Genomic DNA, 144,179 nt, shown 5'->3' with positions numbered 1-144,179 from the left:
ATCCGAAAAGATGAGCAAGAGGTAGACAGGCTATTCCTGGAGACCATACAGCTCCAGGAGTCCCAACCCCCCACAGCAGTGGCGCTGAAGGGCAGGGGCGGTCTTGGCTGCAGTGACCATGAGATGGTGGAGTTCAGGATCCTGTGAGGAGGCAGCAGGGCAATAAGTAGGACTGCAACCCTGGACTTCAGGAGAGCAACCTTTGGCCTCTTCAGGGACCTGCTTGGAGGAATCCCATGGCTTAGGGCCCTAGAGGGAAGTGGGCTCCAAAAGAGCTGGTTAATATTCAAGCATCACTTCCTCCTAGCTCAAGAGCGGTGCATCCCTATGAGTAGGAAGTCAAGCAAAGTGGGCAGGAGACCTGCGTGGACGAGCAAGGAGCTCCTGGCAAAACTCAAGCAGAAGAAGGAAGTCTACAGCATGTGGAAAGGGGAACAGGCCACTTGGGAGGAATATAGGAATGCTGTCAGAGGATGCAGGGATGCGAGGAGGAAGGCTAAGGCCCGTTTAGAATTCAGTCTGGCAAAGGATGTCAAGGACAACAAGAAGGGCTTCTTCAAATACCTCAGTAGCAAGAGGAAGACTAGGGAAAATGTGGGCCTGCTGCTGAATGGGGTGGGTGCCCTGGTGACGAATGATACAGAGAAGGCCGAGTTCCTGAATGCCGCCTTTGCTTCAGTCTTTACTGTCAGGCGAGCCCCTAGGAATCCCAGACCCTGGAGACAAGAGAGAAAGTCTGGAGAAGGGAAGATTTTCCCTTGGTCGAGGAGGATTGGGTTAGAGATCTTTCAGGCAGACCTGAGACCCGCAAATCCACTGGCCCTGAAGGGATGCACCCACGAGTGCTGAGGGAGCTGCCGGGCGTCATTGCTAGGCCACTCTCCATCATCTCGGCAAGGACGTGGAGAAGAGGGGAGGTGCCTGAGGACTGGAGGAAGGCCAGTGTCACTCCAGTCTTCCAAAAGGGCAAGAAGGAGGAGCCAGGCAACTCCAGGCCACTCAGCCTCACCTCCATGCCTGGAAAGGTGATGGAGCAGCTCATCCTGGATGCCATCTCGAAGCATGTGAAGGAGAAGAAGGTGCTCAGGAGCAGTTAGCATGGCTTCACCAAGGGGAAAGCATGCTTAACGAAGCTGAGAGTCTTCTAGGACGGCATGACTAGCTGGCTAGGTGAGGGCAGAGCACTGCATGTTGTCTCCCTTGACTTGCGCAAGGCTGTTCACACTCTCTCCCATAGTGTCCTCACAGGCAAGCTGAGGAAGTGCGGCACAGACGAGCAGCCGGTGAGGTGGATTGAGAAGTGGCTGAAAGGCAGAGCTCAGCGGGTTGTGCTCGCTCAGTGGTGCAAAGTGTACTTGGAGGCCTGGAGCTAGCAGCGTCCCCCAGGGGTCAGTAGTGGCTCCAGTATTGTTGCACTTCTTCGGCAATGATCTGGATGAAGGGGCAGAGGGCACCTTCAGCAAGTTTGCTGAGGCTATGAAACTGGGAGGAAACTGGCGGCTACACCAGAGGGCTGTGCTGCCCTTCAGAGGAACCTCGACACGCTGGAGAGCTGGGCAGAGAGGAACCTCATGGAGTTCAGCCCAGGGAAGTGCCAAGTCCTTCACCTGGGGAGGAATAAGCCCATGCACGAGTGCAGGCTGGGGGCTGAGCTGCTGGCAAGCAGCTCTGCAGAGAAGGACCTGGGGGTCCTGGAGCACAACTTGTTGGCCGTGAGCCACCAATGTGCCCTTGTGGCCAAGGCGGCCACTGGTATCCCCGCTTGCCTTGGGAAGAGCATTGCTGGCAGGTGGAGGGAAGGAATCCTCGCCCTCTACTCAGCCCTGGCGAGGCCACACCTGCAGTTCTGTGTCCAGTTCCGGGCTCCCCAATGCAAGAGAGACATGGAGCTACTGGAGCGAGTCCAGCGGAGGGGCTGCTAAGGGCATGAAGGGATTGCAGCATCTCTCCTATGAGGAAAGGCTGAGAGAGCTGGGACCGTTCAGCCTGGAGAAGAGAAGGCTGAGGGGGGAATCTGATCAGTGCGGGGATGTATGTGAAGGGAAGGTGTGGAGAGGCTGGAGCCAGACTCTTGTCCGTGGTGCCCAGCGATACAACAAGAGGCAAGGGGCACCAACGGATACACGAGAAGTTCCATGTGAACATGAGGAAAAAAACCGTCTTTCCTCTGAGGGTAACAGAGAAGTGGAACAGGTTACGCACAGAGGTTGTGCAGTCTCCTTGCTTGGAGATATTCCAAAGCCATCTGGACACAAGCCCTGGAAACGGGCTCTAGGTGACCCTGCTGCAGCAGGAGGCTGGACTAGAAGACCTCCAGAGGTGCCTTCCAACCTCAGCCCTTCTGGCATTCCATGATTGCGTGTGCAGCCCCGGGCGCTGGACCCCTCGGGCCTGGGCCACTCTTCCCGGGGCTCTCTTGCTGGCCTGCCCCAGCCCCACGTCCTCCCCAGACGTCGCCTCCGTGTGCTCGCCCGCTGCCAGCGGGGAGCTCGGCGCCAGCGCTCCAGGCGCAGCCCTGCTCCCCAGCCTGGGGGCAGCCCAGCAGGCGGCACGCTCTTGCCCCACTCGCTCAGGCGCATCCCGCCCCTGCACGGCACTCCCCACGCGACCCCTGCCCGCCACCTGCCACCCCCAGCACAGGCGCCCGGCACGCCAAGACCCTCTCTCGCGGCACGCACAAAGCACACTCGAGCGCACCCAGCTGGGCACCCAGCACCTTTTATTCAGCGTTTGCCCTGCAGGCCCCAGCAGCCCCAGTGCTACGGAGACGCGGGGCTGCCGGGCGCCCGTCAGAAGGGCAGCAGCCCCTTGCTGCACAAGGCCAGGCTCTCGGACAGCAAGTCCGCCAGGCGCGCGTAGCTCTGCTCGGGCAACAGCCGCAGCAGCAGCCGGTAGAGCAGCTCCCGGTCGCACTGGGAGGCGTAGAGCACCACGGCGCCCAGCACGCACACCACCAGCAGCTCCAGGCACACGAAGAGCACGCAGAGTCTCCTGCGGGACGGCGGAGGCATGGCAGCCGCAGCAGCCCACGCAGGCCATCGCAGCCCTGTCTTGCCCGCACCCAGCCCTGCGACCCAGGGGCCCCTGCAGGGAACCCTCCGCCTGCCCCCCGGGCGCTGCTCGTCGCTCCCTCGCGCAGGCTTGCAGAAGAGCCGCCACAAGCCGCAAAGAAGGAAGCCCGCCACAAGGGCAACCCTCCCGGGGCACTTTCCCAGCTGCACAGCCCACAGCCCGGCAGCAGGAGCCCCAGCGCGGGAACCGCTCGCTGCACGGCAGCCCGGGCGCGGGCCCTGGCACACGAGGCACCCCCGGGGCAACTCACTTCAGCCAGGTAGCGAGGCCGCGTCTCTTGGCCAGCTCCTCCCTCTCCTGCACGTCAACAGAGAGCGGGCACACGTGTGCGGCTGCACGCGGCTGCACGCTGCCCCTCTCCGCACCGACAGCCCACCAGCCAGCTGGCCGGCCGGCCGGCCGGCCGGGGCAGCCCTCGCTGCCGCCTCTCGCCCTTACCAGCCGGGCTTCCAGCAGCTCGGGCAGCACACACCCCTCCGCCTGCGGCTCCTGCTCCATCCGCTGCTCGCTGCAGGCAACAGGGCTTGCTTGGACCAGCACGCGCCTCCCTGGCCACTGGCGCTCCCCGTCGCCATGCAGCGGGGCAACGGCGGTAGGGATGGGGGCAGGGACGGGCGTCTGCTCTCCCACCACGTGCTGCACAGACCCCCCGTGGCCTCCCGGCACCGCCGCTGGCACCCGCCGGCACTCCCGCTGCAGCACGGAGCCCCTGCAGAGCCCCGTGGGCAGAGCGCTCCCCGGGCCCCACTCACTAGGCGTTTTCCACCTCCAGCTCCTCCACCTGCTCTCGCAGAGCCCGCATTGCCGCACGCTGCGCCTGCCAGACGGAAGGGTCACGCTCCGTGCGCCCACTGCAGCCCGCTGCCGGGCCCCGGCCGCTGGGCGCCCACCACCCGCTGCCCTCGCCCCCTCGGCGCTACCTTTGCCCGCTCCTGCTGCTCCCGCAGCTGCTCCTTCAGCTGCGCCGAGCGCTGCCTCTCCTGCAAAACACGGAGCACACCCTGCGGGCAGCGCAGCTGGCAGCCGCGCAGCCCCCTCCCCGGCCAGCCCCAGGCCTCGGCCCCCTCGCCACTGCCCCGCTCCAGGCCACAGGCAGGGCTGGCCGCGGACACGGACACGGGCACGGGCACGGACAGCCCAAGGGCAGTCACGCAGCCCGGCCCCCGGGGCGAACGCCCTCCCCACACCCCCCGCTGCCTGCAGCCTGCCGGCACCGCACGGCCAGCACGGCTCCCCTCGGCCCCCTACCTCGCGCAGCTCCTGCAGCCTCGCGTCTCTCTCCTGCTTGGCCGCCTGCAAGCGCTCCTGCAGCACAGCAGAGGCGAGGAGAGCGAGAGGAGCAGCCGTCAGGGCACGGCAGAGCTGCTGCCGGCAGCAGGTGCCCTGCCGCTGCCCTGGCAGGCGCTGCCCTCAGGGAGCCAGCTCTGCCGGCACCGCGCGGCACGGAGAGGCCCGCGGCCCAGCTCACCTCCAGCTCTGGCCGCAGCTCCTGCATGGCCTGCAGCTGCTGGCGGCTGCTGCAGCAGCGCTGCCCGAGGGCCTCGTTGTCCCCGCGCAGCTCCCGGGCGGCATCCTGCAGCTCCTGCTTCTCCTCCTGCTGCGTGGGCAAGGCGCAGAGCAGGCCTTCAGCGCAGGGCAGAGACGGCCCCGGCAGGGCCGCAGCGGGGGCAGCCCCAGCCCCTGCGCCAGGGGCACTCCGCACCTACCAGGCACCGCAGCAGCTCCCGGCAGCGGCCCCTCTCCTGCTGGCTCTGCTGCAGCTGCTCCCGCAGCCTGCTGAGCTTGTCCAGCAGCTCCTGCGGCTCCTCGGCCACTCTCCTGCGCCTCCGCTGCCTGCAGCCATGGGGGCCCTCAGTCGCCCTGCGCAGGCCCTCCCCGCTTCCCAGCCCTGCCTGCGTTTGGGGGACCTGTGTGGCACCCGGCGCCACACAGCTGCCGCGCCTGCTGCGTCCCCGCGCCCAGCACCGTGGGCACCGTCCCACCTGGCCGCCTGCTCCGCCAGCCGGGCGTTGGTGCTCTGCAGCGCCTCGTGCTCCGCCTGCAGCAGCTCCAGCTGCTCCAGCAGCTCCCGCTTCTGCGCCCGCACCTGCCGCAGGGCCGCCCGCACCTCCGCCGCCTCCATGGCTTGTGCCCGGGCCGCACGCGCCCCACGCAGCTCCCCTGCGCTCTGCAAGCGCGCCCTGGGGGGGCCCCGGCCGCCTGCGGCAGGCAGGGCGAGAGGAGACGCCGGCAGCGGCGGCTCTGGCGAGGGGCACACGCAGCTGCTGCCCGCCCCAGAGCACGAGGCCAGCAGCAGCCCCAAAGCCTCGCTCCACGCGCCGCGTCACGCAACGCCACGCCGCGCCTGGCGCACGCGCTCAGTGGCAGTGCGGCCGCAAGGCAGCTGGGCGAGACTCTGCCGCCGCCCGGGCAAAGGCCGCCGCGCCGCGTGCTCACAATAGCTCGGGGCCGTCACAAAGGGCCCGTGTGTGCGCTGGCCCGGGGCGGCCTGTGACCCGCGCAGGCCCCCGCGCGCTGCTGCTGCCCCAGCCCCCTGCCCAGGCAGGGAGGGCGACAACCCCCGGCTGCAGGCACCCGGGCAAAGCCCTGCGCGGCCCCTTCCTCCGCTGCCACGGAGGCAAAGAGCTCTTCTTTTCACCTGGCAAGTTACCCAGGGCAGCGATGGCACGTAGGGCTACCAGTGTGAAGATTCTGGGCCACCACTGCGCCGCAAAGTGCATGTTTTCGGCCACGTTCGTATTACGTGGCTCCCCATCTTGGCCAATATGGAAGCGCCGACAAAGAGTACGAAGAAAGTTCAGACCTCACAACAAACGAGGTGTTTCTTCGTTTGGTATTCCTAACTTCTTTTACAATAAAACTTGATGCTATCCACAGGAAGATATTATTTGAAAAACAGAGCAGTGTTTCTTTTGGAATCTCTCGATGAAATATGAAAATACGGTTGTTTCCACTTCTTTGTTTTCCCTTGACCCTCTAGATGATTGACCTTGCTGAAAGAGAGCCCTGTGGGGATACGCCTCTGTCTCCCTTGCCCGGGAAGTATTGGGGTTTCTGGTTTCAGATAAGAGAGGTCCCCTCGAGCCTTTGCCTCAGGCCTCCCCTCTCCAAAATCAAGGAGCTCTTCCCACGACGGCCTTCGCTTGCTGCTGTGTGCGTACATTTGAGTTGCCTAGCCTTCCTCAGCTCGACAAAGCAAGGCTGAGCAGAGCAAGCAGGCACAAGACAGCCAAGCGCAGGCAATGCAGCAGCTTCCTGCAGAGCTTCGATGACCACTTCCTGAGGCAGGTGCTAGAGGAGCCAGCGAGGAGAGGTGCTCTGCTGGCCCTTGTACTGCCAAAGAAGGCGGGGCGGGCTGGAGGTGTGAAGGCAGGGGCAAGCTTGGCTGCAGCGACCACGCGACGGTGGATTTGGGGATGCTGTGAGGAGGGAGCAGGGCAAAAAGCAGGCTCACAAGGCTGGACTTCCGGAGACCAGCCTGGGCCTCTTCAGGGTCCTCCCTGGAAGAATCCCAGGCGCTAGGGCCCGAGCGGGAAGAGGGGCCCAAGAAAGCTGCTTGATATTCAAGGATGGCCTGCTGCAAACTCCACAAGGGTCTGTGCCAAGGAGCAAGAAGCCCAGCAAAGGTGGCAGGAGAGCTGTGTGGATGAGCAAGGAGCTGCTGGCCAAACTGCGACAGAAGAAGGAAGCGTACAGAAGGGGGAAGCGGGGACACCTAACCTGGCAGCAGTGAGGGGATGTCAGCTGAGTAGGCAGGCATGGGGCTAGGAAGGCTGCAGTTGACTCTGGCGAGCGATGTCCGTCCGGGGCAACAGGAAGGGCTTCTTTAACTATTGCTTGGGCGTGCAGGGACCTGCTGCTGTGGGCCCTGCGCTCAGCAGGGGGGGGCACAAGGTGACCTCCCACATCCCTTGCTGCGTGCCTTTTTCTGCCGCTGCACTGAAGACTCGGAGAGCTGCACGCCATGGGGGAAGAAGCAGGAGTGCACTTTGTGTGCCTCGAGGCAGAGGAGAAGAGCATAATAAACGCAGCGAACAAGTCCACTCGGGAGCTCTGGTTTCTTGCTTGCAGAGTGGATGGGCTGCAGTGGCTGTGTGTGCCTCGGTCGGTGTGCTCTTTCTTGTAGCCCCCAGCTCCCAGGTTGCGCCCAGGCAAGCCACTGACAGTCCTGCCTGCCTTCTCCCCCCGACTCATACCTGCAGAGCTTTTGCAGGGGATGAGGAGGAGCCACGTGCACCCTCCGCCAGAGTGCCACACTGAAACTGAGTTGGGCAAATCACCTCCAATGGTGCCTACCCCTTTGGCATCGCAAAGGTCGGCGGTGGCAAGCACACACGCTAAGGTCCAAACGCCCAGTGCGACTCGCACACCCAGCATGATATCGCTAAACTCAGGCTCCTATTTCACAGAAATAAAACACAAGACTACACAAGCCTGCTGACTTTGTTAGGGGCTTCCTTCAAAAGGGTTCCTGGGAATACAGGCTTTCTCCTAGGCAGAAAGAATCCTCTGCCAGGTGAGGCCTTTGCTAAGCTAGTAACTCCCAGTTGAATCCGGGAGGGGCTCTCGCCCCAGGAAATCCTCTGAGAAAGGCGTCTCCCACAACCAGCAAGACGAGCCCCTTCCAGTTCCCATTCCAGTTCCCACAGAGAATATGGGCCACCACTAGGGAATTGGCCTCTTGTGGCCTTTCCTTCCTTCAGCTGCTCCCATAGCAGCCAGCAGCCAGCACGCACAAACGCCTCCAACTGCAGCGTTGGCTTCGAGGAGGCAGTGCAGACTTTCTGCCAGCGTATCGCTTTTTGTCACCCAAGCATGCGGTCGCCACCAGGAAATGAACACCCCCTACTTTGTGCCAAAGCTGTTTTCAAGACATGGCATGCTTGAGAAGTCCAGCAGCTGCAGTGCAGTGCCGTCAAAGCCAGGCCCTCCTGCCACCCTCCACAGTGCCCCAGAGGACTTCCCTAGGGCCAGCTGGGACTGCCAGCCGTGGGCTCTGAGCTCTTGCAGAGAGACAAGCAGGAAGACAGCACAGCATAGCGAGGGGTGCTGCTGCTGCTGCTGCTGCTGCTGCTGCTGCTGCTGCTGCTGCTGCAGAGCTGTGTCGCCGCGGGAGGAGTTACCGGAGGAAGCCAGCAGGCAGGCTGCGCGGCGGCATCAGAGCGGGTGACACAGAGCTAGGCGGCACCTTCCCGGAAGCCCTGCAGCTCCAGAGCCCCAACTTCCAAGTGCAGTGGAGACGCAGGCGCACTCTGTGCCTCGTGGCAGGCGAGGGCCAGCCTGCTGCCGTGCGATGCCTGGGGCGGGGGAGGAGCACAGAGCAGTGCCTGCTGTCCAGCCTGGCTTGGGAGAGCAGCATCTCCCCTAACGCACAGCGAGGCAAGCTGAGGAAGCAGGGGCTCCATCAGTGGTGTGACCGCAAGGTGGGCAAGAGAGGGCCGGATACCGGCGCAGAGAGACACTCACAGTTCATAAGGGGTTAAACAGGAGAGGTTTAACGAAGGACTTAGCACTACAGACTGCACGGGGGGGGGGCCCGGGAACCGCGAGGAGGGGTTGCCAGCAGGAGGCTGCTGGTGGAATGGGTTGGACCCACCGGGCGGACGCCCGGGCAGGACTCGACTCGTTGTTCGTAAGGGCCGCTTACATCTACTAGAACGATCTCCTGATCTCAGCTGTGCTAACCTTGAGGAGCTACCGCCCGGCAAGCAGCTAGACGCTGTTGACCAAACGGAATATGCATGCCTGGCCCTGATGGCAATTTGGTGAGGGTGTAGTTTCACACGCTGGGCCTGCTCCCACGTCCTCTGCCAGTCACGGACTCCTCACCTCATCTTCCAGAGGTGTTCTCACTACAAGCGGGCACTCAGGTGGCCTGAAAAGGGGCAGCACTGCCAGGCCCACAGGGCTGTGATCAGCAGCGCAAAGGCCAGGGGCAGGCCACTTGCTGCTGGTGTGACCCAGCGGTGCATACCGGGGCCAAGACTCTTTCGTGTCTTCAGGAAAGAGCAGGCACACAGGAGCCAGGACAGCCTCAGCAACTTGGCAAACGATACAGAGCTGCGACGGCTGGCTCATCCCCCCCAGCGTTGTGCTGCCGTTCAGAGGGTCCTGGACAGGCTGGCCACATGGGCAGACAGGCACCTCCGCAAGTGCAGCCAAGGGAAGGGCCAAGGCCTGAGCCTAGCGAGCAAGAAGCCCACACCCCAGGACATGCTGGACACCAACGTGCTGGAGAAGAGCTCTGAGGAGAAGGAGCTGGGGGTCCTGCTGGAGCTCAAGTGGGCCACAAGCCAGCAAGGTGCCCTAGTGCCAAAGGCGGCCAGTGGTATGGGGGCTGCATGACCAAAACCATTGCCAGCAGCTCAGGGGAGGTGATCCTTGCCTTCTGCTCAGCCCTGGGGAGGTCCCAGCTGCAGTGCTGTGTCGGGAGCTGGGCTCTGCAGCACAGGAGAGAGGTGGAGCTACAGGGGCGAGTGCAGCAAAGGGCCACGGGGACGAGCAGGGGCCTGGAGCATCCTTCAGCTGAGGCAAGGCCAAGAGTGCTGGGAGTGTTCAGGCTGCAGAAGAGAAGCCTGAGGGCGCATTTGAGGAATGCGGATAACTCTCTGAAGGGAGGCTGCAAAGAAGACAGAATCACAGAATTGCTGAGGTTGGAAGGGACCACTGGAGATCATCTAGTCCAACCCCCCTGCTCAAGCAGGGTCACCTAGAGCATGTTGCACAGGATTGCGTCCAGGCGTGTTTTGGATATCTCCAGAGAAGGAGACTCCACAACCTCTCTGGGCAACCTCTTCCAGTGCTCTGTCACCCTCACAGTGAAAAAGTTTTTCTTCATGTTCAAATGGAAGTGTCTGTGTTTCAGTTTATGCCCATTGCCTCGCGTCCTGTCGCTGGGCACCACTGAAAAGATCTGGCGCACCACTGAAAGATCTCCTCTCGGCCTTCTCTTCTCCAGGCTAAACAGGCCCAGCTCTCTCAGTCTTTCCTCATAAGAGAGATGTTCCAGTCCAGTTTGTTCCAGCTGCACGGCGGAGGAGGGAGTGATATGGAGGTATCACAGTCTGCCCCTGACCACAAAGGGTTGCATCCCAAAAATAATTGCTGCTCACAGACTAACTGTTGACCTATGGTGCCCCTAGCCTCATTATCCCTGCTTACCATATTAAAAATCACACCCTTTGCTGCATAATGATATGTAAATAAGGGGGGCATACCCCCAACAACCGCGCAAATGGCAATCTGGCCAATGAAGTATGTCTGCCGCACTTCCACATCCCACCTTCAGCAACTATATAACAGAGGATAGCTCACTAAAGTTTTTGGAAGGGAAAAAAATTGAACTGCCGACCTGTTCACTGGAGACTGCTGACAAGCGAGCCTCCTTCTCCCTCCCCCAAACAGGGACGCCTCTTTGGTAAGACTCGCACCTCCGACAAACGTCAGACGTTACCCGGGAAAATATATTATTATTGAAAGCGCTTAATTGTTAGTTTAAGCTCAGAGAAAGAAAATTTGTAGCAGCAAGTGCATTTATCAACAGCAATTCAGAACCTGTTGTATCTGTCGCTTTAATAAAATCTTATTCTTTTTACTTTGCGAAACTGTCTCAGGGAAAGTCCTCAAACAGGGGGGCTCTGGCAGGCACATGTAAATTATAAAGATAAGGAAGGGCCTTCCGTCCCTCCCTTTCACGCAGCAGCTCGGCACCACTGAAAAGAGTCTGGTCCCATCCTCTTAACACCCTCCCTTAAGATACTTGTACACGTTGATAAGATCTCCTCTCAGCCTTCTCTTCTCCAAGCTAAACAGGCCCAGCTCTCTCAGCCTTTCCTCATAAGAGAGATGCTCCAGTCCCCTAATCATCTGTGTAGCCCTTGGCTGGACTTGCTCCAGTAGCACCACATCCCTCTTGTACTGGGGAGCCCGGAACTGGACGCAGTACTCCAGATGTGGCCTCACCAGGGCTGAGGAGAGGGGGAGAATCGCCTCCCTCCACCTGCTGGCAACACTCTTCCTGATGCACCCCAGGATACCATTGGCCTTCTTGGCCACAAGGGCACATTGCTGCCTCATGCTTAACTTGGTGTCCACCAGCACTCCCAGGTCCTTCTCCGCAGAGCTGCTTGCCAGCAGCTCAGCCCCCAGCCTGTACTGGTGCCTGGGGTTATTCCTCCCCAGGTGCAGGACCCTGCACTTCCCTTTGTTGAACTCCATGAGGTTCCTCTCCACCCACCTCTCCAGCCTCTCCAGGTCCCTCTGAATGGCAGCACAGCCCTCTGGTGTATCCGCCACTCCTCCCAGTTTTGTATCGTCAGCAAACTTGCTGAGGGTGCACTCTGCCCCTTCATCCAGGTCATTGATGAAGAAGTTGAACAAGATTGGGCCCAGTACTGACCCCTGGGGGACACCGCTAGCTACAGGCCTCCAACTAGACTCTGTGCCACTGATCACAACCCTCTGAGCTCTGCCATTCAGCCAGTTCTCAATCCACCTCGCTGCCCACTCATCTACCCCACACTTCCTGAGCTTGTCTATGAGGATGTTATGGGAGACAGTGTCAAAAGCCTTGCTGAAGTCAAGGTAGACAAAATCTACTGCTCTCCCTTCATCTACCCAGCCAGTCATTCCATCATAGAAGGCTATCAGATTGGTTAGGCATGATTTCCCCTTGGTGAAGCCATGCTGACTACTCCTGATCACTTTCTTGTCCTCCACATGCTTGGAGATGGCCTCCAGGATGAGCTGCTCTATCACCTTTGCAGGGATGCAGGTGAGGCTGAGTGGCCTGGAGTTCCATGGGTCCTCCTTCTTGCCCTTTTGGAAGACTGGAGTGACGCTGGCCTTCCTCCAGTCTTCAGGCACCTCTCCTCTTCTCCATGACCTTTCAAAGATGATGGAGAGTGGCTTAGCAATAACATTGTGTCGTGTCATCAGGTGAGGGAGTTACTGGTGGATGTCAGTAGGCTGCATAGCATCCGAAAAGATGAGCAAGAGGTAGACAGGCTATTCCTGGAGACCATACAGCTCCAGGAGTCCCAACCCCCCACAGCAGTGGCGCTGAAGGGCAGGGGCGGTCTTGGCTGCAGTGACCATGAGATGGTGGAGTTCAGGATCCTGTGAGGAGGCAGCAGGGCAATAAGTAGGACTGCAACCCTGGACTTCAGGAGAGCAACCTTTGGCCTCTTCAGGGACCTGCTTGGAGGAATCCCATGGCTTAGGGCCCTAGAGGGAAGTGGGCTCCAAAAGAGCTGGTTAATATTCAAGCATCACTTCCTCCTAGCTCAAGAGCGGTGCATCCCTATGAGTAGGAAGTCAAGCAAAGTGGGCAGGAGACCTGCGTGGACGAGCAAGGAGCTCCTGGCAAAACTCAAGCAGAAGAAGGAAGTCTACAGCATGTGGAAAGGGGAACAGGCCACTTGGGAGGAATATAGGAATGCTGTCAGAGGATGCAGGGATGCGAGGAGGAAGGCTAAGGCCCGTTTAGAATTCAGTCTGGCAAAGGATGTCAAGGACAACAAGAAGGGCTTCTTCAAATACCTCAGTAGCAAGAGGAAGACTAGGGAAAATGTGGGCCTGCTGCTGAATGGGGTGGGTGCCCTGGTGACGAATGATACAGAGAAGGCCGAGTTCCTGAATGCCGCCTTTGCTTCAGTCTTTACTGCTAAGGGCAGCCCTCAGGAACCCCAGACCCTGGAGGCAAGAGAGAAAGTCTGGAGAAAGGAAGATTTTCCCTTGGTCGAGGAGGATTGGGTTAGAAATCATTCAGGCAAACCTGAGACCCACAAATCCAGGGGCCCCCATGGGATGCACCCACGAGTGCTGAGGGAGCTGCCGGGCGTTATTGCTAAGCCACTCTCCATCATCTCGGCAAGGACATGGAGAAGAGGGGAGGTGCCTGAAGACTGGAAGAAAGCCAGTGTCACTCCAGTCTTCGAAAAGGGCAAGAAGAAGGAGCCAGGCAACTCCAGGCCACTCAGCCTCACCTCCATGCCTGCAAAGGTGATGGAGCAGCTCATCCTGGATGCCATCTCCAAGCATGAGGAGGACAAGAAGGTGCTCAGGAGCAGTTAGCATGGCTTCACCAAGGGGAAATCATGCCTAACCAATCTGACAGCCTTCTATGATGGAATGACTGGCTGGATAGATGAGGGGAGAGCAGTGGATGTTGTCTACCTCAGTCTGTAGTGCTAAGTCCTTCATTAAACCTCTCCTGTTTAACCCCTTATGAACCGTGAGTGTCTCTCTGCGCCGGTATCCGGCCCTCTCTTGCCCACCTTGCGGTCACACCACTGATGGAGCCCCTGCTTCCTCAGCTTGCCTCGCTGTGCGTTAGGGAAGATGCTGCTCTCCCAAGCCAGGCTGGACAGCAGGCACTGCTCTGTGCTCCTCCCCCGCCCCAGGCATCGCACGGCAGCAGGCTGGCCCTCGCCTGCCACGAGGCACAGAGTGCGCCTGCGTCTCCACTGCACTTGGAAGTTGGGGCTCTGGAGCTGCAGGGCTTCCGGGAAGGTGCCGCCTAGCTCTGTGTCACCCGCTCTGATGCCGCCGCGCAGCCTGCCTGCTGGCTTCCTCCGGTAACTCCTCCCGCGGTGACACAGCTCTGCAGCAGCAGCAGCAGCAGCAGCAGCAGCAGCAGCAGCAGCAGCAGCACCCCTCGCTATGCTGTGCTGTCTTCCTGCTTGTCTCTCTGCAAGAGCTCAGAGCCCACGGCTGGCAGTCCCAGCTGGCCCTAGGGAAGTCCTCTGGGGCACTGTGGAGGGTGGCAGGAGGGCCTGGCTTTGACGGCACTGCACTGCAGCTGCTGGACTTCTCAAGCATGCCATGTCTTGAAAACAGCTTTGGCACAAAGTAGGGGGTGTTCATTTCCTGGTGGCGACCGCATGCTTGGGTGACAAAAAGCGATACGCTGGCAGAAAGTCTGCACTGCCTCCTCGAAGCCAACGCTGCAGTTGGAGGCGTTTGTGCGTGCTGGCTGCTGGCTGCTATGGGAGCAGCTGAAGGAAGGAAAGGCCACAAGAGGCCAATTCCCTAGTGGTGGCCCATATTCTCTGTGGGAACTGGAATGGGAACTGGAAGGGGCTCGTCTTGCTGGTTGTGGGAGACGCCTTTCTCAGAGGATTTCCTGGGGCGAGAGCCCCTCCCGGATTCAACTGGGAGTTACTAGCTTAGCAAAGGCCTCACCTGGCAGAGGATTCTTTCTGCCTAGGAGAAAGCCTGTATTCCCAGGAACCCTTTTGAAGGAAGCCCCTAACAAAGTCAGCAGGCTTGTGTAGTCTTGTGTTTTATTTCTGTGAAATAGGAGCCTGAGTTTAGCGATATCATGCTGGGTGTGCGAGTCGCACTGGGCGTTTGGACCTTAGCGTGTGTGCTTGCCACCGCCGACCTTTGCGATGCCAAAGGGGTAGGCACCATTGGAGGTGATTTGCCCAACTCAGTTTCAGTGTGGCACTCTGGCGGAGGGTGCACGTGGCTCCTCCTCGTCCCCTGCAAAAGCTCTGCAGGTATGAGTCGGGGGGAGAAGGCAGGCAGGACTGTCAGTGGCTTGCCTGGGCGCAACCTGGGAGCTGGGGGCTACAAGAAAGAGCACACCGACCGAGGCACACACAGCCACTGCAGCCCATCCACTCTGCAAGCAAGAAACCAGAGCTCCCGAGTGGACTTGTTCGCTGCGTTTATTATGCTCTTCTCCTCTGCCTCGAGGCACACAAAGTGCACTCCTGCTTCTTCCCCCATGGCGTGCAGCTCTCCGAGTCTTCAGTGCAGCAGCAGAAAAAGGCACGCAGCAAGGGACGTGGGAGGTCACCTTGTGCCCCCACCTGCTGAGCGCAGGGCCCACAGCAGCAGGTCCCTGCACGCCCAAGCAATAGTTAAAGAAGCCCTTCCTGTTGCCCCGGACGGACATCGCTCGCCAGAGTCAACTGCAGCCTTCCTAGCCCCATGCCTGCCTACTCAGCTGACATCCCCTCACTGCTGCCAGGTTAGGTGTCCCCGCTTCCCCCTTCTGTACGCTTCCTTCTTCTGTTGCAGTTTGGCCAGCAGCTCCTTGCTCATCCACACAGCTCTCCTGCCACCTTTGCTGGGCTTCTTGCTCCTTGGCACAGACCCTTGTGGAGCTTGCAGCAGGCCATCCTTGAATATCAAGCAGCTTTCTTGGGCCCCTCTTCCTGCTCGGGCCCTAGCGCCTGGGATTCTTCCAGGGAGGACCCTGAAGAGGCCCAGGCTGGTCTCCGGAAGTCCAGCCTTGTGAGCCTGCTTTTTGCCCTGCTCCCTCCTCACAGCATCCCCAAATCCACCGTCGCGTGGTCGCTGCAGCCAAGCTTGCCCCTGCCTTCACACCTCCAGCCCGCCCCGCCTTCTTTGGCAGTACAAGGGCCAGCAGAGCACCTCTCCTCGCTGGCTCCCCTAGCACCTGCCTCAGGAAGTGGTCATCGAAGCTCTGCAGGAAGCTGCTGCATTGCCTGCGCTTGGCTGTCTTGTGCCTGCTTGCTCTGCTCAGCCTTGCTTTGTCGAGCTGAGGAAGGCTAGGCAACTCAAATGTACGCACGCAGCAGCAAGCGAAGGCCGTCGTGGGAAGAGCTCCTTGATTTTGCAGAGGGGAGGCCTGAGGCAAAGGCTCGAGGGGACCTCTCTTATCTGAAACCAGAAACCCCAATACTTCCCGGGCAAGGGAGACGGAGGCGTTTCCCCACAGGGCTCTCTTTCAGCAAGGTCAATCATCTAGAGGGTCAAGGGAAAATAAAGAAGTGGAAACAACCATATTTTCATATTTCATCGAGAGATTCCAAAAGAAACACTGCTCTGTTGTTCAAATAATATCTTCCTGGGGATAGCATCAAGTTTTATTGTAAAAGAAGTTAGGAATACCAAACGAAGAAACACCTCGTTTGTTGTGAGGTCTGAACTTTCTTCGTACTCTTTGTCGGCGCTTCCATATTGGCCAAGATGGGGAGCCACGTAATACGAACGTGGCCGAAAACATGCACTTTGCGGCGCAGTGGTGGCCCAGAATCTTCACACTGGTAGCCCTACGTGCCATCGCTGCCCTGGGTAACTTGCCAGGTGAAAAGAAGAGCTCTTTGCCTCCGTGGCAGCGGAGGAAGGGGCCGCGCAGGGCTTTGCCCGGGTGCCTGCAGCCGGGGGTTGTCGCCCTCCCTGCCTGGGCAGGGGGCTGGGGCAGCAGCAGCGCGCGGGGGCCTGCGCGGGTCACAGGCCGCCCCGGGCCAGCGCACACACGGGCCCTTTGTGACGGCCCCGAGCTATTGTGAGCACGCGGCGCGGCGGCCTTTGCCCGGGCGGCGGCAGAGTCTCGCCCAGCTGCCTTGCGGCCGCACTGCCGCTGAGCGCGTGCGCCAGGCGCGGCGTGGCGTTGCGTGACGCGGCGCGTGGAGCGAGGCTTTGGGGCTGCTGCTGGCCTCGTGCTCTGGGGCGGGCAGCAGCTGCGTGTGCCCCTCGCCAGAGCCGCCGCTGCCGGCGTCTCCTCTCGCCCTGCCTGCCGCAGGCGGCCGGGGCCCCCCCAGGGCGCGCTTGCAGAGCGCAGGGGAGCTGCGTGGGGCGCGTGCGGCCCGGGCACAAGCCATGGAGGCGGCGGAGGTGCGGGCGGCCCTGCGGCAGGTGCGGGCGCAGAAGCGGGAGCTGCTGGAGCAGCTGGAGCTGCTGCAGGCGGAGCACGAGGCGCTGCAGAGCACCAACGCCCGGCTGGCGGAGCAGGCGGCCAGGTGGGACGATGGCCACGGTGCTGGGCGCGGGGACGCAGCAGGCGCGGCAGCTGTGTGGCGCCGGGTGCCACACAGGTCCCCCAAACGCAGGCAGGGCTGGGAAGCGGGGAGGGCCTGCGCAGGGCGACTGAGGGCCCCCATGGCTGCAGGCAGCGGAGGCGCAGGAGAGTGGCCGAGGAGCCGCAGGAGCTGCTGGACAAGCTCAGCAGGCTGCGGGAGCAGCTGCAGCAGAGCCAGCAGGAGAGGGGCCGCTGCCGGGAGCTGCTGCGGTGCCTGGTAGGTGCGGAGTGCCCCTGGCGCAGGGGCTGGGGCTGCCCCCGCTGCGGCCCTGCCGGGGCCGTCTCTGCCCTGCGCTGAAGGCCTGCTCTGCGCCTTGCCCACGCAGCAGGAGGAGAAGCAGGAGCTGCAGGATGCCGCCCGGGAGCTGCGCGGGGACAACGAGGCCCTCGGGCAGCGCTGCTGCAGCAGCCGCCAGCAGCTGCAGGCCATGCAGGAGCTGCGGCCAGAGCTGGAGGTGAGCTGGGCCGCGGGCCTCTCCGTGCCGCGCGGTGCCGGCAGAGCTGGCTCCCTGAGGGCAGCGCCTGCCAGGGCAGCGGCAGGGCACCTGCTGCCGGCAGCAGCTCTGCCGTGCCCTGACGGCTGCTCCTCTCGCTCTCCTCGCCTCTGCTGTGCTGCAGGAGCGCTTGCAGGCGGCCAAGCAGGAGAGAGACGCGAGGCTGCAGGAGCTGCGCGAGGTAGGGGGCCGAGGGGAGCCGTGCTGGCCGTGCGGTGCCGGCAGGCTGCAGGCAGCGGGGGGTGTGGGGAGGGCGTTCGCCCCGGGGGCCGGGCTGCGTGACTGCCCTTGGGCTGTCCGTGCCCGTGCCCGTGTCCGTGTCCGCGGCCAGCCCTGCCTGTGGCCTGGAGCGGGGCAGTGGCGAGGGGGCCGAGGCCTGGGGCTGGCCGGGGAGGGGGCTGCGCGGCTGCCAGCTGCGCTGCCCGCAGGGTGTGCTCCGTGTTTTGCAGGAGAGGCAGCGCTCGGCGCAGCTGAAGGAGCAGCTGCGGGAGCAGCAGGAGCGGGCAAAGGTAGCGCCGAGGGGGCGAGGGCAGCGGGTGGTGGGCGCCCAGCGGCCGGGGCCCGGCAGCGGGCTGCAGTGGGCGCACGGAGCGTGACCCTTCCGTCTGGCAGGCGCAGCGTGCGGCAATGCGGGCTCTGCGAGAGCAGGTGGAGGAGCTGGAGGTGGAAAACGCCTAGTGAGTGGGGCCCGGGGAGCGCTCTGCCCACGGGGCTCTGCAGGGGCTCCGTGCTGCAGCGGGAGTGCCGGCGGGTGCCAGCGGCGGTGCCGGGAGGCCACGGGGGGTCTGTGCAGCACGTGGTGGGAGAGGAGACGCCCGTCCCTGCCCCCATCCCTACCGCCGTTGCCCCGCTGCATGGCGACGGGGAGCGCCAGTGGCCAGGGAGGCGCGTGCTGGTCCAAGCAAGCCCTGTTGCCTGCAGCGAGCAGCGGGTGGAGCAGGAGCCGCAGGCGGAGGGGTGTGTGCTGCCCGAGCTGCTGGAAGCCCGGCTGGTAAGGGCGAGAGGCGGCAGCGAGGGCTGCCCCGGCCGGCCGGCCAGCTGGCTGGTGGGCTGTCGGTGCGGAGAGGGGCAGCGTGCAGCCGCGTGCAGCCGCACACGTGTGCCCGCTCTCTGTTGACGTGCAGGAGAGGGAGGAGCTGGCCAAGAGACGCGGCCTCGCTACCTGGCTGAAGTGAGTTGCCCCGGGGGTGCCTCGTGTGCCAGGGCCCGCGCCCGGGCTGCCGTGCAGCGAGCGGTTCCCGCGCTGGGGCTCCTGCTGCCGGGCTGTGGGCTGTGCAGCTGGGAAAGTGCCCCGGGAGGGTTGCCCTTGTGGCGGGCTTCCTTCTTTGCGGGCTTGTGGCGGCTCTTCTGCAAGCCTGCGCGAGGGAGCGACGAGCAGCGCCCGGGGGGCAGGCGGAGGGTTCCCTGCAGGGGCCCCTGGGTCGCAGGGCTGGGTGCGGGCAAGACAGGGCTGCGATGGCCTGCGTGGGCTGCTGCGGCTGCCATGCCTCCGCCGTCCCGCAGGAGACTCTGCGTGCTCTTCGTGTGCCTGGAGCTGCTGGTGGTGTGCGTGCTGGGCACCGTGGTGCTCTACGCCTCCCAGTGCGACCGGGAGCTGCTCTACCGGCTGCTGCTGCGGCTGTTGCCCGAGCAGAGCTACGCGCGCCTGGCGGACTTGCTGTCGGAGAGCCTGGCCATGCGCAGCAAGGGGCTGCTGCCCTTCTGACGGGCGCCCGGCAGCCCCGCGTCTCCGTAGCACTGGGGCTGCTGGGGCCTGCAGGGCAAACGCTGAATAAAAGGTGCTGGGTGCCCAGCTGGGTGCGCTCGAGTGTGCTTTGTGCGTGCCGCGAGAGAGGGTCTTGGCGTGCCGGGCGCCTGCGCTGGGGGTGGCAGGTGGCGGGCAGGGGTCGCGTGGGGAGTGCCGTGCAGGGGCGGGATGCGCCTGAGCGAGTGGGGCAAGAGCGTGCCGCCTGCTGGGCTGCCCCCAGGCTGGGGAGCAGGGCTGCGCCTGGAGCGCTGGCGCCGAGCTCCCCGCTGGCAGCGGGCGAGCGCACGGAGGCGACGGCTGGGGAGGACGTGGGGCTGGGGCAGGCCAGCAAGAGAGCCCCGGGAAGAGTGCCCCAGGCCCGAGGGGTCCAGCGCCCGGGGCTGCACACGCACTCATGGAATGCCAGAATGCCAGAATGCCGGAAGGGCTGAGGTTGGAAGGCACCTCTGGAGGTCTTCTAGTCCAGCCTCCTGCTGCAGCAGGGTCACCTAGAGCCCGTTTCCAGGGCTTGTGTCCAGATGGCTTTGGAATATCTCCAAGCAAGGAGACTGCACAACCTCTGTGCGTAACCTGTTCCACTTCTCTGTTACCCTCAGAGGAAAGACGGTTTTTTTCCTCATGTTCCCATGGAACTTCTCGTGTATCCGTTGGTGCCCCTTGCCTCTCATCCTATTGCTGGCACCACTGACAAGAGTCTGGCTCCAGCCTCTCCACACCTTCCCTTCTGATACTTCTACGCATTGAAAAGATCCCCCCTCAGCCTTCTCTTCTCCAGGCTGAACGGTCCCAGCTCTCTCAGCCTTTCCTCATAGGAGAGATGCTGCAATCCCTTCATGCCCTTAGCAGCCCTCCGCTGGACTCGCTCCAGTAGCTCCATGTCTCTCTTGCATTGGGGAGCCCGGAACTGGACACAGAACTGCAGGTGTGGCCTCGCCAGGGCTGAGTAGAGGGCGAGGATTCCTTCCCTCCACCTGCCGGCAATGCTCTTCCTAAGGCAAGCGGGGATACCAGTGGCCGCCTTGGCCACAAGGGCACATTGGTGGCTCACGGCCAACAAGCTGTGCACCAGGACCCCCAGGTCCTTCTCTGCAGAGCTGCTTGCCAGCAGCTCAGCCCCCAGCCTGCACTCGTGCATGGGCTTATTCCTCCCCAGGTGAAGGACTTGGCACTTCCCTGGGCTGAACTCCATGAGGTTCCTCTCTGCCCAGCTCTCCAGCGTGTCGAGGTTCCTCTGAAGGGCAGCACAGCCCTCTGGTGTAGCCGCCAGTTTCCTCCCAGTTTCATAGCCTCAGCAAACTTGCTGAAGGTGCCCTCTGCCCCTTCATCCAGATCATTGCCGAAGAAGTGCAACAATACTGGAGCCACTACTGACCCCTGGGGGACGCTGCTAGCTCCAGGCCTCCAAGTACACTTTGCACCACTGAGCGAGCACAACCCGCTGAGCTCTGCCTTTCAGCCACTTCTCAATCCACCTCACCGTCTGCTCGTCTGTGCCGCACTTCCTCAGCTTGCCTGTGAGGACACTATGGGAGAGAGTGTGAACAGCCTTGCGGAAGTCAAGGGAGACAACATGCAGTGCTCTGCCCTCACCTAGCCAGCTAGTCATGCCGTCCTAGAAGACTCTCAGCTTCGTTAAGCATGCTTTCCCCTTGGTGAAGCCATGCTAACTGCTCCTGAGCACCTTCTTCTCCTTCACATGCTTCGAGGTGGCAGCCAGGATGAGCTGTTGCATCATTTTTCCAGGGCTCGAGGTGAGGCTGAGTGGCCTGGAGTTGCCTGGCTCCTCCTTCTTGCCCTTTTGGAAGACTGGAGTGACACTGGCCTTCCTCCAGTCCTCAGGCACCTCCCCTCTTCTCCACGTCCTTGCCAAGATGATGGAGAGTGGCCTAGCAATGACGCCCGGCAGCTCCCTCAGCACTCGTGGGTGCATCCCTTCAGGGCCAGTGGATTTGCAGGTCTCAGGTTTGCCTGAAAGATCTCTAACCCAATCCTCCTCGACCAAGGGAAAATCTTCCTTTCTCCAGACTTTCTCTCTTGCCTCCAGGGTCTGGGATTCCTAGGGGCTCGCCTGACAGTAAAGACTGAAGCAAAGGCGGCATTCAGGAACTCGGCCTTCTCTGTATCATTCGTCACCAGGGCACCCACCCCATTCAGCAGCAGGCCCACATTTTCCCTAGTCTTCCTTTTGCTACTGAGGTATTTGAAGAAGCCCTTCTTGTCCTTGACATCTCTAGCCAGACTGAATTCCAAATGGGCCTTAGCCTTCCTCCTCGCATCCCTGCATCCTCTGACAGCGTTCCTATATTCCTCCCAAGTGGCCTGTTCCCCTTTCCACATGCTGTAGACTTCCTTCTTCTGCTTGAGTTTTGCCAGGAGCTCCTTGCTCGTCCACGCAGGTCTCCTGCCCACTTTGCTTGACTTCCTACTCATAGGGATGCACCGCTCTTGAGCTAGGAGGAAGTGATGCTTGAATATTAACCAGCTCTCTTGGAGCCCACTTCCCTCTAGGGCCCTAAGCCATGGGATTCCTCCAAGCAGGTCCCTGAAGAGGCCAAAGGTTGCTCTCCTGAAGTCCAGGGCTGCAGTCCTACTTAGTGCCCTGCTGCCTCCTCGCAGGATCCTGAACTACGCCATCTCATGGCCACTGCAGCCAAGGCTGCCCCTGACCTTCACATCTCCAACCAGTCCTTCTCTGTTTGTTGTCTGAGAAGGCCTCGTCGACTTCCTCTTCCTGATCAGGCAGCCTGTAGTAAACACCCACAACAGTGTCACCCCCGCTAGCCTGCCCTTGAATCCTTACCCATAAGCTCTCGACTCGCTCTTCAGCCACCCCTAGGCACAGCTCCATACATCCCAGTTGCTCTCTCACAGAAAGAGCAACTCCACCACCTCACCTTCCTGGCCTGTCTTTCCTAAAAAAGCACGTAGCCATCCATGACAGCCATTCAGTCACGTGAGCTAGCCCACCATGTCTCTGCAATTGCAATGAGCTTATGGCCCTGCGGCCAGACACAGACCTCTAATTCTTCCTCTTTATTCCCCATGCTGCATGCATTGGTGTACAGGCATTTCAGAGAGGTGATCGAGCATGCAGGTTTCCCAGGAGGGGTACAAGAGGATCCTCCACAGTCATGTCCCGTGTGCACTTCCCCGGCTGCATGCGCCCGCTGCAGGCATCCCAGCTTGAGCCGCCTTTTGCCGGCTACCCTGTCTCTATAACTCTCCCCTTCCCCCATCTGTCCTAGTTGAAAGCCCTCCTTAGGAGGCTGGCCAACCTGTTGGCAAAGAAAGACACGCGTGCCCCGCTTAGTGAGGTGCATCCCATCTCTCCCCAGCAGTTGTCAGTCTTCAAACAGGGTCCCATGGTCATAGAAACCAAAACCCTGTTGCCCACACCGGTGGTGCAGCCAGCTGTTAACTCACGAAATCCGTCTCCTCCTCCTCCCATCCATCCTCCTCGCTGGCAGGACTCAGGAGAGAATGACCTGGCCTCCCAGACCCTTGACCACCATCCCCAGAGCTCTGAAACTGCATGCTTGGATGGTTTCCAGTTTGCCCTTGGTATTGTCAGTGCCCACACGGAAGAGCAGCAGAGGCTAATAGTCTGAAGCATGGACAAGCCTTGGCAGTCTTTCCATGACATCTCATATTGGAGCGCCTGGCAGGCAGCAAACTTCTCTAGACAAGAGGTCAGGTCCTCTGTCCCTGGCAGCAGGCAGTCACCCACAACAATCACTCGCCGCTTCCTCCAGGTGTTCCCGCATGGCACAGGGTCTGTCGGCCCAGTTGCTTCCCTTGAAGTCATGCCCAGCTCCTCCTCAGCCTGGAGGGCACTAAGCCTGTTGCTCGACTGCAAGTCCTCAGGAGGAGTAGGAGCCTTTCTGCTTCTACAGGAAGCGACCAGTTTCCAGCTGCCTTCTACAGCGTTATGATGTACCATTCCACCTGGCACAGAGTCCTCCGGCAGCTCCACTGCTGTGGAGGGTTGGGACTCCTGGAGCTGTATGGTCTCCAGGAATAGCCTGTCTACCTCTTGCTCATCTTCTCGAATGCTGCGCAGCCTACTGACATCCTCCCGTAACTGCCTCACCTGACGACACAACTCATCAACAACAACACACCTTCTGCAGGAGAGCTCACTGCCAGCCCAGGCCTCCCAGAGAGGCCCCAAGCACTCCCTGCGGCCTGAGACCTGGAGAGCTGCATCAGCTGTCAGAGGGTCTGTCTGGGTGGACGCCTCTGACACAGCTGATGCAGCGACTCCAACAGCCACAGGGGAACGTGCTCTGCTGGGTGTCATGACCATACCGGAGAAAGCGTGCACTGCTGGGACTGGAAACGAAGGTGCCTTCTTGCGCCATTCTGTGCAAACTGCTGCACAAACTGCTGCGCCTGTTCTCTGCCTCTGCTCGCTGTGCTCAGAGGGAGGCTACCTCATCATGCTGGGAAGGACAGTTGCACTACGACACCTCCCCACAGCATGCAGAGCCCAGGTTTGGCAATCCCGGAGCTGGCACAGGAGGATGTCCCATTGCTTCAGAAGCATTTGCGGTGGAGTGCCAGATCAAGGCCATTTCCTGCTCTTCATTGCCACCAGCTCCTACCCAGCTCACCCTCCGGCATGGCTGGGCAACCCTTGCTGTTTACGTCTTGCAGCTTTGCCCCTGACCTTCTGCTTCAGCCAGCATGGCCGCAGGTGAGTGGTTTGCCTGGGCGCAACCTGGGAGCTGGGGGCTACAAGAAAGAGCACACCGACCGAGGCACACACAGCCACTGCAGCCCATCCACTCTGCAAGCAAGAAACCAGAGCTCCCGAGTGGACTTGTTCGCTGCGTTTATTATGCTCTTCTCCTCTGCCTCAAGGCACACAAAGTGCACTCCTGCTTCTTCCCCCATGGCGTGCAGCTCTCCGAGTCTTCAGTGCAGCAGCAGAAAAAGGCACGCAGCAAGGGACGTGGGAGGTCACCTTGTGCCCCCACCTGCTGAGCGCAGAGCCCAAAGCAGCAGGTCTCTGCGGGCCCTGTCCCCTCAGCTTGGGACTCTCCAGCTTTGGACGGAGATGCCAACGGCTCTTCTCAGGGAGCTGCTCCCTGGCTGCGCCACGCTCCTTGGGAACTAAGGTCACCCTCAGTTTAAGCACGGCAGCTGCCCTTTGGCCGCTTCCAGCCATTGCTCTCCTCCCGCAAGCGGGTGCCGCCGAGGAAAGCCTGCCTCCACTGTCTCTCCACTGCTCCTTGCAGGTGTTGACGAGAGGCACGAGCCGCTGCTTCTCGCGGCTGCACGGAGGCCCGTCTCTGAGCCTCTCCTTGGACGTGGTGTGGCCCAGGTGCTTCGCAGTCGTGCAGAGAGCGGTGGGGAGCAGCAAGGGAGCGAGAGCGAGCAGGGCCTGCCCTGCCTCTGGCAGCAGAGACTGCGCCTGCAGAGCAATGAGCCTGGGGCAGCGGGAAGTCAGGAGGGCCTTGGGGGCTGTCGAGCACCCTGGGGGCTCTCTTCTCCTTACGGGCAGCCTTTCTTGCCCGCTCTCCACTGCTCTGCCCAGGGCCGCTCGCTGACGGAGATCCTCTGCTGGCAGAGCGGGGGAAAGCGGACAGCCTCGGAGCACGATTCCTGGAGGCCTGGGGGGAAAGAAGGCAAGGCGAAAGCGCTGAGCGGGGAGAAAGCCAAGCGAGGCAAGCAGCTGGCAGGCTTGTGCCGCCTGCCCAGAGCTGACTTTCGTCTGCCAGCAAGCGTGGGAGGCGCTGGTCAGGCCAAGGAGGGGCTGCCGTCGCCCCAGAGGGCAGCGGTTGGCCTGTGCTGGCGCTGTGTGCCGGAGGGTGCCTGGAGCCGGGCAGTGAGCGCTGCGTGGGGCCAGGGCTGGGCTGGGCGAAGGCCTGCAAGCCTGCAGCGGAGCGCCCGGCGTGGCGGCTGTGTGCAGGGAGGCCCCAGCGGGAGGGGGCAAGAGAGAGAGGCGGGGCAGGCTGGGGCGAGCCTTGGCCAGGCGCGAGGTGGCCGAGGGAGCCGTCAGGCGCGGGAGCACGGAGCTCTGGGGGTGCTGGCCAGGCGCCCAAGGCAGCAGCGCAGGCGGGTGCAGCCCTGGCGCCGGCGCCCGGGAGAAAGGGGCTGGCGCCCCCGTAGCACTGCTTGCCCAGCACGGCGGTCCCTCTGCGCGGCGGGCTGTGGGCAGCGAGCGTGACTTACGGGCCGGCCTCCTGACGTGCTCTCCGGGCTGGCTGCCTCCCTGCCACTGCCACTGCCACCAACGAGCCTGCCAGGGCAAAGGGAAGAGCAGATGAGGGGCGAGCGGCTGCTGTGCTGAGGCTGCTGTGCTGAGGCCCAGGTGCCTGTCGCTTGCCCCACGCCGACTCTTGGTCGTGGCAAGCGCAGGCCCCTGTGCAGGCCAGGGGGCTGTGGGGGTGCCCCAGCCTTCTGCTTGCCCTGCTCTTGCTGCCCTGCAGCCCCGGGGCGCTGCCTGCCGGGGCCAGGCAAGGGGCCCTGGCAGTGCCTACCTGCTGGGACTTGGTGTCCTCGGTCTCCACCAGGAAGATGGGCTGCAGAAAGCCACCACGGACGCTGCCCTCGAGGCACCGGATGTGGCGAGGGTGGGGGGTGTTGAGCACCTCCAGCTTCCTCACGGGTGGCTGTGGCTGGTGGTTTGGTGGCCCGGGGAAGGTGCTGGGAGCAGGCTCCCGGTTGAAGACCCGCACAAAGGTGTCGGGGCTGCAAGAGAAGAGAGCGTGGCCGCATGGCCCATGCCGTGCCGGGGGAGGCCAAGGCGGCGGTGCCTGTGCGGGGCTCTGCCCCACGGTTTTCGCCCGCTGCCGGAGGCCCTCAGAACCTCCCCGCCCGGCCGGCGCCTGCCAGAGCGGCACAAGCCGCAGCAGCACCTACAAGTGCTCGGGAGCCGCCTTCCTCTTCTGCTGGAGGCCCCGCTCGAGCCCTTGGTAGCAGCGCGGACGGGCCGGGGGCGGGGGCCCGGGGGGTGGCCGCGGCACGTGCCTGCCGTGGCCTTGCGGCGCGGCGGGGAAAGTCCTGGCTGCGCTGGCCACCAGCGTGCCTGGCCTCCTGGCGTGCGCCATCCTGCGCGGGCGGCTGGCCAGAAGATGCCGACTGGCCGGGGTGTGCGCGGGAGCGGGATGAGCAGCCGCAGGCCTTGTGAGGTCGCAGGGCGGGGGGTTGCTGGGGGACGCGGGTGAGGCGGGTGCTGAGCGCCCGTGCTGCCTGGGCGTCGCCCAGGAGGGCTGCCGGCAGGACCTGTGGGCGCAGGAGAGGCCGGGGCTGGCCATAGGCGGGAGTCCCCGCTCCCGGCCTGGCGCAGCCCGGGGGGAGAGCTGGAGGTCGCCACAGCACCATGCCAGGCCCGAGCCGGGCAGAGTAGGGCCAAGGGGGCCGTTTGCTGCGGGCCCCAGCCGCTGCCCTTTGGAGATCCCCGGGGCCCAGAAAGGTTGAGTTCCCAAGGGGCCTTTGGAGATCACTGAGCGCAACCGCCCTGCTTAAGCAGGCTGCCCTGGAGCCCGTTGCCAAGGACTGTTCCGAGAAGGAATCGGAATGGCCCCACGGTTGCACACTCCGCCCCCTCTCGCATCAGTCAGCGTGCGAGTGAAAAGCTTTTCTCTTCGCTTCACGTGGAGCTTCGTGGCTTTCCGCGTGTGCCCGTTGCCTCTTGTCCTCTCCCTGGGCAGCAGTGCAAAGAGTGTGGCTGCATCTGGGGAGAGATGGGATCCACCTCACTAAGCGGGGCCCGTGGGTCTTTGCCAACAGCTTGGCCAGCCCCCTAAGGAGGGCTTTCAACTAGGACAAATGGGGGAAGGGGAGAGTTATAGAGACAGGGTAGCCGGCAAAAGGCGGCTCAAGCTGGGATGCCTGCAGCGGGCGCATGCAGCCGGGGAAGTGCACACGGGACATGACTGTGGAGGATCCTCTTGTACCCCTCCTGGGAAACCTGCATGCTCGATCACCTCTCTGAAATGCCTGTACACCAATGCATGCAGCATGGGGAATAAAGAGGAAGAATTAGAGGTCTGTGTCTGGCCGCAGGGCCATAAGCTCATTGCAATTGCAGAGACATGGTGGGCTAGCTCACGTGACTGAATGGCTGTCATGGATGGCTATGTGCTTTTTAGGAAAGACAGGCCAGGAAGGTGAGGTGATGGAGTTGCTCTTTCTGTGAGAGAGCAACTGGGATGTATGGAGCTGTGCCTAGGGGTGGCTGAAGAGCGAGTCGAGAGCTTATGGGTAAGGATTCAAGGGCAGGCTAGCGGGGGTGACACTGTTGTGGGTGTTTACTACAGGCTGCCTGATCAGGAAGAGGAAGTCGACGAGGCCTTCTCAGACAACAAACAGAGAAGGTCTGGTTGGAGATGTGAAGGTCAGGGGCAGCCTTGGCTGCAGTGGCCATGAGATGGCGTAGTTCAGGATCCTGTGAGGAGGCAGCAGGGCACTAAGTAGGACTGCAGCCCTGGACTTCAGGAGAGCAACCTTTGGCCTCTTCAGGGACCTGCTTGGAGGAATCCCATGGCTTAGGGCCCTAGAGGGAAGTGGGCTCCAAGAGAGCTGGTTAATATTCAAGCATCACTTCCTCCTAGCTCAAGAGCGATGCATCCCTATGAGTAGGAAGTCAAGCAAAGTGGGCAGGAGACCTGCGTGGACGAGCAAGGAGCTCCTGGCAAAACTCAAGCAGAAGAAGGAAGTCTACAGCATGTGGGAAGGGGAACAGGCCACTTGGGAGGAATATAGGAATGCTGTCAGAGGATGCAGGGATGCGAGGAGGAAGGCTAAGGCCCATTTGGAATTCAGTCTGGCTAGAGATGTCAAGGACAAGAAGGGCTTCTTCAAATACCTCAGTAGCAAAAGGAAGACTAGGGAGAATGTGGGCCTGCTGCTGAATGGGGTGGGTGCCCTGGTGACGAATGATACAGAGAAGGCCGAGTTCCTGAATGCCGCCTTTGCTTCAATCTTTACTGTCAGGCGAGCCCCTAGGAATCCCAGACCCTGGAGACAAGAGAGAAAGTCTGGAGAAGGGAAGATTTTCCCTTGGTCGAGGAGTATTGGGTTAGAGATCTTTCAGGCAGACCTGAGACCTGCAAATCCACTGGCCCTGAAGGGATGCACCCACGAGTGCTGAGGGAGCTGCCGGGCGTCATTGCTAGGCCACTCTCCATCATCTCGGCAAGGACGTGGAGAAGAGGGGAGGTGCCTGAGGACTGGAGGAAGGCCAGTGTCACTCCAGTCTTCCAAAAGGGCAAGAAGGAGGAGCCAGGCAACTCCAGGCCACTCAGCCTCACCTCGAGCCCTGGAAAAATGATGCAACAGCTCATCCTGGCTGCCACCTCGAAGCATGTGAAGGAGAAGAAGGTGCTCAGGAGCAGTTAGCATGGCTTCACCAAGGGGAAAGCATGCTTAACGAAGCTGAGAGTCTTCTAGGACGGCATGACTAGCTGGCTAGGTGAGGGCAGAGCACTGCATGTTGTCTCCCTTGACTTCCGCAAGGCTGTTCACACTCTCTCCCATAGTGTCCTCACAGGCAAGCTGAGGAAGTGCGGCACAGACGAGCAGCCGGTGAGGTGGACTGAGAAGTGGCTGAAAGGCAGAGCTCAGCGGGTTGTGCCCAGCGGCGTAAAGTCTGCTTGGAGGCCTGGAGCTAGCGGTGTCCCCCGGGGATCAATAGTGGGTCCAGTGTTGTTCCACTTCTTCAGCAATGATCTGGATGGAGGGACAGAGTGCACCTTCAGCAAGTTTGCTGAGGCTATGAAACTGGGAGGAGTGGCGGCTACACCAGAGGGCTGTGCTGCCCTTCAGAGGAACCTCGACACGCTGGAGAGCTGGGCAGAGAGGAACCTCATGGAGTTCAGCCCAGGGAAGTGCCAAGTCCTTCACCTGGGGAGGAATAACCCCATGCACAAGTGCAGGCTGGGGGCTGGGCTGCTGGCAAGCAGCTCTGCAGAGAGGCACCTGGGGGTCCTGGAGCACAACTTGTTGGCCGTGAGCCACCAATGTGCCCTTGTGGCCAAGGCGGCCACTGGTATCCCCGCTTGCCTTAGGAAGAGCTTTGCCGGCAGGTGGAGGGAAGGAATCCTCGCCCTCTACTCAGCCCTGGCGAGGCCACACCTGCAGTTCTGTGTCCAGTTCCGGGCTCCCCAATGCAAGAGAGACATGGAGCTACTGGAGCGAGTCCAGCGGAGGGCTGCTAAGGGCATGAAGGGATTGCAGCATCTCTCCTATGAGGAAAGGCTGAGAGAGCTGGGACCGTTCAGCCTGGAGAAGAGAAGGCTGAGGGGGGAATCTGATCAGTGCAGGGATGTATGTGAAGGGAAGGTGTGGAGAGGCTGGAGCCAGACTCTTGTCCGTGGTGCCCAGCGATACAACAAGAGGCAAGGGGCACCGACGGATACACGAGAAGTTCCATGGGAACATGAGAAGAAACCCTTCTTTCCTCTGAGGGTAACAGAGAAGTGGAACAGGTTACGCACAGAGGTTGTGCAGTCTCCTTGCTTGGAGATATTCCAAAGCCATCTGGACACAAGCCCTGGAAACGGGCTCTAGGTGACCCTGCTGCAGCAGGAGGCTGGACTAGATCTCCAGAGGTGCCTTCCAACCTCAGCCCTTCTGGGATTCTGTGATTCTGCCGTGGGGCTAAACCTCTGCTCTGAGCATGGTTTACATGAGATGACAACATACCCTGAGGCTCAGGGGCCAGCCCATGCTAAATACATGGCAGAAAAAAGCTAAGAGGAAATAACTGAAATAGGAAGGTGGCATGACTTGCCCAGGTTGTAAAACTCCAATTTTCTCAGATCCATCTGGAAGTCTTGTGGGCATTACCTGCCATGGGCTGGGCTGAGCTGCACTTTGAACCTTTATCGCGTGTTCCAGGCATTTGATCTGATATTTTCTCATTTTTTTGTTCCGAGCAACACCCACAACCTATGCTCGTAATTACCATGACTGCATGTGCAAAAATTGTTCTTGTGATGATGAGCTGGTCATTATACACATCATTAGTCATTTTTCTCTCCCAAAGTAATAATTTTGCACACACTTCTGTGTTAACATTTGTCCCACTGTTTTACAGAATCTCCTCCCTGTTAGCAGTCCATGCACCCGAAAAGTCTATATAGAAATTCAAAGAAACATCTTTCACTTTGTAAATGTGATTTTTTTTTTTAATCTCTGGGTTAGATGGATTGCACCATTCATTCCTCATCCACTTATTGCCTCCTGCTCATCTTTGTAATTCTCACAAATGGAACCTTTGTTTAAAAGAAAAGAAAGGAAAAGCACATCTGTCGCTGAGGACCATCTGATCACGCCATGCTGCAGGCTGATGAGACGCAGGGGATCTCCCTCTGTGAGTCCCCTCTCTTAATTTCTCAATTATGATAGCAGCAGGCTGAACGACGCTCTCGGTCAGAGCTCCCCAGCGGCTCCGCTGCAGCGAGCAGACGTCCCGCTGCATGCCGCAAATGCGCTGCCCCGCTAAGAAAATCGCTGGGGTGGAAGCAGCCTGCAGTGTGGGAGCCCAGCCCTCCTTTCCATCTTCATCTGCACTTCCCAAACTGCATTCTGCTTTCTTATGTCTGAAAGCAAAAAAAAAAAAAAAAAAGAGAGAGAGAGAAATTGAGAAATTGTTGCTGGTACCAGGATGTACCTGCTTGCTACCTGCTTGCTACCCACTGCAGAGTGGCAGGCTGTGCCTTGCACACCCCCTAATTTTGCTAGCCCTGAATAAAAGAAAGCAAATAAACCTTGGCTTCTGAAATCCTCTGAAATTATTTTGGGCTATTTGGAGGCACAGGGCAGCCAACCTCCACTGCAGTCAGCAGTCTGCAACTGCTGGGGGACACAGCTGGTGATGGCATCCAGGAGAGTGGTAGGACTGAATCACAAGGAGGACTGCTATATACCCTATAACCCACCTGACCATCTTTGCTTCCATAGACATCTTTCCTGTTTCGTATCGAGCCAGCAGTAAGCTGTTTCAAAGTTGGATCATCATCTAAACGACGACATCCTCTTAGAACAGGACTTTTTTAAAGCTGCACATACCCATCATATCTTCTTAAGGGGAAAAACATGCTAGATCTTTTCTAAGAAGACCCACGGTATATTTGTGGATCTTGAAATAAACTCAGTGCCTACATTTCTAAACACAGATTTCTGAGGGGACTGCAGACATACCATGACCTTATAGTATGTGGTACGGTATGCACTTCATGGACCTCCATGAAATACAGGTAAGAGGTATCAATACCGTTTTCTCCAAAGAGTAGAGAAATGAAATACTAAAACTCACAAGACTTTTCAGTGACTTGGCTTGCAGTTGGCTTGGGAGAGAAGTAGACAGCTGGGTCAGAAGTAGTGCCTGTGGTCAGACACCTAGGAGTGCTGGTGATGCCAGCCACAGCAAGCAGTATGTTTGAGTCTGAAAAACCTCTGAAGGCTACAGCTTGGTGGGGCGGGCGGTTACGTTGATTTCTGAAGCTTTGGATCTACTCCCTAATTTGAGGTCTGGATTATGGGGAAAGATTCAACCACAGATATGCCTTTTCAGTTCAAAACAGAGCTAATGCAGAGGACAGCTCAGCTTTGGGAAATAGTTCCATGATTTTTTGTGTTCCTTTATCAACATAGTGAGCATAAATTAACCGAGTAAACAAGTACCAAGAAAAATTTTGTGACAAATTTGCAGTGTTGTTCATGTTCTTTTTCCATAATGGGAGATTTAAAAAAGATGAAGGACTGATGAGAAGCCTTTTGAGTTATTAGAACTTACTCTAACAGAACCAGTAATGGCATTTTAGACTGTATTGTATAGACTAGGGCAATGGGTACAAAAAAACTCTGCATCTCTATTAGCTTTCTCACCAGCAGGCTTGCTCCAAAAAACTCCACAGAGATCCCTAGAACTTGTCCTGGTAAATTTCAAGTTGAATGAAATGATACAGTAAGTCTTAAAAAGGTGCATATTAAAGAAAATTTGTCAATTAATGTTTGCTTAAAGTGGCATTCTTTCAGAAAATTGCGGGATGACTTACATTACAAGAGAAGACAAAGAAACAGAATGGGTTAAACATTTAAATATCATTCCAGTTTCAAGAAACTAGTATTTTTTCTAATTTGCTAAGTTACTCCTCTGCAAAGGGGAGAATCCTTAAAAGCATGGTCAGGCCAGTATTACTCTATCAGCCCTGTTATAAGGTTGAAAAGAGGCATATGACCTATGCAAAGCCCACAGCAGCAGGAACAAGTGTGGATCTTCAGCAGCCCTTTGGAGCCCCAGCCATGGACAAAAACATATTAAGTTAGTTGTCTTACAAACATGTGGTTCCTTATCTAAAGTATGAGTAGAAACTCTGCTAGAGGGAATATAGACTATCTCGTAAACTAAGGCTCTTAGCCTAATTTAGGCCAAAAAGAGATGTCAAGGGAAGAAGAATCAAAGGAAACAAACAATGGTGAAAAGGTGTTGGAACAAGAAATGTTTCAACTCCATAAAACAGGAACAGAGCAGTTTGGGTAATCAGAGAATAATCCAGACAGAGGTTGGATCTAATCTGCCTCCGCGGGAGGTGGTAAATTAGTAACATCCATTTATCATATTTGTAATTATGCAGCTTTACAAGAGAGATTAGAAAACAAAGGAAGGACTTTGCCCCAGAGCAGCTTTCCTCTGGCATTGAACCTACTGCTCATTTCCTTCAGTTTAATGTCTGAAACGTAGAGCAAGGTTTAGCCTGAATAGCCAGACCACCTGCATGGCACTCTTAACACCCTGAAACTCATGAGAATTACAATATGAAGGTCCTTCTCTTTCAGTTCCAAGTGTAAGATTGCGCTTTTTTGTTGTTGTCATTGTTGTTGTTCCTTTCGAGCGATAGCTGGACTGCAGCATCTCAGTTCATTTGCAGCACCAGGTACATCTATGCATGGTGCGAGGAGGAGGCAGCAGGTTGTTGCGTTTCCAGATGGAAGAAAGGTGAAACTACGACTCTGGCTGAGGGAAGCCGTCCAGGGGTGGTCTTCGTAACAGCACGTAATTGCTTTTTTGCCAGGCCTGAGCAGCACCAGACTCGGTGGTGACTGTTATAGATGCAGAAAAAACTACTAGTACAGCGGGGCTGGACGGGAGGGTTGTCGTGGGCCTCCCCAGGGGTCTCCTTGGTGGTCGCTGCAGAGGGGCCAAGCGGTCGTGTCAGGGTGCTCCTCCAGCACTAAATTTATCACTTACGCTCTGGTGAACCACAAAGCCTTAAGAGCTAGTCCAGTGATTATACTAAACATAATTGCTGCGGTGTTTTTATCATGATCGGCCAGAAAATAAGACTGGTGACATTTCTGTCTCCCCACTGACAACTTCTGAACTTTTATTATTCGAAACAAAAGCAAATGCTAGCTGCAGTTAATGAGCCGAACTGAGTGTTTTTGATTAAAATGCCCTCCAGTACTTCAAAAGTAGTAGAGGTCCACCTCTCTCCTTGCATTTTGATTCATATGTGGACAGAGAAAAAACAGGCTTTCCTGCTGTTCTTTTTCAGCTTTGAATCAGCTAGTCACTGAACTGGATGAAGCACAAAAAGGTTTTATGCACAAAGGGCTGTGGCGGTCAAAACTGCTTTATTGTTTCACCAGGCTCTGTAGGAATAGAATTAAAATGTACACACAAACAGTGCTTTTGGTTAAGAACTGTTTGTTAGATGTGTATCTTAGTACAATAGGGCTGTGGTTTTTGATTAATTTTCTTAATAGTCTTTCTGTTAAAAAGGAAGGGGAGTAAAATGTGTTCTGAGACCAGATCAACTAATTTTCCTCCCCTGGAACGTACATTAAAATCTACTGCACTGCTGTTTTTGTGCACACTAAAGCATTCATTGGTTTGGAAACTAAAACTGAAAACAAAGAAGAACCGAGACTTGGCTTGCTCCCCACTTAGTGATGGCCTCATGCTTGTGTAAAGAATGTGTCAAATGATGTTTCGAATGTTTTTTACACTGTTTTCCTCATTTAAAGCACTGCAAGTCAGTGGTGAGTCTGTCTTTGAGGGCACTGAATTACGAGGGAGAAAAAGAGCTTGATGTGACTGCTGGCAGAAATGCTGGTGTACCCTAATAAAAACCACCACGGCCACTTGGCACCCAGTAAATCAATAACCTTGCAGCAGGATAAGATCTTTTTCATTCCAGCTGTCACTTGACCTGTTCACTCTCATGGAAGAGCTTGGAGCCTGAACCCGTTAAGGACACATCCTGCACTGAGCAGCCCATGTCTGTGCCGGTTCCCTCTGCATTGCCACGTGCAGCCTGGAGTTCAATTCCTGGATGTTTCTGCAGAGGGAAAAGAGAAAAAGAAGAAATGTGGCCCTGAGCATCTCCTTGATCCACCACAGCATCTGGATTTGGAGCTTTTACTTACCACCTGTGTGGAAACATGAGTTCTCTGAGCAAAGCTGGCCACTGCTGTCTTGAGAAGACCATTAATGCACAGTATGGTCTCTGTGCCTCATCAGTATTGACATTGTACAGGCTTAGAAAACTGAATACTAGCAGTATTCAGTTACTTTATACCACTTAAACAGCATGTATTCTTACAAAGGTTATATTGCGCCTAATCTTACAAAGGTTATTATCTGCACATTCCCCAAAACCTGTTTTGAAAGACCTCTGCAGACAGGAAAGAATCATACCACAGCTAATCTGTTAACCAGCTTTTGTTCCTCTCTGAAGTAACCTTTCAGTTTGAAACTTTGCATCTCTTTTCTTTCCCACTTAGGTTTCTCATAATCACATTTCATACATTCCATATTGCTGCCACGCATGACCCTCCCATGGCTGCCACCCTATCACATCCCTGTATTTTAAGCCAACTCCTGACTGTCAGATCATCTGCCCTTGGGGGTCCTACAACCCCCAGTTCCCAGCTCATGCCATGGTGTCGAAAGTGTCACAGAAGTTTTCACAGCTAGGTCCTGGGTCAAGGTCTTGTCCAGGTCATAGCGCTATAATAAAAATGTAAGTGACTTCAGAGGAAACTGCATGGAGACCAGTCATGCAGAAATGGCTGCAGAAAACACCATTTCAGTACCAAAAAACTGTCAGAGTTCATGGTAGCTAGGGCTGAAAGAAAATATCCCTCCTTTACTCCAGGAAGTAAAGGAGGGGGGGCAGTGCGAAGAGCATTACTGGCCATCCACTGCCACCTCAGTGGAAACAAGGGTCTGGAGACTGAAGGTCAGCACCAAGGTCCCACTTCAGCAAAGCTTGGACGTGAATGCGGACGTGCAAATTACACAGATGCACACAGGCAGCAATACTGCCAGAGAGCTCTCACCTCAGCAATGTGATGGCCAGTGATGCAGTTCACTCCCAGCATCCCCTAAAAAGAAAAATACATGAGCTGTGGGAGCAACAAAACAGAGCACCTCAGCCCAGGAAAACCTTGTGTTTTGTTAACAAAGTCCCACAGCAAGCCATCGCCCCATGAGAAGAAGCTGTGATACCTCAGTGCAGCACCAAGCTCGCTCCATCGCTGTCCCCTAAAGTGGCTCTTTCTGGACAAAGAGTGACTTTCTCTGTAACATCAGAAGGGACCATTTTGAGAAGAACGTGTATGGTGGCAGCCACACTGACTGAGCAGCTCCATGCTGCCTAAAAAGACGCTAGAAGGAGCTGGACTGGAGCCTGGATTTCATTTTAAGTAGCTGGGGATTGCCTTTGCTTCTGACGACTCATTGCTTCAAAATGTGCTGGCTCCTGCGGTAGAGGCAGAGACCACTTAATTCCTGTCTCGCTGTGAATTTTCTCCTTCTGTTCAGCCTTTCTATCAAGCATGGTGAGTTTCAAAGTGACCCAGTTCAGTTTGGCCTTCAACTTTTCTTTTTTTTTTAGTATAGAGGAAATCTTTAAGATACAGGGTCTACCTATATAGGTGGAATATACCTATATACACCACTCAAATATAGTAGAGCCAAGTGAGTTCATGAGAGCTGCTGAAAAGAAACGATTAACCTATTACATGAAAACAAAGTTAAGGATATTGCTCAGGAGTCACCTATCAAGAAGATGAAGGCCAAGTTCTTCAAATCAGATCAGTTTGTCAGTCTCTGATGTTGGTTCTCTTACACCAAAGTGCCCATTGCAATCAGCTTTGGCCCATGTCTGAAAGCAGTGAATAAGTGAATTTTCTTAGCTAGCACATACGAAGGCTTGGCCCAGAGTCACGCAGTCCAGAAGTCACTTCACATTTTAAGGCAATGTTTTGAAAAGCGCTGCAGCGAGGAGCAGAAAGAAGAAAGGCAATGTGAGGAGATAAACTGGAGAGGGACGGAGACCTGAAGGACAAAGAGCAGAGAAAGGGAGCAGCTTTCTTACATGGTGGAAAAGCAAGCTTGCCTGGGAAAAAGGGTCTGCGACTGTCTTTTTCAATAGACGGTGAGGGAGCAGGAGGTAAGAAGAGATGATCAAATATGAGCTTTAACCTCCAGGGAAAGATGTGCTGGCATACTCTGGTGGAGAGGTCGGCCTGCAAGTTGCAGTTTGGAAGATAGGGGGCATGATTAATTAAGCTTTTAAGGCTGACTGTGCTTTACTGGGCGATACGGTTGGGTGCACTCCTTTGACCATTACAAGTGAAGGCATACTGCCTTTCAGACTTGCCATCTGGATGTCTCGCTTCTTTAGAAAAGCCTTTGAGAGCAAACCACAGCTTCAGTCTCCAGTGGCAAATTGCTGCTGGTGCCAAAGGGCACTGCTGTTACCTTGGCTGTCCTCAGTTGGCACATAGGTGCTGGTGGATGGCGGTGCACGCAGCGGAGGGTTGAGCTGTCCACTCAGGAGGAGTGCCAGGCTTTCCAAAGCCATTTCATAGCGAGGATTAGCCACTGTCCTCTTAATGGGCTCAGGACTTCCTAATCCTGTTTTTGTGCTGCACACTGGCTTGCTCTCGTCACCTACTGAGACTCAACGCTCGCCCTTTCTATGTGCACCCTAGGTATGGCTGTCTGCTGCCAAGAGCTTTTCAAACATAAATCTTTGCTTCTCTGAACCCATAGCCTCCCGCTGGGAAAGTCCACTGTGCTGGAGTAAGGTGCAGGTCCTTGCAAATGCCCAGCTGATGGCACTGTGTCTTTGTGAGTCTGCCTCCTGGGAGGGCAGCGATGGGTCACCTGTTTGTGATTGCTGTTTAACAGGAATGTTGTAGCTCCAAAACACGGGGTATGACCTGCCTGACATTTTTAACCCAGCCAGAAGAGCTGGTTTCACTGAACTGTGCCGTCTGAAGGCTTTGCGCAGGAGGATGCTCTTGCACAGATGGAGACCACAGCCCGGGCATGGTTTGAGCTATCAGCCGTGTCCTGGAAGGCAACCCTAGCCCTTCAGCTGGAGGCTGTGGAGGGCCTGAAAGCCCAAGGGGATGCTGCTGCAGCCACCCTCTGCCCCATGACTTGTTCTCTCAGGACTTGCAGCCACTCTCTGCCCGAGCAGCTGCTGTGGGGAAAGGAGTGGGACTGACACACCAGGCACCCACTATTTTCTCCTTTAGGGGACGGGGTTAAGGAGGCTGGAAAAGGCATGCTCGAGGGATGCCAGTGCACATACCAGGCTTCTGCAGCCATCGCTGCTGTCAGGACCTGGTCCTTTTGTTGATTTTAAATCAGGCCTCTGTGCAGATCAGTGAAGCTCCACTGCTTTATCCTGACCTGAAAAAGCTCTTATTGGACAAGTGCTCCTCTAGCAGGATACAGCAGTTGCCAGAGACCTGCAGCAGAAAGGAAGCTGTTGTGGTCCTTGAGAAAATGTGTGTGCGTTGCGCGCTCCTTTGTCCAGGGAAACAGCTGCTTGCTGCTAACGCGATTTGGACATGCCCGGCTTGAAGAGCCTGCCTTTCCCTGGCCAGCTGGCTAAAAGCATAGCTCATTGATCACTGACAGAGGCATTTGTAATGGTGGCGTTTACCCAACCTCCTTGACTCCCTGTAAAGCAGCTGCAATTTTGCTCAGGACAACTTAGTTTACCAGAGTTGCTGGGGACGTTTAGAGAACTTCACAAGAGGTTTGAAGAGCGACGATAAGATAGAGAGGGATGGGGGATGCAAACCTGTGAGCACTTTTGATGGCTTTGCAACAACTTGCATTATCACAGGGTTTTTTGCCTCATCCCCATGAGCACCCCCAGACCTGAGTATCAGCTTTTGGCTGCCTTCCTTCTCTGCTCTTGCAGGGGGTTCCTGCTGCCCACCCCTGCTCCAGGCTCCTGCAGGTACCTGCCCCATCCCTGCTCCTGCAGGTACCACTCTGGCCCTGCATCTGTGGGTCCATGCACCTGGGGTCCTGCCACCTTGACTGTGGTCTTCCAGAGGACACGTCGGTAACAATGAACACGCGAGCTCTGGGTACTCTGCAAGTGACACTATGCTCTGCTAATGTCATTAACTAAAAGAAGGTTTAATTACAAAATACCAGCTGCTGAGGACACAAGTCACATGTGGGTGCACTTGCATTTCAATCTAAAGGTGCAGTGAAATCCTGCAGAAATTGATGTAAATCTCTCTGCATAAGCTGAACTGGAACCAGTGTGGAGTACACAACTTTCTACTGCCTTCTCAAAGGGAATACTTTAAATAAATTATTGTATTCAAGTTATAACTGCACCCAAGGCAGAACACACACTAGAAACAAACTTTTGGGGTTGTTTAGATCTCAGTCTGGGCTCTGTTGCTGAATGAAATGTAAACAGATTGCTGCCTGTATCTGTGCTTATACTACCATGTGTATACTGCTGTGCCAGCCATGGACCCTGCATCTAGCACTTTCATTTAAATGCTACTTGAAAACTGAAGTTGAAAAGCACCATGCATGCATGAGACCTTGGGGTTCTTGTTCAAATCGTTTTATGGTGAGATTTTTAGAAGTGCTTAAAAGTGCATTTCTATTCTCCACTCCACTTGCAGCACAATTAAGGGGACAGAGCCAAGTGCTTTTGAAAGTCCACTGGTAATATTTTGTACTGCAGTGAGAGCCACGTGTTCTCAAGACAATGCAGGGAAGTAGCAACATAGCTGTCTTCTCTGTCACCGGCCTTTAGCTACGAAGCAAGGAGATTACAGCTTAATATTGCACCAGAACTGCATGGTCATCAACTGCTCTTGTAAAAGGCAGGGCACCAATTCGAAGCTGTCGTCCATCTGCCTACCTTCACTTAAGTCATTGGGGCAAGGCAGAGTCGCAGAGTGGAGACAGCTTTCATTTTCTTTCCCCAAGGGACTTTTAAACTCCAGGATGGACAAATTTGACATCCATATAGCAAAGGACAGAGATAGGGGAAGAGGGGGAAGAGAAGAGCATTGCTCTGGAGAGCAGGAGCAGAAGGAGATGTGGCGAGCGGCCATAGCGTGGTGTGACCCTGGGGGCTGCGCTGGGTGTTGGAGAGGACACAGTTAGGTGCAGAGAGGTGGGATCCACATGTGTCTTCAAGGCTAGGGCAAAGGACTTGGAGTGGAAAAAGCACAGCAGACAGTGAAGAGCCAGAGCCGTGATTGGGAGACACATCCGGGGCAATGCTCGGGCTAGCGTGCAGAGGAGAAGCGGGGTAAAAGGCAGCCAGAGAGAAGGAAAGTGTGGCTGAGAATATGGACATCAAAAGTACAGGTTGAGTTTTACCTGTGGCATGAAGATCGCGTGCCTGTTTAAAAAGAAAAAAAAAGGATAGGACTGCAGGTGAGAAAAGGTGGTTCTGGGGATGTGAGCTTCAGTGACGAGGAGAATTTAAAAAGGTCTGAAAATTACACTTCTGCACCTCTGTGGAGGTTGTTGCATACATTCTGTGTGCCCCCATAGGAGAGCAGCAACGGATGGCTCTGACACCTTAATTTCCCACATCTTGCGGGAAAGTGCGACAGCACAGCAAAACAAGGCTGCCAGCAGGAGAAACCACAACACGGCTGGACCTGATGACCCATAACTCTCCTTAAGCACAAGGAGCCGGGGAGCGTGAAACGGCTTTTCTGACCCCGTCCTGTATTTACTGTAACTGATACATAAAGGGAACAGATAACCTTTGCCCTGAAGGCTAATTTACTGCTGCCTCTTGGAGCGCAATAACCTCTGGTGCAATACCTGGGGCTGCGCTGTGATAAGCTAGTTAGAGGGCAGGCACGGGGAGAGGTCAGGTACCCGCAATGCCAGCGCAGGGACCCCTGTGCGCCATCTCCTGATTTGGGGCTAAGCCAGTCAATAGGCAGACTTCTTATCTGCTCAGGCTCCTCGCGGTGCTCATAGGCTGGCATGGAAATCACACCAGGTGTCTGGACCACGGGCTGCAGGGGAACAAATATTGACAAAAGTCAGATCCCTTCAGACTAGGACAGAGATGGGGGGGGTCTGTTAACAGCAGTCAGGAGGTCACTGAGTTGGCAGCTCTTCTTTTGCTAAGACAGCAGTAAACTTCACGGCAATCCTGGCATCCAGCTGGTTCTGCAATGAGCCTGCGCTTACCAGGCCAGAGCACGCTACGATGGAGAGGGCACCGAGATAACAGCAACAGGAGGTCTGACGCCCCTCGGCCCAGCTGGGGCACAGCAGCTCCTCTCAGCAACAGGGCTTTCCCGAACACGTGCAGGAGCTGGTCCAGGAGGTGTGCGGGAAGAGTGGGGACTTCACTGCACCAGCATGATTTTGGTGGTGAAGGATTTCACGCCGTGGGCTCACAGGAGACAGCCTGCCCTTTGGTGTTTTTCTTATTGGCCTTGAATGGTTACAAAAGGGAGCACTCTGTTTTTCAAAAAACCTAGAGGAGAAAAAAAATATCTTGCACATTTCCCTGCAGGGAGATGCATTAATTCTGGGACCAGTCCATGGTCGCGGCAGCAGCAGAAGCCCCACTGCTGGCAGCCACCAAGCCAGGCAGCACTGTGCACCCGTATGTGCTGCAGAAGCACCTGTGCATTGCCCGGGCATGAGATCAGATGCCCTTGACACCTCCCCAAGGCTACCTGGGGGTTGTGAGCTCCTTGGAGAGCTGTGCAGGTCCCCACCCAGCAAGGCCGCCTTCATTCCTGCAGCCAGGGTAGGGGGTTGTAACGAGGTGGGTGAGAGCTGCCATGTGGGCGCTAGTGCCTCAGCACCACGTTGAGCACTCAGACCACCCAAGGTTTGCTCCCAGCCACGTCTGGGCCAGGAAGGCATTTCTGGAAGCACCAGTTCACCTCTCATCCTGGCCAGGGAGGAACTCGGTGGTCCTGTCTCTCCTGCCAAGCTGCCGTGCAGCTTTTTGGTGTGAAGGCAATCTGTGGGAAGCCATGACCGTCATCAGGGCCCGTCCCCACCATGCATGAGGCGGGCAGCCAGGAGGATGTCCCCATGCAGTGCCAGCCCCCTGCTGAGAGCCACGGGGTGGTGAGGAGCAGTGGGCAGCCTAAAGCCCTTGCAGCTAGTGCTCGTGAGGGCACCTGGCTGTTGCAGGAGGTCCTGGCTGTGCTGGGAGGAAAGGTACAAAAGTGAAAAAGAGTCCTCATCGGCACGGTCTGAGCACAGCGTTCTGCACAACAGTTCCTCCTGATGACAGTCCCTGAGGAAAATTACTTGCTGGCTTCTTTGAAACATTGCTTTATTGAACATACAGTGAGTTTTTAGGGAATATGGATTTCCTGCGATGCTATTTTGGTGTCAAATTTACTATATCAGCAGCCTTTTTAAAATGTGGTTATGATGAAGCACCAGTCTCACTAGCTAATTGCCCTTTCTTGTCAATGGCTATTTATTTCACAGCCAAATTACAAGGGGTGGCTGATGAGCTCTGCAGTAAGAACACTTTTAATTCCCCTTGGATTTCAGTATTATTGTGACTGCAAAGGAAGGAAAGCAGATGAAGCTATTACTGTTAAACTCATAATGCTGCTTATGCTTTGTATTGAGCTGAGCCTTCAGGCTGTGCAATTCGGAAGGGCTCATCTGGAAGGGTGAAGACAAGAAGTAGTTTTCTGGGTTTATTTTAATAGAGAAAGTTAACTGTGGCTCAGGAGCAGGTAATCTTTTTTTTCTAAAGAACAGCCTGCTTCAGCGTGAAGCACTTGACATTTATAATAGCGTTTCTGTCAGATAATCTGAAAAGACCATATAGAAATCTGCATATACAGTTCAATATACATGTTCAGTAGCGCTCGTCCGCTGTGTTACTGCTACCACAGCAAGGTGGTGTGTGACCTGACTTGCAAAAGTGCAGCATTTCTCACCAGTCCTCCTGACAGCTTTCCTTCCAGGACAGGCAACAAGGACAGCTTTGCCCCTCCCGCAAAAATAAGACCTTAAGGGAGTGTCTCTCCTGAAGGTCCTTCTGCTGCAAATCCGTGATGCCCGGACTTCAGGGGCTCATCTGTCTGCCCCTGCGTTCACGCAATTTTCCCAGTCACCTCTATGAAAATGCTTAATTCAAGACCAAGATGACCTAATTCCTTTTAATTGCCTGCAGCAGTTGTGCTCTTCCAGGATAGCTGTAACTGGTAATGGTAAGTACAAATACTCACCCTGAAAGAAATACATTGCTGCCATCAGTCCAATTAGCAGGGCACAGGTAACCATGGGGGATCCCCTCTGGGCTTTCTTGCAGCCCACTTCTGAGGAGGTTCTCTGAATTCTGGCCACCTTCGCATCTCATTTTACTTCTTATTGCCATTTCCATATCCTGTGCTTACTGCCTTCACAGTAGCATGGCTGAGGCCCTCTGGACCGTGGGGAAAGCTTGTAGTCTTTCACCACACTTTGTGGTTCACTTGCTTTGAACAACAGCTGCCTAGCCCACAGGGCTTGAAAACTTGATGGGTTCTTTTTACTTGTCTTGTTATGCACTGTTCCTAAAATAAACCCACCTAATGATTATGGAAGGGTTGAGGACCTTGGCTCATGAACACAATGCCATGAACATAAACTTCAGGTTCGTGTATAGCTCTTTTCCATCCTCCATGCAGTTTTTGCCTCTTTATTATTTCTGTCTGAAGCTTAGTAGTTTTTCAAGCTGTGCATCTTCTGGGAAACCCAAACCTGTACTCTCCTGTGCTGGGTTTGTTTATCTTTTTTTGAGCAAAAGATATTTTGAAAAATCTTTCAAGTTTTTGCTTCACCACAGAGAGCATGAAACTCAGATTTGTTCTTCTGGCACGGCAGTCCTCCACAGTCCTCCTACCAGGCTTTGTAAAACATATGCAGCAAACTCATGCTGCAAATGCCTTGAAGTCGATTTACTTGCTTTAGCAACATTCCCACTCCAGGTAACAGGAGAAACAAGAAACTCCAAAGTGAAGTCAAGTTTTGCTGCTGTCATTAGGGATTGTGCTATTCTGAGATGTTTAGAAGGGATGCAGCATTAGATTCACACCAGTGAATTTTTCCTCTTGCAGAAAGCAGGCTCTTGCAGTGGAACTCCTGGCCTGGGGGTTGGGGTATTGCAAGGCTGTACTTATGAGAGAGCCCTCAGGAGCAGCAGGGAAGATAGGATTTGTTTGTGAGACAGGCTTGGAAACCTGGAGCAAAGAAATGCTGTGGTGTTTGCTCCAAGAGCTCCGGGGAACGGGAGAGCAGGAGCACAGAGCACACTATGGAAATCATCTGTAACAGGCTTCAGTGAGGAGCAGTGGCTAGGCCCAAAGCGGACACCAGGCTGCAATGACCAGGAGCTGTGATCAGCTGCGGTTTCTGGTTTATAGAGAACTACAGCTGACAGCAGCTATTCACAGCAGGCAATGGCACCACACAGGAAAGCAGCCTGCTCCTGCTGAAGGCAGCAGTGTGGGAGCACGCAGGGCTAACCTGCGCGTCCTGAGAGCCCCAAATCCCTACTCATTTCTCCTCCTGACGGAGGTAGTCCTGGAGAGCTTACCTCACAGAGCAAACAGCAGCAGTGATCCGAATGTCTGGGCTTGAGCCTCACTGTGCAATGGTGCACACTGATTTTGACCACAGATTTTCCCCTCTTGGGATAAATGGGAGATCTTGCTCTGTCCTTCTGGTAGTGTGAACAGCAGACTGAGGACGAGCTCTGTACCTGGCCGTGACAAGGAGGAAGACCTCGTGGGTGAGGAGAAGTGCCCCTTTTCCACACAGTCTTCCATACCACATGGACAGGTATCAACAGAAAGAAAAACAGGACTTCGTATGGCAAAACAGAGCTGTCCTCTATGCCAAAAAATGGCAGGGCTTATGGCACTTTTGTCACATGCAAAGGAGAACCACAAACAGCTTCACGTACAAGGAAGCTTTACAGGCAACATTTCAGCTGCAGATCTCTGCTACGGCACAGTCTCACTCTGTGCCACCAACAGCCAGTGTCAGGACTCTGGCTCTCATTTTTGATCCCCCCAAATTCCCTTTTCAGAAGCATGTCCAAGCTTTGCAGCCCAAGCCTAATTCAATGACCTTTGCCGTTGCCAGGAGGCCTTGTCTTACCACAGCTTAACGCACAGCCTTACCTGCTCCTAGTTTATGTCTGTCGCTACTCCTGCAGGATCTCAGAGCCTACTAATCTTTGGTGTACTCAGCTTTGCAACATCCCCGTCAGCAGGGAAAGGGAGGCACAAAGATGGCAAGCCACAGGTTACAGAGGAGGTCTGTGGTGGAGCTGCAGTGTGCTGGCCCCAGGCAGGTCCCCAAACCTTTGAGCCACCCTTTTTTTACCTGGAGGCCCCTGGGGCAAAGATGGGGGATGTGGAAAGCCCTGCAGTCTGGAGATTGGTGGCCAGACTACCCTGCTCCATCTGACATTGCAAATACCTAGCAGGTGTTTTTTGCCAAGGGTTGGTATTTCTCCAGGACTTGGTATTTAAAAGTGTAATATAGCTGTCTAAGGGCTCTCAGAAAAGTAATTTAGACCAAGCGACGTTTTATTATTATATCTGAGACTGTGGCAGAATCTCAGGGTTGTTTTTTTTGTTTGTTTTTTGTTTCTGGCAGGGGGCAGGGTACATGTTTGTGATTTCTTTTCCAGAGCATTCTAGTGTGAAATACCTGCTCACCCATTTATTTGTCTCCCACCTGATTACTGTCAGCTCAGGTGGCTGGGTAAAGCAATTCGGTAGCTTCTATCATAGGCTTTATTTCTAGCCTAGATGGCTCTAGCAAAGGTCTCAGTAAATCTGCCCTTGAACTGGATTTTCTTCCACTTTAATTTTAGTCTATCTAAGGTAAACAAGGACTGAGAATTAGATGGAGAATATGACATTATGTGTCAGGAAAAAAAAAAAAACAACAGCCTTTTTAGGTGCTCTGTGTTTGGGAGTACAAGCTTCATCCACCTCCCACATTCATAATTTAAATGGTAATTAGAAATTCTAAATAATCTCTCCCTAGGCACTAGCTAATCTTCATTAAACATCTAAATACCAGCAACTAAAAGTGGGTCAGCTCCTCAGTGGGAGGAAGGAGCTGTGTCAGAATTCAGCAGCCGAGGATCTTGCCCTGACGGCCTGGAAAAGGAGCTGGTTTGCTACACCCTGAGGGCTACGTGCTGAGGGCCCCATCCTCCAGGCGGGTGAGCTCCTGTGGCAGCTGAAGAGCTGGGCTGCCCTGCAAGCAGGGCGACTCTAATTACTAATGCCAGGGATTTGGTCCTAAGGCTGTTTTTCAGATGCATATGTTCATTGTATGCAGTGTCCAGGCAGTGGGGATTGCTATGTTGCAGAATTCCTGCATTTTCAGTTCTAGTCCTCTGTCACCTTCTGTCTCTACATCCCTGCTCTCCGTCCTGCTAGTAGCTTCCTGGGTTTTCTTGCCCACTCCACACCTCCGCTCTCAGGTTTTATTCCAGTCTCCCACTAAAAACGTCCATGTCCCATTCTGTTCTTGCATGTGCTTCTCTCACCAGCTCTCATCAGGCCCATCTTCAGCACCTTAATTTTCTTCTCTTTCCCTGGAAGCCACAAAGCTCTTTCATTTTGGAGCTGGAGAAATCAGTGTTTCAGACTGTCATTGCTGGAGAGGGTGAGGAGAGCCAAAGAGCTCCTGGCTCCTGACTCTGTCCTGCACTTTTGACACAAGCAAAACGCAGGGGGAACCACCTGGAGTTTGTATAACCAGTGCGATGTGCCTCCTGCCTCCAGTACATCTACTGATGGGCATCCCCTGAACCTCTCTTGCTTCAGGCAAGTAAACCAATCTAGCCGAGTAGCTTCATCCTTAAAAAATCATGAAAAAGACATTCTGAATTTGCAATAAAGAATAATACAACCAGGAAACACTACTCCACTTGGCTATAAGTCTGTTGAGAAACTGGCAGTAAAGAAGGTGGAAATTTGTTGTGCCTTTTTTAAGGGATAGGAGAGGGGAAGGAATCTTTCTGATCACACATACCTCTGCTAGTAAGCCTGCAGAGATGCTGCTGTTAGTTGCTTCTATTCACTGTCCATCTTTAGTTTTCCAAGTTCTTTAGAAGAACACCTCTGCAGAACTGGGCCCTGCTTCAGGAGCAGGGGGCACGTACAGCACCCTGCAGAACGAGGGGCTGGTCCCACAAGAGGTGCTGCACTGAGAAGCGCAGTTTGCATGTTTCTCATAATTGAGAACGGGAGTGCCTTCATCCTTCCCTCCTCTGCATTCCTCCTAAACCGTCTCTCTAAAAGGCAAAGCATATGTTATTGGCCAGTCTGGTCCAGATAGCTGTAACAGTCCTGATAGTCCTGAATCCTGGGTATGAACAGGGGAAGTGGAGTGTGTGTGATGGCCTGCTCCACTTCTATGGTAAGGGCTTAGCAACCTAGACTGTGTGGGACCGACCTTCCAACACAGCAAAGTGTTACTTAGCAAAGTGTTAGCACCACAGTGCTTTTCTTGGCACCTGGACAGTGAAGGAGCCAGTGATGCCCAGTGCTACTGTAGCTTCTCAGCTACAGGCGGGCTGGTATAGAGCAAAGCAAACCTCAAGCAAAGATCTGGACTCTGCTTTGCTCTCAGGGGTATGAGATACTATTTGTAAGTGGAAGGGTAGGGCTTATTAGTCCATATAGAAGAAACAGATATCTTTCTTATTAATAAAAACTTTATTTTGACACATTAAAAAAATCTATACATTTCTTAGACTAAAATACAGTTTTGCATCAGTATTCTGGCACAATGTCAGTTTACACAGAAAATCTAAGATTAGATCAGCCCTGTTAACTTCCCTTCTCTTCCCGCATTCACAGCTTGCAGTATAAAACATTTCAGGTTCTCAGACAACAATAAACAGTGTCACATTTACTTTTCCCATTCCAGAAGGAGGTGGCATTCCACTGGAAAAAGGAGTTACTTGATCTTGATCCAATGTAAATCACTAACCCAGTCCAGGGGGTTGACTGCTCTGTTAGGAGTACATGTGAAAGATGAAAAACTTGTTTCCACATGATGCTTTGATGGACTATGACAATGCAAGTATTATTTGAGCTATTGCCAAGCCTTTAAAATCTATTCAGAAGATTCTCCTTCCTCCCTAGGATAGTTAGTGTAATCAGCAACACAATCCCACAGTATAAAAATAATTCCTTCCTACAGGTAGAGGATTACACCTTCTTTCTTGCTTTGAAGCTCCAGAGCAAAATGAAAGCAGGACACAGTGGATGTGGCTGTGAGGTGTCAGTGAAACGGAATATGAATTTTCTTAACTGCTACGAAGATTTTGTGTAATATTTTATACCTGTGAAACCATGTTCTGCATGGCTCCAGCCAACTTCTGGCAGTTCATTTCTGGCCTACATAAGAAACAGAACAACCTTTTCGCTTTTTACTCCCTCTCCCCCAAGGTCCAGCCACTTCTCTTGGGGAGAACAGGGGACTAAGGCAAACTTGCTGCACTGCTGAGAGCATGCAGCAACAGATGGCAGTGCAGCACAGCTTATAAAATGCCTGGGAGCAGGAGAGAGACCCAGGGTCCTTTCACACAGTGTGATATAAAAGGCAGCAGACTAGGGCAGTGGTTGGTGCTGCCAGCTACGATTCAGCAGCTCCTCAAGTGTGGAATCAGGCAGTCAAGGGCCTTTTGCAAAGAATGCACAGAGCTGCCTGATAGCTCCCCTCTTCTCTATCTTTCTACCTTTTGCCTTCCTGCCTGCCCTCTCAGGGCTACATCCTGAGCTGCTGCATATGGTTCTGGTTCTGAAACAAGTAAGAGATGCATTGTTTTTCACCAGTGCATCCAAGTTCCTGGCCTCCAAATACAGCTGCATGTCCAACTGCCAAGACTTCAGTAGGATTAAAATTAACATTTCAGCCAGAAGTAGAGTAACAGCAAGTACCTCATAAAAACTTATTTTAAAATGGTAAAAAGGAATTTTTGCAATCACTTTAAACCAGCAGTCTTCAGATTGGCTTTGTGAGATCCTAGCTGTAAAGCAAACAAGGGGGACTAGAAGTCCTCTCCTTTCCCATGGCCTCAGATCTCCAGTGACATCGGTGATTCTGTTCATGTCAAATTTCATACTACAGCTCCCGCTGACCAGCAGGAGGACACTTAACCTCGCTGATCAGGAGGAATGTGTGGGAAGTGAGGAACTGCCTGATCCCTAGAGAACAGTGCTAACCCCAGCTGTTTCTCTTTCAACAGGTGTTCAAGGAAAGAGTCTACTGCTTACACGGGTGCCTGGAGAAAAGCTAAGCTCTGTACCTGTCAGCAATGGGAGCCAGTCTTTTGCACTCACCCACTGTTACTGTTGCAACTGCTAGTCTGAGTGGGACAAGGGAAACTGCTGACTATCTCCTTGTCTGCTGCACTGTTTCTCTAATGGAGGAGCCTTTTCACGCTGAGCAGGGACCCATCCCAGTACCAGCACTGGAGCACATGCAGTTCTTATTTCAGGGTTAAAATTTCAGACTTTCATAGGAACTCAAGTCAGCTCCCAACTTCTGCTAGATTTCAGGAGTATTCAGCATCCTAATCTCATAAAAGCTTTCTGAAATACTTACCTGCCCACTTTTTACTCAAGCCAGAGGGGAGAGGAGCAGCACTTGAGGAATGGCAGCCATTTACATTGCCGGCGTGTTCTATCGCATATGCAGAGAGGCTAAAGTTACCTTTAAACATATTGAAATTAGTCTAGTTCTGCTAAAGTTAACTGATGGTTTTGCTCTGAACCCTGGCAACTTTGGTTCTAAGGTGAGTCCCATGTTTCTGTAAAAAGGTGCCAAATACTTAAAATACCAAATCCTGCTTGGCCTGTTCACACATCACTTGACTGCTACAGTGAGACAGGTGAGTAGGATCTGACAGTGTTTGCTAGTTTTCTGCTAGTTCTAACTAGCAGAACCTCTGTCAAATGAATGTCAGGTAGCTTAGCTTCCAAATAGATGTTTTCAAAAGGATTCATGCGACTTATTGTTCCTAGAAATATTTTCATAATTCCAGTATCACTGAAGAGCTTTGGCTTCATTGCATCAGCTTGCAAACACTGCAATACACATCACAGCTCTGTTCTAGAATAGAAATTCTCCCTTCCATACATGACACCCACATCACAAAAGATAAGTTTCATCTCTTCTCTGATCCCTCTAAATACAAAAAAAAGCCTTGAGATCAGTATTTGCTACAGAGCACATGAAATACAAATTTACTAGTCTCCATGATCTCTCTTGTTACATGATGGAAATAATAGCAGAAGTAAAATAGTTGAAATTGCATTTAAAAATTAAATATTGAGTAGACTTCTGTCACCCCCAAGAAACAAGCTAACTGCAAGCAATGCTTCAAGCAAGTCTTTTGGGTTTTGTTCTGGGGAACTTTTTTTTTTTTTCCACAAAGATGAAATAGGATTTCTGTGGTGATCATGCAACACATGACCAAATTGTTCAGGAAGCAATGGACTTGAGATGTTTAGATTTAGAAAATAGTATCTGTACAAGCAAAGCCATGGTTTTAAAAACACAGATGCTTACTGGTACCTACTTTTAAACCTTAGTAATTTTAAACCTTTTAAACCTTAGTGCCATATTCAATACAACATGTAATATGCATTAAGAAACAAATGATCACTGCTTCATGATTACGAGTATACATCTGCTACATGCATTTTATTCTGACTTCATAATGTACATTCACAGAATACATTGTAACCATTCAGAGCAAAGCACTAAAGTGCATGTCACGAGGGCACATTATATATGTTGTCTCAAATACTGGCTGATTCAAGCAGGGCTTGCCTCTGCTTTGTATCCCCATTTTCTGCTGAAAGAGTAAGAGCCAGCATACCCTGCTTGCTCCCTGAAAGGGAGCACTGGAGCAGGCTAATTGCTTGCTGTAGGAAAAGCCCTTTCAGAAAGGAGTAACCACCCTGAGAAGGTACTGTAAGGAAATGCTGGGAATGACTCTTGGATAAGCTGCTGGGTAACTGGGCCTGTAACTGGGTTTCCCCCTTTAAGTTCTCCCTTTTGGGTCACGCTTTCCTAATGCAAAAACTCCTCAAGTTACCATGCCAAGTTAAGGCCACATGTAAAACTCAGTCCTGTTTCTGGCATGGATGTGCTCAGTCTATCCGTGGAGCAGGGCTGAAGTTGCAGAAATGAGGGTCTGCACTCCTAATCACAGCAAGCACAATGATGGGGTGGTGTCATACAAAAACAACAACAAAAAGCCCTCAGGACTTGAGCTCAGCACCTTCTCCCCCTCCCATTCAGTCCAGGTAATATCCTGAATCATTGCCTTGGGAAGGTGATGAGGCATGTGCTAAGATCAGTGTGAAAAAGGAGAGCTGATACTCTGCCACTTGGCACTCCTTTGCTGAAAAAGCAATATAGAAACGAGAGCTATGAGAGGGACAAAGATTCTCGAGGGCTGGAAGAAACAATAAAGACCTCACGCTGCTCAGGTTACAAATCAAGTAGAGGACAAAGTAGTGTGAAAAATAAAATCTGAGAATTTAGAAAAAGGTGCATTTGTTTTCCTTTGAAGCCTAACTGACTGGAGACTATGATCCAGACTGTCTGCAGGAACTGGTAATCACCTTGGCTCTTTTACTGAACCCAAATTATCCAGCCTGAACCACTAGCCCTCAAGCACTGCTTGGGTCACTGGACCTTCCAAGGAGATGATTCCTCCGCCTTAGCTGTCTCATCTATTCCCTCTGCAGTGTTATTCCCAGTGCAGAATCAGCATTACTCTCCAGTCAGAGCTTCCCACAAAGCAATTCCTATACTTGCCTAGAAAACCAGCTGGCATGTAGAATATTTAGTCCATCACCACTGGCAGCCGCCAGCACCTTTACTGCCAACCAGGGATTTACATTCAAAGTGTCCTCCTACTCTACTATCCCCAATAGTGAAGGAAAGAAAAGCATTGTTTAAATTTGTCCTGAGAAGTTCTCTCTTTGGACTTCAGTTTTCTACTTATCTCCTTGCACACGACAGGGCTGGAAGAGCGCAGCTTGCAGTTTTGTTGCAAATAAGCTTCAAGAAGCATCCAAAAGCTTTAAAGGGCCACTAGAAAGCCTTGCATGTGGACGGAATGCATTTTGGTATGGCCACTTTGTAACTGACAAGCTCTACATGCCAGGTATATGCTCAAGAACAGTGCACAAGATTTTATTAAAAACTTCATAATGATATAGATATATCACTCAAACATTACAGCTACCCATAGAAAAGTGTTGCCTGTATCTTTTAAACACCATGTAAATAAAACAAATTTATTTGTAAAACAGGATAAACTGTTATAAAACTGGTGCACAGTCAAGTCATACAAAAATACAAAATTTGTTTCCAATTGCAGTCCTGTTATGAATTAAGAGAAAAGCCCCCACCCAGGACTTCCAGGGAGCAGAGAGCCTGTGGAACGTGTCATGGCAGAAATATGATGTCAAAAATGAGCAGAATCCAAAGCTTCAATAACTTCCATTAACCTCCAAACTTCCAAACCAGATGGAAACTACGGTTTCTCTGGAGCAACTGGGTGTGTGATAAGTCTCTTAGCCTTGAAATCCTATTCCTAGGATTCCTCTGAGCCAGTTTTTAATTTCTGTTGCCAAACCCCACCGATCTACACAAATGTTCAGTGTTCAGTGGCCACTGCACTCTCAGAAGTACAGCAGAAATGCCTTCTCTCCACAAACTAAAGACTGCTCCAGTGCTTCTTCTAGGTAGCCTGAGAGCTAATTTGCATTGACAGGCCTCACCAGTGCTCCAATTTAAATCCTAGGTTGAAATTCTAGTCCGGTTAACACTTAAACAGATGTGTGACTTGCATAAGCTCCAGACAGCTCTCCTCATGTCAGTGGAACTACAGACACTGTTCAGTTAACAAGTGCCTAGGTACTTCAAGGATTAGATCTTAAGTCTTCTTGTCTCACCCTTACCTACCATTTATAAATGTATTTTTATTTTCAGTATTTTTCATACAGTTTGGTTTCTGTGATATGAAAAGAGTAAATCCTTTTAACTGACTTACTGAAAGAAACCTAAATAAGTTTAAGTATCAAATTACTTACAGAAGCAAAAGTGAAATATTTCACCATCACCAAAAGTTAACAGCACTGATTAGTTACATGATTAAAAAAAAACCTTCATCAGCAATTTAAGAGTCTGGTCCTCTGAAAGGAAGCACATAAAGAACCACTTATTAAACCTTGGTGACATGAGTGGTAAGTTTCTCTACCTAGACATACCTCTCCATTTGCAAAGCTTCTGTAAAAGGGCTTCTCTCTTTCAAAAAATTTTCTTGAATGGAGTGATCAAACCATTGAGGCATTATTTATTTGTACAGAGCTTATATTTAGTGCAATAAGTTTAAAAATTCTGCTCTGAAATATTAACTTTACCTTAACAAAAATAGTTTTCTTAAAAAAATCGTAACAAAAGGAGTATATCGCATAGACAGATCATGAGTTCTTAGCAAATACACTTTTAAGCATTTACCATTACAATACACTGAACAATTGAATATTAGCATTCATATCTGGTGAGTTTCCAGAGTGAAAATAAATGTAAATATCTAAAAATTAAAAAAAAGAGTATATCCCCTGTGGTTATGTGATAACTTTAGGCAAATATTCTGGCAGTGACACTTTCAAAGAAAGGTTTCTCTGCCCTTTCCTGTTTTACCCACCTGCTACAGTACATACAAATATGGATGAAAAAACAGGCAAGGAATGGCCCCTTCCCCCTCCCAAAGCTCTCCAGTGTTAGGTGAAATAAAGCATATACAGTACTTCTTTTGTATAGTAAGAGAGTTCATTTCTCTTCCCATCCCCAGTATCCTTACATCTAGTCAGGATTTAATCATGAGTATGGCTAAGACTGAGCTTTAATAATCTGTTAGTTCAACTGCTCATATGGAAAATCCATACTCTTCAAAGGAGCACTGCTGAAGTGCAAAGGAGGCTACTGAAGTCAGGGTGGGGGGGAGAGGGGAAAGTAAGGTAAAACAGGAAAAAATTGCATATAAAACTCATCCTTCCCCATTTTCTAGTTTCTGTAAGCAAGGGCTCCCACACACCTGAATACCTGAGGAGTTGGTTATTGTGATATCTGATACTGAAACAAAACTACATATCCCCCACTGTGCCCCACCAGGGCTGTAAAGTAAAATGTCTGCTTACAAATCAGTTAGAACTGAATTAACTCTCACTGAAACCACCTTTTAAAAACCTAAATTTGATTTTTTTTTTAATTTGAAGGTTTTACTCATAATTGTCCTGAATTTAATGTAAATTTAAACAAATCAAACAAGTAAAATTCTCAGCACACTTGCAGTTTCATGAGAAATCTGATATTTGATTTTCTAAACCCAATCATCATTTAAGATCATCTTTACAATGATACCTCCTCCAGATTGTAAAATATCAAGCAGATAAGAATCAACATTTCCATGACCACAATGAATAATTAAAAAAATGGAACAATGATAAAGCTGCTTGTAAAAGCCACCCGTATGAAAAGAGTACATGTTTCACAAAAATAATTGTTAAAAAAAGTATTAAATCCCTGTTCCTTTTCTCTGATTTTGGCTGTTTTTATATATATATATATATATATATATGTATATATGTATATATATATACTGTTTTGGAATGTCAATGGGTTCCATAATGGCTGGCTAGTTTCAAGATGAACTTGCTCCAGAGGCCTAGAAAACAAAGTCATACAGTACAGTCTTAGACAAATGCCAAAGGATAAGGAGAAACTGAGTCAAAGGGGTCACTGGAAATTGTAAAAAAAAAAGTGTGAAAGATTTTTTTCTTGTGCCTTGACAGTCTCTTTGGAGACAAAAGGTCCTAAATGTTTCCTCACCTCTGCTATTAATACCTATTTAAAATACAACTGTATTTTGGGGATTTCACTTTTAGAATGAATTTTCATGCCTAAGAAATATCCATGCTTAGAGAAACTGAGGCAAAAGAGTACAGACTCACTTTTTAAAAAAAGTTTCATTTAATCCTGAGACACCTAATTTTGAGATCATGGGCACTACTATTACAGAATATACTTATGCATGATCCTATTTGGACAGTAAGAAAGGCCTTTATCAGTGTTTCAGGAAAAGGTATCAGAAATTACACAGAGGCAATTACTGCTACCTACATTGCACCCAATTCTCGTCAGGAAGCGAGGTCCCAAAGTTTCAGACCCTATGCAGTCGGAGCTGAACACCCCAAAACTGAAGACCACTTGAGAAAATAAGGCTCATCAGTTCCAAAGATGACTATCAAATGAGCAGAACTGTGAGTATGTCAGCATATGACATTCAGGCTGAGAGTCCCAAGGGCTCAGCATCCCCCAGCAGTCCTAGGAGGACTTCCAGTCATTGCCAGGGTTGAGTGCCTAGAGTCAAGTTTCTAAAAGAACAAAAAGACCCCTGACTTGCAATTGCTTGGTTTGTCTTTTTCAAGTGGAGTGGATAAAAGTTCTAATATTCAAGTTTTAGGCAGTCAGGTACAAAAGTTTGGGTAGAAGTCTGTGCTAGCTCTGAGGAAAGCATGAGTGGGAAACCACTTAAGGTAAACCAACAGTCTGAATTAGAGGTTAAGATAAAATTTTGGGGTTAGATTTTTTGAGCCTATCACTAGAGGATGTGCAAACCCAATTTTCAATCATTCTAATGGCAGCTTTACATTTATAGTGCTTAAACCTCTTAGAAAATCCCAACATTAGTGTCTCTCTGTTCAACTGGAATTACTCCCTGAAAGAAACAGTAAATGAACATGGAACTAGTTTTTAAAATTTAAGAACATGGCAGCATTTAGGCATAAGCAAATCTAGACACTGGTATGTTATAATGAATAGCAAAACACGCAAAGCTAAACATCTATTGATTCTAGAGCAGGAATTCATTCCAGCTAGGTCAAAAAGTGCTCATGCAACATGGCTTCACATACATCATTAAAAAAAAAAAAAAACTATTAGCATACATTTGGATTCCACGATTTTAAAAAAATGTTGTCCACTTGGTAAGGAACTGAGTCAAGCCCCAAATACTCTGTGAAACTAATGACAGAATACTATTTTATTTTACAAAGTCATATTGCACAATGACAAATCATACCTTGCCCAGCCTGGCTTCTCATCATATGCTCTCAGTTCTCCACCTTCCAAACTCATTCTCCTATACTGATAACTGTATTATCTGTACCATTTACAGCTGTTCCTTATTCCAGGCTACTCAGACATGCAACGCCTTCCTAACAGGCACACCATAAGTAAAACAGGCTGCAGAAGCATAAATGATGCATTGTTCACTGTCTCTGTATCTGACAGTGTGAGATGGAAAGAGCACACAAGAGACAAGCAACATAAGTAGTTGGCAATAAAAACAAACAACTGGGAGAAATGTCATTTAAGCAGGTTGAAAGGAATCACTGTATCCAGCCCCTTGGCACTGTATAAAATAATTTGGTAAGAGCTTAAATGCCTGATCCTACTTTGCAACCATGGATGCGCTCAGTAGTGCTCTTCAGGCTCTTATACTGAATGCAAGATGAGCAAGAATTGTTTAGTTCAGCACTGTAAAGAGGATTAAAGTCAGAACAGACTAATGAATTCCAGAGTCATCTTATTTTGAGAGTGCTCAGCAGTGGGGGCTGTCTGTGTACATCACCTAACATGCACTACTAATCCTAATGAAATGATACTGCTTTTGTTTCATATGACACAGTTCCTTTCATCTTACTTTTACAGGAGATGGTCTCAGCTGTGACAAAAACTCTGCCATCCAGGTGATAGGCAAGCTCACAAACAGAAAAAGCAGAACATCTTGAGTGATGCAGAGAACAAAAACTTCTCCTGAAGAAGTGCAGTCAGTAAAGACAAAGAGGGAGAGGAAGTAAAAGTGAAACTCTTGGAGGATCGCCACCTCCTCATCTGCACCTACCATTGGTTTTAGCTCTCTGCCCTCAGCTCCACCTCCCCGGCCAGCTTCTTTCATAGATTTTCTACTATTCTCCACAAACTCCTGAAAAACAGTAATAAAGTGATATGCAAACACCTGCTTTAGATACACAACTTCACAAAGATGCAACTTGTGAACGCAAATGTGAACATGCTTCACAAATGTGAACATGCTTCTCCCACTTCTTTTGGTCAGACTTCTCTGCAAAATGTGAAGAGCCAGCCACAAGGGTCTCCCTCACCTGATTCTGAAGAACTGGAAGCCAGACAGATGTTTGTGTTAAGTACTGTTAGAACTTTCACATTTACCACACAATGCTCTCCTTTATGGGAAAGAGAGGTAGGAGTGTGATTGTCACAAAAACAAAGATCCCAGTTACTACATCCATCCTGTCAACAGTGTGGAATGTTAAAACTCCATTAAACAGAAGAACTTGGAGTTAACTACTTGCAAAACATTGCTGATTTCCCTAACCTCTCTGAATGGGGCTTTTAAATTTTTTCAGATATGAACAACCAATTAATTGTATACTCTTCCGCTAAAGAGATTACCAAAGGTGCTAATTCTGCTTTTGCCTTTTATTTTTCCCCTCTCTCTTAAAGGCAAGCATTCTGTAGCATATTTCAATAAATTTTAGGCTGACAGTGTTTTGTGATCTCTCCAGTTGACTAAAGAAACCTGCAATGCTTTTATGATTTATCTATGCTGTCTTTCTAGACAGGATGCTTCATTTTATTCTGTGCTAAAAAACAACTCATCAGCTAGGATTTTATTTATTTTATATTCTAGATTCTGTAGTGTTTTACCAGAATTTTAATTTTAAATTTGAATTCTTGAGACATTTTTCCAACAAGAGGGCAAAAAAATGTTAAGAAGTCATAAGGGTTTTCTTCCAGCCTACAACACCTAGGGGTACATTTTACAGGGACATCTTCTGTGGTTGCCACTTAAAATAGGGGGGAAAAAAAAGAAAAAAAAATCAAGAAAATCAACTCAGCAACAAACTGGCAGCCTAATTATGGCCTTAGGAGCAGAATTTTACATCTTGATCTCTAACAAGAATGAATAGGGGATAAAATGGAACCAACAAATAAGAAATGAATTCTGCAAAGGGCTTTTACATAGCATCCAGGCTCCAAAACTCTAGGATGTAAAATCTCTTGTTTCAAAGTGTGACAGACTGAGAAGCATGCTTGGGTCTCTGACCATTTGAAAGAAGAAAAACTTTAATGTAATTACTATTTACATGTGTTTGTGTTTGGGGAGAATAATCTGCTATTTGCTCTCTTCCTCTTCCCAAGAGGAGGTCCTTCTTAGGAAAGTGAAAAAACAAACACTTTCTTCTTGTTTTGCTTCTTTTTTTTGGCAAAAAATTATTTACAATAAATGATACCTATGGCAATGATTCTGTAAGAGGACACTTCATCTGACAGCCAGCGAATAGAAGCCAACAACAGCGATGCTAAAAGGGGGAGGCATCATTGCTTACCTGATACTCAGACAACTCCCTTTGCTTATATCAAGTCATTAACAGGACAGAAAGGTAACCCAGCTAAAGCAAGTGACAGTTTTCTGCCCAGCTTGAAAGCTCATCCTGCTCTCAAAATATCCAGCTTATGGAATCATATCCTCAGATTTCAGGGAGTGCTGAGAAACTCACCATGAGAACTTTATCCATGTAGAATTCCCTCCCAGGGCTTCCATCGTTGTATTTTGTATCAATAGCAAAACATAAGAAGAGGACATCAACAACCATTTCATAAATGGAAAGGAAGCAGTGAGCAACCAGGAATGCAAAGAGGCAGACAATGATGAGTGGCAGCACCCAGATGGTGTAATCTCGCTGGTAGTTCAGCAACATAATCCCTGCCAAACCTGTACTGCAGACAATCAGGACCTGAAGGAGAAAACAGAAAACAATTCTAATGAACAATTCTAATGTCAGAAGCCCTTTGATTTTTATTTTTATTTTTTTTGACCTACGCACTTCTTGTTCTGCCAGGGCTAGAACTGAGGGTTGCAGATGCTTGTGGTAACCTCCCCAACCTCCTGTATTCTTTTGTGTAAATGATGCTTTATCAGTGGCCCAGCATTTGAATATATCAGATTGATTTCAAACACATCTTCAATGCAAGAGGCATCTTTCAGAGCTCCTGAAAGCTAATTATATTTATATCATGCTGTCATTCTTCTAGTGTTATAGTGTCAATTATAAAGACCCCAGAACCAGAGGCCACTAACCAACTAATGTGTTGTTGCTTGTGGTTTGGGGTTTTTGTGGGGAGGATGAGGGTATCTTTCATTTTGCTGGAGGAAACAACTTAGCAAAGCTGAGCTTGTGTTATCACTTTCTCATCTCTATACAGAGAAAGTAGATCAAAATTAATGTAAGGCACATTACACACTGATGTGTAATGTCCTAGAACTACCATATGTATGTCTGTGGCCCTAGCAGATGTTTTACTGGGTACCATTTTGGTCTTTGAGAATGACAAAGAAACTAAAACAATTGCCATGACCGCTCCACATTTTGAGCATTTTCTGAACCTTTTATTATGAACAGAAACTAAACCCACCAAAATGTAAAATGCACCAGTTTTACTGTATTATGAAAATGCTGGACTGGACTGGTAGAAGAACTAGGCTGGCAACCTAAGCACTGTTTAGCTGATACTATTTTTAGTATGCTGCACTCTTCATTTAAACACTTCTGTCATCCTTGCATTTCTCTAATAAATTGAAAGCCATTTTTTTCAGGGATACATTTCTGCACTATGCATTTCATGATCTCCCAGCCACCTTTATCTTTGTTATGTTTTTCTTTCTCCTCACATTTCATTGATTTAATTACTGGATTAGAAGTGCAGCCCACAGTAGTCTGATTTAATAGAAATAAAAGAACGTAGGAAGGAAGACCGTTCAGTCCAAGTAGTGTCCAAATGCTTGAGGACAGGTGATTCAGTGGATTAGTATTAAGTATTTCAGTAAATCCTCCTTCAGGACAAAATCCTTCACTGGATAAGAATAGTTCATTGTTTTCTTAAAGTATATCTCCATCAGTTTTTGGAGACAGAAAAAGCTGACTGACCACAACAATTACTCTAGTCATCTTCTAATTTTCAGAGTAAAGGTAACTTAGTTCCCTGAGCTGACAGTTCCTCAGAGCAGGATCCTGTACTATCTTCCAGTCCAATTTTGTCAATAATGTGCCAATTTTCTTCGAAACCCTGGAGATTCCTTACTAAATAGAATTTTGAGGAAATGTCTCCTTTCCTTAAAATTTTAGGTTTTTAACCACAGATCCAATCAAAAAGTCAAACTTCTGGTCACTTGTCTCTTGACTCTCTAAAAATAAATACATGAAAAAATTTTTTTATTTTTCTCTAAAAAATGTCAACATCTAAAGTTCTTTTCTGATCAGTTTTACTTAACATAGGCAGATGTTTATCCTCCCCTTTCCTGGATGGCCCCTTCCTGATAGGGTGCAACTAGATGTGACAAAACTGCATGCTAGGAGAGAGGAATTTGAAGGCATTTTGTATCTGAGATGCAAGCCATTACTGAGGAAAGCTTGCTGCTCACAATAACTAAACAAATAAATAAAATAAAAAAACTTTGACATACCAAGGTCCCTAGCAGTATACAGTAGACATACCTTTCCTAGGAACAGCATGAAATCTCCAACTGTATTTATGGCAGCCACTCGCAAAGCATTCTCCACTAGAATAACAAAGGCATCCTTTGCTGAGGTGCAGAAGTTGGTACTGTTGATAGCTGTGGCTGTATATGCATTCTGGGACAAAAATGAAGCCTTAATTACAGATTGATCAGATGTTTCAGACCTCCCACTCTAGAATTTTTGTTCAATATCAGTTAGGAGGGGACTTCAGAGAGCTACCTACCCCTTCCATAACAGGAAGTGCTTTGTTTCACAGCAGTAGATTTAATAATAGACTTCGCTACTTGAGAAATATCAACATGACCAGATGATACCATTAATTTCTACAAAATATACTCTTCCTTAGAGATAAAAAAGGTTAAGAGCGGTATTCTGAAAAAAGTTTCACAGGCTTTTATGGGGGAAGAGGAGGGGGAAAGAGGAGGGGGAAAGAGGAGGGGGAAAGAGGAGGGGGAAAGAGGAGGGGGAAAGAGGAGGGGGAAAGAGGAGGGGGAAAGAGGAGGGGGAAAGAGGAGGGGGAAAGAGGAGGGGGAAAGAGGAGGGGGAAAGAGGAGGGGGAAAGAGGAGGGGGAAAGAGGAGGGGGAAAGAGGAGGGGGAAAGAGGAGGGGGAAAGAGGAGGGGGAAAGAGGAGGGGGAAAGAGGAGGGGGAAAGAGGAGGGGGAAAGAGGAGGGGGAAAGAGGAGGGGGAAAGAGGAGGGGGAAAGAGGAGGGGGAAAGAGGAGGGGGAAAGAGGAGGGGGAAAGAGGAGGGGGAAAGAGGAGGGGGAAAGAGGAGGGGGAAAGAGGAGGGGGAAAGAGGAGGGGGAAAGAGGAGGGGGAAAGAGGAGGGGGAAAGAGGAGGGGGAAAGAGGAGGGGGAAAGAGGAGGGGGAAAGAGGAGGGGGAAAGAGGAGGGGGAAAGAGGAGGGGGAAAGAGGAGGGGGAAAGAGGAGGGGGAAAGAGGAGGGGGAAAGAGGAGGGGGAAAGAGGAGGGGGAAAGAGGAGGGGGAAAGAGGAGGGGGAAAGAGGAGGGGGAAAGAGGAGGGGGAAAGAGGAGGGGGAAAGAGGAGGGGGAAAGAGGAGGGGGAAAGAGGAGGGGGAAAGAGGAGGGGGAAAGAGGAGGGGGAAAGAGGAGGGGGAAAGAGGAGGGGGAAAGAGGAGGGGGAAAGAGGAGGGGGAAAGAGGAGGGGGAAAGAGGAGGGGGAAAGAGGAGGGGGAAAGAGGAGGGGGAAAGAGGAGGGGGAAAGAGGAGGGGGAAAGAGGAGGGGGAAAGAGGAGGGGGAAAGAGGAGGGGGAAAGAGGAGGGGGAAAGAGGAGGGGGAAAGAGGAATAAATATGTTCTTTTGAATAGATCACAGTACGTCATATGACTTACTAACAAACATACAACTTACTAACATATGACACATGACACATTAAGTCATGTTAATGGATGCAGATTCCCTTGAGATCTGCTAAATCAAGCAGTATGGGCCATCTGACAGAGGACCGTATGAGGTACAGTCACCATTCTTCTCACTTGCTCTTCATTTACACATTAACAAGTTCACTTCAAAAAACTAATTAAAATAGAATTTGCAATTTCTCTGCAGGAGTAGGAGGTGAGCAGTCACTTTACTACAACAATAAGTAGTAAGAAAAAATAATCCATATATATAAAGCAGTTTGATAGTCATACAAGTCAGGTAAGACAATCTTCAGATGCTTCAATAGACTAAATTTCTAATTTTGTCTGGAATCATTGAATAATAATGCCAAGGCAAGACAGGACAATGATCAAGGGTGACACTTTTTTTTTTTTTTAATGTTTCCTCCTGATTTTATTGCAAATCCTATTTCTAGCTGATACACCAAAACTCAGCCTTGGCTCCAACAGAATACCAACATTTCTGCCTTTGCTTCCTCTCAGTAATTTGGAGTGTTGGTAAGATTCTGTGAGGCTTACAAGGGAGTCTAAATACAGAAACCCATCATATACAAGCAATAGCAAGATTTACAACCTTTCACCTTCTTTGGGCAAAGTCACTTCCAAAAAACCTATCTTAAGGTTTTATAAATAACAGCTGTCCCCAACCAGAAGAAAAGTGTTCCTGTTAACAAAGATGGCTAGGTAAACAAACACTTATGTTTATAAAGTCATATATTAAGGAACAAAATATTTATTTCTACTTCCAAAAGCAAAAAAAAAGAGCAGTAGAAAAAGGAATTACAGGATATATATTTAACACAGGTGGAAACGCAGGCTAATAAAAAAATCTACTACAAGGGGGCCTGATTAGTCACTGTGTCAACTAATATTGTAACTATTACACCTAGAAAAGGTTCCCTGTCATGTCCCAGCAAATGTGTTTTCAAAATCAGATGTACTCTGGCAGACTGGGCGTAAAGGAGAACATCTCTGACCATTTAACAAATCTGTTATAATATTGAGACACATCATGCACAAAAATGAATACCAGCAATTTTTCACCATCGTATTGTAAATAAGCACTAGTGTAGTGATTTGCAGTGTAATTTCAGTAATGGAGACAAGACTGAAGTATCTTGACTCAGATCAGTCAAGTTTCAAAGTATAATACATTATGTGTCAGCCTCAGACTGCATTCTGGGAATTACACATAGTATCAGCCTTTTACATAAAGCTTAAACATTGAAAATCTTACCTGATTTAAGTAGGTCAGGCACTTTTCTAGACACCAAAGGCAGCAGATGCAGGCTTTCAGCATACAGCGAGCACAAGCATTTTCCTAGGGCAGCCACAAAAATGCAGGATAACAAAGATACACAGTCAGAACAAAAGATCTTAAGGAAACCATACTCCTTTCTGTTTTGGTAACTGATACTCAACATGATAACTCATGTGGTCCCTGTCAGTTCTACAGTCCTTTAAGGACCAAATATTCCAAAATGAAACTTCAAGTCACCCACACAGATGAAATAAGGTTAAACTGTAAATATGTCAAATCTTGAGTTTTAGTAACAAGATGGGATCTATTTCTCTTACTTTTCCTTTGAGTTGTGTATGAATATACATAAGAATCATTCGTGGTATCTTCACTAGTGTGATAATGAAAGATCCCTTTGCCACTGTTCCTAGGTGGTAACAAATAAGGCGATTAACAGATGCCAGAATAGGAGTAAATGGCAGATTCCTTTTCTCCCTGTGGAAAAGAAAAAAAGACTAAAGTAGAATGATCGATATGGATTTAATGACATCAGATGAAATTGATGCAAATCCTCACTGAACTAACAGGCAAAAGAAATTTCCTATTCTCATTTTAGCTTTCAGTGAATATTATTCATACTACACCAAACATTGACCATCTGTGCAAGTCACAGTTTTAGTTCTAATGCAATCATAGGAAAAGGATAAGGAATCAGCAGATCTTAAGGGTACTCTTACTAGCAGGTGACTGCATTACAGGTATAGCCAACCACCAGTTCCTTTTAAACTGCACATTTCATGTGGTGTGTAATTCAAACTCTTAAAGAAAAAAAAAAAGTGAGAAACAATGCAAACACTTTTCAACCAGCCTACTGATAAGCTTGCCCTTCTCCTCCCTCACATTCTGCTTGAGGTCTTCATGAAGACTGTCTTGGAAAAGATGCAAGGAGGAAAACTTCCACCCTTTTATTATGTAAATTCTTTTTTCCAATGTTTTCTATTTCTGATCTAGCTATTCTATTCTCAAGGAACCAAGTATTAAGTCTTAAAACAAGCTATTATGTTGTAACACAGCTAGAACATTTTTTAAATTTGTCAGATGAATACTCAGTTTCACACAGTCTTGAAGCAATTCCCTCTTACAGCTTGTATTTGTATTTTCTATCAAGCAAGCTATCTCCTTCTCTCTTGCAAAGAACAGTTCAACTCAACATTTAAAGAATGGCTGTTCTTTATTATAAATATGAACATCATAATAAATATATGAAAGAAAAAAGTGTTAGCATTCTGAGCATAAAATATCTCCCCATCTTGGGAGAAAATTATTTTCATGTGTGTTTCATTCAAAAAAGATCAAAAGTAGAATCTTAATTCCATGAAACTAACCTCCGCATAACCTAATCATGAGACATTAGTGATTAAAATATATTTTTACTATGCTTTCTTCCTATTAGCAGTTAGAGCCAAGTGGAAGAAGCTAAATTCTGTTCTTTCTTTGGTACAATCACATAAAAGTCTAACCAAGTTTTGAGTTCTCCACCTGGCAACCCAACCGCTTCCTCCTTTTCAAGTAACTGTAACTGAAGGCAGACTTTATACTGCAGAATCTTGAGATCTGTTATCACCTGAGTTGCAGGGAATCCACCTTGCTGAGGTGAACGGATAGTGAGCATAGGTAAAACATCTCTTTATAGCTAAGCTGATCACATCTGATGTGAAAAGCTGCTGATGGGCAAAACAATGGGAAGGTCCAAATTAATGCCTTTTTACTCTTTTACTGAGTTAATTTTCAAAGTAGAATTGTGCTTTAAAATACAAGAAAGAATAGTAATAGAGAGAAATGGATATTTACTAACTTAAAATACAATTCCCATTAAGGAATGATAGACAGGGTACAGTTAAAAACAAAATCATTTACCTTCAGGTAATGGAAAATACATAAATTTACAGATGAAGCATGAGATAAAAAACTCGCTAAGCCACCTATTTCAATGCAAGATTATCCTTTCTACTCCATATTTTTCTAGTTCTTCACTCAATCTAGTTTTATTATTTACAAGATTACATCCCTGTAATGTCTTTTAATAGCTTCACTGATGCATTTAGTTATTATACTGGAGGACTTCATCATTCATGAAACAGAATTTCTGTCTGTGCATTAAATTAATTCCATGCTGTTGAGATATATAAATATTCTTTTTATTTTTCATATATATGTTACATATATATACACATATATATTTTTAAAGAGATTAACGCAGATAAGCAATCAGGTGTAATCCACATAACAGTCTCAGCTACAAAGAAAAACCTATTAAACACTTGTGATGTGAATAAAGCACTTGAAAAAATATCTGCACACAATACTTAAAAACCCAGTATTTTTAAACAGACTAAAAAGCATATGACAAGAATAGAGTATGGTTGCTGGATATCTTCATTTAAAAAGAGGAGTTGTATCTTGTCAACATCCTCTAACTCATAAGGCTCTTTATCCAGAGGAGTTGCATCTACATTACCTTGAGAACATTGGAAATAAAATTATAATTAATCTTCTAGTTGCTGAATAAGGACAGCCTTTTTTTTTCTTTAAAGGAATGTATCATGAACTGCTAACGTCTAGGATTACATCTGGAGAAGCTTCATTAAAAATCCGCCTTTACAAAAGGTAAGAAGACAAACACTGTGCTTGATTCGTTTTCTCTCCAAACATATTGCGAATAATTCTAGGTCACATACCAAAATGTTATAATACAGATCACTGAGGTATCATTTATTCTCATGGAATACTAACAAAGCACCAGATACCATATTTTTCCCCAAACGCCAGGGCCTAAGCGCTAAAGCAAAAATTCAGGTTTTACTTGAAGATAAATTTTGAACTATATTAATGAAAAATTTGAAAATACAGTATTTGTGCATTCTAGAGTTTAAAATCCCAAAGCTGGTATTCATTCATTTCGAAAAGCTCATGATTCTGAAATCAGTCTCATGCCTCTGTGAAGCCAAAATCCTTGTGCCTGAACATTGGTAAAGCCATTGTTTGATCATTATCATCACCAGCATAGCCTTCTCAAACAGCTAACGGATACATGCGGAGCAGCCAGGATACAGTATACCATGATAACAGAATTTGGGACAGAAAAATAGCAAAAAAATATGGAGTTTTAAAGCACACATATTTTGTATCACTTGTATATTTGTGAATGATCTTGTTAGAATCTATGGGAAAATGATGAATCTAATTAGACCTTGAGCAATTTTGTATAAGAAAGATTAATGAAGCACTGTGAATAATTTAAATGTTTTGCAACTAAAATTATCATAATCAATTGCTGCCTGTCATTTTTTAATCTCTACAGAGCTTATCAGCATTAATATTAGAAAAGATGATCTTCCAGGTGCTTTCTACTTCTGTAAACAATCATTCATGTCTTTATGCTGTGCACAGGTTACAAGGCAAACAAGACTGCAAGTCCGTAATGCCAATACTACAGTCTACAACCAGCAAAACAGATTTTAAGACTTGATACGATTTAAAAAGGGTTAATACAATTCTACTGCTTGCCAGCTTCCAAGGTAAGTATTTTCCCCAAAAGTTCTATCCCTCATTATTTCTTCTGATTCCATTTCCAGGCCACTCACAACAGAGCTGTCTAAGATGTCCTTACCTTGTAAAATAGTATGTCACAACAGCCCCTGCTACAGTCATCTGCTGACAGGCTAGGATAAACTCGCTGATCCAGATCAGCCCCACCACATGGTACCACCACATGTATTTCAAAGGGCCTGTCATCTGAAATTCGACAAATCCTTCTTCATTTGGGACAGGACTACCTAAGAATAAATCAGAATAAAAAAGGAAATAGTCTTTATTCAGCACTTATTCTTTCATCAGCTCAGAAAGAAGGACACATATGGCGTTAGTAGTACATAGTCATTTACAGAGGAACCACTCCAGCTTCTACTAACCCACACTCCTCTTAAAGATTATTCATAAGAAAGATACTGGTTTTGGAACAAACAATAATGGCAGTTTAAAAAAATCAAAAAATTTTGAGGATACTCAAAATCCAGCAAAATTTCTTTTAATTTTTAGCCATAGGGTTAAAATTTCCAAGAATAACCGGCAGCAACAAGTAGCAAGAATTATTATAACTAAACATAATAAAAGGAAGTTGTTGTAGTCATTTTTAATTTTCTGTCCATTGCTCTGTTGATATAATTTACACAGTGAGAATAAATATTAAATTTGGATTTAGACGTCAACATTAGTAATCAATTTTTTTCCCCAGTGTTGAAGGTATCCATGCATGTATTTCAACAATATTTGTGGCTTAAAAGGCATTTACAAACATGAGGAGTTGCTACAGAGATTATAAAAGTAGATTTTCATACATTTAGAAGTCCAGGGACTCTTTGTTTAATCTGAATAGCGCTATCATGTATAATGACTGACAGTACATGTCAAAACCCCACTAGGCAAAGCTCTATTTCAATATATTAACACACCTTGAAAAATTTCATCTTATCCAATATAGTAATGCAAATAGCTGATGAGATTCAGATAAATACAGGGAGTGAGGACATATCAGATGTCTAGAATAGGTTTAACTTGTAAACCATTGTTTTGTCTTAGTATTGCAGTACCCCTTCTATCATCTTAGATATATTTTCACACTTACATAAAAAATAACATTTTCTTGTAAATAAACTGAACTATCAGAATAATTTTGTTTTCACCAGCAAGTTAATTTTCTCTTTGTAAGTGTAGGCTTATTATTATTATCTTTTTAGGTAACATGCACATTTTTGATTCTCCTGGTTTGGACTGAAAAGATCTGGCCCTATTTGTGCAAAGATTATGTCTAACTGATATTAGTGAAGCTACTAAGTGCATATAAAGTTAAAAGCATAAATCAGTCTTAGCAGAATCAAAGCCAATTTAAGAGTTCTGTTATTAAAATATACACATCAGTCTAAATTCTGTAACTAAATTCACCTCTGTGCAGTGATCTTAAGTCACAAACTGAAATGTGGGATTGGGACTTCAGTTATTTTCAAAGGCAAACATCTTTTTGACTTGCTGTTCTTTAAATAATACATATAGCACATCATGTAATGAAAACTACAATTTCAACACTAAAGTAATGAGAGCAAGAACACATGAATTTTGCCCCTAGCTGAAAATTCAGGCCAAGAATTCCAAAAGATTTATCTTGTACTACCATGAAATAGCTCTGTGACCCAAAATATCGCTACTTTTGGATTAGCAGTAAAAAAATCAATTTTAAAGTTCTAAGGTTTTAGTAATGAATGATGATTTCCCCGGCCACAGCTTGAGGCAAAATAACACACATCTCCTATTTTAAAAGCAGTTGCTAGACTGCCCTGCTGAAATAACTAAGATTTCGATCAACAGGATTGAATAATTCTAGAAGCTCTTGTCAGGCCGTTAGAACAAGTAGAGCCCTCTCAACTTTTAGGCTCTTCAGAGTGAGGAGACACTCAGAGAATGGTGGCTGCTCTCACAATACAGTGTACAAACAACTGGGAAAAAAAATAAAAAAAAAAAATCAAAGAACATCTCACTAATAAACCTGAAAAATACTGGAATAATATTGGACATGTAAACTACGAACAATTGAAAATTGCTTACAGTATATTTACATTTTGGGAGACAGTCAATGATTCAACAGCCTTTTCATTACTATGTCTCTATCTGTGTAAGAACTTGCTGAAATACACTACCTTCTATCTTTAGATGAGACTAGCTGTTTTTAACCTGTTTTTCTAAAATCAGAGAGAATTATTTGCAAACTTATGGAAGTCTTAAGATTAATGGACTCTTGTGGTTATCAACATGCCAACTTGCATCAAATCAAAAAGCTGGCCTAAGACACAAAGTAACATACAAGACTCACAAACATGCAATAACTTTCCAGACATACACTGAAGTCACTGAAGCAGATGAAAAGAGGACACAAAGTTTTTTTTGTTTTTTTCAGAGGTTCCGCCATGCTTTTTAACCAAATCCATCTGAAACTGTACAAAAATAAAGTGAAATTTAAAATAAGCCTGGTAGCTGCTTACCTGTAGTACCAAGGAAAAGCAGGACGGTGATCCAGTACGTCCAGAAGAGGATAAGCGCAAAGAATGTCCAAAATGGCTGGAAGACTAGCAGTGGCAGGTGAATGAAGACCTTGCCGGCCACATGGAACAAGGCAATGGTGAGAGCTACTCGTTTGCGCATAACTAACATTACCAAGAACAAGATAACCTAAAGGAAGAAGTTTCCAAATGACATTTTAGAGAAGTGAAAAATAAGCCAGATATAATTTTGTGCAACTAAAATTTTCAAATACAGCAATTAACACATGTTCCTGGTGGGTGATACAGCTATAAGCTTACAAGATCAAAATTTAAATCTTCTATCAGCTTCTTCGAAGAGAAATTATTCTTCAAATTCTATTTCTGGAAATTCCAATTTCTTATTTATTTGGAAGTGATCTTAGATTGAAGTGACTAGGCCAGATTCTACACTTACATTGTACAGACCAGTGAAATCAAGAGGACCGCAAAGATTTAACAAGGAACACAGTTTAACATTTATTTTTGGACAAGGTATAGTGGACTTGTCAGGTAAGTCGGTTAAATATTGTCAGTTTTTAATGAAGTCAGTAATTCTGAAACAAGGAATAGCAAGGCCAAAAGAAGTTAAAATGTTTCAGTATTGTTAGTATTTAAGTTTACAATGATCCCTCTGTAAGTGGAACAACTTTGGGAATAACTGTTTTCAGAAGTATGAATGGTCTAAGGACTGTTAAATAAATTGAAATGATGAAGTACCTCTGAATTGGAAACCTAACAAAAATCTTGTGAGTGAAAGTGGATTGGGGGTCCAATACTGCACCTATTCATGGATGTCCCTGTGGACATTTTAGAGTAGAGCAGAGCAGCTGCAGGGCCAGGAATTCTCTCCTGACACTAGAAGAACAGGTGTTACAGAACAATGCCTGGAAGTAAAAAAAAAATCACAGCAACTCAGCTCGTAATAGAAATAGAAACTCTTCAAAACCACATGTGCAATATAAACCTTTCACCTGAATGAAAAAAATAAAAATTAAAAATTAAAAAAAAAAAAAAAAAATGGAGACAGCCAGTAAGAGAGAACAGGAAAATAATGTAGTCTTAGCAAAACATACCGTGAAGACTGTTGCTGAAATGGCATAGATCAGAAGAGCCTGAAGATTGTCTTTGGCTATTTGAGTCTCCACAGCACTGGCAGATACTCGTTGTTTAGCATAGAGCCACCACAGGACTCCTGTACCACCTATGTTTTGGAGTAAAAATGAAAAATAAATTTTTTTTCTTTTATGGGACACAGTCACACTACCTAGCACCAAAAAAACAGTTTTTTTTCTTAAGTCTAGTATGGTATAGAATATTCAAGGACACTGATGGCTAACCCAAAAGAAACTTCTGAGGATGGAGAAGTGCTCAGGTCTCCTCTCTTGCTCTCTTCCAAAGTGGACACTTTTCACAGCCTGACCCCACTATGTCCATTTAAAAGACCTGTAGCTCTTTGCCTCTGTGTTTTAGGGTGAAGCGCATGAAAGGACTAGTCCAGAGGGAGTCCTAGAAAAGGTTACAGCTCCCATGAGATGCAACAGAGGATTAAAAAAAAGGAAAGAAAAGGTGAGGGAGAGAAGAATGAAATTGCACAGTAGGATATATTTAGGAAATTAGGACGGGAGAGAGAGAGAGGAATCATTGGATGAGGATGCAAAATAACAAGAAAAACAAAAAAGAAGAGGCTATGACTCCTGAGAAGGCTAATGGAAAAGAGAAGGGGAAGCCCAAGTGCTAAAAACAGCACCTAAGGTTCATGACAGATAGCTACACCTGCATCAAGAAAATGTCATTCAGGTACTGGAAAAACACTAATGAAAAGCCAAGGAGGACAAAAAGAAGTACTTTACAGTATACTAACCCCTACTATGAAATTCTAGTGCCTTATAGCCAGAACTTCATTCTCATATTCTGGCTGCCATTCCAAGACAGGGAAATTCTCTTAAATACTGGTTTCCAACTCCTCAGTGAGTTAACCTTTCCCTTGGACAAGCTTTTTTGCTTTTGAGTTCCCTTCTCTGTTCTGTTTGTATTTCTCAATCAGCTGCACATGCTGCTCTAAAGAGCACAAGACTTTGCAGAAGGTACTTATTTCAGTCTAAAACTAAGGATACTCTTGGTCCCTCCTAAACAAACAGCTGGTACAGAATAAGCAGCATGTCTCACAGAAGACATGTTCTTGCTCAGTCTGTGTAATGGATGTGATTTTTCAGAACACAGTAACAGATGGCAATAAGACAGGTCATTCAACTCTTTCAATCAGCACAGTTATTCAGCTTCTGAACAGAAGTGAAAAAAAATCTATTTTTTCCTTTTCCTCTTCGATCACAAATCTTGTGACCAATAAGCACAAAAACTAAGTGATCCTGAAGAATTTAGTTGGTCTGCTGAATATTTTCCAGCCTTTGCGGTCATGAATTGCAAGAAATAAATTACAAGTATTTCCTAATTTAATCACTCCATCTTTGCTCCTTCCCTGCTCTTATCTGCCTATACATTTCGGCTTTGTTACTGAGTATCAGTAATAGGAAACTTTAGTTTCACAAATGTAAAAGATGATGTGATGAAGTAAACCTAGGAGTTGAATCATTTTGGGTAACAAAGCTGGCATGGCTGGCTGCATTTCATACATATCCTAGGTCATACAGGACTTCCTGGGTCACATGGAAATATGAAATTTTGATTTAGAGGTGAGAGAAAACCACCTATAGGTCCTCACCTCCGAAACAGATCTTAGACATGCTTAGGGACCTACTCAGATGGCTGACAGGGCTGATCTGTCTGTCAGGGTTAACACATCTGCATAGCATCCTAAAGCCCCCTGAGGAAGTCTAAACAATACTTGCCAGTTGATTCCTGCAGGCTGGAGTATGCCCAGCAGGTTGTTGTGCCATCTGACACACACAGACTGTTTGCCTGCTCACCTATTTTGAAGGCAGGAGTTTAAGCAGCAGGTCATGTTTAGGGCTGTGTTACAAGAGCTGTGAAGAATACCCTGTATTGCATACAAGGACTCCAGTGATTTAGGCTGACAGGAAGTTTGCCTGCCAAACAGGAGGTGCAGCAAGTCTCTAAGTAAGGAGCGACACACAATCTGGTAAAAGACTGTAGTTACAAAGGTGTCATTTTTAACAAATGTCTTGAAGGGGTTCAAAGGAAAGCAGAAGGGAGGGCATGGTCCTTAGATCTGTGTAGGATGTAGCTGACCTGTGGATTTAGAGGACAAAGATTAGAACTGCATTCTCAAAAACTGGGAGAACAACAAGACTTACCGAGTGATCCCAGAATGACAAGAATTGTTAAAATCCAGACAAGTACTCTTGAAATGTACCTGATTATAACCATCAAAATCATGGACAGCACTGCAAAAGAAGACAAAATAAAATAAGCAGAGCAATTATTTCAAGGAGAAACGAACTCCTCAGTTCTCTCACTACACTAGATAATTGCCTTTCAATTAAATTTTTAGGCAGAGAGATATTTTTTTTCCATGGCTTACAAACTCACTGCTCAGATAGGAAAATAGGCACTTCTACAAATCCTGCTTTGGTGCTGCCAATTAAAACAAAAAGAGCATAAACACATTTACATGGCACATTACATACAAGACATAATGCATACATACAGAGATGTATTTAGACAATGACAAAACAAACAGCAAGACATGACAGAACTGCGAGTCTAGTAACATGACCACACCTACAGAGGAACAGAGCAGAATTCACATTTAAATACACTTGCCAAACAAGTGCAGACAATGTGATGTCTACTTATTCCAAAATGACAGATTGGTGAAAAGTAAAAAAAATATAGCTTTGTTCTTTATTTTCAACATTCAAAGTGGGTTCTATAAGCTTTGTTGATACAGTTCTACTGTCATCCAGGAACAGCATGTTAAAAACTCCTCTTCAACGTTAGATGACTAAGAGGTAGTGTGTGCGTGCATGTGTGCATGCACGTTCACATTTTTGCACACATTTGTGTACAGCAGTTACACTTCCATATGAAAATAACTGGAACCAGGCTTTGTGAATCACACAATCTAACAGTTAGCTTAAAAATATTCTGTTTAACTATGGGAGTATGTAAAAAATATGAAAACTATCATACTTTTTCCTCCTTCAAATTAAAATTTATTGTATGTAGAACTCTGTACTGACACTAACCCAACAGTAGCACTGCTAATTCAGCCACTAGCTGTCTGATTCTGAATATTCTTTTTACCATCATATCAAATTACTACAGCTGTCGGTATAGAGGATTAAATAGCTCACTAGTTATAACTGAAAAAAATACTCAATGGTGTGACCTTTTTTTAAAATGGTATCTATCATCCTCTTTTTTTTACCACAAAGGTAGACTAAAAACAAGAGGACTTCTTTTCCTGGAGGAGATTTGCAGTGGTTTTTTCTTTTTCTTTTTTTTTTTTTTTCCCTAAACTGCAGGTTGTTCATATACACGGCTAGTATCCAGAGCTTTTCATTTTAAGATTAAAGACTTTATACTTAGGAGTAAAATCAAATTATTAAGAAAGTAATTAATGTGGGTGAATGGCATTCAACCTTAATTTATAAGACTTCGTTAAAATTGCACTTCAGCCTGGTGCAATATGAGTGATATGAATTATCACTCTATAGTCCAGAAACAGGCATTTCCCAAATGTAGTAACCATGCAGCATCTCTGTGCTGCTGGAAATTTCCTGCTCTTCAGACAAAGCCAAGATTTTCAAAGGTCTGAACTTTTTATCTTCCAGTTTGCGGGCAGGGGACAAACAACACAACAAATGGGCACGTAACTTTCCTCGTTTTCCTTTTAAAGTTCTCAAATCCCTGTAACAAATAGTTAAATCAAAACATTTTAGAAAAGCGTGTTACTGTGCACTTCTTGCCCAGTCTTTTCTATTTGGAAAGGGATTAGGATTGGCAGAAGATGAATGAATACTATAAAAGGGCAAGGTGAATATTATAATAAAGAGGACAATGGGGATGCTCTGTTAACTATGCCGAAAGTAATAATGCCTATTCATCTGGTCCACAACCTCTGTATCAGATCAGGGAAGAGGAGGAAAATCAGAAAGGCACATTTATACTACTTCCGAAAAAGTTATCAAGCTGTCATATAAAAAAAGCATTCCGAATAGTTTTCTAAGGGCTCATTGCTATTATACATGTTTTCTGCTCATATTGTGCTTAGAGGGTGTTAACAGTCTCCTACTGCAGTACTATGAAATAGCTAATAATGAGAAAAACAATTACCTAGTGATAACAAGCAAAGTCCCATTATAATCTCTTTGCTGGTCATAACTCCACTAATCAGCCTGTGTAAGACACTACTGTCACTGACAAAGGTGATCAGGGCCTCTGCAAACTTGGCATAGCAGGAAATGTTCACAGGAGCACAGCGATGGAAGAATGGAATAGGTGCACTGGTGACACAAGAAAAAAAAAAATCAGAAAAAAAATTACTCCTACTTAATATAAATGCCACATCAACACACAAATGAAAGGTGAATAGATGCAACCACTCCACCCTCATAACATCATAACCAGGAACTGTGTGTTGAATGCACAAGTGCTGCTGAAATGAGGATGATCATAATGGCATGTGATGCAGTTCTTACAAGTAACCCTGTAAGGGTGGAGTGCACATTGCAATAGGATATTACCCTCCCATCCTTAAGAAACAGCAAGGATTATAAAATAAATGTTTCTATTTCAGCTTAAGCATCTCTTATTGAAGTGATGAACCAGCAGCTGAAACAACGCCTTTGACTCATGTTGGAATACTGGCCCATATCTGTACTAATAGAAATCCAAGAATGACAGTTCTCTATTTGGAAGGATACATTCTATGCTTAAAGAAATCAGCATTTACAACCATTGCTAATATACTTCTTCTTAGTCTTCCCCCATACTAAGCTTGCTCTGTAATCAGAAGATTACAATAACAGTGATTATTTTCATTACCTTTGCTAAAATTACGCACTATATTCTTTGTAAAACATGCAAAGATATCTGTAACTATTTCATTGTTCTTGAACCGTTTTGGAAACATCCTCTCCAAAATATTGATGTTATACATTAAACTTCTCATAATGCTCAGCAGAACTTGTTATGAAGCCCATCAGAAGAAGATACAAGACTGTAAAAACTTCACTTTAGAAGCGGGTAAAGAAGCTGCCTTTCTTGCTCATAAACTACGTAAGATCTCAAAGTGACCTATTTCTTATTTTGATCAATCTTCTCAGTTGCATTTAAGACATGTTCCATGAATTATATGTTCTTTGCTGCAATTGGATCCAATGAATAAAATGTCTTTTGTATTAAGTTAGTCTTTCAACCTGTAGGTTTGTTTTCTCCACCCCAATCTTATTTAAAAGATTCCAGTAGACTGCAGCAGCAATGCACATAATCTTTTGAAGCTTCCCCATTTCAGCCTCCAAAACCAATGATTTCCTGTACTCAACTGCTCTTTGTTAATCCCAAATCCGTGAAAAATTCTAACCCTCATTTAAAACACATAGTGAGAAAACCAGCTGCCATAGGCACATCCTTTCTACGTGTTACTTTTTTTTTTTGGGGGGGGGGGGGAGGGGGAAAGGGAGGAAGGTGCCATGCTGAAAACAATGTGTGTGTAATTATTCCGCACAGAAATGGGGAGAAATTGTGATCATCTGTCATAACATAGATAATTAATAGATCCTAGGTTTTTGTGTGAAATGACAGACAATTCTAAATTATATGGTTTTAAATTCACTGGGCTAAGCAGGTAAATGCATTGGCAGATGCTCATATTGATGCTCTACTTTTGGTTAGTGATGAAGACAGCAGTTAAACACAGCAAGTAATTGTGTATTAGTCACAGTTGTTAAAAACCAAATTAAACCCATAATGACTGCATATTTAAAAAGCAGCCCATATACCCTCTCAGCCTTTTACAACATACCCAATTTTGGCATATGCAGCATACAGCAGTTATTTATATGCAGTGAGACTGGAAAACATTGAAATTGAGAGTTTTTTCTAATTTTTGAATTATTTCAATTTTGCAGAAAGCCTAGAGCATATAACAAGTTTTCACTATCAGTGACAAAGCTCAAATTTTGAGCTTCAGGTAAGCAAAGAACTCTCATTCCTGTGTCTGAATAAGCAAATGGCCATTCTGAAAATGGAAACTAATAGGATTAAAAGCATGCAGTTCCAAAATAAATGCTAAAAGAGGAACAAATGCTTTTTGTGCAGACTTCTGTATTACCACTCTAAACTCCCTTATGCTGTGGCAATTTCACTGCACATTTTAAGTTACTGACTTTTATGTGCAATAATTAATTTCTAACTTTGTTGTAATTAACAAAAAAATGATGTTAGTGGTTACTATGAGCTTTCTTGAATAAATGGGACTCTTGGGACCGACCTTTTGAGATTTGCTATTTCAGTGGTTCTGACTCAATGAGTAGGTTAGGTAAGATGTCTTGATTAATAAAAAATGAAATAGATCTATTCTCAGTGACCTCTGCTACTTCATATGGCCTATTCATTATACCTTGAGATACTACTTACCGAAGTGGAATGACAGGTTTCTGAAAATGATCTGATACTTAATCATGACCAAGAGCAGTAAATTTCAAGCCAGAAGATGATGACGACAAAAGCTGCATTTTTAAAGCAATATTCAAATGAACAAAAGTCCCATCTAACTGTTCAAGCACTGGCATTCATAGGAGAGCTGGCTTCTCTCAGAACTACCTCCAGGCATATACAGAAACATGAGTGTGGGGAACCTGGATGGAATTCCACTGTTGTCTGCTCTTTAAAACCTCTGTAAAACAGCTCCTTGGCATAGCTCTGCAGAGTTGGTTGACAAACAAATGATGCAGGGAAAAGCTGGACAAGTTTTCTTCCAGACCTCTCTATTCCAAAACTAGACAGTGAAATCATGCTCTACTGAGGGTGAGAGATTCTAGGCAAAGTTACTGGAAGAAATACAAATTGCAGGCTCATTGCTAGGGAGTCACAGCTGGACAGTGCTTTGAAGCTGAAGGATCAGAGTCCCTTGAGACATGAAGCCTCAACCGTAAGCCATGAAGAAGTCTTGTCATCAAATAAAACATCAAGGGACAGTCCTCATGGCATAAGCATCACCATTCCATGGACTTAATGGGAGTCACATCATAGTTCATACCTCTGGCAGATCAAATCTGAGATAGGGAGTGTTAGATAAGTTCTCCCAGAATGCCTCAGCCCATAGGGTGTGGATCTCTAATTTGTCTCCACGATTCAATTTTCCCTTCAAATTATACTAATTTACTCAAATAATTTAGCTAGAAAAATCTCAAAACCAGATTTTACAGATAAAATATTGGCCTTTTTTCCCCTTTCCTTTTAGCATTAAACTCAGACTTTTCAATTTCAAAAAATTTTCAAATGCATTGTACATTTTATTCATACTAAATAAAAAAGCAGAAACACTCCACTGACATAATAGCTTTTTCAGAAATAACTCATGAGGTAGTTTTTGTGGAGAATTTACACAGTATCATTAAAGCTATGGCACAGTGTTCTATCTGCCTGTTTTCTTATTAAGCTACATTTGTTCAGACCAAATGACATGGGAACACACAGGAAAAGTTAATATAATTCTGGCAAAATTCAAGACTGACAAGCCTTTTCAGCATGCAAGCTGGCAATGGAGTTTTCATTTGTTTTTGTATTACAGCTATAAGAACTAACTTAGCTGCATGGAATATTGATCTGCTGTGGGGAAAAAATAAAAAAAATTGTTAATATTCCAGCTGTTACTTATTGTCACTACAATTAAAAAAAAAAGTCACTGGATAGGCTACCATGCAAACAAGATATATCTGAAACCAGTTTCTACAACTGACCGGATTATAACACTTAATACAGTTGTAACAGAAAATTGTGCAAGAGGCAATAATCTGCAATTCAAGTCTACCATTAAATGTCTGAGAAGCCAAAATATGAAAAAACACATGATTCTTGCTGAGTGAGTGGTATTATTGAGTGGTCTTATTTTGGAGCTACAATCCTTTCTCTCTATTTAAAAAGAAAAACAGCCTAGGCTAGTATTTTAAATAATAAAACTTGGCCAATACGTTTATAAAATACAGCTTTTTTTATGAGGCTGGTATTTGAACAGCCACATATTGGTCATTTGGGAACTGAAAAGAATCAAAAAACAAAGCAATTTGCTAAATCTCACTGTTTCAGATAAGGTGTAAGTGGTGAACGCTGCAGAGAATATTGTTTGAATATGACATTTTTCACTCCCAAAGATCCAAAAGCCTTCAAAAATTGTGTCTAAACGGCAGCCCTGATGTGCAGCTGGTGGTAGGGTGAAAGGCAGCAAAACAGCTGATATTCAGCAGAATTTCAGTCATATGAGATAAAATAACCTGAAGATGACAGATGTCCACTTAATACTCTTAGTAACACAAGTGTGGATAGTTTGGGTTTTTCGTTGAGTTGCTTTGATGATGTCTTTTTAAACTTCTGGCAATAAAACACTAAAACATCCACCTATGAGAGAGAACATATCTATGCTTTATATTTTCTAAAGAACTGTCATGAACTAAAATCTCTGCTCCTTCCATCTCCACCCGCAATTAGACAAGAAGTTAAAATTACCTCTCTGGAACAGGGTACTTAGGACACAGCTTGGCGGCCCTTGGGTCTGTAGTGTATTCCGATGGCTGTAGTTCATAGCTGCACAGAGTAGATCCTGTTGAGAGGGAAAAAAATGACAGAAAAATTAAATATTTCTATTCTTTGCAAATCATATTAAAATTGATATCGGTCCTGATTCTATAGCTCCTCACATTATTACTGCTCTTTTTCGTTTGCAGATGTATACTATAGTTAGCCCTGCAATGGAACACTGAATCAAGTCCAACATATGTTCCACTGTAACAGAATGACACTTTGCATCTAGCATTGAGTCTTTATCCTCCAACATTTGAGTATTCAAGTGGAAAAGGCTAATTCACAATCCAGTTTGAAAAAGGAGGACAGTTCTGGGCACTATACCCTCTGAAGTCACCCCTCCCTCCTAATCTGCCAAGTTTTTTCCTGATCATTTTTAGCACTTCAGAATTGCATAACACAACTTTCATTATAAAAATTTACACTATATAACCACAGTCTATACACTTCAGAAAGAGAACGAAGAAGCCAAACTGCTGAGGTTAGACAGCTGTCTGAAGAATATTAAACATACTTATGTATATTCTCACTGCACTAGATGTCCAGCTTTTATGACAAAACATTATGCTATTGCAAAATTCCTTTATGTGGACATCTTACTGTAGATACCCAAACTTCTGGATGAAACACAGGTATAAACAACTGCAGAATTTTATGAAGGGGCAGCAGGAGAAGAAAAAAGTTCCATGTTTATCATTACTTACAAACCCAAGGAGAAAAGGAAGATTGCACATATTTGTTTACTTTGTTTTGTTTTGAATACAGGCAAAAAAGAGCCATTTTAAAGACAATTAGAACAAGAATTCCTACAGCAAGTAGTGTGGCAGGGGCAGGACTCTGCATGAACAACTGTATACAGATTCATGATACAGAATTTTTTGTGCAAGCCTTGTCATTTTGTCATTCAACGTTACAAGCATTTAACTACACTCTAAGCATCTTACACAGAGGCCCACTCAATCAATAAATCAGAGAGAAAGCATTGATCTGCAAAAGGCCATGCTCTCCTGTGACTTTTAAGGGTTCTGGCAGAAAAGAAGAAAGGAGTGGGATTTGCTATATATTGCTCAGGCAAGCAGTCTGAACTCTTCACACAGATGTATATATGATGGGCTTCTGTTTGTACCCCAGCCCACAAAGGTAAGCCAAGCACTGCTGAATTTTAGATCTTGATCTGCACAGAGCTCACAAGTCATTCAGGCAGGACTCACAGATTAGGGCAACCCAACAAACCCTGGACGGTGGGGAGAACTGGAAGACTAGCCAGGTCATTCTGGAACGCAACTACATACTCCCTCCTGTCATGCAAGGGAGCGATGCAAGCCTCTAACTGCCACTATCATCTTTTGCCTGTGAATGGCTCTTGAGGCACCTCTGGATCTCTTCCCTTCAGCTGTCCAACTCTCATAGCATGCCTCTTTTGACTCCCAGCAACTACAAAAATATTTTTATGGAGCTTGTCAGACAAGGGATATTAACCACTGTGCATCAGAAAGAAAGACCAGTCCAGTAACTGAACTGAAGCCTGTGAGCTTTATATGTCCTTTTGTCCTAAATAGTTAGGCTACAGAAATTTCTACCTGTCTCATAAATACTTAATTCTTTGTATTTTGAAAATTTCGATTTCAGTGGCAGAGTTTTATAACCTAATGATGTGCTTGAGTAATGAATATCATTTTACATCAATCTTAAACTGAGTTTCTTAACAAAACAGTCCCTGTCTGTCAACAAATAAAATTGTGAGTTTTGTAAGGCAAGAGTGGGGGTCATGGATTGCTTTGCCAAACCTTCCATCTCATGCTAGTTATTCTGGGTTAGCAGAGACTATCTTAGCACAGCCAGTCTTACCTTGGCTGTTTGAGTCTACAAGCCAGCAAGAGCTTAAAGAGGAACTCCAGTTATCTACCTTGCTGAGATAATTTATTTACCGAAGACACTACTATTATTCCTAAATTATTATCATTTCCAAATGTTCCAAAAATATTACGGGTAGAATCCAGCAAACAAACTGAAAAGTCATTAAACTCTATTGCCTTCTACAGATGCATACATATTTCTTCCAGTGAAATCATCAGGCAAAGACAAACTGTCCTCGAGAGAATGGATCTGAGATCCCAGCATGTTATAGCCTTGAAGAAAAATACTTCTAACTATGTGGAGCAACAGTTAGCAGGCCAGTAATGAGCACAGAGAGTTTATTGGTCACACAGTACTATATTTGGTGCCTTCAGCTCCTAAATTGTAGTCTGGACACACAACCTAGCTTCAGTTCTATGGTTTCTTTTCCATGGATACAGTTGCTTCAGTTGTTAGAAGAGTATTTTGGGGGCATGACTGCTGCAAAGTATCTCAAAAGATAATCTTTCCTTTCAATCATAACCTAGACAACAACCATTTCCTTTAGAAGTCTTCTTTCTGTTTTGGTTAGGCTTTGATTAGTAGAGAGCTGAACAGTCACTGCTTCTGGCATTCTTAAAAATACAGCTACAATTAACATAAATTACATAAAGACGCTAGAAAAACATCAGGACAAAGATGGAGGGAGCTTCAGGTGGTTGTCTTGCCATTCTGTATGCTGCGTTCTGTGAGCGCACAAGATCTCCAGTAATTTGCCTTTTCATTTAAAAAGAAGCTCTTTAACAGCAAATAGAATATTCTATGCTAAGCTGAGGTAAATTGACTAGAAATACTCTGAGAGTGCAAAGCTCCAGTACAGCATTCCTTCTTGCATTTACTTTGTTAAAAACACACACACACCCTGCTACATTATGATCACTACCAATATCGAAGTTTACAGATTTAGAAATGATAGACTTCATTAAGTTATCTGCTCAGAGGTCCAGCCCACAGAGGAAAACAGAAACACAATACTGCCTGAGTCATAGTGGTAGAAAGTACATCAGTAGTCTTGGATTCCATCCTGAGCTGCACAGCAGTGAGTAACCACCTCTCTACGTTCTTACCATGAACTGAAAAAGGGACTTCTGGGTCTAAAAACATGGACTTTAGTAATTTGAGTTAAGGATTTAAGCAGAAAAATACAAAAGTATACAGAGATATCTAGGCCAGCTTGGGTACCAGAAACAGAATAGTCATTTTTAGCAGTGCACTCAGCTTAAGTTAGATATGCTTCCAAGCAGCTAAGCATATCCTTTCTCAGAGGCACATGGTAAAGCACACCCTGAGACACTAGAAGCCATGGCTTTATTAAAGTCATTTTTATGTGATCTTCTATGTATGGTTGCACCCTTAGGAATGTGACCTCAAATAAACATGTACTGTGAAAATATCTGATACGGCCAATTTCCTCTAAAAGACAGTACAACAAAGTAGAGATTACAGTTGGAAAAAAAAATCAGTATCTTATTACATCTTAAGCATTCTCTCTTTCACAAACAACATCTTATTAGTCCATTGATAAATTAAACCCTCTAGCACAGTTTTCAAACTCTAGGTAATGAGGGATACGCAGTGTGCAGAAATATTAGCAAGAGTGAGACTGTTTAAAGGATAACTATTGGCCTCTGTACTTCCAGCCCAGTGCTGTTTCCCCTTGGGTTCTAGGTATTTTATGAGCAAGTTTCACCAATCAAAACATAGCTAACATTGCGAACGCATGACTCACACACAATTGTGCTTAACTGTGCTTAACCAGCCTACATAATCCAGCTAGAAGTATTGGCAGCTGGATATTGACAGAGTTGGAGTTCACTGATATTCAGGAAGGACAGGGCTCTTAACTTTTATGAGTCTGAAATTCTTCTCACCTTTGACTTTCTTCGCTCCAGTACTTGTCTCGTGTCTATTTGTTGAACTACATCTGCTCTAAACTGCTACTGCAACTTACGTTTCAGGTCCAGAGCACCAAACTATGAGACAATTTGGTATACTGCTATTAGTATATTACATAGTTGATTAGTATATTATGGACTAGCAACATGCATAGGAAAAAGAAAGCTTAAGACACTGGCTCACATATTTTCAGGGAATTTTGTTGCAAATTCCACAGACACAAAACCAGAGAACAGGTAGGATGCCAAGCAGTGCTTCCACAGGAGAAGATAAACTACCATCCATTGCTGACTTCCGCCAGTAACAAAAAGCAGAGGAAAACAGTGTTGCATGACCTTAGCAAAAGTTTGTCTATCAGCAGTAATAACAAGACCTTTTCTTCATGAACTCATGAAAGTGCAAAACAGCTCAGACCATCATAAAAGGAAATATACTGTTGCTGACCAGACTTTATTCATTCTTTGTCTGCTAGATCTGACAACTGTAATAATATACTGTCAGCAACTATGGGAAATAATTCTACTCAGAACACAAGTACTAAGAATACATAAAATTTGAACTTCTTATGACAGGTTCCTATTTGCCTACTGGTTTTTAGAAGAATGAAAACTCTGCAGAAACTGACAATTGACATTTGATGCTTCAATTAGAAACAAAGTAGCATTTAGGTGTGCAGAAATTACCATGAGACCAGTAAACTAGTTGGAAAACAAGATTTCCACTTCTTGGCCACAAATTTGAACACAGTCTGAGGTAGCAGCTAAATGTGGAAGCATCAGAGGACCGTACAAACATATCTACATATCATAGCTACTAGATTTACAAATTATGTGTTTGCTGATAAACAGGAATAGAAGCAGAAGGCCAAAGAAGGATGAAACTTTAATCTAACACATGGCCCCTACCGGAAATTAGGAAAACAGTGATGTCTTGAGACAAGCAAGGTGGCATAGGACAGACCACCATGTGGTCAGGACTTCTCAAGTTAATATGACAGATTTACTCTCAGTAAATAAAGCAGCCATCATTCTCCACACCTATCCATTGGTGCCTTTCAGAAACAGTGTGTTTGAAAGGAAGGAATGTAGGGATTGTATATATACAAACTTTCCTAAACCCCTAGCTGTTGCAGAGGGACATACCATCACTACTTCAAAAGACTGAGAAGCAGACTCTAAGAGAAATTAAAATTTGTTTTCCTGTATAAATACGGAAATGAAATTAAAGGAGGCATCCTCCAGAGCCTGCACAAATGTTCCAATAAATAAAAAATAAACAAACACAAGGCAACTCCCTCCCACACACTACTTAAATATCTTGAGGTCTTTAAATATATAAGATCACAAAAGAAAACTACTGAGATAGCCAACCAGTTATCATTACAACTGGATTAAAAAAAAAAAGTATCTTAAAGACAGAGTTCATGTAGATGTATCCTCAGTTGTAACTTAAAAAAGCTCAAACTATCCTCTTCTCTCTCCCTCGTTCTTAGCAGCAGCACATAAACTTGAAACACACAAATTTACTCAGTATTCCTCCAATCATATTTCTCAATATGCTAAATAAAATCAGATATTCTGGAATTAAATTAAGTGTCATCTAGCCCAGTAGCAAATGCTTCTTCTTCTAGGTCTTCAGCTTTCCGCTACCTATAGCTCAAGGATATCCCGAACTAAAAAATACTAACGTCATATTAAAAATCCAAATGCTTTTATTTTAGATACCAAAAGATAAAATCCTAAAATATTCTCATGGCAATGAGTTTTGTAAATTAATCATTACTTGTGTGAAAAAGCTTGGCCCTCTGGCTCCCAATAATTTCATTTTTGCCCTCTAGTTTCTTGTCACTCTAGTTAAGAGATCAGAGAACAGTACTTTTTGTCTTTTTCTTTTAAACCTCTTCTAGGCTATTCCTGCTTTCAAAGGCTGTACTATCCCTGGTAGTTTTCTATTTTTCCAGGCAAAAGTATCATTAGTCTTTTCTTGTGATCATCGTTGTCTGCCTTCTCAGTATACCTATTTTTAAACACTCTGATGCAGGAACCAGAGCATAGTCTTGATGTTGCCAGCATAACACGAATTTACACAAAATAATACAGTCCCTGTTTTGTTCTCTGTTCTTCACAATCATAAACATTACACTTGGGACAATGCTGAGCATTGACCTGATACTTCCACTACTGGCAGCAGCTTCAAGATCTCTTTCCCAAGTAGAAATAACCAATTTACAGCCAAAATACTATATTTATAGCAGGCTGTTTTCCTCCTCTTTATTCCACATGCATTTTTTTGCATTTGACATTATACCATCACTGAAATCAGATTTTTTTTTCCAGTAGCAACAGCAAGATTTATTGTCTAACTATTCCTCCCCTTTTTCAAATAGTTCATGAATGTATTCAGTAACACAATATTAGTATAGACTAGTGAAGGACTCCAAGGGCAGTCACCTTCTGTTGTGAAAACTGACCATTTGTTCTAAGGCGTCTATTTTTAATGCAAGACAACACTGAAAGTCAGTTCTAGTAACAAGGCAAAGTAACAACAGATCCCCCATGACTCAAAACTAGGTATAAGGTACCTTTATTCAAGGCATTCAGAAAATGCCACTCAAAAATAATATACCCAGATTCCTAAAGATTCAGTGGTGCAGAATAATTTCTCCATAATATGCCTCTAACTAATCCGGTACAGTTAGCTTTAGGAAAATCATGGGCAAAGAATTAAGTTTTAACCGGCACACTTCCACAAAAAATGGCAAGAAGAGAACAAAAAAAAAGCCTAAAGTTGGCAGCAATTGGTGCAACTATTATTTCTAAGACAAGTACCAACAATACGCTGCAAAGATGTACTTTGATTACCACTCCTGAAGATTACATTGTACTTCAGACAAAACAATCCTTTGTTTTCCTATAGCACAGAGAGATGACCTACTCTGACTTAGCCAGCTTGATTTCCTTTATTGATTTCTTTCAGGTCAGCCTCAGTAGCAGACTTAATGTAGTTTTAACCTCAGGCTCTAAGTCCACCTGTGCTAAGTCTCTGCTACAGAACTCTGACAGCTGAGGGGTCTGACAACACATTTTAAAATAGGAATTTTATTTTTAGGTTTCTAAAGCAGCATCTAGTCATTCACAGAATAGAGAGACAGGAATATTAGTTCCTATAAAGACTTATCTAGTATAGTTGCTACTGAGTTCAACATATCTCAAAAGTTATGGCCATCTGTTTAGCGTTTCTTTTTAGTAATGACACCTTATTATTCATTTGGCACAGTAATATATGAATTTTTTCCTTAGTGATGTTTAAAAGTGCTTTGGCAAGACTCTGAAATGGTCATGGCAAAGTTTCCTGGCCATTAAGTTTTGAAGCATTAATTAGCTTTCTGGAAAAAATAGCTGTCAATCAGATTATTCAATAGGCACCATTTTTTAAGTGCCAAGACTAACAAAAACATTGAATCCTAAGTACTCCTTATTTTAAGCATCCTACCAGGTGACAGCACCCTAGGGAGAACAGCAGTAGCCAGTTTACAACACGCAACATTCTCAACTGGGTCCAATTCATAGTTCTACAAATTCAGGTATTAACAAAGCATAGTTGTGTGTGAATAGCATTAGAAAATGTTCTCAGCCTATGCTGCACATCTCTGCAACAGCTCCAGGAGTTGTTCCAGAACTTGTTCCTTTGCCTTTCGACTTGTTTATTTGTTAAAACTGAAGATCTCAGAAGTCAATTGCCCAGCTTTTTCCTTTCCATTTATCTCTTTCTGTAAGAAGTTCAAGCCAGTTCCCAGTCATCTGTGTGTCAACCATTCCGAACATATTAAAGTTACACACTTTCTTGTTTTCTTCTGATCAGCCAGGCTTTGTGAGGGACAGACCTCTCTTTCTCTTAGGTGAAACTGTGCTGCAAATGCAAGACCTGACTGTGGGGGAGTGGGAGAGAGTGACAAGGAAGTGAAATTATTGTTCTGAAATGTTGCAGCATTAATCACCAAATCAGCTCCTTTTTCCCAAAAGGCAGCAGAACAGGAAGTGCACCATTACTGATCCAGAAAGCCACAAGGCTGCTTTGTCATGAGATGTTCTTCATGCCTCAAGCAGTCATTTCCTCTGCCCTGACTGCTTATTTATGATCTTGCTTACAGACAAACACTGGCTGGACTGCAAAATAAATAAGAGCTCTGCCACAATTGCTCTGAACCCTGAGGCTTAACAGTCCTGCCATGTTGTGTATAGGCAATCAAGTGCCTATCTCACTTTGGGAAAGATACCATAAATGCTAAGCTAGCTGAAAGATTGTACTTGGTATTAATCGAATCATTAACCAAAACAGTGATGTTGCAGTATGTTTTACTGTTACATCTTTTGATAAAGACTTTTGCATAAAATGCTTTATTTGAACTCATGATTCCATCTCCTGATAGACTGAAACAGCACAGGATTCCTTTGGGATGGAAGGGGTCCTAAACAGTAATTTAGGAAGGAACTCCAAGGTGTATAGAGAGTAAGGTGATTTCAGGGATGGGATCTAAGCGATATGAACATAGCTAACTATTCAGGTACACATGCAACAACCTGAGCAGACCCTTCTCCAGCGCAATCACTATTTTCAGGATGTAGGGAGGAAGGGTTAAAGCTTTCAGAAAGGCTCAGCAGGGCAAAATTAAAAGTTGCCTACATACTATACTTATGCAGTTAAAAAAAAAAAAAAGATAAAGTTTTAGAAGCTGTAATTCAGCATTGATTATATAAAGACAGTTATCACAAAAAACTAAACACACATCACTTGTCTTCCCTCTTACAATTCTAAAATCCTAATTACATAACATCATAGAAATTGGCTAGTGACTGATTTATGTATAGTTGCGTTCAAAGTTCTCAGGTTTCCTGATTATTCTTCTCACAGTGTGGTTTTAACATTCTAAGATCACTTGGAAACAGACTGTCAAAAAGAAAAATACTGTATGTTAATGTGCAATTTTAATTTATTTAAACGCAAATCCATTAACCGAGTTACCTCGTAACTCTCAGAACAGTCATTCTGTTTACTGAGTACTATAATTTTGATATGACTTCACTGTTCTTGATCTACAGTAAGATTGAATCATGCTTTAATTTCTACTATGTATCTGCAACCTGAGTTGCCATATATTTATGGTGTTTAATATCTAAGCTGTTCGTTTGCTACAAGCTATCACTTTTTGGAACCTATACAGGTTGGTAAGCATTTAAACAGAAGCATAACCATGAGGGTGACAGTGTGGTTCAGACCTGTGTGGTTCCAGTCTTGCACAATGTTCATCCACAATAGGAAAGCTCAGTTTAGTACTCATTTTTTGACAAGCCTAAGGTCATATAATGAAAATTAGGCCTAGAACTTATGAACGATTCTACTCATTGATTCTACTTAATGATTTTACTCATATGTGCTATAACAGCAGGTTTCATACCTTAGTCCATTCTGTAAGCCACAACTATTAGCTTTAACAGCTATTACAAAACAAAAAACAAAAAAAAAAACAGAAAGATTTATTGTAAAACATAAAATGCTAGGGGAGATACAATTAGAATGGAGGACCATGACAGGACGTAGCACATTTTAGGAAAAGCGTGGCTTTCGGCCTATTTTATATGATAGTTGTGCTGAACATATTTCAGGCACAGTTAATAAGAGACTTGACTTATAAACACAGAAACAATGTTTGTAGAAAAACAAGGCTTACATGGTTGCATTTCATTGTTTCAAGAGGTACTCAAGAAACTCCCCTACTGACTACCTTGACTTTGCAGAAGCACATAATTGGTCTGCATTAGATAAGAAAAATACACCAAATATGGTCAAGGGGTAAAGTATAAAAACGTATTCCAATACTGATTAGTTTCATTTGTGGGCTTGTATTTGACAACAGTGCCTAATCACAAGGAAGCTATTATCCCCAGTGCACCCATTGTACCATGTTGGCACAACTGTTTGAGGAGCTGCACTCACAAGCAAATAGTTTGCTTTAAGTTCTCATTACATGTCAGGTGGTTCAGTTCCCTGACTCAGTCTGTCACACATCCAGATGTGCTACCACACTACAAGGGCAGAAACACTTCAACTAGTTTTGCTATCATGAGAAGTGCTCACATAATCAGTGCCTGAACAGAAATCAACATTTCAATGGCTTTTACAAAAAGTAAACAGTTCACTGCTTTGACTTTGGTCACCCAGACTGACTCACCATTAGCCAATATCTTGCAAAGAAATCTTACCACGGCATTCAAAGAGATCAGGTGGGAGAGCTTAATATAAAACCCTTCCTATTTGAATAGCTGAATAACACAAATTTCTGCAAATCATTTAAAGTTTATATTTACCTTCTTTTGGAAGGACCAAAAATTGATCACCTTTCATGTATTTTGTTCCATATAGTATTCAAATATGGATTGAGATCATCACTTGAAAGAAACAATATTGCTCATGGTGATGGGGTAAAGTGTTTCATTTGGTACCGCAGTTTCTTTTACATTTCTAAAAAAAAGTGCAAGAACAGCCCCCCCCCAAAAAGCAAAACAAAACAAAACCCAAAACAGGGCCTGCACTGCAGCACTGAAAAAAAACAGGAATATTTCTTATGCCCATAGACAGACTCCATGCTCCAGTGAAGCTCAATAACAGCACCGCTCTCACTAGCCCAGCATATGTGAGGATGTTTCAGTGGAATTACTGTTGAGCAGCAAACCTCAGAATGATTCCATAACAGTTGGGAACAGATGCTATAATTACACTTTCTGCTAGTGAAATTCTCCTTACACTTTGCTCTCCTGTTTTAAGGACGAGCTTTCAAAACTTCCCAAGACATGACAGAACACAAACTTATTAATACTGTAACATTCTTATGAAAGTTTTAGTTTAATAAAAACATCACAGTTTTATCGATTTTTTTTGTATTTCATTTTTTGTTCAGCTGAACGAGTCTTTTTTAATCCTACAAAAATATTTGGTACAGGAGCAAAAACAGATATGCTTTTTCCATACCATTAGTTTCTGCAAACTTCTGAACATCAGCCAAAGTTTTTAGTTCTTTCCTTGGGCAAGCTGACACACACAGAGCAAGAGATTTGATCCTCTGATGTACTAAATCAACATTGCATGGATCCAAGAAGAACACATACCTAGAGAAGAAAAACAGGTGAGTTATTTTTATTTTAATGAACAGTCAAAAGAATTCATGTATTCAACATATGCACTACAAAGATACTGATATTTACAGACATCTGCATCATAGCACAGATACTTAACTTTACCAGTCTACTGGTAACTTTTCAAGTCTACTCAAATGGTACTGTTTATGAAACAGCAGCACTTCTTCATAGATGCAGGTCTTAACATTCAAAAATGAAGCTCCACTCCAAAATTAAACTTAACTTCAAGATCTCCAACTTTTTCCAAAAAAGACATAACAAAAAACCCTGTAAGGTTACATTTATGTTATAAAAAGGAATAAGTCTGTGGATATTTTAACAAATATACATAATTCAAGCAACTCAGAAAAGTCTTTTTTGTTTTTAAGATTGATTTTCCGTATCGCTGGCCCACATTATTGAATAGATCATTTTGGTATTTATTTTGAAACAAAAGTTGGCTGTTTCACATAGGACTATCTACTGTGAAAGTGCAGTGTTTTAAAAAGATTATATTTCATACATTTCCATGATGTTCACTGTCATTTAAAAACACAAATTATGAAGTACGCATTATAATCTCTTAGGAAACAACTCCTCATAGCTATAAACATCTCATCACAAATACTAGCTACAGTATTGTCCATTCATGGTAAAATACAGATGGGGAACCTTTTCTTTCCTGAAAGTTAAAGAAGTCTTTCATAGTCTGTTTTTTTTGTGATAGGCTGTGCATTAAAATATTCTCTTCATATTATCTAACATCATGATGGGAAAACAAAACAAAACAGTCATTTATTCATGGATCATATAAAATGGTATTTTTTGTTTATTTTAGTAATCCTCACGGTGAGAATTTATTCCATAATCAATAAAAATCCCTTTTGATCCCAGAAAATTTATTTCAAGTTATAATATAGTTACACAACATTAAGTATACTGGCAGAGATATCTGCAGTTGCTGTAACTCTGAGAATATTTCTTTGTTAGAACACCAATAAAAATAAAATATAGTATTCGAATAGATTAATGCTTTATTTAGTTCGTTGTATCAAAACTTTTAAGGAGAATCTCCTGCTATGACAAAAAGTGTCACGAGGAAAAAAGACAATGCCCCCAAATGTTTGATGCTACACACTTTAGAGATAACACTTTTAAGGCCACATTTATAACAGATCTCCACAGAGAATGTAAAAATGTCAAACCATAAATCTATTTTTAAACAACCAGAACAAATCTTGTTAAAAAAAATCACAATACAGACACTAGGAAAAGATCACATATATCACACAACTTGGCCTTGTGCGTAATGGTTAGCATTTACTTCCTACCCACACATTTTCAGCCTATGTGGTAATTACGGTCCAACCTTCCCCCACAGAAAGACTGCTCTATTATCCAGTCTCAGTGTACAAGAATTATTACTATGCAGCACAATTACTCAGTCCTTAGCCTCCAAGCTATCTTACTTCCTGAAACTCCATCAAACCCCATGCCATCTATATTAACTGCAATAGAGTAACAGACTTAAGCAGCATTCTTAAAATATTTCCTATTGACAAAATATTGTCTAGGAAGATTATCCTGTAGTATTTCTGTTTTTTGTTTTGTTTTGTTTATTTGATAAATAATACTAAACACTGGAGAACTCTGCAAACAATAAAAGTCCAGGAAGCAAACACAAAATAAAGATGATTATCCTTCAGACATAGTCAAGATAACTATGTTATTAACAAGCCATTAATTCCACATTTTCCCTTCACTTCAAAGAAAATACCTTTGTGTTGATACTAATCAGTACAATACCAGTGATGACCAGACAGTCTTGTTATGGCTTTCTCTCCATGAAAGCAAATTCATGCAGATGCTACTTCATACTACTGACAGAAGTCTAGGGAAAACAATGCAGGATTTGGCATTAACAAGCTAGATGCCAAAACATCCTCTGAAACATGGCATGATGAAAATTACTTGAGGTAAAAATAACTGCATGCAATTTTGAATATGTTACTTTTCTCTAGCCATAATAAATACCTGAAATGCTAAGCTTACATTTAATTTTAAGCCAATTCTTATACTTCTAGGGAAAGGGGGAAAGAGTGACTTTTCACAAGTCAGGGTATCAGAGTATAACGTTAGCAGCAAGTTGCCCATCCTGAGGTATGTAATTCAAAACAGACTTTGGTACAACTTTTCAAAATGAATAACAAGAATTTTTTTTTACATATGCATCAGATAACCTTCCTTACACTTAACTACTGTTTCAAGTTTACATTTCAAAATGTTACTTTTTAAAAAAAAAATTCTAAAAGAAAAATCCACATTTCTGTGGAAGTAATTCAAAATACAATTTCAATACAACCAGGGATAAAAAAATAACAACAGTTACCACTCTTGACTGGTACCTTATTGAACAAGAGGACAATTACTTATTCATGCCCATGAGAAATACAGCAACCTCCTCTATCCCTAAAAGAATTGGAAGACAAAGCACTGTTTTGTTCTCCACATACCCTTGATTCTAGAAGTATGAACAGTAACTTTAAGCAACTGTGGCAACTTACTGTATGTACAAGTCTATCTTGCCTTCAACTATTCTGTATATTCTTATATTTGCCAAAGTCATTGATTTTTCTGTCAGCCCTCAAGGTATCTCTTCATAGTCAAATGAGCACTCTGCAGAACAGTTGTTCACTGTGATCTGCAGTCATCTTACTGCAATAATGGAGAAGTGAATTTAATGATCATCCAGTCTATACCAATTACGTGTAAGGCATACAGAGCTTGACTTACCCAACTTCTCAGCACGCATGCTGTAAATTCTCCCCAATTTTTCCTGCTACCTGAAATCAAACCTTCTCCTGAGCAACCCAAAGGCATTTATTAGGGTTGAATGCCACTCTAACTCTTCTCTGTAGTGGCATGTACATGTCTTTTTGTACCTGAAGGAATAATACAAACTGAATTCTGGCCAGGTAGCAAAATATCACTGATCAAAATCCAGACTGAACTGGCATTCATGAACTTGTATTTGACTGCTGTGATCATCATTTTATTTGCAAAGTACTCCATCATGTCAAAGGCCATTTTTAATCCCTTGCACTGCCAAAACTTGAAATACAAACAGCCTACTTAAAGCAGATAGGTTTAAGAAGAATGTGTTACCAGGACTGGACTACAGTTGTGGTTCCTATTTCAGAACACGTCCTATTAAATCTGTACTGTGTTTTGTTAGCAACATAAAAACATAGCTGATTAACTTTTTGTTGACAAGATCAAGTTGTAAAAAACTCCTCCACAACATTTAGTCTCACTAGTTTCAGCATAACTGATGTACACTTATCAAATCATGCCACTGTGAGGACCCTTGCTCCTCACCTTTCCACCCAGATTTTCCACATCCACAAAGATCATGCAAATTTCACTTCCTCATTACAGTTTCTATGGCTTGCCAAGGAAGAAAACAGTATTTTTACAGATGATTTAGTTTTTCTGCCTTGGCCTGGGAAATTAGTTACCCTGAAAGCAGAATCAAATGAAAATAATTTCAGGTTTCTAGAACTGCATTTGCAGAGCTTAAAGCCCTCCCTTTCTCTACAAGACCTGAAATAATGGCAGTAAGAATAATTTATTTTTTCAGACTGTCTATAAAAGCACTCCTATAAAGTAGCATGAACTAGTTCCATGAACTGCCTCTCAGACTCTGCAGGAACTTCATCTGCTAGAGACATATGCTAGCACTCGAACTTCTTCTGGGGAAAAAAAAGAAAAAAAAAAAGATCCAGACAAATTTAAAACCACAGGGTGTATAAGACTGGAGAGGATCACTTGCTTTACATAAGGAATGTCCTCTGTCAAAGCTGGTTACCCTGGACTGTACCAGACACTTCACTGTGAACACTTACAGAATAAACTGCCTTGGCAGAAGGCTTCCTCTTGCTCTCAGCCAAATAGATGAGCATATCCATTCATTTGCTCAAGTCATGTCTCAAAGCAAGATACCTTTATTAGAAAAATATAATCCTTTGAAACCTTCTTTAGACTTTGGCTTAACAGTATCTTCTGGCAACAAGTTCTATGTTAAGTGTTGAAGACATTCTCAATTTTTATTCGCTGTTTTTCAATCATGCCTTTACAAAGAGAAAATGCTTAGCAATCCTAGGTGCATCCTCATGCCTGATTTTGGTCACATGGGTACTCTGGAGTTTAAAGGATGAACTGTTACACTGCTGTTTGCTATGTCTGAATGAGGTGCCTTGAGTTTCTTGATTACTTCTTGGAATCCTTTGTCTCCACATGCACAAAATCAGGCAACATTTCTTTCTAAAGGTAAAGAGGTTTAAAACAGTAACTTTAAAATTTACATTTCCTCTCACAACACAATAATGTACTGAATATAGCTGATTTTTAAAAGAATTTAAAATGTTCGTATAGAAAAACAGGCATGTTATCCTGCATAAGTTTTAAGCCTTTTGATCCTCATGGAAGCTATAATCAGATAAAGAAAGGATTCTTTTCACAGAAGAAATCTGTAAAAGTTTCTGGCTATTTTATTTCATTTAAATTCTTCTGATAACACACCAGTTACCTAGTCACGTTGAATCTTAAATCAGATACTTCGGAAAATTCTATAATGGTAGCTCAAAATAAACAGATTTTAGACAAGTGTCCCTCCAAATAATCTGCACACATTAAGAATTTTCTGCTAGTCAAAGTAAAGTGTGAAGTAAAAGAACATCACTCTCAGGAGTTAAAGACTTTTTAACTTAAAAGTTAATTGATTTAGAGTTAAAATAACAGAATGGTGAAAGAAGCATTCTTTTTTTGTAAACTAATACCTCTATGCTGTTCTAAGGTTACAGATTAAATAGTCCACTTTCCAAAGCCATCCAAATTGTACAGATGTATTCTAAGCATTGACTGGCAAGTAGAACTTCAGACCTTTACTAGATTTTCAATCCTTCAATCCAGAATTCTGGCTATTCAGCTCCAATACTAACTACTACACTTAGAGTATGTCATTTTTTCCACATCATAGATAGGGAATACGTGTGCTTGTTTAGACCTATAAGGGTTAGGTCTCACAGGACACTGCTTAATAAGAGTTGTGTGCTGCTTTAAAGTTGCGTGCCTTTTCTCCAGAAGCCACCTTTATATAGCCATCTATATGTTAACAGTTCAAGTTTTAAAGTCTCATCTTAATGTGCTGAATACATCCCAGATCCCACTAAACTCAGTGGAAGAAAATGAGCATAAAATCAAACCATTTCTACACAGATGGAGGTCTACAGAGGCCTGCTCCCAAATTTGAGAATATTTGTCATACCTGAAATCCTAACTAACAAAGTTCCTAAGTGGTCTGGTATAGTTTCTTACGTTAAAGCTGATGTCAAGAAAGGGAAACTCCTCAGTGACCTAGCTGTACTCCGATTACACATCTATCAACATACCTTCTACAAGTACCACTGTTATTACCTAGGTGAGAAGAGACGACAAGGACCAACAGGGAAAGTTAACATATTCCTTTTCTCATTTTATTGTAAACCTCTCCCAAAAGAAGAAAGATTTTGCCTTTCCTAGCCTACAGAATGATGTAATAGAAGCACACACTTACTTCTTCTGTGTGAGGTCCAAACCACTGTTGACTATTCCCTCCACCTTGACATTTTTCTGTCCACAGATATTTCCATAACTGTCATATCCTGAGAGCAGTCTTGCAGCTGCTCCTGTAGCTATTGAAAAGCCACAAATAAAACCCTGGGGGAGAAAAAACATAGTTTAGTAATACTTCGTTTGTCATTAGGGAAAAGTCAGCTTAATTCATTTGTTTCTAAGCACAGCTTCTTAAAAAAAAAAAATCTTTCACATCAAGAAAAGAAAGACAAGGACAATCCACCAAGAGCTATTGTGCAATTATGAGTTTAAATACAAGGCAAACCAAGGATTCAGATCTCTAACATAACGTATTATCTGAGCAGAGTTAAGAATCTTCCAGGTGCTTTTTGAGAGTCATATCCTAACCAAGTGGTGCATGAAGCAGCAGAAGGGCCAAGGACAGGCAGTGAAGGAAAGCTACAAGCAGAGCTAGAATTGTCGAGGATTAGTATGCATCTGAAAAAATTCCAGAAAGTCTGGATTTTCAGGCTTTAGGAATTTTTTTTCATTCAAAATAAGTGCTTACAAAGTTGAGCTAGAATGAAGAGGTCTATCTGATGTAAATGCTTTTTAAGGAAATCTTCTAAAGCAAAAGAAGGAAGTGGCCAGGTCAAGGCCACTAAAGTTCCAGATGCTGAAGTTTAAATGCAGCAAAGAAAAGAAATAAGGAGCAGGAGAATGGAAAAGGCCATAGACAGAGCAATGTAGGAAATGTCCCATGTCAGGTGCGTCTCACCATGAGCTTTCAAAGATCTTACACTAGCAAAACCAGGTTCAAGGCAGTGATGAGATGACCAGAAGAATGTGCCCCCAAAATATCATGAGCTCTCTACCACTGACAGGCAGAAATGAATCGCAGGCTTGCTCCAGTACCCTCAGTGAACTGCTTTTACAGATGAGCTGCAAGCTAAGATTTGAGAATGGGAAGCAGAGTAAACGGTTGAGACAAATGTGTGGAGCAACAGATGGCAGCAACAGGATCATGCAAGATGACGACAACAGGTAATAATCAGCATGGAACAGTCAAAATATGGGTGGTTTTAAAGGTCTGAAAATACAACAGGGTGACCTAGGATGGAAGCACCCAAGATTACCTTATTACTGTAGAGACACTCCAAATAATAGGTGGGTTATTATCTTTTTTTTGACAATGTTCTAATGTAATTATAGACTTAATACTCAAAGTGAAAACAAGGGCAGAGGGAACAAAAGGCACAAGTAATAATTAAAGCTGATTTACAGCACTTACTTTCAATTTCTTGGATCCCTGTAAAGGACATACTACTCTGCATTTTACATACAGTAGTATTCACGTTCTCAGCTTGTTCAAGAATTTTTTTCCTTACACACAGGGCAGAGTGAGATCACATGATTCTTCCCCCTTCTAATCTATTCTATACAGTGCTACCACAACCTCCTGACCCATGGTGCTACCTCATCCTTCAAGTGAAGTAATCTAGGACAGTAAGTAACACTCTATTTGACTGAGTAGCATGATTGCTCTGCATATTATATTGCTTAGGCAGGAAAAATCTGGGACACTAAATCACAACAGACAAATTTATAATTGTGGGCAGCAGGTAGGTATAGACTGAGTTACCAGAGAACATCAACAACAGTGGCAGGAAAAAGCAACCATAAAGACAGCATGTTTCAGATAATACTGTGCATTTTATGACTTTAATATACTCACATGTTATAGTGAGAACATAATTAGTAAGATTTAAACAAAACGTTAGTATCTTTGCATTGAAAGCATAGCCAATGACAAACACTTTGGGGAAATGAGAAAGGAAAATCAATTTTATCAATGGAATAAGAATTCCAAAAAACAGAGAAAAGAAAGAGAAAACAGAGAAAGAAAGCTGATAGCATATAAATTCCAAATTCTTTAGGCCTACTACTTGCAACACAGCAGCACAAGACAGTGACAGACATTCTGCATTTAGGAAGAACAGCATACATAGGTCCATTAAACAATACAAGACAAAAAGAAACTGTGACAGTCTATTTCTAGTTTTCACTAACCTGTATATTAAAAAACAAACAAGCCCCCAAGACATAAAGTGCATAGCATTGTGAAATTATCTTGAGAAAGGTTAGAGTTTCAACATACAAGGCAGGGATATCTCAGATGGAATGGGAAGCACCTTAGCATTCAGAATAAGGTTGCTAATAGGAGGTGCTTCTACTGAGCATCTAAGTAGAATGTGCTCAACAGTTTGATGTTTAAAATCTTTGTTTCTGAGCTACAAGTCTATTGCTATTAACACAACTGTTTACCAGGCTCAAAGCTACCATTTTCAGGGCATCTGCAGTTCCATAAGGAACATAAGCCAACCGGTACCTTGTATGGCTAGAAATCACTTCAAAATGAAACTAATGTTTCAGAAGAATGGGAGCTGAAGCAAGAAGTGGCACAAACAGCAAATTCTGAATCCTTCCCAAAGGTCTTTGATCTGTACACACTACTAAAATAAAACCCTTTTCTGTTTCACAGCTGACAGTTCCTATACTAATATACCTTGACCCTGACTAAGCTACTAAATACACAGTTTTAAAACCTTTTTCTAGTGAATGCAAACTCTCCAACTACATAACATTTGCAGAATTCTTTGTTTTACACACCATTCCTATGCAGAAGAGGATGAACAGGAGTAGCCATGGCACATCTGTGCAGCTGTGATCCTCCAGTGGTTTCCACTCTCGCTTGGAGCTCTTGGATGAGAAGAGGAGAGAGAGATGGGGTTAACAATGTTTATTCAATTCAGTGTCTTCTACTCATAAAAGAAAAAAAATGCAGAAAATGGTTCTCCAGGGCATTAACATAGAGCAGGGGTTATCTTTAAACTCAGATATACCTGAAAAAGTTTATCTAAAACATGTTATGAAAGACATTTCAAAAGTGCATCCACTGGAAGATAGATCAACAAAAAATATTTATTCAGAAAACAGACAGGAACAGTGAAGGTTCAGTTCAGCTATTTTTCTAGTTTTAGCGGAAAAGAGAAGCTAAAGACATTGAATCAACAATAGCTGTTATTGCACTCTTCCATAGCTTCCTTCCAGTAATGTGCTTTCCAAGAAGGATAAAAGGTTAGGCTTTGCAAAAGCTTATAAATCTTAAAATATTATTGGCAATATTAGCAAGTATAGTGCTTGTAGAAAGGATGAAATAAATTGCTGCTGAAGTAATAGTTCTCTGTCTGCCAATAAGAGGCAGTTGAGTTTAACACTTCAGCAAAGAAATCCTGAATCAGTATGGCTTAGGTGCCAGAAAGGAAAGTCTTGTACTTACAAGGTTAAAACATTGAAGGAGGGAGGCTCTATTGCTAAGTATAAAGAGGTGGTTATAAGCAATTCAAATAGTCTACTGTTTATGACATAAAATTTCTGAAGTCTGCTTACACTGCTAAAATAATTGAAGTCTACTAGAAATGGTCATTTTGCCATCTAGGAAAGGTTTTGAGGCAAGAATGAACATTGGCTGTAGCACAGAACTAACTGCTGTACTAAAAACCGGTAACTGTAATGAAATTCTTTATTAGAGCTATTTATATTGCACAAAGACCTTTAATTAGTTTTCAGATACCTACTATTCATATATTTCTACCAGGATCCTGAAAACATGCACATTGTTTTTGTACTTGGGGAGGACAAGGAGATTGATGTGGTGAGGGTACAGAACATCCATCTTCAAGACAGAACCAGAAAGGACAATCTATCAAATTTTATATTTCTTCTTCCACTCAAGACTCTGAAGTATCTTAAAAACTTAGTTGACAAGGTAGCTAACATCAACAGCTTTTATTTTAATTCAGTACTGACATTCCATCCAACCACTATCTCCAGGGCCTATTTTTTGCTAATTTTTTTAAATTAAAAAAAATGCTACAGTATGTAACTCTTGTGAAGTTATTGAGTTGGTTTTGGGTATCTATGACTTTGTTTTTAGTTAAGTCACAATCATAAAGCAACTTTTACAAACAATATCATTAGAAAACTACAAGCTAGATAAAATATAAATGAAATCCTGCATGCAACTTCTCTAATGAAATAAAACTGTAGTTGCAGACTGAAGTTTCACCACACTGGTAATTTCTTCCTCTTATTTAAGTTTTTCCTGTATTAGTCCAAGCTGCATGTACAAGTCCTCTAATCAGTGAGGTATGACAGAAAAAAAGAAAAGCTCTCTGGGAATCAGTGCTTTTTTGAAAGGTGTTGGCTGGCTGACCTTATTCAGTTAGAGTCTGAGCTGAGATAAAGCAACTAAACAACTTAATTTGCAGACAAGAGCTATGGCACTCCTGGGCTTTAAAAAAAAAAAAAAAAAAAAGGCAACATCTGAAAAGATATACAGGAAGTATATTTGTGTATATGCTGAACTTACTATGTAGAGGATACCCACATCAGTTCCAGCCACTGTAAGGCATCCTTACATGCAGGAAGTAGGAGGAACAGAACATTCTGAAGTCAAGGTGCCAACAGCACCTCTTTAGTTTGAAAGGTTTCTAGTGGAAGAAGTTGTTCTGGTTGCAGCTGTGACAATATGACATCAAAAAGCACAGTTTTCTAAGCACTAGGACTTTGCATTAGGGAATTCCATGCCACATTTGCAGTCTTATATTAAGGAGGTCCCACTTAATATTTTTAATTCTAGCTGCACAAATTCACTCTGGGCTCTGAACAGTCAAACTTCTTTTTATTTTACTCATTAATCACTAGGGAGAGGTGTTAAAAGGTCACATTATGCACTCTACTATGCTCATTCAACAAAACTGTCTTTTGATCCTGGCAAGTTTGCACTTAGAACTAACACACTGTTCAAACTTAACATTTACAGGAAGATTGTGACATTTATATTGTTATAATTAGCATAATCAGAATTGCACAGACTGTGTAAAGCTTCATGCTCAGTATTCCTAAATTCACTCCAAGAACCCTGGATTCATTAGGGATTTACTTTTATTTACAAACAGCACAGAGATAAATTTCAGCTGTAACTGCACCTTAAGAGTAGACTGCCCTTGACAGAAGAAGCAGCAATAAGATGCATAGGGTGGTATTTTTTTTTTTAAATCCCCTCTGTACCATCCGCAAATAAAATCTTTTAATTGGATTTTTAAAGGCCACCGGACATCCTCTGGAACAGCTCTGACAAGGATTTAGGATGTCTGACGAGTCACAGTTACCATAAGTAATCCATTTCACCTACCAAGTGGCCTGCAATTCATATTCCAAAAAGAAACTTGAAAAGACATGGTGTAACAGGTAGTTAGAAGGTTACAGAGAGAGGAATTCAATCTATGCCCATAGTCTTTACTTGACTCCAAAACATAGGTTTTTATTTCCAGAAACACAACAGCATTAAGGAAGATATTCTGAACAATAAGTACTCTTTGAGGCAACTCAAAAGTGGTTTCACTGGATACTTAACAACACATATTTTAACCACCCAGCATAACAACAAGATAGCAAGTGATACATCTTTATAACTGTGCCCTATTCATTCCAGTAGGCTCACAACTTCCCTCCAGACCTTGCTACAACCTAAGCTAGCTGCCAATAGCTATTTGGTGTTTTCTTCTCAGTCATTTCCTTATACTCTGGATTCCCACTGAAGTTTCCTCCCTGAGCTTCACACCCCTTCACCTTCACTGGATCTTTGATGCTGGCGTCTGTCTCTCTCCAGTGGCTTAGTCCTACTCCCAGCCCACTCTACCGCCTGAGATCCTTAATCGGACCTTAATATTCATGCTCAAGCAAAACAAATTGTTAATCTATGGTCAATACAAGGTCTAAAAAATGTAGTTTGTTTTGCAGTCTGGAAACTATGCTTTGTTTCCATTGTAAACTGAAGTATTATCAATATTTTAGCTGACATGATTTGCCTACTATCCTTAATCGGCAGTTCTACTGATTTTGGCCTTTCTTCTAGACAGATTAAGAATCCTTCAATATTTGCTGATGAAAGGAGCATATGGATAAAACAGAGGAAAATATATATTTTTTAGTTTTTAGATTCAATGTAAATTTTCTCTTAAAATAGAGCTTTTGTTGTATATTCTATGCTACTTGTTGATACTGTTGCCCCTAACAAAGCACAGGGTCCACCTGTGCACAGGCATGGCAGCACAGAGGATCAGGAGTGCTATCAGCCAAAGTGGAGAGTAGGCAACAGAACACTCTCCAAGATAGGACTTAGAGTCTGGAAACTCTTTTGCTGTCCATAGCAGCTCCAGGGTGCTAATTTTAAGGGTTAAGAATTATTTACTCAAGAATCCAAATGAATGTGTTCAGAAACACATTGCACGTGTTCACTTTGCCATCTATATAACCCAGTTTTCAGAATGCTCTGCAGACTCAATGCTTCTCAAAGACAAATCAGAATTGCTAGGTGCCACAATTTCACAATTACACCTTAGCTCCATACCTAGAAAGTTTGGTATCTAAACTTAAGCTTCACAATTGAAATCTCAGGTATGAGTTTGAGAGGACAGAGGTCCTTAAAGAAAGCTAATTTTTGCAGAAAAGCGCGAAGAATGCCAGCAGGCTAGCTGTTGGCTTTTTTAGTTTAATTACAGAGCTAAATGGTCGCAAGTGAGAGTCCCTAAATGCAAGTGCAAAATAAAAAGGGACCATGTTCGTGGTATTCATTGCATCCGATCACTTAAAAATCTGGAAAAATCCTCAATTTTTTTTCTCTCTCCTCTTCCAAAAAATGTCTTTGCAGCACCAAGCAGTGGGCCTGAATTTAGAACTCTCCCATATACTTTAAAACACCATGCTTTATTCACTGCTTTAAACAGTTATTAGCATAGCATAAAACCAGTAGGTACTTTCATTGTCAGCTGAAATAAGAGTACAGAAGACAATCATACAAACACTCACCTATCCCAGCCAGAGTGCAACCCAAACATAAGTTTACAAAAAAGTACAAAGATATGGCATGTAAAAAGACTACAGACACAAAAATCACATTTCTGAGCCAAAAATAAGTCTCAGGAAAGACCAAGAATGGAGGGGTCCCACAGAAATTCCACAGGAAGATTCAGTAGTCATGAGGAAGAGCAATCTTCCAAACTACTAATCTAATTCCAGGACCATCAAACTCAGTGTTAAGAAAACCATGAAAAGACAAAATGTTAAAGCACTATCCACTTTCAGCAAAGTCAAGCTGAATTAAACTTCATGAGATATCAAATATTTGAGCTATGCCATTCTGGCTCAAGAGAAGGCTTCCAAACGAAAATGTTCAGAATTCCTGGAAGGTCCAAAACCAGGACAAACTGTTCACTGCTTCTTGATAATAATGCTACATAAGACATGACATGCAGATGAAACAGTGACTCAATATTCTACTTCAGCTTTTACTTTAATGCCATTTCAAGTAAAAAATATCAGAAAATAAGACAGAAAAGTTGAAACACTGAGATACATACAAATCATTTTGATATTCCCTCTTAAAAAGCAATCAATTCTTTTATTTGTAATAGTTTCCTTTTTCTTTCAACCTGATTCTAACACAGCATGATGACGTTGCAAAACATCCAGTTACCCATTTGCAGGCATTGAGAATGAGCAATCATATTTTATACACTTAGAAATGAACCACTTTTTTTATTCAATGTTGAATACAAAAAAGGTATTTTGACTCATCTCTTTACAAAGCTGCAGGCCCAGATTCCAAAGATTTTTTTAGAAACAAGCATAACAAGGCACTTAAGCAGTTGGTTCGTTCCCCCTGTAGCAGCTGATTGCATGCTTTAATAATGCAACTTTTTAGACCACTAATGATTTCACTCCTCTTCTGAACGGTCTGGTGGACAATTCCTGGTTTACAATACAGTCAGGCACATATCTGGTATATTGCAACTTCACCACCTGCTTTCACCATGCTTTTATTTCAAATTCAGTAATTATTCAACCTTTTTGTAAATACTGCATACTCCCCCACTCTAGCCGGCCCTCATCAACACATGGCGCATGCCTCATCTTTTAGCCCTTACACTCCCTTCTATACTAAATCCACCTTCCAAGCTTCAAGTATCTCAGTCACCACAGGAAATGCAAGCCCTTTACATGGATCTTTTCTAAAACCATTATGATGTCAAATTAGAAAATTTAAGAAAGTTTAAGATTCAGCTTCCTTCCACAAAACCCTTGCTTTCCTCCTGTTATGATGTCAATTACAAACACTGGGACACGAATAGCTGAATTCCAGTTTGTTCAGCAAAATGGTTTCTGTACAAGATCTATAAACCTTTATATTAGAAGTCACCTTAAATTCCCTGGATGGCAAAGATTTGTTTCAGGTATTCTAAATCACATCTACACAAGAGCTCTGACAGCCATTTATGAAGTTAGATTCAGAAGCTACTGCCAAAGTGACTATCCTTTTCAGTAGATATAAGTTCATTTTGTTTTTCTAAGCACAAAATCTAGCATGAAACAGTTCTGGAAGTCATGGAACTACCGAAGTTTGGTTTTCTTTGGACTTTCTACATACTGCACTTAGATTCTCACTTCTAACGGAGTGAAAGTTACGATCAGAGTTCTTCAAGGAATAGAACAATTCCTGATGGTTTCTGTTCCTTAGGTTCTCTGATATCTAAGAATAATTTAGCTTTTGCTACAGCCCCTTTTTTGACCTCATTCTGACCACTTACTTCATTAAGCTCATAGGAATGCAATAGCTTTGAATTAACTATCACTGTAAAATTGGCTGCAGTTAGATAAATGAGTTTAAAAATTATTTGGAGAAGGACAAGTAGTTTCCTAAAGAAATGAAGTGTGTGTGATCTGTGTCAAGGATTTATTTTTTTTTTTAATGCAAGTTACTAGCAGTTTGAATTGTTATAAAAGGATTACATAACTAAGCTATTCAAATACCTTAAATTCATTTATTTTTTCCTCTCTGCTGAGAATCACAAAAAAAAAAAAAAAAAACTTGGAGTATTTATTCTGTTATCAGTTCTAATCAATTTCAGTAATGCTAAGAGTTCTGAAAATTTTGCATAGCAAGTATTTCAGGTTTATTTTTCTTTTAAATTGAAGGATAGTTTTCATTGTGCTTTTAAAAATCCTCAGGGACATTGTTACTGATGTGGCAGTTTAAAATCACATAAAACATCCTCCAGAGAACCACATTCATCTAATTATGTCCCCTTTAAATTCCTTGCTGTTCTATGACCTTGATCTAACATCTGGATTCAGAATGTATGTGACCATAGCTGAACGTAGGAGAGTAAATAGGAAAGACTCTTGTTGGAAGCTCTGCATGTATTTGTAACTCAAGGAATTCAAAAATGACTGTGTAGCTATTTATCTATGTAGGAGACAATGCAAACAGCCACACTGTACACCTGGCATTAATATACAGTGCTTGGAGGCAGAAAAGAATACTCATTCCAATCGTGATCTTTTGTGGGAAATGGCCATACCTTTTCCAGGAAGAAGGCTGATTCTCATAACTTTCCAAAGCACCAGTTATTCAACTGATAGCATTCAGTTTATTCTAAAAGCACAATTAGTACACACAGAGTCTTTCTACATCTACAGGGTAGGTCTGATGGCTTTCCAGAATTGCTGGTTTCATTGCAATATTGCACACAACACAATTGACATCTAAGACCTGGTTCATTTCTGAGTTCTCCTCAGGAAACAAGGCAGCCAGGTTAAAGAGGTTGCTGCCAAAAAATCGTTCAGTCCACAACCTGTCCTACATGCTCAGTTTAAACACTTCAACTTCACATGCAATTGAAACATCCCCTTCCTGCCAAAAAAAAGTTTTTGAAACATTTGTCAGTATTTCCTAATGACCCCCTAAGGAGCTGATTCTTCAGTCATTTTACACATCTTATGTAAGGATACGTTGCTAAAGAACAGTCCCACTCATGCGCTGGCCTTTACCATGAAGCATGCCACCTTTAAAAAAAGAGGAATCATAACTTACCAGTCTACCAAAAAAAGTTTCCTCAAGTGGAATTTTTCCCTGTGGATTCCCACAGAAGTTGCTCAGAGTGCAATTCTCCCTTTTACCAGAGAACATGGCATTTCACTGTTCAAGATACTGCACACCTTTCTACATTATTCAGCTGTTTAAGAAAAGAACTAGCAGCAACTCTATATTGTCCTTATGAAACTCCCTTGACTTCTCTGAAACAGAACCCAACTGAAGGACCTGAACAAACAGAAGAGATGAGTCCTGACTCTAAGCATTAATAGTTTAGGTTCCTGGTTAGAATAAACTAGAAGCATCCTAAAATCATATAAAAAGTCCCCTATTCCATAAGCCACTGTAGCCATTTTGACATCATCAAATGAAGTAATCAGTGAATTCTCTTCTTGCAATATGAATGTTAGACTGTAAGGAATAACATGATCAATCTGCTACATCTGGAATTACATGTTGACCACAAAACAGTTAAGGAAAAAAAAAAGCAGTATCAGTTGCAGGTCTAGAATAAGCGTGTCATTCTATAAACACCATGACCCAGTAACTACTTCATGAAAAACAGAGTATTTCTCTACATGCACAGATGATTTAGTAGGCAATGACTGATCTGACCAAGTGTGTAAAACATCAGAATATAAAATTAAGATCTAGCAAATTATATAATGTTTTTATCTGAAAACACAAAACAACTTTTAGCCTGTTAAAGAAACAGCACAGAAAAATTCATACTGAGGGAGAGAGAAGAGACATGGGCATTTAAAACCTTCACTAATAATAAAGAGGCTAGAGTCCCTGATAGTGCCAACACAAAGGTCCTGTTTGTTACTTCTAAGGAGAATGAAGTCTATAATTATTCTAGTATCTTCTATGACTCTGAAGAATGGATGACTCGGTTCCTAAAAAAAATACTCACCTCCCCTCACACATACACTTGTGTGAGAAAAAAGAAACATCTCAAGTAAACCAGCTCCATATATAAAATCTTCATGCTGTGAATGCAGTGTGCTTAAGTGCCCAAAACAAAGTCCCAAAGGATTAAGACTATCTGCAGTACACAACCTCATCAAATCTCAATCATCTTATAATTTGTTAAAGAAACCCTTCAGTTTATTGCATCATGAATTCTAGGAACACTGTGCAAACCTGCCCTAGTTAAAACACTCAGCATTACCTACAGACTTCCTACGCATTACTCATTGTTTAGACAAAATACCAAACAGCAGCTTGCTGCAGGCCTCGCAACATGGATTCCAGTTCTCAGGTTCACGTTACACTTGATTTATTATAAGCCAATCTATTGGCATTCCTCCATTATTAGGGCAGCAATATGCACCAGCAAACTCAGACTTCTACAATACTAGACCAGTTCCCTGGAAAAATGAACCCCACTGTACTGATAAAAATATCTTCATAAGCACATGAAAGAAATCCTTAGTGTAGAGTTGGCCTGAAGCTACCTTTGGGGAAGAGAACTACTGCTCCTACTCCAAAAGCCAAACATCCTCCCAATTAGAGAATTCTCCTGGGAGGTAGAGAAGGTGCTTGAAGTCCCCCAGACCTGGAGGACTGAAGCTAGATCTCCCACTTCCAGGTGCAAGTGAACTCATGACTGTAATTTTATTAAAGAGTTAGGAAATACAACCATAAGTGGCACTTATTTCTGTAAAGAAAAGAAAATAATATACACCGTTCTTCGCATGGGTCCTCTATTCCATGCTCTGGATAACAAGTCGACATGAACACCTCCAAGCCTTTTCAAAAGGGACAATATTTCAGAAAATGCAAAACACAGTTGTGTCTAAAGCCCATTTTCATGGCATTTCTGCTTCAATCTCATTCAAAAATGCTTTATTTTCCAATATACTGCAAAGCAAGCATCAGTCAAAGTTCTGGACTCAGAGCCACATGATAGAACTTTACATAGGTACACAAATCCCTAGGCTTTAGGGCTTTATATATTTAGGGCTTTAGCCCTAAATGGGGGCTACACACACCACATCACCACTTGTTCTCTGAGGCCTTCTCCACTGGAAAGATGCATCTGTTCTTCATAAGTACAAAAATTAGAGTTTCTGCTGGGAAAAGAAGAAGTTTTCTAGTGGTGTAATACTACTTTGAAATTATTCACGAAAGCATAAGGAATTTATGCTGTGCTTCTCTTCACAGACTAAGCACACTATTAATGAAAGGCTTCCACATGTGCTACTTCACTTATGTTCTCCTACTCTTTGCACAATATTTATGAGTTTTCAACATTATTTAAATAAAATTTAGAGCACATAAGCCAACATTTCCAGGAATTAATACATTTCTTGATAGTGTAATACAAAGATATTTACCTCAAAAATTCATACTCAGAGACTTCACTTATGAATCTGTCATATGGTTAATGTGTTGCATATCATCTTCCACTCATCTTTACAGTCAATTCATATTAAACATTGTTTCTAAAATGCCTTTATTCCTTTGCTTCCACCATAAAGATCCTACAACTTAAATTTATCTTGAAACATAGCACAGCTGATTAAATCAAAAGCTGACATGATCAGCACACCTGATGATATTTTAAAGCTTACAAATAAGGCCATCTGCAGAGAAAAGCTCAATCTAACCCTGAAAATGTTTATTTTTTCATTACCTACTGTAGGTGCTTATTTGAAAGCAGAAATAAATACAGACATTGCACATAAATATCACAGCAATATTTTTCAGATGGTCAAAATATCTATTTCAATGTGTGTTTGGTATTTCCACGATTCTTAATCTTTAAGACAAAGGAGCCATGCCAAAAGAAACAGTTCACTTTTAAAGACATTTTGCACCTACAAAGTTGTTTCATCTATATTGAATCCATTTGTACATCAATCTGCTTAACAGATTCTCAGATTCTATTCTCACTATGAGATTTTGCAAGTCCTAAATTACACAGTATTTTCAAGACTTGTACTAGTAAAACATTATCCAACTATAACATGCACTTAACTTCCAAATATATGTTATCTTTGTCACAATATGACATTAGTAGAGGAAAAATGGCACAACAGAACCCTCAAATTAGAGGTTTCCACAGAAGATGAAGGACATTCCACAGAAAATGCTGCCCCTGCTTCCAGGCAATCCCTTCATGTATGATGAGTAATTTTCTCCAGACAAAGAACTTTTTCATCCTTTTAAAGTTTCCAAAGTTAGAACTCAAAACCAACATCACAGTTCTTGTAAGACCTTGTGGCCAGCACAATACTGCTGTGAAAAATAATGACCTTGCCATATACTGTAGACCCGTGCAGCATTTTGCTTAGTAATCTTTTGAAGAGCATCCTTCATTCAAACAAGTTTGTCAAGGGAAGCGAGTAATACTGAAAAGAAATAAGCAAAAAGAAATAAGAAATCCCATCTAGACTCATAATTTTCCTATAAAAACATCCTTAGAATGTTTTGAGAACCGTCAGTTGTGTTCCAAAGGAGGAGTTTAATTACTATGTTTTATTGCTTCCACTATAAGTTTCCATAATTTCTTTATTCTCTCTCTTGCTGAACTGATGTTGGTTCAAAAGTCACAGAATGACTAATATCCAGTATCAGAAACAATCCCACATCCCTCAAGGATGGTGCACTAATCAGTACTAAAGACTAATAAGGAAAATCTACCAAAAATATATACAAAAGCAACAGAAAAACATGAAATCATGCATTCATCTGGCATTTACAATCTTTGCAGAAAGGCTTTCCACCTTTCAAAGGCAAAGGCCTTCTACTTGGCTGAGAGTTCTGTGAAGTTAGCTCATACTAGCATGTGTCAACACAAACACAGTACTGGAGAAAACTTGTGACAACACACTGAACACTGGGGAAACAACTCTTGCACTCATTGGCCATATAAAGCCAGAGCTATGCCAAAAACTGAGAAATCAATACACATACTCAACCATATTTGAAGGCTATCAACAGCACTATTAAAACTACCCAGAACCTCTTCTGTTTCCTCAACAAAGATCAAGACAACTTTGGTCTTACTTTTAAGGGGGAAAAAAAAAAGTTTACATGCCTTTTTAAAAAAAAAAAAAAACAAACTGACTTACAGGTCTAAAATTCTAGCATGACAAGAATAAAAACTGCTCAGGACTATTATAAGAGCACAGTGCCCGAGGACACTGAAAGAGTATTAGATTAATAAGAACCTACTCTAAGAAGGTCCTGCCTGCTTTATAGAAGAAAGGGTGGGAGCAGAATAGAAAGGGAAATAATGTATCAAACCCTTAAATTATTACACAAACATACTTCCTTAGAAGTAGGCAATTATTTTGCCGTTCTTCATAACAAACTAGAGGGAGTCTGACAAAGCATTTCCATGACAAGATTATCATGACCTTGAACAAAATATTTTATTGGGTCTCTTGTTTTGCTTCTACAGATCTGAAAATGATATTCAGAGTTCTCTTCCTCAGTTAAGCAATGTATCTGGAAAGCAGCAAGAGCAAAAACTCCAAATAAAGAAGTCATCTCAGGGCTTAAATTCATACTTGTGGTAAACATAGGCCTGCTTAAGTACATCACATTTATTAAAACAAGTCATCAAAAATCAGTTACTTCATTCTATCTGCCTTGACATCCCACCTTACTCTAGCAATATGATCTTTTAAAGCTGAACTTCAAAATGAAAGATTTAAATTTTTCCTCTTTTTTTCCTCTCAAGTATGTATATAAGCATTCTTAAGGCTGTTTCCATACTACTGTACACTGCTATTCTATATTAGAAGCTTGGATCTGCTCTTCTAGAAGATAAAAAAAAAAGAGTGGTTACTGAAGATAAGAAGCCATCAAATGTAATGAATATTGTTTACTTTTTAAATCTGTGAAAGTTTAGAGTCACTGGAAGACCTAGAAGAACTGTCATATATTCACCAACACAAAATTGTACCCTAAAATGTACACACAAAAAAGCTTTGTCTACTGTTTCATCAAACAGAGCTATCAATCAGCAATTGGTTTAGTCAGTGGGTAGAGCCCATTTGGCTACACTCTACCTAACCTGCTTTTAGGACCAAGGCATAAGAATTACACAGGATTTCCTAGCTTCTTCAAGTGAGAAAGATTCAAACACAATAACAAACATACAGTTTCTATTGAGCTGGTTTGCAAGTTCTAAGGGTCACAAAAGAAACAACCGAAGCAACTTCAAGGGAACAAAAATTACAATTAGTCCAAAGGAGAAAAACACATGCATAGCAGCAGTTAGTATAAAGCTTGCCTTCAGAATAAACAACTGCATAAAGAGAGTTGACAGCTTCACTATATGACAAGAAAAGGTATAATTTCTTCACCAAGGAAAAATAAAAGCGGTCAGTTTCATGATACTGATCTATGGTTGACAACATTCTAGATACCAGTTAGATTACAATAGCATAAACTTTTAATCCAACATTCACTCTTAATGATGCAACATGATTTCGATTTTTTTTTTAATAATCTCACTTTACAAAAAAAAAAAAAAAAATCCTCTGGTAAGAAGAAGTATGGACCACTATACCTTAACCCCAACTTTGTTCTTGAAGTGCTAAAAAGGTCACCCTTAGAATAACCTAAGAAAGAAAAGGAAATACTGTAACTTAAAGCTTTTAAGACCTGACACACAACTGAAAGATAATATAAACTACAGAAGTAGCTAGAGCTCAGTGGCAAAAACCTCAAAGAATTTGAAAAAAATGAAAAAAAAATACAAGTAGCTATGTAGTTAGAACACCTCTTCTACACTAAGATCAAAAGGAATTATTTGCACAGGTTGTGCAGTTGCCTGTAACACCATTTTTTAAAAAATAAACTTGGCGCTTCACAGGAAGAGGATGGAGCTCACAGATCAGAAACACCAAAAAAAGTAAACTGAGTAACTTAGTGGGATGCTTGACTCTAACACTGTTCTTGGACACTGCTTGTATGCTTCATGCTTCATATTAGGATTATGTGCCAGGGACTAAAATGGCAGCTTCATCTACTGTTAAAGTGTTGAACGGAAAATTAAGCTTTCTAGCTCTTGCAAGCAGAGTTCACAACTGATTCTGTTTCTGCTTGTCAACACTACCACTTAACTGGTCATCTGCCTTGAACATACCATGCCCATAGTGAAATGGGCACGGTTTGAGTTCCTTGTATTCAGACATTTGCCTGCAAGAACATCTGACAACTGAAGCTAAAGTTGAAGTGAGTAATGATATATATTGTTCATAACAGCTCACAAGAGACTTTAATTTCATCAGAAATATGAAAATTTGTAGAAAGTTAGGAAAGACAGATTTATTTTGCATTCTTTAACAGCAGCTGTTTGAGGGATAGTTATTGCATGGTCTGTTTTCATCGCCTTTTATAATAGGAGATTCTTTTAGTCTTGTAAAACAAAGGCTACTGCTAAAACCATCAAGAATAAGATCTGTGTTATCTCATTCGTGGATCAAATTTTCAAGAAGATTTCAAGCTCCTGACACAAATACCTTAGATTAAGCTAATGACATAGAAAGCTGTAAAAAAGTATACCACAAGCTTTCTCATTTCCAGCACAAACAATAAGAACTCAGTAAACTGCTTTGTTTTCTGTAATGTCATGCAGAAGCAAATGCCTTTTAAATGTAATCAATGACTTTGAGAGTTCTGTCAAAGGATTCAACTGTGGAAGAGCATGAAGGGAGGGAGAAGGGATTCCATATTAAACTATTCCAAGAGAAAGTATCTTAAGAAGGTGTGCTTCTTCCCACAGCTTGGTCCCTTTCATGAGCCATGAATTTGTGTTCCCCCGAAATAACAATGGAACTTCAGTGAAGCTGAGTTATAAACCAGATATAAACCAATGGAGCAATCTGAGTTAAACTGTAAAAAAAGTTTGCTTGCTTGAAAAAAGAACAAAAAAATCAAACCCTGCATGGATTACTTCAATCAATCAGACTTCTAGCAGGGCCACACAGTTACAGTGACAGGGGAGTGATGAACTCTTAGAGTTTCTCCTACAAAGCCAGTTAATCATGGACTAGTACTGTGAGATAACAGAAAATCCTACAGAGAAAAGAGAGAGAAGTGGAAAAAAAGGAAAGAGAATATTGCCTCAACCACAAACTCCATTTTTCTTCAAGTAAACACTAAAATAAATTTGATTATTCTATCAATTCTGAGCTTCAGCACTACTTGCTCAAAAGACTTTAACATTTAGGAAGTAACAGTCACTTCCAAAAGAGAGCGAAGAAAAAAAAAAAGTTTTATCAAAATCCACGGAAAACTTTAAGCTTTGGTGCACTGAATGAATCTGAATTCACCTAGTTACAGAGAGTTTCAGTGTTTCTTCTACTTTTACCTTTAGCAATCTTCCTACTCAGCAAAAGTAAGCAGAACCCATGCAACAGGTTTTTAGAGCTTCACAGAAGAGCCACAATGTAACAGATGCACCCAAACAGAAGCACCCACCTTAAGAAACTGAGAATACAAACACTGTAATGGAAGACAATGCACAGAAACTGACATTAAGGTATTAAAAACCAACAGCATAGTGAGACAGACAGGGTTTTTCCTTTTTCTTTTTTTCCCTCTCCTTTCCTTTATAAAATTTTCATCTCAAATAGGTCACTATACTTCAGCCATACAACTGCAGTGGCTCTTTCAAGGAAACAGAAGTTTTAGGAGAATCAGTCCATCATAATTAATGAAGAGTACACAGACTTTTCTTAGAAGAAAAGTAAGGCACAGTTAACTTTGCATAAGGTTTTTCTGAAAAGTTCAAGCTTCAAGATGGAGAGAGTCAAGGGAAAGGAAGCACAAAAAGCTACAGCAAAATCTGCCTAAACAAGGAGAGAGAACACGAGCACCTAAAGAACAAAAGAGGATGGCTCAGTTGTAACAGTGAGAGGGTACAACAGATAAACAAGAACTTTGGTTGCAATGATAAAGAACAAGGACAGATCAAAGAAAATACTGTGCCAGAAGTGAAATAACTTGGAGTAGGCATGAAATAAGACTGAAATTAAAACAAACAAACAAACAAACCAACCAACCAACCACACACACACAATAAAGTATTCTTCCAGATTAAAGTCTCAACAGGTAAAGTCACAGCAGAACAACAGCAAAGAATGAGTACATTGAAAATAAGACAGCCTGGTATGGTTGTACTAAGTTTAAGTTAAAACCACTCATAACAGTTCACAGTGAAGAATTTGGTAGAATAGGATAAAAATGCAAAGTTAATGAAAAAAACCACACCCTAGAAGTACAAGCACAGACAGCAGGAGAGAAGAAACAATAATCAGAAAATAGAAGGCAATGAAGAATAACAAGAGGGCAGTGAGAATAAGTCCAGTGAGAATAAGACATCAAGATGTAGAGGAGTACTGACAGTATCAAAAGCAACAGAGGTCAAGGAGGGTAAAAAAAAAAAAAAAAAAGGAGTGGGAGCCTTGCAACTTGGCCAAAAGAAGCCTGTAGAGAGCTTAATGCAGGCCATTTCAGCAGAGCATGGAAACAGAATAGGAAGAAATATGGAAAAAGAAGAGAAAATATTTGACAACAGATGTAAATTTTCTGTTCCACAAGTTTGGAAAAGAAGGAAAGCAGACTAGGGTTGACTGTCAGTTTTAAGTTAGAATAAAACTGGAAAAGGAAAAAGATGGCAGCAAGAAGTTAAAAATGCATATAGGGAGCAAAAAAAGAAAAATATAACAAATGGGACTTTGGGGGCAGGCCGAGCAGTTGAAGGTAGAAAGAACAGACAGGCAGCAAACAGCAGAATCCACCACTGTAAATAGTAGGCAAGAGAAAAGGTAAATACTCCAACTTTAATCAGTTTCTTCCCTGAAAACTTTCAGACTCTGCAGGGAAAGAAATACAGAAAGAGCTTAAGGCAAAGCTGTAGACAGCCTGCAAAACAAAGGAACTGAGAAATGCGTTGGAAAAAAGAAAAAAAAAGAAAAGGAAAAGGACGATTTAGGAAGAAATAAGAGTTAGGAGGGAGACATGAGAGAAATCTACCTGATTCTACAGCCAGTCACAGGTAGATGCATTATTGTAAATGAGGTGGCAGTTATGAGAAAGGGACTTGGAGATGCAGTGAACACATACGGACACGGCTGGCAAAGTCAAAGCAGAAGCAACCACCGTTCTCAGAAACAGAAATGAAGATCAGCAGATGAATATCAAACAGACAAGAGAGCTGAATAATGAATATAATGAAAAATCAACTTGGAAAACAAAATCATGAGGAATGAGGGTGAGGAGTCATGATAAGAGGAGAGACTGTGTGTCAAAGTCTGAGATTCATCAAGCTTTTTGTGCTTGCTATCTCTTGACTCTCTCCATCTTGACACTTGAACTTGTCAGCTAAATTGGGATAAACAAGAAGCAGCAAGTGAGGCAACATGGAAGAAGAAGATCTGATGAAACCCTGCTCAAGGAAAGCTTAAGAAGGAATGATGGAGGGTGATAGTATAAGACAAGGGTAATGAGGAACCCAACATCTATTAATGATAAAGGGATGATAAGAGAGACATTTGGCTCTAATGTAATGCTGTACTGTTTGGTAACAAGGTTCCTGCAATCAATATACTAGACAAAACTGTTGCTGATAAAATATTCAGCAGCTAGCCTTTGATTTGGATTTCCTCAAGAGATACACAACTGCTCATGGTTAAGGAATTAGATAATCAACCATTCTTTATACTTCAGTTATATATAAAGGATACCAAGCTCAATTACTATCCCACATCCCACCACACATAAGGAACCTAAAGGAAAGATTCAGCAGTGTACTATTAACATCACAAGCCCCGAAATGGGAACACAAATTTCACTGAAAAACAGAATCAGTTAGTTGAAACCTACGAACAAGCCAAATATTGTAAACATCTAATCCTCTATTTATTCTGCTTTTGGTCTAACAGTATCCAGAGATAAGACTGCTTTTTCTTTAAAAAAATAATAACAGGGAACAGCAATACAAATTCATAAAAAAACAGCTATAAAGAGGCTATTAAACACCTACAAAAAGCAATTTGTACAGTTACAGAAAATAAGGCTGGAAAAGACCTAAAAATATCACTAACTTAACTCTCAGTGCTACAAGCCTGTATCAGCTCTACTTAAGCCATTCCTGACAGATGTTCATCCAACATGTATCTTAGCAAACCTCAAGCAATACAAACTCCTCAATCTCTCCCCTAGCAGTCTACTGCAGTGCTTCACCAACCAAAGAATTTAAAAATTTTCCCCTAACATTTGGCACAGATCTCTGAGATTCAAAACCATTTCCTTTATATATACAGATCATTCCCTTCCTCTTTGCAGCAAAATTTGCTGTATGCAAAGGATATTCCCTATTGCAACTGGACAGCTCTCTGCAGTGTTTTACACTGGAAGGACAGAATCCTTATAATCCTTATAATAATAAAAAAATATAAGCCTGCCAGAAGGATGAGCTACAAAAACTCATCTCTGTGATGAGTCATCTGGGACAGCAGAGACGGACTTTCCCGCATAAGCAGTCTGCTGGAAACTGGATTCTGCCACCACACAGCCAAAGGAAACTAACATTTTCAAGCAAGCAAGGCACAGCCGTAGTGTTAGTCATGACCATTCCACCTAGTCCTTCCAGAAAGGAGCCAAGCAAAGAACAATACCGTCCTAGTTGTGTTGTTCAAAGGGAAAGTTAAAATGGGAAGCAGAGCTGCAAACTGGAGCTCTGGGTGGAGCTCCTGATTGTGCCTTTCTTAGCAGCAGCACCACTCGGGCAGGGGAAGAGAGTCGGTAAGGGCAAAGGAGAGCAAGGAGGGAGGGGGAAGAAAGAAAAACTAAGCTAAGAAATAAGAAAGCACAGATGCACATGGGGGCAACCACACTCAGGGAAAAGGATGCAAGGAAGCATCTGGGCTTCATGGGGCTGGGTGGGGGAACGGGGCTGGTATTAGTGTCACTGAAATCGGGAGTAAAACTCCTTAACACCAATGTAGGACCACCTCCTTTTCCAGAGGCAGTGGACCTGGGGAGGCCCCGCACACGGCAAGTTGCCTCCCAGGAGATGGCTACTCTTCCTGGCACAGGGAGATATTGCAGAAGGCGCCCTGCAGGAGAAGCTACAAGGAAGGGCAGGGAGGTGCAGAGCTATAATGGGGTGCAGTGAGACAGGGTAGGGGGGATGAGGCAGTGCAGAGCCGTGGGAGGGGTGTGCAAAGCACAGCAGGCGCAGTAGGGGAGAGTCAGTGGTGCGCAGCCATGGCAGGGGAGCAGGGCAGGGCATGGCAGAGTGTGCAAAGCTATGGTGGGGTGCAGGGAGAGAAGGAGGGGCAGGGGGTGCAGAGCCATAGGGAAAGCAGAGCCCGGCAAGGGGTGAAGAGCAATGCAGGGGACAGAGGGCAGAGCGAGGGGGGAGCAGGGCATGGCAAGGGGGGAAGCATGGGTTAGTGGTGCAGAGGAACAGGGCTCTGGTGGGGGGCAAGGGGGTGCACAGCCCCGAGGGGGAGCAGAGCTATAGGAGAGAGCAAGAGGATGCACAGTTACAGGAGAGCAGGGCTACAGGGGGAGTATGGGGGAGCACAGCCATGGGAGAGCAGGGCTATGAGAGGGAGGACATCTGTGGCAGAGCAGGGTTATGACGGGGGCAAGGAGGACACAGTCACGGCAGAGCAGGGCTATTGGGGGGGAAGGACATCTACGGCAGAGCAGGGTTATGGCGAGGGCAAGGGGGGCACAGCCACGGCACAGCAGAGCTATGGGGGGAAGGACATCTGTGGCAGAGCAGGGCTATGGCAGAGGGTCAAGGGGGGCACAGCCACGGCAGAGAAGGACTGTGGTGGGGGGAGGGCATCTGTGGCAGAGCAGGGCTATGGGGGGGGGGGCAAGGGGGCACAGCCACGGCACAGCAGGGCTATGGGGGGGAGGACACCTGTGGCAGAGCAGGGCTGGGGGGGGGGCAAGGGGGCACAGCCACGGCAGAGCAGTGATGCGGTGGGGGGGGCGGGAAAGCACGGCTACAGCGGAGCAGGATGAAGGTGGGGGCAACGCGGGGGTGGGCTATGGGAGGGCAGGGGGTGCCCAGCTCAGGGAAGGGGAGCTGAGGTGGGGGGAGCAACGCCACAGCGCGGAGCCACCCCGGGGCGGAGGTGGGGGGGAGCCCGGCCGCGGCGGGCGGGCGGCCGGCAGGGCCGTGGCGGGAAGGAGGTCCGGGACCGGGGTGAGGGGGGCCGTGGCGGGGCGGCGGGGCCTCTCCCGGGCGCGGGCCGCTCACCTGCGCGGCGGAGCTGCAGCAGCCCATGGCGTCCGCGGGTCTCTGCCCCGGCCGTGCCCGCTAGGCGCCAGGCATCCACCCGCCGCGACAGCCCGTCCCGGGGCGGCGCGCGGAACCGTTGCGGAACCGTTGCGGAACCGTTGGGCCCGTCAGGCGCGCGCGGCTGCAGCGCTAGCCCCACCACGGCGGTGGCTGAGGAGGCGGGGGCGGGGCTTGAGGCGGGGGGCGGGGGTTTTGCGGCGGAGGGGGCGGGGTCTGCGGCGGAGGGGCGGGGCTGTGGCCCTGCGGTCGCTGCGTGCCAGCCGGGCGGTCGCGTGGCTGACCTCGCCCCCCACTTCCGCTCTGCCTCGCGGGCCGCTTCCGGTTTTGCCGCGCTGCCATGGCAACGGCAGGGCCGCGGGGAAGGAGAGGCCGCCGCGGGCCGGGCCGGGGCCGGCGGCCATGTCGCGGCCGGGCCGGGTCAGCCCTCGCCTTTCTCTCCGTGCCCGCGGCGGGCAGCGCAGGGGTGGTTCCCCCGGCAAGCCGGTGCGGGAGCGCTGCGCGCCGTGCGCAGGGGGAGGTGGTGGCGCCCCAGGTCTCCGGCAGGGCCGTTGGGCGGCCGCAGTGCAGCAGAGGCCTGCGGCGTGTCCCGCCCCTCCCCGCAGCGTGTGCGGCACCCAGGCCTCTGAAATGGTGTCTGTGGGCAGTTGCGCCAGACGTGAGCCAGCATGCGCCCCGGGTTCACAGCCAGTTGCCCTACGCCTTTGCTGCTCGTTCGGGCAGGCTTTGTCGCCTTCCCAGAGAGACAAATGCCAGGGTCCGTCTTCGGAGGTGTGTGCCTCTGTAACTCTGCAAAAAGTTGGTTTCACAAACTGCCGAAGGAGGATGTTTGTGAAGCAGTTAACTGCTTTAAGTTCAGTCTTTAAGCACAGGCTGGATGGACCATGTTACTAAGTCCTCCAGTTAGCAAAAAATGCTTCAAAAATGGCAACAATGGCAACAGCTCTTCCCAGTGTGAAGATGGGTGCTCTTTGGAAACTGTCGGTCCCTGTTAAGGTAGGTTTATCGGCCTAGTAGCTTTGTTTGAACACAGGCCAAACATACTAGGTGACACTTTAAATTTAAAAAAAAGGGCAGTTCTAAGTTTTGCCGATTTTTAACTCCACAGCAGGTTTAATTCAATCAACATAATAAGAATATCTCTGATTAGAAATAACACCACAGTGACTTAAGTCTAAAGTGATCCTTTAGCAGGCAGAGTGAGGCAAAATAGGTCTTCTGACTAGAGAAGTTAAACAGACTTCCTAAATAGAAGTAAAACTGGCATGTGTATGAATCCTTCCAACCTCAGCGATTCTGTGATTCTGTGAATCCTGAATCATACATTTGTTCGCTGTCCTCAGTGTAATGAGAAATCACAGAATCATGGAAGAGTTGAGGTTGAAAGGGACCTCTGGAGATCATCTAGTCCAACCCCCCTGCTCAAGCAGGGTCACCTAGAGCACATTGCACAGGATTGCGTCCAGGCGGGTTTTGAATATCTCCAGAGAAGGAGACTCCACAACCTCTCTGGGCAACCTGTTCCAGTGCTCTGTCACCCTCACAGTGAAAAAGTTTTTCCTCATGTTCAGATGGAACTGTCTGTGTTTCAGTTTGTGCCCTTTGCATCGCGTCCTGTTGCTGGGCGCCACTGAAAAGAGACTGGCCCCATCCTCTTGACACCCCCCCTTTGGATATTTGTATACACTGATAAGATCCTTTCTCAGTCTTCTCCAGGCTGAACAGGCCCAGCTCTCTCAGCCTTTTCTCATAAGAGAGGTGCTCCAGTCCCCTAATCATCTTTGTAGCCCTTGGCTGGACTTGCTCCAGTAGTGCCATGTCTGTCTTGCATTGGGGAGCCCAGAACTGGATGCAGTACTCCAGATGTGGCCTCACCAGGGCTGAGTAGAGGGGGAGAATCACCTCCCTCGGCCTGCTGGCAACACTCTTCCTGATGCACCCCAGGATACCATTGGCCTTCTTGGCCACAAGGGCACATTGCTGCCTCATGGTTAACTTGGTGTCTACCAGCACTCCCAGGTCCTTCTCCGCAGAGCTGCTTGCCAGCAGCTCAGCCCCCAGCATGCACTCGTGCATGGGGTTATTCCTCCCTAGGTGCAGGACCCTGCACTTCCCTTTGTTGAACTCCATGAGGTTCCTCTCCACCCACCTCTCCAGCCTCTCCAGGTCCCTCTGAATGGCAGCACAGCCCTCTTGTGTAGCAGCCACTCCTCCCAGTTTTGTATCATCAACAAACTTGCTGAAGGTGAACTCTGCCCCTTCATCCAGGTCACTGATGAAGAAGTGGAACAATACTGGAGCCACTACTGACCCCCGGGGGACACCGCTAGCTACAGGCCTCCAACTAGACTTTGCACCACTGATCACAACCCTCTGAGCTCTGCCTTTCTGCCAGTTCTCAATCCACCTCACTGTCCACTCGTCTAACCCACACTTCCTGAGCTTGTCTATGAGGATGTTATGGGAAACAGTGTCAAAAGCCTTGCTGAAGTCGAGGGAGACAACATGCAGTGCTCTCCCCTCATCTACCCAGCCAGTCATTCCATCATAGAAGGCTATCGATGGGTTAAGCATGCTTTCCCCTTGGTGAAGCCATGCTAACTGCTCCTGAGCACCTTCTTCTCCTTCACATGCTTCGAGATGGCATCCAGGATGAGCTGCTCCATCACCTTTCCAGGCATGGAGGTGAGGCTGAGTGGCCTGGAGTTGCCTGGCTCCTCCTTCTTGCCCTTTTGGAAGACTGGAGAGACACTGGCCTTCCTCCAGTCCTCAGGCACCTCCCCTCTTCTCCACGTCCTTGCCGAGATGATGGAGAGTGGCCTAGCAATGACGCCCGGCAGCTCCCTCAGCACTCGTGTGTGCATCCCTTCAGGGCCAGTGGATTTGCAGGTCTCAGGTTTGCCTGAAAGATCTCTAACCCAATCCTCCTCGACCAAGGGAAAATCTTCCCTTCTCCAGACTTTCTCTCTTGTCTCCAGGGTCTGGGATTCCTAGGGGCTCGCCTGACAGTAAAGACTGAAGCAAAGGCGGCATTCAGTAACTCGGCCTTCTCTGTATCATTTGTCACCAGGGCACCCACCCCATTCAGCAGCAGGCCCACATTTTCCCTAGTCTTCCTTTTGCTACTGAGGTATTTGAAGAAGCCCTTCTTGTCCTTGACATCTCTAGCCAGACTGAATTCCAAATGGGCCTTAGCCTTCCTCCTCGCATCCCTGCATCTTCTGACAGCATTCCTATATTCCTCCCAAGTGGCCTGTTCCCCTTTCCACATGCTGTAGACTTCCTTCTTCTGCTTGAGTTTTGCCAGGAGCTCCTTGCTCATCCACGCAGGTCTCCTGCCCGCTTTGCTTGACTTCTTACTCATAGGGATGCACCGCTCTTGAGCTAGGAGGAAGTGATGCTTGAATATTAACCAGCTCTCTTGGAGCCCGCTTCCCTCTAGGGCCCTAAGCCATGCGATTCCTCCAAGTAGGTCCCTGAAGAGGCCCAGATTTGCTTAATCAACTTGAATGTGTTTGCATTTTGCTGACTACCCTGGCACTATAACTCTCCCCTTCCCCCATCTTTCCTTGTTTAAAGCCCTCCTTACCAGGTTGGCCAACCTGTTGGCAAAAAGACACGCGTGCCCCGCTTAGTGAGGTGGATCCCATCTCTCCCCATCAGTTGTCGATCTTCAAACAGGGTCCCATGGTCGTAAAAACCAAAACTATGTTGCCATGACAACTCACAATTTTCAGTTCATATTTTCTGGTGCCTGGTTAAAATATCTTTTTACCATTTTTATGTACATAATCATTATTTCTCATTTTTCCACCTCATTCTATCGAAATATTTCAAATGATCATAATGAAAAATGTGACCATCAAAGCCCTGTTTTTTTGCTGGAAAACCTCTCAAAGAGGCATGCTTCTTTTGTGACTGACAAAAGAATGGATAACAAGAAATTAACTCAATTCTTGTTTAATGTTGAATGTGTCACTTAAATTCCTCTGTGCCTCAGTTTTGCAATTTATAAAATACGATTGACCATGTTTGTCCCAGCGTTTGTCTCTTTCATTTACTTCAAATTGAATTTTTTGACATAGTCCTCGTGTTTCTTTTAGCCCATCTTAATTGTTGTCATAATAATTAAATACTGCCTCCTGCTTTCCATACACTTGTAGACTACACATGTTCAGCATGATAATCAGAAGATAATAATTGAGTAAAACACGGTCCCTGCCTTCAAAATTTGTGGATGCTTAAAAAATGATTTTAGCCAATAATCAAAAGCTCTGTGCAGCTATGTAGGGGGAATGGTGGATTTATAGTATCCTAGTTCTTCATTGCCTGGAGGAACCTTTATGGAAAAGCTTGTAAAGGCATACTAACTGTAGCATAGGTAACTGGAGTTCGGTGCAAGTTTTTCACAACTGGAAAAAATATTCCAAAAAATCTCATCATTAAAAATAATCACCAGAATAATTGCCCGTATTGTGCTTGTGCCCAAGGAAAGGCTTGTGCCTTTTGACATGGATGCAGTATTAGCAGCAGCAGTAGATATCTGGCTTTCATTAGCATAACTGTGCTTTGTTTGGACAACCACACAAAGGTAGAAGAAAAGTTAAAAGGTTCTGTCTTACTCATTTTTGCACTTGCTTTTATATTCATTCAGTTTAGTATTTCTGGAAGAAAATGGAAGGGATTGAAATGGGAAGTGCTGAATCCTATTTCAGAAATAAAAAAGTTGAATTTAAAGCATATGCTTAAGTGCATTTTTTGAACTGTGCTTTAGGATTCCATTGTGAACCTGATTATAATCTGCTGTAAGGTACCTTTACAACACAAGCTGTTACAGGGTAAATCTGACTGCTCTGATTTAGTGTTAATAAGAATCCCACTTTTTTCTGTAACAGATTTGAGTCTGCCCTTCTCCCCTCAGCCAGAAAAGATCAGTTTTATCTATATTTTCTTTCATTGCTACACTAAAAATGACAGGTTAGAATTTTTCAAGCACCATCTGGTACTGAGAAAGGGAAGACAGCAACAGAGGGAAGGCCCTAAAATGAAAAAATGCCTTCAGTACTCAAGTTAAATAAATAGTAAGCTTATATCAAGACTGTTTCCACTCAAAGAAGTATAGGAGAACAAGAAATAAGGTAAGAAAAAATTGCAGAAAGCATTTTTTACATGACAATATTTACCTTTCCTCACAGATACAGGATCCTGACCTTAGGCACCCATATTTAAACAGCTACAAATTTTCCAAAGGTGCAGAACAACATATAGCTTCTGTTTCAAATTGATGGGAGAACTGCCTTTAAAATAGCAATAAATGAAATTCAGACCTTTTGGATCTGTTCCTAAGTACGTATTTTCAGGTGGGATTTTCAAGCGAGCTCAGCATTGGGCTAACTGCTCACTCAAAAGCAGGTCCAGATCCAGCCTTGCTGTTACTGAAAGTGAGGTGTTGGGTCATGCAAACTAAAAATTTGCACCAGCAAGGCGGTAAGCGTTACAGCCCTCCCTCTCCTAATGGACTAGCTCAGCTTATTAAGAGTCTGCTGACTTCTTCCGCCTACCTATAAATTTATACCCATGAATGCTTGGCAGCACTGTGTATTTTTAAAGATCCCATCCTATGTGCCTAGCCTCAATGTTTCTGATTTTTCTTTATCTGTTCAAATATACAATCACACATTTTTTCTTTGCAGCTCCATAATTTGTCCTGTAAACATACAGGCTGTCATCCTTCATCCGCTGATAACAATGCAGGATTTAGGAGTGATTCTGTTGATTTCAGCAAAATAATAATGGAAGTACAATGTGTGCAGGCATTCCAGTGAACACACTGCAAATAGGACATAAGACTGTATTTATGAGCAAAGTGGGGACAAAACCCATTAACTGCCTCAGTGTCCTGTGGCCCCATTACCTTATAAATCTCAGAATCCACTTGAAATTGAAAGTCTTCCTGAAAAGTTCAGATGTGTTGTTACTCTCCTTTACTGCTGGGGAACTATGGTGCGTGCATTTGTGTAAGGTCACCCAGGATGCCAGTTACAGAGAAGAGAATTGAACCTGTATCTTATGTACTCCAGGCTTGTACAGTGAAGATCATGTTAGTTATAAATTTAACTCAGACATTTTTAAAGCATTTGAATTGTCCTGCTTTGCAATTAGAGTGAAAGGAATTTTACTGAATTTTTCCTGACCAAGAAAAGTTGCATATTGCTAAGGAAGTCTGAGCTTTCACAAGTTAAAGCTAAGATTAGTTTCTTGCTGCCTGTCTGACCCCAGAGGAACAGATCAGTCCAGTGAACTTACTGGGTAAGTCAGCACAAAGCCTGCTGCAGTTCTACTTCTTGCTGCAGCCCCACAAATCAGTCAGGTTAAGTTTATTTCACTTTGCGAACTGGAGACTGGGTGAAAAAAAAAAGAACAGCAGAAAGCTTTCTGAATCAATCAGGAAGGTGAAATCTTTCTTCCACAACTGTCAATCAAGGTTTTGGTGCATTATGCTCTTGGAGATGCTGTATTTTTGGTGAGATGTGCGATGGAGGTGCTGGCCATTGATGGCTATCAAAAACCTACAAAACTCTTAAAAAGAAGAATACTAGTGTATTGGCAAAACTTGTGTAAAACATAGGCTTTCTGCCCACTGCAGTCCATTCATGCTATAATGAAAATAAAATATCTATCCTTTCTGCATTAAAACACACTATAATGTTGCTTTGCACCGTTTAAAACCAGTTAGGTTTCATTCTGGTGTTGGATACCCATGCCTCAAGAGCTGTGTGAACAGCTCGTTTCACACAGGCCGAATGATTGTCAGACATTTAAATTTTTATCAATCTAAGCCAGAATCACGCTAGCAATTTGCAGCTGAAAGGTTCTATATCCCATATCCAACCCCTTGAGAAATCTAGTCTTCAGGAAACATTTTTTAAAATGTCTGGGACACTCCTGATGCATGGTGGGGGGTTCCAGTTGATGTCATGGTCCCAACCAGGAAAATGTAATTCGTTTCAGCTTTGTAAGAAAGGTTTGGGGTTTTTTTGCCCAAATGAGACACTGAAAGCCAAGTGCAATTCTTCCTGTAGAGACAGTATCATCATAATACATGATTAGCCATTATGATCTTCTGTCATTTCACTCTGGGAGAATTATGGCTCTGGCACTGGGGATGTAAGACTACAGACGGAGCACTGCTTGCTACAAATCTCTTGTAAAGCTGCTGCAGTAAATCTCTGAGAGAAGAATCATTGCATAAAAAAAACTATACTAGAGGGACCTGTCGTTTGTTTTCTTAGAGAAGATGGGAAGAGGAGCTGTGAGGGGACATACTGTTCCACTCTTCACTCCTTAACATCATGCAAGCACGCATTCATCAGAGAAAATTCAGCTTATTCTCGGAGTAAGATGAGAGAGGAAACATGGCTATATTCAATCTGTTGTGTTACTCTGACTTACTGTATAGCACTTTGTATGTGAGGGAAAGTGTAGAGACATCATTCTACAGAGGGTGACTCAAGCTGTGATGGATTTTACAGTTTAGTTATAGTAATGGCCAAAAAGAGGTTGCTAGACTGGCACAGGTCCAGGCTATTAGTTGATGAGAACATCTACAGTGGATGCGAAATTGGCATTCAACTCAGGTGCAGGCTTAAGATGGAACATGTTTCTTTATCGTTGATACAAATCCTCATTCATGTAATGTACGTGAGTAGCAACTGGTGAAGCTCAAAACACTGATGGGTATCCTATGCATGACCCCATGAAAATACTGTTTTGAAACTTTGAGGGTGAATTATGTCAGCAAGGTAGATAGAAAGATGAGACTGTCAAAGAGCTCAACATAATTCATTTCACACTTCAGTTAGCAGTATATATTATAGCCAGTGCAGCTGGCAGTGACAGCTAATGGGAGTAGGTAGGAGGGCTTTTGCGCTGGATTTCACTGGACATTTTTCCTGTGTGATGGATTTTAAAGGTCCCAGCCCCACTACTGGTTATAACTGACTATCTGAAAAAACTCACAGTTGTTCTCCGTGTCGCTCATATTCACCGTTAAAGGGAGTATATTGAAAATTCGAAATGCAGTTTATTTTTACAGTGCCTGCCCCATATTTAAAGAATTAAGCACCAATATATATAAACAGGCATCAGTTGAAGCCCAGTTTGCATATTTCCTACACATGTAGCCATAGATTAGATAGAGACTTACAGAAGTGCCATGCATCCATCAACTCCTGTTAATCTTGATTTCCTTTTTGGAAAAAGTCACATTGCTTACTTAAGAAAATAGTTTCATCTTGGCATCTTGGCAGAACTTGTATGGCCTACCTGGTCCAGCTGGAGGACCTACATCCTAACTGGTCCTTTACAGCTGTGTGCTACTGTGAACAATATATATGCCTCCAGCAGATGTAGGTTGCATCAGCTCAGCAGCATCAGATACCAGGCTGCCCACGTTGCTAAAAACAAGCTTGTGCCTGCTGATTTCAGGGGTAAAGCGATCATTTCATTATTTAATTCACTTCCACTGCAGCTCTGTAGAAGACAGTGATAATGTTATGAATCTCATGGGTGGGAATCTTTTTTTTAGAAGAGAATTTAACTGCTTGTCCCTATGCCACCTATGGGAACAATGGATTTAATGTGTTCTGACAGAGCACATATCAAAGGAATAGCATATATAGTTTCCTCTGGGATTCCTGGAGTAATGAGAAGTGATATTTCAGTGATTACTCTAGCAAAACAGCACTTGTTTTTCTAGAGCAATACTTGCTAACAGGAAGTCATTCCATGATTATGCAGAACTGAGGCCTCAGTTTAGCAAGACATATTTAACTGTAGTAGCTCCACAGAAGTCCATGATATTATCTGTATGCTTCCCTTAAAGCTCATGTCTGTGCTTTGCTTAATGATGGCCTAAAAATGATCATAAGAATTGTTTGAAAATCTGATCTAATGTTGCGCTGATTTTTCTGCCTACTATCATTTTCAAGGAGATTAGCAAAATCTTAAATTTCTTCTCCTCATTTAGATGCCTAGATAAAACTCTTCTAGAGTTCAGGTCCTAAATATTCGCATTGTTCCATTCCAGCAGGATCAGATTTCTCTTTCAGACCTGTTGTTTTTGAACTGGACTGTGGCTTGCAAAAGGCTATGGTCAGGGCAATAACATGCTACAGTGACACAAACAAAATACATCTACTCTGCACTGCACTGGCATAGACATCTATCCCGTTGAGTAATTCCTATAACAACATTTTTTCTCAATGGAATAACATGGAAAAGCTTGCAGCTTTTGTGTGTTGCGTACAAACTGTGCCAGAACCATGGGCTGCAGTGGCAATCCTGGCCCCTTTTCGCTCTGTCTGGATAAGCTGAGATGAGATGAGCTTTGACAAAAGGCAAGATGACCATAACTGCATTATAGGTTGTGTACCATCAACTCCCTACAAAAAAATCTGTTGTGAAAAAAATGAGGGGGAAGATGAGTAGCGGGATAAACCACACAAAGTCCAGCAGTGTAGTCGTATTGCTTCCCTCAATGTGGGCTAGGAAATGGCTAGCATTGTGTGGTTTGGTAGATCTTTTTCTGGTGATCAAGGGAGCTCAGTCTGTTTCTGGATCTGCTGATGGCTTGCATTGCTAGCTTATACCGCCTCTGCAACTGCCTCTATTATGCCTTTAACAAAATGAAATAGGATAGCAACATTACTAAATGCTTTTAGAGAATGCTTTGGGATCCTCAGCAGAAAAGAGTTTTACATCTGTGAACCAGTAGGACCAGATTCTCAGCTGGCCCACATATCAGCCTTGCTCTAGCTGATGCAGCCTGATACTAACAGCTATAGAGTCTAGGGCCACAAAAAGCTTTGGTAGAAAAAAAAAAATCCTTGCTCATCTGTAATATTCACTGTGGTATACACTCCAAGGAAAAAAAATTGATTAATGGCAGAAAGGTCTTCTTGAGCAGAGCAAGTCCTATTAACTTTGAACATTTCTTCTTGTCGGCATTTTGTCAGTCTTTTTACCTGGAGGCTATGGCAAGCCTGCAGAATTTACAGGGAAACAGTTGCTTCTGACTGTTTATTCAAACTCAGAAGTATTTCACAGGAACATAATCACTTAAAAATTTTGTTTTGTTTTGTTTTGTTTTGTTCTGACTACATCTGTTCCATTTGGCAAAGTATTCCACAGAATGCTGGAATAACATCCTTATTTTATAATGTGTAGAAAGCTAGGATTTGTCTGTGGTGATTTTTTTTTCTTTGCTCTTTCCATAATCATTAACTTAACAGTACTCCAGAATGTTTTGGTTTCTCTTTCTTTGTTCCTGACACAGCTCAGACTCCAGCCTCCAGTTACTTGCAGCGACTTTGCCTGCTATTATTGTTTCCATGGGCTATTGCTTAACTCCCTGGATAAAAGCAAAAAATATTTGGCTGCAGATAATCTGCTGACACACCCAGCCTGGCATAGCTTCACTTGAAGAGGCTATGCTGAGAAATAGCTCTCTTGCTGTGACATCGTCATAGTCATGACAGACACAGGCAGAAATGTTTAACTTCTGTTGCAGAGTTAATGAACATGCAATTAGTGATACAGAACTGAGACACATGGCGTGGGGGGACCCAGGCAGCCTGCAAAGACCACATGGGAAGATGGGATGAGAGCTAGTAACTGACTGAAGAGGGTGTCCTTATTCCTTCTATCACTGTGCTGGTGAAATCTGACATTTGATAAATGAAATAACCCACTGGTTAGATTTCAGAAACCTGACAGAAGCATCTAGAAAGGTATTGTCCATAAACACTTCAGCAGACCCTGTATAGAAGTAGTGCAGCTTTACTACTTTTCAAGGCACACTGAAAAAAACCCTAGGGTAGGGGGTAGGGGGATTTCTTGTAGCTGTATCTGGTAGGAGGGATTGGGCAAGAGTGAAAACAAGTGTCTTCATTTGTAATTCAAGAGATCTGGTGAGACAGTTTTTAAGCTGAAAGATGGAAAATATTTAGAGACGGAAGAAATGGCCTTTTTTTTTTTTAACAGTGCTGAAGGAATGTTGTTTATTTTAGATAAGTGGGGTCTGAATGATGCCTGTAATATCTGATTACCAGAAAGCCTCTTGCAAGTTTTAGAAGCAAATGAGGAAACCTCTCTTGTCTTGCTCCAGATCCTCCACGATCTCCACAGATCCTCTCTGGCCCGGCCTCGCCAGCGGGACCGCCCGTTCGGACCTCGGACCTGCCTCATCGCCACGGGCCAGCTGGGTGCTCACAGGCTGCGTCTGACTTGACCACCACCTGCAGCCCTTGTCCTGGCCCGGCTGGGCTGCTCTGCACCCAGCTCCTTGCTGGGGTCACTGCCTGCGCCAGCCTTGCTGCCACGCTCCGCTCCCGGCTCATTGTCCTGGCGGAGCAGCCTGTCCTCGCTGCGCCCTGACACGTGGTGCCTTCTGGACTGGCGCAGGGTACGGCAAGTCTGTCTGTGAAAGCAGGAGCGACCAAGGAATGAATACATTGAGAGGCAGAAAGACTTGTGAGTAGATCAAAGAAGTGCTAGTTCTCAGATACTCACATGGCTTATGCTGGACATTGGACTTGGCAGAATAAAGCCTGTTTACCAGTGGGGAACTATGGCCATTTCACAGGGAACTCTATGTTCAGTAGCTGTATGTTCTGCACTAGGATAAAATGGAATTGACTCCCAAGATTTTTCTTTTTAAAAGATAAAAAAGCTGCTTTATGAGTTGATCAGCTAATTGCTAAGGTTTTGGAGACACTGTTGGAACTCTTTCTCTGCTCTTCACTCATTTCCCCAGTGGATACCTTGTCCATTGCACTGTAGGTTATGTTAGAGTTAATGTCCAAGGGTGTATTCTAGTATAGATCAGACATTGTACTTTAGGTATGGAAATTCTTTTCTGAGAGATTTATGTCAAAATATACCCACATGAAGTTTCAGTTTCAAAGAACTTGTTTTTCACTGAAAAACTGCTCAGTTGAAAGATTCCTTACAACTAGAGAATTGCAGTAAAAGTGATGGTAATGTAGAAGTCTCAAAGTGCTGCAGTTATGATCGAGAGACTTGTGTTCCTTTCAGCTTTTATTCCATCAGGCATTTGCCGAACAGCTCAGCCTCAGAGGCTTTCTTAGAGTAAATGTCATCTTAATGTGAAGCTTCTCTGATCAGAGTTCTCAGTTCAACAACATGTCTCCAAAGCAGGGCAACTGCCCAAGTTTTGCTGCTGCACTTTAGGGAGAGAGGGGACTGCATTCTCTGATGGGTGGATCTAGCTTTTTGGGGTGGAGGAAGCTAACCTGTGAAAGGTTAAGGTGAACTGCCTGCATTTGGTCCTTCTTTAGGACAACTGCATTGCTGTATTGGACTGCCTGTGGAGTTTTTTCCTGAGACAGTTCTGTAGCTGCTTCTTATGCTCAGAGGAAAAATATCCTCCCTCTCAGAATACTAAGTTAGCATGAGGGAACATGCTGGCTTTACAGTGCAGTTTCATTCTGCCATGGGGAGGTTTTGCTTTACCGATCATCATGGAATACATTAAACAGGTGTTATGTACTGTATGGGATATAATGGTAAAGGAGAAGCAGAAGAGCTACCCCCACTCTAAGGAGAGGGGATTTGGGCTCCTGCTCTTCTTGTGTTTTCTTTGGCCCAGGTGTGAATGAACGCCTCTTGCAAAAGTCATTCCTCGCCATGAGATTCTGGGTGGGCACGAGATATTAGCTGGTACTTCATTAGGTTCCTTATGGTTGCCACTTCAGTAATACATTATCCAGAGCTGTCTGATTGTGACATTTGCAGAAGAGTGAGATTTTTTCCCTTTCTACCAGAAAAAAAAGGAATTCTGGGAGGAAATAAATATTTAGCTCCCTGTCTGTGTCTGTCTGTTCTAGTGTGCCTCAATGCTCAGGAGCAAGAAAGTTGTACCCAGTTCTGAGTTGCAGCCTAGTGACACTTTTAACATATGAAGAACTGGAAATGCTTTTGTTCCAGGTTCAATGCACAGTGAATGTCAAACTAACTTTTCACCACATGCTTTCTGGAGGCCTCGGTGCTTTGATTCTGCTTTCTTTCATTTAAAACAAATACCATTTCCCCCCCCACACACACACACCGCTCCGTATTAGCTCTGAAAATCAGGTCTCTTTAGGGCATCTCAGTTTGGAGAACCAACATCCTGAGTCACTCAGAGACTGTTGAACATCTGTAGTGTAGATCCAGGAATACCCAGGCCAACTCTCAGATTTTTAAACGTGGGATTGGGCATGTAGGACAGTATGCTTCAAAACACCTGAGCAGCCTGCACATCCATATCTGGAAACAGTGTGCCCAAAATATTAGGACAGCTCAGCTGAGTTGAACCTTTTAGATTTAGCACCTCAGAGGTCTCCATTGTGCCCCAAAGATATAGCTGCTGTCTTTACAAGGTGTGTCCACCCAGGTCCTTAGCAAAGATAATAACCAAAACAGTTTTTGGCTCTCCTCTGGTAACCGTCTAACTTCCCGCTTTTTCCCCACCATTACTTTCTGAAGCCAATTTGTTATTGAAACAAATGCTGCCTTAGTTGTTCAGCTTTCAAACTGTGGCAAGAATTTCCTTTTCCCCAAACAGAACAGGGCAGGCTGAGAAACCAGAAGAAGCTGCAGGAAAAATACATACTGTGGAACAAGAATCTGGCATCCTTATCTCTCCTAGCAGCACCTTGGTGTATTTAGTTGTTCTAATACATGATTTAATCACCAAGAAAGTAAAATTTCAATTTTGCATGACAGTATGGAGAAGAAAAAAACAAAGTGTTTGGGTTTCTGTTGATTTACAAACATTTTATAGCATCTTTGTGATAATTCCAGGTACCTTGTATTCCAAGTTGTAAATGCATGCTCTACAGAAGGAGAGAATGCCTTCCAAAGATGTTAGGAATAACTGCATGACAGAAAATGTCAGTCAGCAGAGAGAATAAATACTTCTTGTCTTACTTCCTTGTTTTTTCATTTCACAGTTGAAAAGACTCTTCACTCAAAAGCTATTGCTTCAGACAGGAAACCAGCTAAAGCTAAGTGTATACTGAAGTACAATTGAAATGCTTTCCCAAATAAAACTGTTTTCCTGAGACAAGGCTGAATGACTAAAAGGCATGGAGTTTTGAAGATGTTGGACCAGATCCTCCTCTCACCTTGTTTTAGTTCCACTGATTCTGATGAAATGTACTGGGCTACAGCTGTATAAGAAGGAACAAACCAGCTGACTAAAATCAAAGCCCTGTAGCTATTTCTATAGCATTGTTACTAAGGATGTAAAACAGATGCACGGCTACCAGGTTTTCTAGCAGTTAAAACAAGGAAGAAGGAAATAGCAAGCCTGGATTCTATTTCCAGCTCTGGCCCTGCCAAGTTTTCAATGATAAATTGCAGAGTTCATTAATTAGTAATGCAGGCCTGTAGGCAGCTCATCTTTTTGCAACTTTAGTTTAGCAAGGTATAGAAATGGAACCTGTCTTTTCAATTGTAGTTTTGTACCTATTTGGCATCCCCTTTACAAAAGCTTCAAGAGTGTTTTGCTATAGGTAGGCATTGAGAAGTGCAGCAGGTAGCAAGGAGTTTATAGCTATCTGCCCTCTGCTAGGAATGCTTCCAAGGCAGATTTGTAGAAGCTAGTTGTTTCAACACGGGCAGTTTTGTTCTCAAAACACATTTCTAAACACCATGTTCTTTGTCATCTCCCTTTGTAACAGTGGGCACAGCTGCCCTTTCCACTTGAATGTTTTATGTCCTCCTGGAACCATTAGCAGATAGCACAGGACAATGAAAATAAAGTCACAAAATCCTGGGCAGAGGGGAGTATATGTATTTTCACTGGTTGCAGCTGATGTCCTGTTCATGTATTGCTCAGATGACTTCATCTGCCATTGAGTAAATTGCATTGAATCACCCAGTGGTCAGCATGTTTCAGAGACAGGGAGCACTGGCTGCTGGAAGTCCACCTGGAGAGCAGTTCTGCAGAGCTGTACTTTGAGTGGGTTCCTTAAGGGTGCCCCGTATGAACTCCGCACACAGGAAAACCCCACCGAACTACCACCCATATATTCCAGATTTGGGGCTGAAATCAGACTAATTGCTCAGTAGGCCAAAGGCCTGGGAAAGTACCTCAGTGTACTTTCACCAGCCAGTGCTGTGCTTCTGTGCAGGTAATAGCTGAATCCACGTGCTGAACTCCCAGAAGACAAGGTCTATACCTGTCAGCAGCTAGAGTGTGTGCTGGTGGATGAACCTTGAGGCTGGGCATCTACATAATGGCCCATCCTCTTCATGCTCTGCTGACCAGCGTACACTCCTTCCCTTTTATACTTTGAGCCTGCGTGCAGACTGCCCGGGTGAACCACAGGGACTGATGGTGTTATAGCAGCACCTATCCACTAGCCGTGGCACAGTCGTAGCTGTTTGAGCCAGTCCTCCCTCAAGACATCCATAACTGTAGATTAATATTCCTGTGTCACTAGGTGGCAGAATTGGCATTATTAAACCATGCAGGAGTTTTTTTAAGGCTTACAAACAACTTCAGCTCTATCCCTGAAACTGAGTTGCTAATTCCTGACCGAGGAAGCAGCGTAAAAGGAACAAGCAGGACTCCCTCCAAAGGATGTGGTCTGTCCTGCAGCTGATGAATCACATGCTGGATTCAAAGCATAGGCAAATTTGGCAGGTATTAATGCAATCTTCTGAGCTTTGATTTCATCAGAAAGCTCAGTCCTGATTCCGAGGGACTTCTCTATTTGTTGAACAGTGTTTGCTCTTTCAGTCAAGAGGAATCTGTCTCTTTCTGTGGTGCCTCATAAGGCGACATAAGAGATATATGCTCAGCTAAAATAAAGCACTTGGAAAATTCAGATTTGGAGAGCTTTTTGATTTTAAACTCTTTCTAGCAAAGTGCATTAGGCTGATTTGAATCCCTAGGCCTCACACTATAGGGACGGCATACTTCAGACAGGGCTCTTCATTCCAAGCACTATTCTGATAAATGGAGAAAGACCAGGAAACAACTATAATGGCAATGCAATTTTTACAGAGAGATTTTGTCATACAAAGCCTAGACACTTTACAGAAAAGTAAACATAATGATACATGAGGCAGCTCCAGATCAAATCAACTTCTAGTCTGAGAAGTTAATCTTCAAGTTACTCTATCTTCTGTGCTGGGCCATAAAAAGGGTAGGTCAAAAGGAGCACCAAATGGGAAGAACAGGATCTCTCAGTCGGCAGTAAGGCTGTTGTTTTGTGTCCTGGTAGATCTGGAAACACTGTTGTCTCAAGGGCAGGACTAGGGACTGCTCTCTACTGGGGCTATCCTGCAACAGAGAAAGAAATGTTCTTGCCTTCTTCCTTAATCTGGATTGTAATGTTTTGCAGTCCAATAGACTCTGGAGAGAAACTCTTAAACAGTTCTGCCATTAAAATGACGGCAAGGGAAGTACAACTAGCCCTATTCACTAAAATGTCTGTCTGTCCAAAAGGAAGCATAATCTTTCAAGATTATATGTTTATACAGATTGATGAAAGGATGTTTGTCTCCCCTACACAAGTAATTTCAAATAAGCAGCCATCATACTAGTAGCAGTGTTCAAGGGGAGCTTGTTTGTATGAGAACAGTTGGCTGCTTCCTTTCAAGTGTTCACAGAGGCTGACTGAGATTCAGGTTTTTCAACCAAAATCTTTGGGCTTCTAGGAGAATTCAATTCCAGTAGAAAGTTATGGTATTAACAAGCTCCACTTTCACATTTCACAAGCCTCATAATCTTCTGAGATATTGAACCATATTCAGACATCTCATTGTCTTCAAATTTGAAACGTGATCCAGCTACATGGTTTGAGCCCATTGGGAATTATTCTGTGTGCACAATTCAAAGCTTGTAACCTTCATCAGCTGTATTCCCCCTAGCTAGGAGTATTGAAGGCTTTTAAGGAAATCGGTTTGCTATGGTGATTCAAGTAATTTCGTATTTTCTTCCTGCTTCCCTTGGGTCTTTGTATACTTAGATGTTTTGTTACCATTCTTCTGTAGTGAGTTTTCTCTTCTTTTTCTTAGCAAAAAGAAAGGGTTTTTTTAATATATGTAAAGTGGCATCTTTGACATACCTTAAGAAGAGGGTAACAAGAAAAGCTCATCACTATACCTCTCTCAGATTCAAAATATGTGTAGTGAAAGATGAAATTCAAACTCTAATCACATCAAACATCGATTCTTCTTCCCTTCCGCAGCCAGGAGCATGACGCTTGCATTGCATCCCAAAACTCAGACTACTACATGTTCTGATCAAGGAGTCAAATGCAGAGCTGCTGTGTTTATGTACCTTGCCATCCTTACTGGTTATTGGCTGTAGGCAGGGAGGAAGTTGTATAGAGCACGGAAGAGTCCATTACAACATTGTGGTCAATGTACTTTACAGTTTGTAAAAATATTTTCATTGGGAATTTGCAGTGAGATAGCCATCTTGCCATTTGTACATCCAAAGACCTGATTTGCCACACAGCTGCAGTAACTGCATGTCTAATTTAGAATAAAACAGTAAGCTCACAGCCCTGGGATTCAGTTTTTTTCAGTGTCTAGCCTTAGAAGTCAGACCTGTTCTGTGTTCAAAGACAGCAGCTATTTCTTTGTGCATACCAAAATTCTGCAGTAGAATGAAGATTGAAAGTATTTTTAGCATCCAACATTTGGATGTCAGCAGAAATGTTGTTAACTACCATATTAAAAATAGGTTTGCAATGACCCAATACTGCATTTTTTTCTATCCCAATATTTCAACTGTTTTTGCAAGACAGGAGCTTTTTCAATCTAGGGTATAGTGATACAAGACTTGGTTGGCTTGATTGCTGGGCTTTTAAAAACAGTAAGATGCTTCAGAACTTTCCATGACAACAGAAAAGGTTGGTGACTATTGGTGAGTTTTCAGAGATTACCATTGCCAAAAATCAACCCCCAGTGGCTGTCATGTTTTTTTCTGGTAACTTATCAAATATGTAATTAAATGACTACTTATCAAAAAGGCTTTTTACTATACCTTCTTGCAGGCCTGCCTGGCATCTTAGTAGGAGAGCTCAGTCTCAGAACTTGGGGGACATAAGGATCCAGTCTAGCAAAGCACTTCACATAGAGAGTTAAATTCGACCATATATTAAATGCTTGGCTGAAGGATGGCAATCTTTAAGAGCAGGCATAATGTTAACTATATCTACTTGGTGCCTTGCTGAATGGATGCCATGACCACCAGTTTTGAGAGTTCAGACCTCTGGGCCAAAGAGTTATTTCTGGGTTGGAGCATCTTGTCAAATAATCTCAGAATGTGTAAGTAGAGCTGATGCCGCTGAGGACAAAGGGAATTAACCTTGCAACATCAGTGTAGGAGACAACTCAAGCTTCCTTCCCTGAGGAGGGAGTTTGTCTCTGGAAGGTCCCTATTGCAAATTGTCACTGCGCTCTTTGCCAGGCCTCCTGCTAGCTGCTAGCTGCCATCAGCTTCTCTGAAGATAATAGTGCTTAACATGACTGTGCTTGAAGATCAGCAGTCCAGTAAGAGTGGCTTTACTGCATTGTGAGCATCCTGTTGCCAGGCACACTGGGGTAAACCTCACTGTCTGGCAGGACTGATGGCTCTGCCTTCTCTGTCCACTCAGCAAAGTAACAATGCCTTTTGCCTCCTTCCTGTGTTTTGCAGTGCTTTTGCAAATCAGCATATAGGAGCAATTTCACGTGCTTAGTTAAGCAGAGCAATACTGGACAGACAAGGAGCTGGCATGTGGTTAGTGAAATTTGAGCCATGAAGAGAACCTCCTCCTCCTCTCCAGGCAGCCTCTTATCTTGCACTGGTGGCATTGCTGAGCTACTGACCAAAGCAGGTGCATAGACTACCATCTGCTAAAGAAAGGAACCATCTCTCCCAGCCTGTACAGCAGAAGAAAACAGCATTTCCCAAACCTGTATGAATATACCAATGTGAGAAAGAGGGTTAAAAATGGGTATTTAATACTGGTGATGAGTCAGCCTTCCACAAGGACAGACCACAGCATTACTCTCCTTCTTGTCCTATTCTTTAAGAACATGAGAAGAGACATCCTTGGTCAGACCACAGGTCTCCAACAGTAGCCAAAAGTCAGCGCTTCTTAGGGAAAAATGTCAGGATAGGACAAGGATGCAGTAACATTTCCTCATTATACTCTTCCAGGCTCCACTGAGAGGACTTGATGTGATGCTTGAGATTTTTCTCTCACAAATCTGTCACTGTTCTGTTTTCTGTGTGGCCTGCGTTACTCCTCCTTGTTGGGCAGAGCTTTCTCCTCATCCCAGAAGAGAGGGGACAAAGTAGAAGGCCATCTATCTGCCTATGTTCAGGTGTGTTTCAAGGAAGGTAATGGAGCTACTGCTGCTGTGACTCATGGACCTCCCTGAATTGGGATGTCGTCCCTGCAGCTGCTGAGAAAGGCCCATTCTGGAATGAGTTCCTGTTTTAAATGTAAAAATACTTGTGACCCTAATGGGAGGGGGGGGGGGGGGGGAAAGCTTAAAAATGGAAATCCAAAAAGCTTAAAACTACAAGACAGATGAATAGAGCCAACATTTTTGAAATGTCATGATATTTGAGTCAAGTTCATTTTTTAATATTTGGAATTGAAAATACTGAGGATTTATGAAGGCCTCCCATGCTATGATAAAGGTCATAAAAGCAGTTAGAAAACAATGGAGCAACAGTAACTTCTTCACCTTTAACCTGGCAACCAGTTGCCATTAATAAGCTCTATTTTGGTTCTGTCTTTGTCTTGAAAAATAATTTGGACTGGAACTTCTTACATTTGAAAGCAGACGTGAATATGTCCAAAAAGCTTTAAGAATATTCAAGCAGTAGAAGCCTGACAGATGTTAAAGAAAGTCCATATTCCAAAAGCAAATCAGTATTTCAGAGATATGGTTGCTAAAAGTTACTGCTTATAAAACCATACCCTTGCATTATTTCAGGATATCAGTTTATATGCTACCTGTACAAAATGGACCAAATTATTGGCCAGAGACAACACATTGTTATAGAGAAGTGGATTGTCAGTAGACAGCAAGCTCTCCTCATCTTTGTTTCTGAAATGAAGAGAAAGTCACTCTGGCAGTGAGCTAGCTCCAGTGATGTCAGTAGACAGGCCTGTAGCAAGCATTTACCTCTGGAAGAAGTGGCCGTAGGTCTTGAGGGCAGCTCGTGCAAAAAACGGGAGAGTGCTAAAGGCACCTTGTCTTTCCATTGTTTCCTTCTTTGGGGGCTGCTATGGACCAGATCTGCTCTTCTGAGAGTGCCTCTGCTGCTCTGCAAAGCAGCAACGTGACCATGCGATGCCCGTGTAGGCTACGACTGCGGGACACTGAGGCCGGGGTGGGCTTCACGCTGAGCAGGATGCTTGGGGGAATTCCTTTTCCTCTCTCCATTTACTTGCCCTGGCAACAGCCTGATGTACAGGCCTTTCCGCAGTGCATTCAGCTGTTTTACCACCAGTGAGGGCACCTGTGACAAGTCCCAGATCTGAAGTGATGCTGGAGTGATTCCAAAAGAAGGAAAGTATTCCCCATCTCTTCGTTTAGCCGCTGGCTGCAAGCCAAAAGTCTTGTAACCTGTCAGAGCGCTACTCGTACCCCCCCAAAATTCCTCTCTCTCTCAGCACTGAGGAACCTAGCTAGCACAACCCTGCATTTAGTCTCTGATTTGGGGAGTTTGTTTTGTGTATAAGGATGTAGAGCTCATTTACATAGAATGATCAAACTGAAATTGCACAAGTTGACCCCATTATAACAGATTCCACTGTGTTTTCATTCACCTTATTAGATGCAATTATTTCTGGCAGGCTCTGTCAGAACTTATTTCATCAGTGGAAGCTGAGGGCTCTGTATAAGATTCTTTTTTCAGGAAACATTCTGGCTTTTATATGTAGTGTTATCCAGAGTGGAAATCCGTTACCAGATTTTCTGTCTTCTGAAAAACCTGATTCTAACCAAACAACAATCTGCGAAGAGGAAAATGCTACACAGTGGCTGAGAAGGTTGAGAATTCAGAAATGTGCTTCTCCTCTCTCCATTCCAAATCTTTTATCTTCCTTGATTTTCATGTTAACTCTGTGGGAAGGAAAATGTTGTCTTCACCTAATGCTTGGCACTAAGGGGTTCAAACATGGTCTCCAGATGCAGTTGTAGCAGAAAGACATATTTCAGCAGCCCCAACTTTGAGATTTTTAGAGTATCTTAATCTGTTGTACCACTGTTCAAAGATGTGACTGTGTGGAGTTTGTTAGGAGAGATCTCCACCTTTAACAGTTTTCCCAACAGTGATATATGTGGTATTCACTTCATGGTAAATGTTTTCTCTTTCTCTAAATAACTTTCACTGAGAGCTTTGTTCAATATTTTGCAGTATTTGTTTCAAATGAAGAAGGAAAATTGCTTTGTCCTGACCTGGAACACTTAAAGCATCAGCTCCCAAAAGACTGAATTTCTTGACCCTGGGATTCTGCCTTCTTCGCTTAAACTGGAGGGAAGGCAGGAACAGCATGACCTAATCCAGCCCTGTTTCCCCTGTTTTCTTAGCTACGTTTTCTTCTTCCCTCCACACCCCTCCAAACTTATCTGTACAGTAAGGATGAAGATCTTAGCATGCCTGCCTGTTACTGAAATGCTTTTTGTATAGTATCCACCAGAGATTTAATCTGTGTCAGTTCAGAAAGATTTGCCCAGTACAAAACAATGACTTTAGGCATATAAATATATCCCTGATCAAATCAAGGACTTTCCTAGCAGATGGCTAGGTATACAGTCTTTGTTGTTTGCTGGTAAATTAAGAGGCCAACGTAATACTAAGATGGAAGCAGAGCAGTTTTGCAATAGTTGACAGAAAACTGCAGTGAGAGCATGATAGAAATGTCTCTGTTGTATTATTATGATGGCTCTTCCATGACCCACTCTTTAATTTTGCGGAAGATTACATTTTTATAGCTACGCTATTCTAGTTATTTATCAACTTATTATCACAAAGCAAAAGTGCTCTGTTGCCCATAACAGATGACTGATGAGGATTGAATGGTCCCATTGTATAAATTGCATTACCTTGAAATATTATGAGAAAGTCCTTTAAATTGTGAAGGAATTCTGCAGTCATTAAAATGTTGTCAATATATTTATTGACTTTTTGCAAACTGCTTTGCAGTCAGTCTTTGGAAGAATGAAAGTGCCAGTAGCTTTTCTATTAGCATGAACATGAGAACAAATGAAGCAGGATCTGTAATGGCAGATGATAGTGTCACTCGGTACCTAGATAGACCAGTATGGGAGCTACACCCCTGCTGGCAGGCCTTTGTAATCTGTACAGTACAAGTCACTGCTCCTGCTGCTTTGAAGCAGCATTAAACTTCAAAGAGCATCAAAGCCACAGGGGGATCCAGTGGCAAGCATCGTAATATTTACTTCCCCCATCTTGAATGAATATATATATCTGTGTCATGAAAATGATGCTAGACATGTCCCTGGTCCTGCTTAAGATTCATGACTCAAAGTTCTTAATGAAGAGAAAAATGCAATAATCTGAATGTAATAACACAGCCTGCTTTTAACTTTATTGTGCCTGTGAGTTTTCGCATATTGTTCTTTCCCTTGTCCACTTTGCTGGGCTTTAGACCAAGACTGAACGTTTGCTTTATTGAAACAGAAGCATCTCCTGGTGGCAGCACAGTGTCAAAAACAATGAGACAGGAAGGAAAGTAAAGCATTTATAACCTTGCACTGAAAAGTCTGACATGCAGTTAGCAGTGGAGAGCTGAAGGAGCAGAAGAATAGAAAGATATAAACAGCCAGTCATAACACTGCAAAGGATGAGCTGCAAGCCATCCCTTGGGGGAGAAAGCAAAGAGACATTTGCCTCACTTTGGGACTGTAGTGTTAAAACTAAAGTCAGACTTGCTTTTGAGTGTATAATTCTGGCTTTTCATCTGTGACAGGCAGGTGACAAATGACTTATTTATGCCTTATGAAACCAAAGGATAGAGCATGAACAACAGCTAAGTTCAACTGGCGTGTATCAGATGAGCAGACTACAGAAAATACGAGTTGCTTCTGAGGTTGTTGATCAGCTCGGTTTATTCAGACAGCAGGAAGAGAAGAAGTACCACAGAAAAAGAAATCAAAAATTCTTTTTGTCTTGAGTTATGCATGACTGCTTGGCTCTTCTGGATCACATACCTTTGCATTGATTAATGTGGCATAACACAGCTGAAGGCCTCCTGAATCCTGGCCAGTGCCTTCATGAGAGTGAAGAAATTAAGCATATGATTCCTTTGTGAAGTTTCCATTAGACTGTGGGCACCTGGGAACAGAATGCCGGCTGGTAACACCTGTACGAAAGTTATGTTGGGTTGGAACACCCATCTAGGCATTTCATTTTTAAAAGCATACACCTTCCAATCTTTTACAAAGCAATATATGTCTGTAATTGACCAGCTACTTGCTGGAGATCCTTACTGGCTGGATAATTAGCAGGAGAGCTGCATTTCTCCCACATGACCAAAGGGGACATATCCAAGTATGAGGTGGTTGTTTCCACCTACAATCTTTGGCTGAAGCAAGTATTGTCATTATGAATTCAGCAGGAATATGTAAAAGGTATATCCTTAAAAACAGTGAACCTGCTTGTACCTTATGAAGCTTAAATATCTGGGTTTGTATGTAACAGCAGCAGCCTTAGCACTATAATCTGAAAATGCCAGTTATTACATCTTTTTAAGTTATGCCCCTTCTTGCCTGCGGACATAAAACTCTATTTAGTCCTAAGACTGACTTTGAAGAGGACTTGTAAGCTTCTGCTAGTGGCAAATACGCCCACTTGCCCACTGAGTCAGTATGCTCTTGCAAACATATAGCTTCTGTCTTTTGCACTCTTCAGAGGTGCCCTTGAATCTGCTGTTCTGAATCTCACTTCCTCTGCACTGCTTAATGGTAGTAGTGTTCAGAAAGGAAGCAGTGGCTTTCCAACTATGGCCTCAGATGGAGAGTAGGCAAAGCAGATCATTCTCAGCAGGCAGCCCTGCTCAGATGTATGAAGTGACATACACTTTTTTAGTTGCACTTGTCAGTTTATCATGCAAATGCATGCCGGCTAGTGAACTCCTCACAATCTGTTCAGTATTGTTTGCCAGTCCCAATTTGAGAAGCATGAGTGCTCACCTGGGTTGTGCATCCTCCTCCCACGTGCATGTCTATGGGCTTCTTCCAAGGCCACTGGCTGAGTGGTGAACCTGGCAGTACCGCGCTATCTCAAGTGTTCCCTCACAAATATACACCAGAAGCCAGTCAAATGGTCACATGTTGTTTCTCAAACATAGAGCTTGCAATTGTTAGTATGTGCCTAATATCTGTTAGTATTTTTCTCCTGTCACCCCACATTAGGGATGGATGTGAACTCATTTTATTCATGCCCAAAACCTTGAGATTTCATTAAATATATGGCTGGAGTGGAGGTCTTTGAAGTACTTTGAAGCTTTGGAAAAAAACATCTTTGAGAAACTCCCTCACAGAGTAGGAATTAGCCCTGTGTTCAGGACCATGGTGCCAGGTGATGGCAGTGAGAGCACAGCAACAGCAACGGGAGAAAGCTGTTATCTCTTGCCAAAGCAAACATCCAGCTAGCTGCAGCTGGGAAGCAGGGAGGGGTACTGTCCCCTCCTTGAAGACCGGAACTGAAAGGCAGACCGGCGCTATATCCCACTGCTTTCCTGCTCAGGTCAGTGATCTAAGAGAACAATCTCCCCATAAGGAGCGAAGGAGTTTCTCCATTCTCAGCTATTCAAATGATAGTCTTGTCCCTGCATTTCTTATAGGATCATGAAGTTTCCTATTTCACCGTGTTAAGAGTCTTCCACTCATCTCCCAAAGAGCATTTCATTCAAAACAATATAAATTGTCTCAAAGAGTCATCAAAGGAAAGCATTTTGAGACCCTATTGGCAAAAGAGCATCCTAGACATGCTCTCATTTGCACTTTTAAGAAAGATCAAATTCCTGAAGCTGGAAAGTTTCTTAGCATGCTCTCTATCAAATAAATTCTTCCAAGACTATAGTGAGAAATCCCACTGAAAATCAACAGTTAATCTGAGTCTTCATGCACTGAACAAGATTTTGCCTGACAAGATTCATACATGCCCACAGCAACATTTCACTGCCCTATGACTTCTGCCTTTGAGCAAACATAAACAGGAGCAGTTAGATGCCCAAAGCACAGGAGCTTGCACCTGGAGAAATAGCTTGTTCTCTTGAGCTGCAAGCTACATAATGTACTACAATGTCATGAATCCAAGACACCCAAAGAGAGATCAATGAGCAGTGACAGAGAGGTGTTACTGAAGCAATAGCTATGCAATCAAGTTTTTGTCTTATTATCAAATATCACAATGGGGAATGCTAAATCTCATTTATCCTTCTCCATGTTCCCAGGATACTGTTATAATGATAACTTCTTTAGATAAGAGAATTTCACAGGAGAGAGTTTCATAGATCATTTATAAATTTGAATGTATGACTACAACTGTGTGCAGGCAACAACTGAACAGTGTTACCCGAAAGGCTAAAATTGATGTGTATAATATTTAGTTTTCTTTTCATTGTGCTGGCTCTTCTAGTCACGGTTCTGTATGTCTAGACATTGTCCTCAATTATATGGGGTAAATCTAGGCAAGCTCCATGGCAAAAGAGTAAGCAAGTTTAGACTTCTGTCTCGGGAAATATAATCTCCCTGTGTTTTGACTCATAACCATAATTTGGATCTTTTTGCTTTTGCCTGTTTTGCATTCCAGTCATTCTTCCAGGAAAGTTTAGGTGCAGAATAAAGCAACACCAATAAGAATGCTATGTGCGGAATGAGTGATGATACCTTTTTTGGCAGTTAGAGAAATAAATTACTTACTAATCCCTCTCATTGCCTCAGACTTGTGGTGACCCTCCGCTCTGATACTGTGAGCATGGCTTGAGAGTGGAGGGACTCACACTAGCTCCTCACAAACAGACAAGGAAATGAGGGACTGGATCAGCTGAAGAAAGCATGAATACAGCTGCTGGGAGTGACTGAAGAGTTTCAATGTGCCTCTGTTCCAGGGCAATTCTCAATATCCAGAACCATGCTCACCTCCCAAGGAGTGGCATGGACACAGGTGTTAAAGAATGAGAAATGCTGAGGTGCTGCAGTAACAGAAAGAAATAGATACCTTCTAGCCTGGGTCAAGGGTTTAGTCAATCCTGTCTCAATCAAAGAGCCTCTGGTCATCGCTGAGTGAAAGGAGTGAGGGCTGTCGGGTTTGGTTTTTACAGATGGACTCCTTAGCACCTAGAAGAAAGTGCACAGGAGGAATGATGTTCTCTCTGTATGTGCTTTGCAAAGCGGTTGCCACTGATTTCAATCACTTCAGTTTTGCTGTGGAATCCTGTGGCTTTGACTTGAGACTGAGTTTGGTTTGCTACAGCCGAGATGGTATAAATGGATGGGAGAGAACAAGAACAGAAGGGAGGGAAGGAGAGAGGAGCGAGGAAGGAATGTAAGAGAAATGGAAATAAACAGATCAGGAGAGAAGAATATGGATTTAGAAGCTGAGGGTAGTATGGGAAAGGTCAAAATCCACGGAGAGCAAGCTGAGGGACATTGTGAAGATATACAGAACATCAAGAAGCCTGAAAGTAAACAATCCAGACC

At 44.9% G+C, this 144,179-nt stretch overlaps 1 protein-coding gene across 2 annotated transcripts; it reads right to left on the bottom strand.

The window, feature by feature from the left end:
* Positions 1 to 47,058: 47,058 nt before the first annotated feature.
* On the bottom strand, positions 47,059 to 117,520 carry SLC44A1 (solute carrier family 44 member 1). Of its 2 annotated transcripts, XM_067316682.1 has the most exons (16): positions 117,381 to 117,520; positions 97,804 to 97,893; positions 95,135 to 95,277; positions 89,375 to 89,511; positions 78,482 to 78,575; positions 74,090 to 74,259; positions 72,106 to 72,195; positions 69,907 to 70,034; positions 68,795 to 68,981; positions 66,373 to 66,538; positions 63,041 to 63,197; positions 62,700 to 62,783; positions 60,035 to 60,172; positions 58,040 to 58,276; positions 56,362 to 56,442; positions 47,059 to 54,120 (listed from the first exon to the last, which is right to left on the bottom strand). In XM_067316682.1, the coding sequence occupies exons 1-16, from the start codon at positions 117,405 to 117,407 to the stop codon at positions 54,097 to 54,099; spliced, it is 1,953 nt and encodes a 650-aa protein (XP_067172783.1). In that variant the 5' UTR covers positions 117,408 to 117,520; the 3' UTR covers positions 47,059 to 54,096. The 2 variants fall into 2 exon arrangements, with proteins under 2 accessions (XP_067172783.1, XP_067172782.1); XM_067316681.1 differs by lacking the exon at positions 47,059 to 54,120 and having other exon boundaries at positions 55,445 to 56,442.
* Positions 117,521 to 144,179: the final 26,659 nt, after the last annotated feature.

Source organism: Apteryx mantelli, chromosome Z, assembly GCF_036417845.1.
Source record: "Apteryx mantelli isolate bAptMan1 chromosome Z, bAptMan1.hap1, whole genome shotgun sequence".
Taxonomy (NCBI): domain Eukaryota; kingdom Metazoa; phylum Chordata; class Aves; order Apterygiformes; family Apterygidae; genus Apteryx; species Apteryx mantelli.
This window is presented reverse-complemented; position numbering and strand designations above follow the sequence as displayed.

Excerpts from the sequence above, each read along its gene's own strand:
- SLC44A1 (XM_067316681.1), bottom strand. The coding sequence starts at position 117,407 with ATGGGCTGCTGCAGCTCCGCCGCGCAG. Across the intron at positions 89,512-95,134 it reads TTGGACCTCACACAGAAGAA|GTATGTGTTCTTCTTGGATC; the intron begins GTAAGTGTGTGC and ends TTTCTTCTCTAG. Across the intron at positions 63,198-66,372 it reads GTGACATACTATTTTACAAG|GGAGAAAAGGAATCTGCCAT; the intron begins GTAAGGACATCT and ends TCTTTTCCACAG.